The 134,184-nt window shown below is 38.0% G+C and overlaps 4 protein-coding genes across 10 annotated transcripts; all 4 read left to right on the plus strand.

Moving 5' to 3' along the window:
- Positions 1-16,967: 16,967 nt before the first annotated feature.
- lingo4b (leucine rich repeat and Ig domain containing 4b) lies at positions 16,968-41,331 on the plus strand. Of its 3 annotated transcripts, none has more exons than XM_041988026.1 (3): positions 16,968-17,226; positions 37,998-38,108; positions 38,248-41,331. In XM_041988026.1, exons 2-3 carry the CDS (start codon positions 38,013-38,015, stop codon positions 40,072-40,074), a joined length of 1,923 nt encoding a protein of 640 aa, XP_041843960.1. In that variant the 5' UTR covers positions 16,968-17,226; positions 37,998-38,012; the 3' UTR covers positions 40,075-41,331. The 3 variants fall into 3 exon arrangements, with proteins under 3 accessions (XP_041843960.1, XP_041843963.1, XP_041843961.1); XM_041988029.1 differs by lacking the exon at positions 16,968-17,226 and adding an exon at positions 34,574-34,642; XM_041988027.1 differs by lacking the exon at positions 16,968-17,226 and adding an exon at positions 34,580-34,666.
- Positions 41,332-48,695: 7,364 nt separating this feature from the next.
- Positions 48,696-83,389, plus strand: si:ch211-113g11.6 (uncharacterized protein LOC559008 homolog). Of its 2 annotated transcripts, none has more exons than XM_041988030.1 (14): positions 48,696-49,035; positions 53,719-53,858; positions 57,391-57,453; positions 61,501-61,599; positions 61,890-61,995; positions 64,900-65,007; positions 65,369-65,505; positions 66,203-66,381; positions 67,742-67,850; positions 68,077-68,284; positions 79,381-79,496; positions 80,283-80,455; positions 80,899-80,954; positions 81,693-83,389. In XM_041988030.1, the coding sequence occupies exons 1-14, from the start codon at positions 48,957-48,959 to the stop codon at positions 82,034-82,036; spliced, it is 1,917 nt and encodes a 638-aa protein (XP_041843964.1). In that variant the 5' UTR covers positions 48,696-48,956; the 3' UTR covers positions 82,037-83,389. The 2 variants fall into 2 exon arrangements, with proteins under 2 accessions (XP_041843964.1, XP_041843965.1); XM_041988031.1 differs by lacking the exon at positions 48,696-49,035 and adding an exon at positions 52,686-52,789.
- Positions 83,390-91,598: 8,209 nt separating this feature from the next.
- Positions 91,599-105,637, plus strand: tlr18 (toll-like receptor 18). 4 transcript variants are annotated; one of them, XR_006010792.1, is made up of 6 exons: positions 91,599-91,719; positions 94,724-94,848; positions 99,926-100,921; positions 101,322-102,504; positions 103,435-104,526; positions 104,604-105,637. XR_006010792.1 is itself a non-coding variant. In XM_041988025.1 (6 exons), exons 4-6 carry the CDS (start codon positions 99,936-99,938, stop codon positions 103,888-103,890), a joined length of 2,625 nt encoding a protein of 874 aa, XP_041843959.1. In that variant the 5' UTR covers positions 91,599-91,719; positions 94,724-94,808; positions 97,590-97,592; positions 99,926-99,935; the 3' UTR covers positions 103,891-105,637. The 4 variants fall into 4 exon arrangements, 3 of the variants coding, with proteins under 3 accessions (XP_041843959.1, XP_041843957.1, XP_041843958.1); XM_041988025.1 differs by adding an exon at positions 97,590-97,592 and having other exon boundaries at positions 94,724-94,808; positions 103,435-105,637; XM_041988023.1 differs by having other exon boundaries at positions 103,435-105,637.
- A 2,895-nt stretch (positions 105,638-108,532) lies between these two features.
- s100a1 (S100 calcium binding protein A1) lies at positions 108,533-111,215 on the plus strand. The gene is made up of 3 exons (XM_041986901.1): positions 108,533-108,655; positions 109,958-110,107; positions 110,871-111,215. The coding sequence occupies exons 2-3, from the start codon at positions 109,967-109,969 to the stop codon at positions 111,048-111,050; spliced, it is 321 nt and encodes a 106-aa protein (XP_041842835.1). The 5' UTR covers positions 108,533-108,655; positions 109,958-109,966; the 3' UTR covers positions 111,051-111,215.
- Positions 111,216-134,184: the final 22,969 nt, after the last annotated feature.

Below are 134,184 nucleotides of genomic sequence, written 5' to 3' on the forward strand. Positions count from 1 at the left end.
GTGCACACCAGTAAATCCTCTTGACATTTAGACTTAAAACATCAGAAGAATGTTGAACACTCTTGAGTCAAGCAACGAATTACAATTGGACGAGGTTGTAAAGTGAAAAAGGGGAAGGGAGAAAAAAAAATACTGAAATGTGATCTTCGATTAAAAGTGCAAAATCAAGTCCACCATCTTTGCTACGGTGTCTCTGAATGTCTCTGAAACAACTGTGTGTTGAGTGCTAGCCCTCTGAGCTTTAATACTGCGGTACTGGCTTTGTTTGAAAGGTGCTAGAGCACTGTTTTGGATAAGTAATGCATTAAAAGGCAGCAAAAGTTCACTTATAGTGCAGTCATGGTTGCACCAGAGGTTGGTGGATCCACTCACGGATGAAAACATGTAAACTTTACTAAGCATTTAAAGTAATTTCTATGTCCAACTTTACCACCAGCTGTCAGTAAGTCTTACACACTACACTTTTAAGATTTGCTCTTTTATCTAATGGCTGGTTATTATCAAGCCTCAGCTTAAATCGTGGTATTTAGTCAGTGGATGCAAATCTTACTCATATTTACAGAACCTAAATTTAATTGGTCAATACATAAAAACAATATTATATAAAAAAGTAATTGTCATGATTACAGAACTCCCTGATAAGGCTGAAAACGCCATAAAATAGAAACCAAAAAATCCTTAAAAAAGAAAAACAAAGTGTTTACCACTATATTAAGAACCCAATTCAAGAATCCCAAAATAATAAGAATAATTAAAAAAAACAAAAACAAGGACAATGACAGGCATGGGAGGCAGCAGAGGGAGGATTATGCTCAATGAGTCAGACATATCCAATGCTATTTGTAGCCACTTGGATTTGGTGATAATGACTTATTAATAATAAAGGCACTACATTGATTATGATCATCAATGTACTTTTTACATGACATTACATTTATGTTTATCTTTTACAATATTTGCTTCCAGGGCTGTGTTGTTATGGTTAGTTGATCATGTTCCAGATGGCTGTTGCTCACTTTAAAACACACACCTAGAATAATATTAAGAATGAGAATTATATCTAAAGAGTTAGACTTCAGCTTTTAAAACAGTGTTTTAATCTTTGATGGTGGTCCAGTAATGGGTGGTTGGTTCACAAAGAGGCAACAGGTGGGGGATTTTAGTCTGCTCAAAGGTTAGATAAGGAGGGTTTGCAGGTCTGAAGGAGTCAGGAATGCTTGTGTAAATGAACCAACAAAAAATAACAACTATAATAACAATGATTACGAAAACATAATAATAAGGAAACAATATTAGTGGAATTAGCGGGTATTGTAAATGGGTGGCTAGATGGAAACTATTTTACAAAATCTGAATTTTCCTCTGAGGTTTTGTCAGGGACCAAGCAGTAAAGCAACAAGAACACAGAAAGTAATTTCAAAACTAGGTTTTAATTTATCCAAAATTAATACAAAAGTCCAAAAGAATAAATAAACTAGACAGCTGATTAAAAGAGGTCAATTAAACTTTGCTGTTTAAAATCAAACTCTACTGAGGAAAGCTGACCTCACACAATGACACAACGAGTGTGACCTTTATAGTGGTTTGGATGAACCAAATAACAGGGGAAAACAAAATGGATAACAATAACTAGATAAAGACTCGAAACCTTGAAAAAATGTGAGAAACATTACCCTTGTGGGGCATAAGCTATCACAGGTAGGCTAAACAGCAACTCACTTAAACTGTATGTGTAAATCAGATTATTACTGATCAGAGCAGTGCTTTCTGTCCTGTGATGGTTTCACAACCACAAAGAATATTTTAATATCTTTTTTTTTACCCAAACAATTAGAAAAAATTCAAACTCTTTTACTCTTAGCAGAGACCGTTTAGTAGACAGACCCTTTATGATTAGTTATGGTTTAAAAATGTCCTTTTCAATTTTCTGAATGGTGAAGTACGCTCTCTCTGCACAGTACATGCTCATTTTGAATCGCTATATTTGGAAAATTGTGACCCAATTTTGCAATAGTATTCAGCCAAACTCAGATAAGTGTTCTCTTCAGCCAATCTAAGACATACTGAGGTGTGATATGATCACTAATGATGTGTTAGGAGAGTTAGAAGAATTTGAAGGGAAAAAAAACAAACAAACAAACAAACAAACAAACAAACAAACAAAAAAACTAATAATAAAAAAAAAACACATCTCTGAATCACAGACAGACGCATATGACTTCAGTTTTTAGGTTTATCCACAAACTGAGTCATCTTTAATTTATACATTTAGTTTATTTGGAAGGGACAGTGAATGAAAACATGTTATGTAAAGAACCCGGATTTTAGCCAAAGGCTAATTTCCATTCATTGTGTCTGGTTGATGTCAAACAAAAGATTTAAATATGGTTTTAGCTGGCTTCTGGTCCATAGCACATATTTTATTACCCAACTGAAACAACCAAACCAATGAGAACACAACAAAATTCCAGCCCGTAGGAGTTAGATGGAGCGGGGGCTTACCCACAGGAAATGGTGGAGTTTTTATGGCATATGGAGAAGTGGCTAACTATCTACAATTTGCCTTCAGCACCAAGGCCAGCAACACAAAATGCATATTTAAATAAACAAAACCAAAACCAACATCCACAGGAACCCACAAGAGCCACAACATCAAGCTCCACGCCTTTTAGGAATATGTTGGAACAGCTTCCAATTAATATTCATGATTCTCTGTTTTCATCCAGTATCTGCTATTTTTTTTTTGATGGAGCTGTTTTTGTCATGGGACTCTGGACTCTTCCTCTCTCTCTCTCTCTCTCTCTCTGTGTGTGTGTGTGTGTGTGTGTGTGTGGTTGTTTTCTCCTGATAGGTTCATGAGTTGCAGCTGCCATTCTTCTGCCGGTCATCTACTCATCACAGCAACGGTGTATTTATACCACATTCTTCCCTTCATTCAGAGCCAGAGCGTTAATCTTTCTACACGCAGTTTTTGGCCTTTGTATTTCTCAAAGAATCTTGTCTTGCTCATGCTCCACGTTAACTTATTCATTGTCCTTCCAGAGAATCCGGTTTTCCAGTCTCACTCAGTTTCAAGCCAGTTGGACAGACTACCACTTCCACTCCAGAGTCCCACCCACATATCGCTGAGTCGGATTCCACTCTCATCCATCTGCCTGTTCATCAGCTCACCACGACTATTGCTCATCTAAATAAATTCCTTTTTGTTCTCAGCTCCAGTACTCAGTCTGCTCTTTGGGTCTGCCATCTTGCCTTTGTGACAGTTTTAAGTTTTCTATCTGTTTTCAATATTCCCTCTCCTCTACTCTGTTTGTGTTGGTGGCTTTCTCATATTAAGATATGTGATTGAGATCGGTGATGGATCGATGTCCTCAGTCCAGCTCTTCAGGCCAAACCATGAAACAGCTCTGAAAAAAGAAAACTTCATATTCCAGTTTTTAAGATTAAACTTCATCTTGTGTTATGTTAAGTTACTCCTTCTGTTTCTCAGTGTAGCTTCATTGACTCTGTTTTGAGTTCTTGTTTTGTTCTCTTAGAGTCTAACATCTGCTAAGTTCTGGATGGTTTTTAGTTCTCTAGCATCTGTTTGGGAGTTTTGCTTTCTCATCAGTCTATTATATATAGCTTCCCTCCGTCCATCTCAGATTGCCATGTCACAACCTGTTCTGTTGCTCGTTATTTTTCCTGCAGCTAGTCAAGCAATCACCCTCCCCACTACATGCAGTACACTCTTTGACGTTTATATTTCCCTGTCAAATCCTTGTTGTATCATCTGTCAGCTCAGACCTGTCAGCTTAATGTTGGTACAGTTTTTTGTTCCTGCATTCCATGTTTAGTAGCGCCTTAGGTTTTGTTAAATAAGGTTTCTTAGTTAATTTTTCACCTGCCCTGTGTTTGTGAGTGAATGTGTGTCTGTTTATATTTATTTTAATTCATAACTGGGACTGAAACCTGACCCAACACAAGTTATGGGAACTTCCTGTGAATTTGGAGACAGGAATCTTCTTCCCACAGGTGCAATTTTGAAAGTAATTTTTTTTTGAGGGTTATAGGCATTCAGTTTTGCTGGTAAAGATTTGGATTAAGGGTTTGTGGCATGCCTTGCATCAATGGAGAGTCCCTGCAGGTTACACAAACCACATTTATGTGTGTGTAAGTGTGTTTTGCCAGCTCCTACCCTCTCCAACCAAAATATAAATGTAGATTTGTCTTTTTTATCACACTTTGAGAAACAGTTAATGAATGCTTTTTTTTCTTGTTTGTAAAGCAGCAACCAGAATTCCTTCCTCTTATTCATGCTGATGCTAATAGCTTTTAGCACATTATCATTGTACGGGCACTTTAATAAACTTTTATGTTATGTTTCAAGATTTCCTACAAGATTGGGTTGCATCCCAGTTACAGATAGCAAGGAAAGAAAATTTTAAATGTAACCAAATCCAAGAAAATCAATAAATAAAGACATTCGACCCAATATCAGGAAACTGGCATAAAATGAAAACCTAGCCAATGGTAGCATCTAAGCAACATGTGTTTGTGCACATTAGGCCATTGACTGCAGACCTTCTGTATCTCTGTCACGTGCCTATGAGAAAATTATCAACGAATCCCATCAGAAACTGGAAGCAAAATAAAATCATTCATGATTCCTGACAAATAATCCCTTTATATGGCCTGGTTGCTGTGCATCTGTGATATCGGTTGATGCACACATGTGCTATGATGTTTAAAGGATTAGTATTTATTCAAAGCAGCAAGGCAACCCTCCCCCCAACAACATGCATGATGAAATTAAAGCCTATTTCACAAACACAAGCTGGCGACACACATTCATAATTTTTCCAGTGGTTGATCTGTCACATGCTGATGCGTTGCCAAGTTTGCTCTTTAGAGATTAGCGGTCAACATTAGACTTAAGTAAGGAGGTTCCTTTTGCTTTTGCCCTTTAATTGATATTTTTAGACAAAGGTTACACAGAAATTGCTGATGTGCATAAATTAAATGAGCTCAGGGCTTGTAGCTTACGTGACACTCTTTATAGTGGTGCCAATATTTCAATCCGACAGAACAGTGTAACAATCAGCATTAGCTTGACTCTCATTAAAGAAGGCAACAGCTGAAGCCTCAACAGGGATTTAAAAGCTAAATGGTCTATTTGTACTTGTATGCTTTGGTCAGTGGAATGGCATTAGTGTGATCTTTGAAACAAGTTAATAGTCCATCACAATTTCCATTCATAAAGACAAAGATTTATATCAGTGGGTTTGTGGAGGTCTAATCTATAGAAGCTTAAAGGTTCCAGAGATTGTTCATTCGCTGTTTTTTATTTTTTTATTTTTTGAAGAGCAGCACAAATGTTGTAGACAAAACTTTTACTGTATTTTAACAAAACCTCTGCAAGAATATATGTTTACCTTTTTCAGCTACTGATTTTTGATTTATTTGCAGATACATTTGAAATGTATAGAAAACTGAAAAGGAAAATGCAGCAGAATATGTAGAAAATTCAAAGAGGCAGCAAAGCCTCATTCATGCTCTACAATAAGGGCTGGGATATACTTATGTAAACGTTAGCGTACACGTCAACGCTCAGCTACATCTGTGCACATACTTGCTGCAAACGACGGAGGCATGGCATGGACTCTGAAATAGTGAAAAGGTCAATCTACTGGTCACATTGTATTTCAGGGGCATCTGCCCTCAAAACGCTTCCAATTTGTCGTCATCTGTTAAAGCACAAGTGTTTATCACTGTGTAATGGGTAGGAAAAATCATACAGATGCCGTTAGTTGTGGACAAGGTCCGAGAGGTGGTCTTTTAAACTATCTGCCGTTGTGTTTACATTGTACCAGTCATGTTCATGCTCACGTTTGAATGAGCACCTTTAGTGTTCAAGTCAGTACTGCAACTTGCCATCAGAAGTTGCTCATGAAGCACATTTAGCTTGTTTCACTAATAAATACATGAGCATGTTTATCATGGATGCTCTTTGTAGAAATAAATATTTCAAACAGAAAAAAAAAAACCTTAAAAGGGAAAAAAGAAGATTAAGCAGCAGCTGGTGCTTGGAGAAGGAAAGGAGCAATTTTGCAGCAAACAGAGAACCAGAGAGCAGTAGAATATTGTTACAGCTACCCTGCTCCCAGAAAGAAACAGATTTCAGCACTACATATATTTGCAAGAGAGAGCTTTCAGACAGTTAGAAAAAGAAATCTGGTGAAGAAATTGCTATTTTTATTCTGAACTGATGAACAAACACTTTTTATTAACATTATAGATGAGAGTTGTTGTGTTGCTTTAACTTTACTCAGATAAGGCTGCAGCACAGGTTGGTGTGTGTGGTTCTCTCCTCCGTGAATTGTTTAAACTGGGTCAACAAGGATGTGTCTTTTTCACAGATGAGTTACTTACATGTGAAAAAGCTACTATGTTTGTTAGTTTGCTTCTGGTAAAAATGAGATTATCACATAGTGTTAACTATACACGTAAATTCAGCTGTTACTGTGACTGTGCTGAATCTGAATAAAGATAAAAATAGACTTTTCCATTGTCATTACAAATGATTTTGTTTTTCAGTTAACATGAAAAGAGCCATTAGTGAATTAACTTTCAATATGGCTTTTTTGACATCTTCCATTTATGTTACTTCCAGTAACATAAATTAGCGCATCAATCTTGAATCAAAATGGAAACAGCTCCTCTGTTAAGTTTCATGGTCACTTTCAAAGGCTTTTTAAACCCATCCTAACTATAGAGCCCATTCACACCAGGACCGTTTAGGGGAAATTTCGTACCTTTGTTTAGTTCACTCTTCTTTCACACTGGACTTTAATCAAGAGGACCAAATTACCTCAACAAAGTCACACAATGACAAAAACTGCTCACAAGGGGGCGATACCCCCCATAACAACCACTGAGCAAGGCGAATATAATGTAATAATATATAATAATATAATAATATGTGTTACATTGCTGCTGGAGTTAATCCTGCATGCAAATGCCTGCCCCCTGTTGCCTGTTTGGAGTTGGCTGGATCTAACACACCTTCGCATCCTCCTTTCTGATAGGATCATCACTGGTCCAATCATTGCTCCTGATGTCACCAGCCAGGACACAGTGGCTTATTGATTGGCCAGCACTGAAAACGGCTCGTTCACTGCAAGTAAACAATGGAGCAGCAATAAATTTATGCAAATTTACTTTGGTGTTCAAACTTAATTCACTAGGTTCAAACCTTTTTACTAGAATCTGTCCGGTATGAGCAGAAGGAGAGGCAGTGAGCTATCCAGCATGTCACGCTATGACACGCCTTACGTCACTTCCTCTCTTTGGTTCACTAGTTTGTTCCTTTTTACACTGAATGCAAACCGCACCAGGGTTCATTTGCAAGAAAACCGAGATCCCTGGTTTTCAAACCGACCAAAATTCACTTGTTTGGTTCACACCAGAGCGTGAATGAGTGTTCTCACTAATCCAAACACACCGTACTATTTGTGGAAGTGGATCAGTTTTTTTTAACATGGACCAAACAGTGACATTGTGATTCAAACAATGTAATTCAGTGCAATAACCGGTCTATATAATTTAATCCTCCTCATAAAAATCATGTAAATCACAGTCTAATAAATCTAGCTAGTAATAAACACATACAGATTAGTTGTTCTTTTTCTCTTATGCCACAGCTTCATAGATGCTGAGACAATAAACAGATGATCTCATCCATTCCTACAAGATATTGTCTGCAGCAGAATAAAAGGCGTAGAAGAGCCATGCTGAGTTAAACTGTACTTTAATGTACCATGAAATGATGCAAGACGACAATTGACTGGAACATTTATATTTCAGCAGTCTCACAGGAAAATATGAAATCATCATGACAACCTGATCTAAGGATATTCACACAATCTGTTGGGCTTTTTTTTTATTTATTTATTTAACTAACTGCAACAAGATTATCAATGAAATGACGATGTATAACATTTAAATGGTTTCAAGGTTTGGTTTGGGAGTTTTAAGGGAATGGATACAGAAATAAACCTTATGTCACCTTCTGAAACATGATTGTTTTAGAGTAATTATTTTCACAGAGCTGTAGATAGTAAAAGCTGCATTCTGATTAGATTTCCATCTTACAAAGATTTTAAACTTTTTTTTTTTACAAATTAGTATAACACAAAGGAGATGATTATTGATATTAGGACAGAAAGTAGATCCACCTCATCTGCGGTCATTTCAGGTAAAATTCTTGAAGTGGTGAACCAGTACAAGTATCTGGAAACTGTACTTGATGACAAGCTGACTTTTGAAGCCCGTTTGGATTTGCTTTGTAAGAAGGCTCATCAACAAATGTAGTTTTATTGGTTTTAATGTGGATTTTACCTTCATGAGAATGTTATATTCTTGTTTAATCAAGTCCTTATTAACTTTTACCTTACTGGTTTGGTCTTTTAACATGTTCTTTTTTTTTATTTATTTAGTTATTTATTTTTGTATATATCTGTTGTTGTTGGCACCCATATACCAAAACAAATTCCTTGTACATGGAAACCTACTTGACAATAAACCTGATTCTGAAAATAGAAACAAACTGTTGGGGATTGTCAGGGTGTGCAGGAAAATAGCTGGTACAGCCCTAAACCTCACTGATCTGCATAAGGTGAGGTGAGTGAGAAAAGCCAGACTGATCCTGTCAGATCCAGACCAACCACTACAGGACCAGTTCAGATTGCTTCCTTCCGGATGCAGATACCTTTTGCCGAGGTTTGATTCATTAATTCCTGCAGCAATTAGGTTTTTAAATGATTTGTTGTGACATGTGCGCCTGTTGTTTTTTATACATGTTGTTCTACTGGCTGTGAAACTAATTGTCCCTAGGGGATCATAAAGACTCTTGAACTCTTGAACTTGAATAAGGATGTCATCTGGCTGACCCAATGTCAATGTCAAAGATTAAATAAAGGATGTGGTATTTATTTTTGTCTTAAAAAAAACTAACCATATGTTATTGAGAATCTGGTCACGTTTCTTTCTAATCATGCAGAACATGCTTGCTACAAATTAAGCAAATTGTATGGACTGAGAATGAAGGCACAATAGATTTATAGGTATATTTTAATGTCAGGGAACCATTAAACAATTCACAGTTGATACAGTCTTAACAATATCATAGAGCCCTGAAATGAGTATATGAAGGAAAGAGCAATTGTTGATGCATTGACTAAGCTTATCTTTCTATGTCAGTGCTGCTGTTTGCTGTTGTTTTCGTGTTTGAGCTCATTTTTGTAGCCAAAGGTCAAGTTTCATGAATTCTCTCTCCTAATTAGCTCTCTTTTCCATTGTTTCTTTTAGGCGATGCAGATCCTCCTCAGGGGTTCTAACCTAATTAAACTCAAGGGTAAACAGCACTTCAAAGACAGATGTATCTTAATATGTACAGGAGATGAGTTTACCTTCTAGCAACAATGTCCTTTTTATGTGCAGTTAATGATGGGTGTTTACTTAGTTTTCTGTCTAAAACAAACTGAAGACCACAAGTTAAATATGAGGTTGAAGTGCTTCTAAAACAATTTCATGGGTTTATAGTTCAGTCTTTGTACACACAGTTTTTTCTCCCAGTGAGACCCATTGTTGTAAAGCTGAGTTACTTCCACCTTCTTAAGCCAGCATATGCACTCTCCTATCAGGCAGATGCACCCTCGTGTGCTAGGGAAATGAAGAAATGCAAGGTTGCTTTGCTACAGTCAGTGAACCGGAGGTGATGGGGATTAATTAAAATGGAGAGTGAGGTTGAGCCCTTGACCAGCATCACCTACCAGAAGCCAAATGGAAAACGCTAAGCATCCTGAAAATCTGCTTATGGTCTGTGAAAAAAATTTGAGCGAGTTGTGTAAAGTCTGATTATACCTTTCCAGCTATACTGAATTAACTTTTTTTTCCTGGTATATGATTATTTTAATCACACATATTTTACATTTCTCTGATCTTAGTAAAGCTCATCTCCAATTACCCCTCCTTCCACCTTATAAAGAGTCTGTTGCTTGTTAAATAACTGACTCAATAATGATAACTATTAATAAAAGGGATATTTTGTGCTTCATTTTGTCTTCTTATACTTGGAGAGGCAGTCCATTACATGATGCCATCATGTACTTAAGAGTATGTTCAGAAAAACAGACATGGTTAACTATTTTGTTTTTCATTCTCTTAGAATAAGCCATTTCTATCTCCTTGCCATGGGTCCACGTACATAGCAGCTGCAATATTTGTGCCACTATTTTTACTACGGTGTCTTTGAATGGACAAACAACTCTGTGTGTGAAGTGAGAACTCTCTGAGTTTTAAAGATGCACTATGAAACTTTTTTACCTTAAAACTCTGTGTTCAGGACTCGTTTGATGGTACAGTGACATCGATTATGTGTATTTCTGCAGCCATCGCTGCTCAGCACCATCCTGATGCTGAGAAACTGCACTATAAAACTTTTTCATCCAGGTCTGCACACTGTAGCTGATTTAGCAAGAAAAGCAAGAAGACATTATTGGAGAAAGAAAGGAAAGGAAAGAGAAAAAAAGACAGAACAAGAAATATGAGAAAAGTCAAGATAATACCATCTTTTAATGACTGGGCAGAGGTCACAGTACAGGTAGGATGGATGCCAAATAATTCGTTGATAGGGGACACACCACTGAGATAATTGCAAAAGTTCTATAGTACATCTTTAAAACTGCAGTACCGACTTAGTTTGATAAATGCTAGAGTACTATTTAGGACAGGAGTGGCAAAGTCAGTCCTCAAGGGTGTCCTGCAGGTTTTCAATATTGCCCTGCTTTAACACACCTGACTCAAATTAAATGCATCCAACAACCTATGAAAGTTTTGCACAATGACTCATTAATTTGAGTCAGGTGTGTTGGAGTAGGGAAACATAAAACACCTGCAGGATTATGGCCCTTGAAGACCATAGTGCAGGCATGTCAAACTGGTCCAGCAAAGGGCCGTGTGGCTGCAGGTTTTTGTTCCAGCCAGCCAAGAGCACACAGTTTGACCAATCAGCTGTCTGAAGACTGAGATCAGTTGATTGAATCAGTCAAATCTGGTGTGCTGCTGCTTGGTTGGAACAAAAACCTGCAGCCACACGGCCCTTTGCTGGACCAGTTTGACATGCCTGCCATAGTGGGACACCCCTGGTTTAGGATAAGTAATGCCTGAAAAGGCACATAGAGGAAGACAGTGCACAATGTTGAAGTAGTTTCCTGTAGTTCAGTCATTGCTCTACCACAGGATCCACTTGCAGATTAAAACATGTTTATTTCTGGAAGAATTTTGGCCACTAGCAGCTACCATCCATTCACAACTGTGCTTTGGCACTTGAAGTCTTCATATATGCTCTTTGAACTTCTCATCATGAGTCGTTGTGTTCTTGTTAAACTTGGCAAGTTGTTTTTATTTCTACAAGATTTCTTACGTTTCCTCCCAATTAAAGCCATCCGAGCTAAATGAATACTCACGAAAACGTTTCTGACAAAATGACCAATGATTATGAGAAATATGATATAGTGAACCAGAATGGTGGACAAACTAATGTTGCTACCAACTCTTTGGGTAATTCTTATTTAAGTGTATTTGAGTTTTTATAAGAATTCACATCATATTTTTACCCATTATAATAAAGCAAGCTTCCAAAACAATGAGAAGAGTCAGAGTAGTCTCCTTTCCAAATAGACTGAAAGTGGAAGCCCATCTGCAACTGTTGCTGCATCCTTAAATGTCAGCTTCACTTAAGACATGGGAAATCTCCAGAAAGCCCTTTGGATGAACGCTTCTTGAAAAGAGTTGACTTTGAACATAGTTGACTATTCCACTGGCAGTGCATTTTTGAAGAAGGTGTAAAATGAAGTGATCGGCTCAAGGGTATCACAGCAATAAATCAGTAATGATCAGTGTGCTGGTTGGCTCAGCCAGCAAGTATAATTTCTCAGATTTTAAAATTCAAGTCCATACACCAAACTGTTACATGATTGCATTAGTTTGGGGGCCGTGCTCACAATGTTATGTTGCCTCCAGACATCGATTTGCATGTCCGACAGTAGGTCCCCCGATTTGACTCCTGGCCAAAGTTGCTTTTGCTGAAAGTGAATTTCTGCTCTTTTCCCTATTTTTCCTTTTTTAGTCTCCATTGCAAATGCTATGAAAGCAAAACACCCACAAATGAGAGCTTAGAGAAGAAGGTCTCAGTGGTCAAGGAACATAATTATTTGGCAAGGCATTTGAAAGTCCACTTCTTACAGTCTCTGATGATCTTACAATCTCAGGGGTCCACCGTTGCTTGAAACATAGCCTGTCCTGATAAAAACAACCTCAGGTATATATGCTCAGACACAGCTTATGTCTTCTGAAGTGAATTTATTATAAATTCTCTCTGTCTCTGCAGACAGCCTCAGTTTTAGATGTTGTTCCCACCTTGGTCTCTGTGCACCTTTGAAAGTTGTGCTCTCGTATTTCTGCAGTTCATACAGCTCTATCAGGCCCACAGAAACCCAGAGGGAAGGTCTCTTTAGATGGGTGACTTTACATTCTGTGCTGGTATACATGCACTGTGGGGATTTTTCTGCACCTGTTTGCAATAGCTGAATGCTTAAAGAGTTTGGCAAAAGGCCTTTCAGGTATGCCCGTTGCCACTGAGAGTGAAAGTGATGCAGCTGCATCAAACACCCAAGGAATCAGTCATGTGTAACACCACAGTGTACCAAAAGCTTTCATATTAACATTGAACATTTTTTAAGTGTTTTCAAAATGCTTGCTAACAATTTTTATAGCATTTAATGTGCCATTGGAGAGAACACACATAGAAAAACTCATTCACATTAAGTGTAGATCAACACAGCCACATTTCAACAACCCAGCCACCCAAAATGCAAAAGATACATTTCTGAAGCAGGTTGTGTAAAATATGATGTATCTTGTCTGCAGCTGACAGTGGAAAGAGTTCACTCTGTTTGGAAAATCAGATGGTTCCCAATGGATGAGCAAAAGCTAAAAGCTATTGAGACAAGGGCTTCAGAAAAGCCTTTTTTTATCAACATCTAAACTTAAGCTAAAATATTTTTTATGGCAAGTTGAACAAGAGCTTTATTATGCATAATTACAGCATGTTCTTAGCCATCCCTGTAGTTATACTGCAACATGGTGAGGGTGCTGGAGGAATCCTATGATTTACTGTATACCTCTTTGTTCTCTTTAACGTCAGTGTAAAAAGGTATGGTGTAATTGTTGTCAATAACTTGTGTTTCTTTTTTTTTCAAACTCATCCCTAGCCTTTAGTCATGGTGTTTTTTGACCCTTTTTTACAATCTGCTCAGCACCTAACTGCTTAAGGCAGATGTTTCCCTTTCTGATTATGATGTAGTATTCTTCCTGTTAAAAATGTTTTTCTCTCCACTGTCACCTCATTCATGTTCAGGATGGGGGATGGAATCAAAGGCAAGATTGGATGTGATGGAACAAAACAAAAAACACTAACAAAAAAGACTATTTAATTGATGACTCGAATCACTGACACATAAGGGAGCAGCTCTACTTTACACAACACAGCTTCTGTCACCTCTTTCATGTATAACTGAAGGCATAATAAAAACCTTAGAGGAGAAGCTGTCAGAAAGTGTTTGCCACCAGCTCACAGTGCACAATTTCTCACTGGAGTATCTCTATGACAAGCTTACAATGCAGCTATTTCTCAAAGCAAATACATGTCCCTGCAAAATGAGGTTTCTATGAAACAAGAGAGTTGTTAGCTTGCAAGGCGTCGCTGACCACAGAGGAAGAGTCAGCCTGTCAGGGAACCTAAACAAGGCGGTGCTGGGAAAGAGTCCTTTTGTTTGTGCCTTTAACATCTGAATAGGTTAAACTGAGAAGTTTGATGGATTGTCATCAAGACTATTAATGTTTTAAAACTACTTTTTTTTTTGTTTTGTTTACACTTAACACCAAACTAAATAGCACAAGCAGGATGTGTATGAGTGTGCCCATGAACATAAAAGCATGCACAAGAGAATCGAAGCGTCCAGTTTGTGCCTATTTGTCACCTCCTTCACAGTGTTGGAGCATACTCATCTTCATAGTATCCAGCTGCTGTTCAATCCAGAGATTTGCCTGACCCATGAGTATCTGCACATCTCTCCCTTCAATCTGTGTTACTAATGTACTGTCCTGGAAACATGCCAACACTCCCTCAGTGTTACAGATAAAAAAAAAGGAAAAAAAAAAAATCACAAATCCCTTCTGAGCTGACAGCTTGGGGATTTTGCCACCCATATTATTATTATTTGCACATCTCCAGCACTCTGACCATGTTCTAGAAGTTAAATTGTTGATAAAAAAAAAACTGCTTTTGCAATCACCTGTTTGGGTGCAGCTGCTCTTAGTGAACCATTACTGTATTATTTCCCCCATAATGAGAGGAGATCCTATTGCCTATCTTTAACTTTGTTTTTGATCATTAAACAAAGAAAGAAAAACATGAAAAATTAACAGTGAAGCAGGATAACATCTTTCTTAATCTGATTATTTTTACTGGTCACAGTAATATTAGTTGGTGAAGGTCTGCTAACTTGCCTCTTCTTACCCAGAGTCAGCTCCCCTTCCACCCTCTTGAAATTATAGCAGGTAAAGCTTGTAATATAGAATAGTTGCACAAAAAAATCACATAAAATTTATGAAATCTGTGATGAAAACAATGTGGAAAAAAAAGTTAGGCTATGCAAAAAGTGACCTTTCTCTTAATGGGAACCTTATTATCTTTAACAGTATTTGCAGAACTGCCTCCAAAACTAAAATCCCCCCTCTTCCTGGAGCTGTTGTTGCCCCGCAGTGTCCTTAGGCTAAGAGGCTGAGAAACCACACTTCACAACTTTCTTTATCAGCCTGGATCATCAAATGACATCTGCATTGGGCTTTGCAGCACTGTGTCACACACCGGCAGCTAGTTTTCAATCACATTGACCATTTTCAGCAAAGAAGCACATCAGGACAGTATCAGAAGAAGCGAAGAAAAGAAAGAGAGAAAGTGACAGAGAAAGAGATAAGACAAGCATCAACAGTGGACTGACGTGTACTGACTGGAGGAAGCTCAGAGAAGGTGAAAGAAGGATGCCAAATATAAGCCTTTGATTGTGAGTGCCAAAGTGTGACAATCTGCCAAAGTTCAGTATTGTTGTTTTAATATTACCCTGGAAAATTAGCAATGCAGGCTCAAGGGGGCACGAGTCAAAGTCCTCCTTGTGCCGGTCCCAAGCCCGGATAAATGCAAAGGTTTGTATCAGCGAGGGCATCTGATGTAAATTCTATGTAAAATAAGTTCATTGTCTCGAAGATGGAGGCAGATGATTTGTTGTGGTGACCCCTGAAAGCAAAAGCTAAAAGGAAGGGATGAAGAAGAAGGTTAGACCATAATATCTGGTGTTTTTGTTTATTTATAATTACTATTTCCTATATTTAGGATGTCTGAATAAAGGGTTTTTCATCATCATCATTATCATTTGCAATTAAATATTGTAGAGCATCACAGCTACCTTTAAGAGAGTGGCATGGCTCATTGGGTAGAGTGGTCGTCTCGTAGCCTGAGGGCTATGCATCGATGTGTGAATGTTTGTGTGAATGGGTGAATGTGATGTATGAGATAAATCACTTTGGGTATCATTCCAGTTACAGTAAAAGCGCTATATCAATACAGATCATTTACGATTTAACAGAACCTTCAGCCAGTTCCTTTGTTGGCGGTTGTCAACTGGAACACCGTCTCAGTTACTGCATCCATACCAAAGAGTAAACAGTGTTATTTTCAGCTAAAAGAGTGATGTGCCAAAGATCCTGTACAAATTCAGCCATTTCTGGGGGATTCTACCATTCAAAACTTCCATCTGCCTCCCGTGGCCACAAGCTGCAGAGCCAGACACAAGGCAGTCAGGCTTGGCTGCATAATCCTCCCTGCATTTAGAGCCGGTGACCTGCTCATTGCTATCTGACCAAAAAGAGGATCTGCCCCCAAGACACGCCTTTAAAGACCACCCCTCTCATTTACATATTGAAGCAGAAATGCTTACAGAAGTGTAAAAAGGAGACAGAGACAGAGAAATAAATACATTTGGAAAAATAAAGAGAGAAGATGCAAGATTGGAAATCACAAAGATCATGACTCATCATCATGACTGTAAATAAAATGTCAATAAATTCATAAAAAATAAAATGTTAGATGAAAATAAAATACATAAATAACATACATAAAATACATAAAAATAAAATGTAAAAGGAAAATAATACAGAAAAAACACAGACAAAATAAAAGGAGGAAAGAAATTTTAAAAAGCACCAAATAAGTTAATAAATTAAATAAAAAATTACATGGAGAATAAATAGGCGTACTGATACAAGGTTAAATTAAAACAGTTGAAAATTACAATAGAAACACATTTAAGTCACATTTTATGGGATTCTTAATGGAAAAACGATTTTTAAATATTTTGCCATATTAATTTGTTATTGAGCCATTTTTATGTTTCTTGTTTATATATATATATATATATATATTTGTTTCGCTTTTATTTATTTATTATTTTGACAGTTTTGGTCCTCCATAGATTGGTGCGTTAAACCTGTTAAACATTTAAATCAACCTCTTTATGTAACTTAATGTATGCAAACCACTGAAAAATTAGAGAAATGAAGTCTAGAATGGTCCTTATCTGCTTCAGTTTATAGTGAGAATGACCTCTTCTTCCCTACACGACTGGTTACTTGAGGATTTGAGGTATTACGTTCTGACACATGGCGCTCATCCAGCATTAAATCTGTGGGACTTTAGTTCCAACTGAGCGGAGAGATGTGGAGTGCGCAGCATCAGCTGCATCGCGTTCAGAACGCAGCAGCCTCTCCACAACATCACCACTCACAAGGCACACAGAGTCGACCTAAATTATTTTAGTAGCGCAATTATCCAAGAAGTCCCCCGAGGTATTCGACAGTCGGAAAGGATTTAATGAAGAAGGAGGGCGGAGTAAACTACGCGACTCTGGTGTGACAGATGTTGGAAAAGTCTTGTTGAGCGTAGAGCGAAGAGGAAGAGGAGGGAGAGGGAGACTGTCCTGAACAGAGATGTCTCTTTGTTGGAGATGAGCTGTGAGCGTTAAAGGGGTGAAGACTTTGCGATGAATCCTGCTCTAAAAGCATCAGCTGGTGAGTTTCATTCATGGTTTTTTGCTTTTCTGTAAAACAAACTCCACTTGCTTGGCAGGTTTCCAACAGTTTTTGCATATATATATAGCTATATATATATATATATATATATATATATATATATATATATGTTCATTAACTTATTTTAATTTACTGTTTGTCTCATAGTCAGCTAATACACATGTATTGACATTGAATATTTAAATAAGTTTATATCTGACTTACCCTTTCAAAATTATGTATATTAAACTCTAACAAATACAACGAGACCCTTCATTATAAAGCAGTGCTAGTGGACTACATGTTTCATTTTAGTTTTTGACATTTTTATCTGATAGATTAAGACAAATTTAGTTTACAATGGAAAGGACTTGCGGATATACGATATAAAAGATGGATGTATGATGTGTTGGTTTTCACGTTTGAACCACAAAATTCTTTAATCGTTTTTTGCTCATATCATTGTAATAAACTCCACTTGTTTTGGTAATTAAGGTATAAGTAAGGAGAATTATATTTGCATGTTTAAAAAGTTTGTGGGTTTGTGGGCAAATACAAGTTTAAATGTGGACCTACTTTTATCATTATTGCTGTACACACGTTCTTGTTAAATTGCTTAAAGAATTATTTGTAGAAACCTAATAAAATGCCCTTACTACTAATTGGATATTTAGCCCAGTTGCTTTGTTGTTTGTACAAATCTGTTGTTGCTGTTTTTGTGGGGTAACATTGTGCATGTGGACTGTAATCCTCAGGATAGTTTGTTCCATAAACCTAAAAAGGACTGCAGCAGACTGTACTTTAACTGCATTTGAGCAGGATTACAGACAGCAGTAACTGCAGCCACATTTTCCCCTGGGATGGTTTTAGAAAGGAAAGGGCTTTACTGTAACATCAACTCTGATCAAACCTTACTTTGTCACCCAAACTATCATTTCCCAACTTGGCCCTTCATGTTAGATTATCACTTCATTTTCAGTCTGTTGTAAACCAGGGTCAATTTTTTTCAGTGAGGGTGCAGATGTAAACTCAGACTAGAGGCAAACTGTTAGCCCTCTCCTTCTGTCATAATCAGAACACCCATCACATTGGTTGTAGCTCTGGAGGAGCAGATCGCCATCAAGGGAGAACCAAGGATTTGACGCTTGGGATTCTGCCAAATGAGCAATTTAATCAGAGGGCATTTTATGCACAGGAAGTATGTCAGCCTTCCTTGTTATGGGATGATTTACCTGAACTGTTATATTCAGCTGCAGCTCCAGACCTCAAATTGATTTCAGCCTCAGGCAAGGAAGTGTATGACATGTCTTCAGACTTGTTCTTTTCTCTGCATGCGCTTCAGTGCTATAGTTGTGTACAATTAGTCCTTAGGGTGATCATACAGTGTGTTTTCTTATGGAAATTGTTCACCAGTATGTTGAGCTGCATTATTTGTGTCATCTTAAGCAAAATATAAGAAATGTGTTGTTTTGGAGAGCTGCATGGTTAGATGTGCTCTTTAAGAGTTTTTCAGAAAACAACTGGGAAAAACTGAAGAAATATTCATTTAAACTTTTGTTTAGGTTTTTTTTGGTAAATCTGGAGAATAATAAGTCACGATTATGGCCAAGCTTTCTTCTGCAGAGTCCAGAAACTCCCCTAGGCTTTATGCATTTTAGTAAACTGGCTCTGAAAGCTTATAGTTTGTGTTTTAAATATGTAATAATTCTATTCAGTAGAGTTTGTCCTCCACATTCAGTTACTCTCCTGCTGTAGAAAAGTAGGTTGTGCTTTAGCTGCATTAACCTACTTGTGGTACTTTGGCGAATATTGCTTGTGTTTATACATACTGTATGTTGCATCTCAATGTCAACAATCCAACCGACCTTTTTTTAAATTCATTTAGCTGATTTACAGGAATTTTGATCATTTAGAAGTAAAAAACGGCAGGCAATTCTGTGGCTCAAAGAAAATGTTGGGTTTAAAGAAAGTAATTCGTAGACATAACTTCTGCATTTATCCAAAGTTAAATGTATTAAACATTTGTACAAATAAAAAAAATAAACATAATATATTATTAAATCAAAGTAAAATGAACTAATTTTTATCAATAATAACTAAAATATCAGTCTCTCCTGATGTGTGACTTTTGATTTATACTTCATTGGTGCAGATTTCTGGCATAGGTGCATTCAAGAATAATCAGAAAAGGAAAATAAAAGTTGGGATTTAGGAACAGAATGGTTCGGGGACTCCATGCACAGTTGTCCACTTTGCTGGTGGTCCTCATGTCTGAAAGACTGCTGACAGTTGTGCCAGTCTGTCATTTTGCATGGATAAAAAACAGATTTATTTTTTTAAAGATTGGGAATAACTATCCTCAACATGTCAAAAATAATAATCTTTCCCCAAAGCAGAATTATTATGATTTTTTTACTTGTTTTTTTAATCTTGAAGACATCTGTTTGCAAAAAGCCACGTGAGATTGTTCATAACTTCACATTATCAGCCAGCTTTGACTTCTGTCCCACAGCCTTAATTCCGGGGTCAGCCAAAGATGGTTCTCTCTGGGGAAGTATAAGAGTTCAAAACAATGCATCACATCCACCACTGACATTTTAGTCTTAACAGCCATGAGATTATGTTTAACACTTTAAAAAAAATGCTGCAAATGGATAAATCTCTCAATTTTCACATGACGTCTAAGCCATGTGCTGATTTTTTTGCCTTTTCATCTGAGTCTTAACTGCTTTTTGGGGGGATTGCACATGAAAACAGCCATCCAGGGCAGAATCTGTAATGCACAGCACTTTTGCACACAAGTGATATTTAGGCCACACAGTCATTTGAAGTTTTCTTGTATGAATGGAAAGATCAGATGTTCAGTGGATCTGGACAAATGTAGTCAGGGCATGCATAAAGAAGTGAATGGTGCTGGCCCAGGGCTTGTCTCAGCACCAGCCTTGTGTTGTTTAACCATGAAAAAAAAACATCTTTACATTACAGGGTTTCTTTCATGCCACATGGTTTTTCTTCCATGTTGTTTTCTTTTCCAAGACACGTATGTTCCTTGCAGTTTATTCTTTTCATTTATTCATCTGGGGGCCATTAAACCCATTCTACATAAAAAAAAAAAACAAATAAATAAAAGAAAACACGCAAATGGATGTTTTTAAACTGTCTATAAGAAAAGATTTCAAGCACAAAGTCTGTTTTAGCTCTCCCCAAAAGACAGCTGCTTGCTGAGGTTTTCTTTTAGAAATACCCAGGAGTATCCCTCACAGAGGTGAGAGATTTTGAAGGTGATGGGGATGAAAATGAGAAAGGCCATGTGTCAGCACTGGCACTTTCATCATGCATTTTTACAATCACTGTGTTTTTTATTTATTTTGATGCATGGCTTATCTGTCAGTCAGCAAGGATGTGCATGTGATGTGTTGGTCTTTTATCACTTGCTTTAAAGCTGATGAGGAATGATACTTGGTACATAAGTATCAAGGAATCCTCTGTATGCAGAAATAGTGCTTGATCATGGCATAAAAATGCGACCTAATAAACATAAGAGTGATAATAAAAAGGCTTACTTTGTATAAACAAAGTGCTTTTGAGGAGTTTAACGGTTTCTAAATATCTCATAAACTTTCTGATATAATACAGTGACTGGCCAGGTAAGTGAAGGTGTAGAAAGATGGCAGGGAATGAACTTCTGTATCAACCTCTTTTTTGTTGTTATTCCACCAACCGCCAGTTTTTGTGCACACAAACGAGTGCAATTTCACAAATGTCTCCAAGGACAGCCTGTACAAAAAGCGTGGCCTCGTTTTTACAATTCATTGCATGAAGACTGCAAAGTCACACAAAAGACAGCCTTTGAAAAGATAAAGAGATCAGAAGGGCGCCGTAATGCAGTCAGCAGACGGGGTGGGTGGTTGACCTCAGGGCTTTTGCTCCACCTTCAAGTGCAGGCATTGTATTCAGTGTATGTGGTTTACATTTTAGAGATTGGACGTCACGAATCATGAACTAGTTTTTCTCAAGCTCACTAGACTTCGTGTCTGTATATTCATATTTATAGTGTAAAGCTATTAAGAAGTAGGTTACCTTTTGGAGAGGTGGGTATTACAGTAATTAAAAGTAAATTGCAATGCTGTCAAAGTTCTGAATATAGATGTCTTGTATAGGGTGATGAAGAGCAAAGGATGGTTTTTATCATGTCACAGCCACAGCCTAATCTGTCCATCCTTGTGCTATAATATTTTCCTGTACCGGGATGATACTGTAACATTTGCATATTCTCAAAATGCATAAAACCATCAATGAAAAATTTATTTGTGACAACAGATCTCTTGCAGCCTTATAATAGTTTTTGCTCAGGAAAGGTAGAAGTAAAATAAAGAAATTACATGCTTAATAGTATCTCTAGTATCATAATAGTAATAGTTGAGTTCCTTTTGCAGCTCAATTCAGTCCCTTTTTAAAAAGGGCAGAGGCTGTTATGTTCAGTATGAGCCACAAATGCCCCAGTTTAGTAATGAAGTTCAATAGAAATATGCAGGAAAGTTCGAAAATCATGCAAGAATTGGTTTAGCTTAAACCACATAACTCAAACCCCTTCCCTTAAGAGCAGTCTGCTTCAGATGCAGCTTAATCATTGAATTAAAGTCATAGATTTAGGTCTATTTTTTGCAAAAGTTGAGTTGGTCAAAACCCTTAAAAGGAGGAGGATGAAGTTTTAACTTGGCTTAAGGTCTGTAATTTAAAGCACTTTGACACACTTCTCCCCATTTTTTTTATGAAACAGTGAAACTGATGTCCATCTGACTTATGTCAATTTGAGGGGCTACATGATGAGTCCTCAATACACTTTCTCACACAGTCTTTATTATATATATTTTACATATTTCCTGTTTATTCATGAGCATTGCCACTGTAGTTCTGTCAAGTAAAATTGTTTGCACATGTGGGTAGGGATGTGCCGGTTCGAATAATTTCATAAAATAAATAACAACCATCAACAAAAAGCTTTCCTGAATAAAAAAGTCTTAAATTGCTTTTTAAAAGAGTCCATGGAGTTGACCACACTGACAGACATGGGCAAGTCCGGGGGCTACAGCCTGAAAAGCCAGATCTCACCGGGTTTTAAAATGGGTCTTTGGGATCTTCCAGAGGCTCTGGCCTGAAGACCAAAGGGTGCGCCCTGAGGAGTAGAGACAAAGCAAGTCAGCAATATACTTGGGGGCCTGACCATGTAACACCCGGAAATTTAAAACTAAAATTTTAAAGTCAATACAAAATTTGACTGGAAGCCGATAAAATAGGGGTAATGTGGGCTATTCGACCTGTCAAAAGTCCGGCAGCAGAGCTGCTTTAACTGAAGTCCGTTGACAGTCATCTTATTGAAATAAGTGAAAACAGAATTTTTTGGTCAGTTGTTGGGACTGACCCTCCAAAGACATAGTTTGATCAAACACAACCCCAAGGTTTCTGAGGTTACTTTTAACAGACAAGCCCAGAGCACCAAGATGGTTTTTGATCAGGGGGATCTTTTAATTGGGAGCAATGGTCAGAATTTCGGTTTTGCTTGAATTTTTCTTAAGGTAATTTGAAGAGAGTCAGTTATTGATGCAAGACATACATTTCAAGAGCACAGATAAAAAGTTAAGCTCAGTCATTGTAAGAACAATACAACTGAATATCATCGTAAAAGTGATAGGACACATTTTTAAAATCATGAATCAGCTGACCAAAAGGCATCAGATACAACAAAAACAAAACAGGACCAAGAACAGAACCCAGCACAATTCTACAAGACAGGATGGACACATCAGACATTACATAGTTGATAACAACATTAAAGTTTCTTCTTTTTTATATATGAGAAAAAAAGACTGTAGGAGAGATCCAGAAAATCACATCTTTGAATCAGGTCGATTCATCAATACACCGTGATCTACAGTATCAAAAGCAGACGTTAAATTCAGTAAAACCAAAACTGTCTAGCAACCCGAGTCTGCAGCCATCACATCACTGGAAACCTTCACTAGTTTCAGCAGTTTCAGTGGGGTGCATTTTCCAAACACCTGATTAAAAATTATCACAGATATCATGCTGCTTCATAAAAGACGTCAGTGTCGCTATTGCTGATGTTTGAATGAGTATGACTGTTCAGAGGTCGTTGGAGAGGACGTAGGTGTGTATTAGCTGCCATGTTTCCGTCAGTCTGCCCCAGTGCAACTGTGGCCACAAAGGTGATTACCATCCCCAAGTATGAATGAGGAGTGAATGAATAATGGATACATTTTAAGTGCTTTGGGTGCCTTGAAAAGCACTATATAAATTTAATCCATTATTATTATTAAAGGACTTTACAGAAAAACAAGCCCAAAGTCGCTTATAACAGGCAGGCTTGGCAACACTGCTGCCTTTCTCTGGCGCAGTTGTTTGTATCTCTCCCTTTGTTTTATCTAGCTGGCTCTTTCTCCTTCTACCATCTTGTTACCTGCCTCAACTTTCATCTGTCTGTGCTGTAGTGCCGCAAAGTTTACCTTCAGACTTAGTTGGCTGAGTGTATCGCGTGGGATGACTTAACTCACATACAATTGGTCTGCATGTTTTCTGACCATTACTGTAAAGACTTCAAAAGTTGTGCCAGTTAAAATAAAGGCACCCTGTGAGATTTTATATTTTAGTTCCATATGGGACAGGTTCTGGGTCTGGATCCATACTGTAGTCAGCTTGTTAGTGACCTCTGATTTAGAGCAACAGTGAGCAAACAAGACTCACAATCACCCCCACCAAGACTGTTGTTAAGTGAAATCTCTATCTATTGTAGTCCCACTCTTTAATCATACCAATAATTTTAATTCTGATTCAGAAAACATGTGTAGTGGTCCACATGTCTAAAGCGTGACAGTAGTAAAATTTATTATTCAGTATTAATTAAACATCATTAAGTGGTAATTGTTGTTTTCAATCAGTTTGCGTTCACTTGATATGATGGAAATCCACCATCTCCGCCATAGGCTAAATTAGCCAGTTGTGGAAATGTATGGAAATGTAGTACACTGCATTCAACATGAGTATAGCTATTTCATGTTCAATCATTGAACTGAGTGGATATATATTTTCTTTAAACTTTGTTTATTTTTCTTGAAGCTTAGAACAGGTGTGCTTAAAATTAGTCTTCATATTCAATTTAGCTTAACTCAGCTTTATTTGTATGGTGCAACTTCACAACAATGTCATCTCAGGGCTTTACAGACAAATCAATTCAAACTAATTCTTAATAAATAATAGCCTTGTTAAGGAAAACAACAGACTTCATCGAATCTTGACTTCGATCCATTCCCCCATGCTGAGCATGCAGGGAGCAACAGTGGAAGGAAAATCTCCCTTTTAACAGGAAGGCAAAACCTCTGGCAGACACTACAACTTTTAGCCTGTAAGAAAGGTTGAGAAAGCAGAAATACATTAATGATATGAAAGATAAGGAGCACAGAGACGAAAAGCAAGTGCTCCGTGCATCATGGAAAGTCCCTCAGCAGTCAAAGCCTACGGCAGCATAACTAAGGGATTAAAGTAACATATTGATAATTTCATAAACTTGAAACAGAAAACCCTGTTTTATTGTCATTTTCTTGATTTATGAAGTTATTTTTGCATTTGTTTGTGATCTTGAAATAATAGCACTAAGAATAATAGGTTTTGTCTTACATACTTTTTAATGTCTGTCTCTTCTAATTAATTTTCCATTTCTTGCAAGTGCATGCAGGAACAGGGATGCTGGTTTGGCATGTTTGCTTTTGTAAATAAGGGATTTACTGCAGCTCTCCCTGTCTTACACGTCATGTGAGCAGATGGAAGACGAGGGATGTTTGTCTCCTCTTCCTGTTGTTCTTTGCTGCTTTACTCCTTGTATTAAATGTTTTTCAGATATCATCTAAATTTGCAGATAAATGTCTGCAGCATGTATATCCAGTGGTAGGTTGCCTGTTTTGGTTCTATGAGTGAACTTTGCAGTTATCTTAACCCTTGCAAGCTTTTCATTTTTGTCCTGAGAGGACAGGGGAGGTTGCATGGTATGGTTGTTTCCAGGAGTCTTTGAATATTTTCTCTCTGGCTGCAGCATCTCATAAATACTGAGATAAGAACAGGGAGATCCCATAACAGTGCTATGGGATGTCAAATATAAGCTACTGGAAATGGCTCTCATATGACTATAGCAGGCCAGATTGAACTGATTATTTATTGTTTGTGAGGATTTTGTGGAAAATTACAGCAGAAAGCTTGCGTAAGCTTGGTAAAATACATCTCTTGACGATTGAACAGCAATAGCTCTTCCACAGTAGGGATTTAACACTCAAAGGCCATTGCTAACCAAACCAAAATATCTACTGTTCTAAAATTGCTTGAGGTCTTTTAAGGTTACGTCAATGACTTACCAATTATAAGATGCCTTAATCCAAACATCTTTATGCATGAAATACATCTCAACATACCACAACCACTCCTGCACCATTTTGGCTGGCGATGGGCTCAACCAGAAACCAGGTGTGATTACAGAAGCCCTGTCAGATTAGCATGCAGGCAGCCAGAGGAAAACATGAACACCAAGGAGAGATTATGGAGGTGATTGCTTTCCTGGGGGGTGGGGGAAATCACAGGTTATTTGATTTTTTCCTATTTTTTTGTTTATATTTGAAGATGTTTTCTTACATTATTTAGTCTCAAACTGTGGACTTGCAGAGCTTTAATTTAAAAAGATTGGAGTCCAGTGGGAGGTTTTGTCAAAGCTCTTTCCAAAGTTGCACAGTTCAATATTCAAAAGCTTTTTATGTAGCGTGCATGGCAAAAATGAAATATTTCCAGCATTTTTAACTAATTGTTCAAAAAGATTATTATTATTATTATTATTATTTTCTTTTTCTACTAGTCTTTTTTTCCTGTCTTTTTCCACTGTTAGTTTCTGTCACCACTTTATTTATTTATTTATTCATTCTTTCACACTTTGTGATGCTTCTTTTTCACCTCATGGCATTCTGATTCTCTCAGTAATCTGGAAAAAAAAAACTCAAACCTCCCTCATAACTCCATTAAATAAATTTACTTTTGGTTTTTTTGCACCAATAGATAAACAAATCTGAAAGAGTCCATTTTACAGAAATACAACATCATTTGTTTGATATCTATTTGTAGGTTAAACACTCAGTCTGCTGTTAAAGGTTTTAAAAGCAGCCAATTGCATGTGAAGCAGTTAGTAAGTACTGTGCCCTGAATTAGTCAGTGTTTTATAATCAGTGTTTTACAAATAACCTGTTCCAGGTAAAAAGCCCTCTGTCTCACATCAGTAGAGTTCATCTTAAATGGATGACCTCCCATCATCTCTCTGATGTGCACCAACGGATCATTTCTTTTAGCTGAGACGACCTAATTTGTCACATCACATAGGCACTGCACTGAGACTAATTCCCTTCCCTCATTTATTTGTGCTATTATTAATATTGCAGACAGTGCACTTTGCATGATGTTACACAGTCTTAACTCTCTACTTGTCAGAATATGGAATTACAGAAGAGTGCTTTATTCAATGCACTTTCTTAAGCAATAATAATGCTTTCCATATGACCGATTCAGACCACACCTTAAAATGGTGTAAATACTGATATCATTTCTTCTACCTATCTGTCTGTTACAATCATGTCTATGTTTGCAAATCATCGAGAAGCACACAAATACCAGAATTAATGACATTCAGATTAAATAAATCTTTAATAATTTAGTTTGTCACAGGCCTCACAACCAGTTTCCTCACAGGTTTTCAGAAGATAATCAAATGAAACAGGCTGGTTTAACTTCTATGCCATCCTTTAAACATTTGGCAGTGTGCACAGAGATTATATAACATAGACATGAATTATGTAAAGATTACATCGTATCACCACAAATGAGATTATGTGATAACAACAGATGCCCAATCTTTACCTGCCCAATGTAATGTCATTCAATAAATGTTGCCATTATGTTAAAGCTGCAGAAATCTAAATACAACTGGATTAAAACAAAAAACACAAAAAAAAACATTACAATTTAGAAATTGCACATAGGGAAGGTTCACCTTTCTCCCTGCCTTAAATACACTAAGTATTGTCTACATTTGGACCAAGCCGATCATCCTGAGTTCTGAATACTAGTTCTCTCCATTTCTTTGAGCTCTTATTACAATCTGTAGGGTTTTCAATGTAAATTATCTTTTGTGGCAATATGGAAAAGTGCAGGCAAAATTACCAGAGGAGTTTGCACCCAGAGAATCTTAAAAACAGATTGAAAAAGTTGACCATGCGAAGTGTAACCCCAACCATGCTCTTTATCCTAAATGCCAGCCTAATAAAAAAGCATGTCACACAGATGCCAGTAGCATGGCATGTAAATGGGATTCAGCCGCCAATCAAGAACTTTTTCCAAACCATTACCAGTTATTTTTGTTGCCCCAGTCTAACCAGGTTGTTTAATGTCTCGTCCTTACCAAGTGTATTTTTTGTGATTGCATTTTTACCAATAATAGGCATACTAAAGTGATGTAAAAACCAGCTAGCAGATGGTATTCATTCAATGTGCATTCGTCACATGGTGTACATACACTAGGCTGAATGAAGCTTGAACTGTTGTTTGTTGGGTTACTTGTATTACCCACCTAAGTGGGACTGAAGTTAAGAGCAGTAAGAGGTGTTGCCAGTATGAGCTGTTGACAGTATCAGCTGCTGTCAGTACTGCATTCATATGTTTGGCCAATCAAAGTACACTTATCATGGCCCACTTATGGTCCCGCAAGGGCTAAGGTTACTAATCCAGAGCTGAAAAAGATCCAAAAACAGGGGCTGTGAGAATTTTGGCTGTCCTCTAATTCTACTAAGGATACAATAATAAGAGCAGAAAAGTTTATACTTCATACTTTAATCGTTGTTATAAGAGAAGGAAAAAAATGACCCTTGTCCAAAAGTGCTTGATATTAGGACAAAAAAAAACCCACTGAGAGTTTTTTGTTTAACCATTGATAGTTTTGAGGAAAATCAGCCATTTGGAATGGCAAAATGTTTCCATATTAACTTTTTCAAGGCCTAAATTTGAACAAGAAAAGAAATTGGTTAATTAAATATAAAAAGAACTGGCAACCATGTGTTCCAAGTGTAGCAATGTTTTGCCTTAAAAGCAGCTTCGTCCTGCATTGCAATAATTGAGGGATCAAAGTATGAAAGTTTTCTTTCATGAATCCACATGAAGTGGGTGCAAAAAATAATAAAAAAAAAGCAATACTAAAACAGCCATTGACATGAAAAAAAAGGGAACTAATGAAATCCTGTTTGGCAGTTGTATCAGAACTAAGCGCATCATGTTCACCTCCTGCAGAGGACACAATACTACTACAGACAGACACAGCTGAACACTGTTCAGAGCTGGCAGCTATTACCAGCATATAGCCAACTTCACATTGTTTTTATTCTGTGAAGAGCTCGTGACCACTTTTTATGACAATTTTGGGAAATTGCATCTAGCAATAAGCATAAAGTTCTGCTGATTCAATATCATGTGGCTCCACATTTACCAGCAGTCTACAACATAGACAGCATGCAGCTTATTGAATGTGACTCTGATGTGATAACTGTATAATTTAAATCAAAATGCAACTCAGCACATTAAAATTTGTTCCATCAGTATTTTGGTGATGAATACATTTTGTCAACAGAAATACTAGACAGATGTCTGAAATTCTTTCTTTCTTTTAATGTTTTATGACCAAGTAATTTATTTGTTTATAAAATAAAGAAAAAGTATAAAAGTGTTGCAATAAAACTGATTTAGACCTCCATTTGTGCTCATGTTCCAATGTTTAGTGTGAAACTTAAAAACGTTTGTCTCCTACTCTGCCTGTGGGAGCAGGTGAAGCAAATGAGCAAATTAAACCAGGTGTACTGATGAACACAAGACAGTCTGGCTGCAGAGGTGCACTGTGGAGTCAGTTCCGGTACAAGATCCACTCTCAGGTCATCCTCCATCATAGTAAAGAAAAAAACAAACAAACAAAAAAATCCAAATAAATGGCATTCTGGAACTGCATGGAAGATTTTTCAAAATAAAATGCACGACAAACTGGCTGATGGTGTGTTTTAACTCCATCTTGCTGTCCGGATCACACTATAAATAACAGAGCAGGAAGTGAAGCAAACAAATTACACAAGGGGAAACCTAAGCAACAGCAAAAACTAACAAACCCAAACCACAAACTCACGGAACGTGACAAAAGGTGGGACTTGATTAAAAAAAAAATCTAAGTAATTAGAGGCTTTGTGATTAATTATCTTGATTAATTCAGCCATCAGCCAGACTGATTAATTATCAGATTGTTAACTTATCTTTAATTTCAGGTGTCTTCCCAGAACTTCTAAAAACAGCTGTAATCAAACCTCTGCTAAAAAGGGACAATCTAGACAAGACACAAATGAGCAACTACAGGCCGATGTCAAATCTTCCTTTTCTAAGTAAGATAATTGAAAAAGCCGTTTTTCATCAACTAAATGACTTTTTAACACAAAACAACTGCTGTGATGTCTTCCAGTCAGGTTTTAGACAGCACCACAGCACTGAGACTTCTCTGACCAAAGTCATTAATGACATATGTTTGAACACAGACGATGGAAAAATGTCAATCTTAGTCTTACTGGACCTCAGTGCTGCATTTGATACAGTCGACCACAATATATTACTTAAACGACTGGAGAACTGGGTGGGCCTCTCTGGCACTGCACTACTCTGGTTTAGATCTTATTTAGAGAATAGAAAATACTTTGTGTCAATAGGTAATTTTACATCTGAGCAGACAAGAATTACATGTGGAGTTCCCCAAGGTTCCATCCTGGGGCCTCTTCTTTTTAACATCTACATGCTCCCCCTGGCACAGGTCATGAGGAAAAACGAAATTAGTTACCATAGCTACGCAGATGACACACAGATATATATTACAATGTCACCAGGAGATCGAGTCCCTGTACAGGCTCTTGGGAAATGCATTGAGGAGATTAATGACTGGATGTGTCTGAACTTTCTCCAGTTAAACAAAAACAAAACTGAGGTGATGGTTTTTAGAGCCAAAGAGAAACGATTAAGTGTCACCACAGAGCTTCAGTCTATACAACTAAAAACCACCAATCAGGCCAGAAATCTGGGTGTAGTGATGGACTCAGACCTTAACTTTGAGAAACACATTAAGGGAATTACAAAGTCAGCCTACTATCACCTTAAGGACATATCAAGGGTTAAAGATCTGATGTCTCAGCAGGACCTGGAAAAACTAGTCCATGCGTTCATCTTTAGTCGGCTTGATTATTGTAACAGTGTCTTCACAGGTCTACCTAAAAAATCAATTAGGCACCTGCAGCTGATTCAAAACTCAGCTGCTCGAGTCCTCACTAAGACCAAGAAAGTGGACCACATCAGTCCAGCTCTGAGGTCATTACACTGGCTGCCTGTTTGCCAGAGAATAGACTTTAAAGTTCTGCTGCTGGTCTATAAAGCTCTGAATGGTTTAGGACCAAAATACATCAGAGACCTCTTGACCCAGTATGAACCTACCAGTACTCTCAGGTCATCTGGATCCAGTTTCTTATCAGTTCCCAGAGTCAAAACCAGACATGGAGAAGCTGCATTCAGCTTCTATGCTCCACATGTCTGGAACAAACTCCCAGAAAGCCTCAAATCAGCTGAAACACTTAGTTTATTTAAATCAAGGTTGAAGACCCACCTGTTCTTTGCTGCATTTCACTAGTTTTTATTTAGAAATCCAGATCTGCATTTGGTTCTTTTACGCTGAAATCTTAACTTTATTTCGTTATCTGAGCTTTTTCCTGCTGTTTTTATGTAATCAGTTTTATCTTTTTTAATCTTTGTTTGTTGCCTTGCCTTGATTAATCACATTTTTATCGCATAACAATAGGGTTTAACACCTGCACTTTTCCCACATAAAAAAACAAAAAACTTTTTATGTAGTTTTAACCAAATGTCACCGCTGTAGTCGTCTCTGTGTCTGCACTGCCTTCTCCTCCTCTGCTTCTCCCCTCCTGTTGTTTCGTGAATCATGACAGCTGTGAGTTATCAGCTGACCAGCTTTTCTGTTGCAAGAACTGTCTCTCTTTTTCCACTTGTTCATCGTTCAGCTGAGAAGGACACTAGCAGTTCAAGGTTCATACCAGCACATATCTAACCCCGAAGTACTTTTTTTTTGATGTGCTAGCAAATAGTAATCTAAATTTTTCAGTGTCATGCTAATCAAAACCATATCACTATCACATGAAACTGAAGAATAAAAATTGTTATAACAAGCCTATAAGCAGCCTATTTCAATTAGATATTGTTTGATATCTGGCTGAATTCCCTCATGCGCATGTCATTCAGCTAAGCAGAGGTAATCAGCTATTCATGTGATTCAGGTGTTGAATAAAGGATGCATTTTAAAGTTGCAGGATAGTAGCTCTCCAGGACTGGACTTGGACTTGCACCCCTGATATAGCCTTGATATAGCCTATACATATATGTGTGCATGTGTGTATACACATATTTATATATATGTGTGTGTGTGTGTGTGTGTGTGTGTGTATGTATGTATGTATGTGCATCAAGTCAACTTTATATCTTGATGATTTTTGATGAAGTATGAAGTTTTCCGTTTTTCTTTCCCTTTTGCTGTTACACAGATGTGGTTCTTGACTTGATTTTGTTTACAAGCTGTTTCCCAGACAAACCCAAAGGGGAAAGACCAAGAGAGTTTTGTTTTCCTGCCGTGTAGCCAACAGCTGTTCTGCCAGCAAACCTTTTAATATTTGCTGCTTGCATGCAGGAGGTCTCAGGGGCTGTCACACTGCAGCAGGTGCCAGAAGCCCCAAAGAAAAAATAAGAACTTACAGACACACAAATACCTCAACTGCAGTCAGACATACTTTTAACAATTCAAGCACATACACAGACAACACCAAAGTGCAAAGAAGCAAGCTCATCCTCTTTGATCCCCACACTGTTGTTCTGTTCTGGCGGCTTTAATTGGAGATTTGAGCTGGGCTCTTGTCTTTCTCACTGTGATGTGCTAAAAATAGTGTTTTGACAAGTGTCAGAAAATTCAGCTGCGTTCTCTGTCAGGACATGAGTTGCTTGACACAGGGAGTCATGCTCAGGGCATGAAGAGTCACAAAAAACAAAGACAGTTTCATTGGGCACATATGAGGTCACATTTAATTTTCATGCATGTTTTGCAAAGGTAATTTTTGCCTTAAGACTTTGTTTCAGTAACTGCATGCTGTCTGACAGTTTTTCCTATTTGGCAGTTAATCACTAAGTAACAGATAATCCAGTATGCAGGAATGGCATATAAGGAACAAGTTAAAAGGGACCACGCTCTCAGAGTCTTTCCCTCTCAAGGCTAATGAGGTCATATTGCAGGCAAGAAGAAGAGTGTGAATTAATGGAGAATCACTGCCTCTGATGTGCTTCTGGCAGTCTTACAGCAAGATAATGATACAAGTTTACTGCAGTACTTTGTTAAATGTAATCCTGGACAATGGGGGTCAAGTTTGAAGTTCTGTGACCAAGACAAGCAGCAAAATGGTTTCATTAGCGCTAATTTGCTGAACTCAACATTTCTAAAATCAACAAAAGGCAAACACAATGCATGTTGTTGAAATAACAAAGTGAGGATCATGAATAAAAGACAGAATTTTAAGAATTAAGGATGCAAAAAGCAACTTTATCCATCCAATAATCATTTATTCTAAGGCTGTGTTTAGTCAGTCCTAGATTTAACATGTGGCATGAGCCAGAGACTGATGTAAGGGCCTGAGAAGCTTGATGAGGCTTGACAGGACAGAGAGAACAAACTACTTGAGAAAGTTGAATAATATTATTATGATTATACGACAGTGTGAGTTAACCCAAAAGTCTGTAGGGAGGGTACATCGCATTAGCTTTGATACTGAATTCTGGCATCATGAGGTTTATTAGGTAAGAGCTGGCACTGCTTAACTTTAGTAGAAGGGGATTTTTTGGCCCATCCAAAAAGGCTTTAGCAGGAACACCAATTGTAGCATCAGACTGGTCAATCTGGCATTGCAGTGGACACTGGTAAGGTAGGCGAATCCAAGAAAATATCAGACAAAATGACAAAATTCTCTGATCAAACAGCCTTATTTTCACTAAGCTGAATTAAACAGATTTCTCGGAAATGGCTGCACGATATAATTGAAGTAGGCGGGAGATATTTTTTTTTTTTTAGCATTTTTCCTGTAAGAAATTATTACACTTATCTAAACAGAACTAATTACATGCCAGCAACTGATCTGAGATTTGTCTGTAGAAGGAAACTATATACATAATATAATAGTGCATCTGAGTCTTAGAGAAAAGTAGTAAAAGCTCTTTAAGTGGCTGCTGTCATTTGAAACAGCATCGGTAATGGAAACAAGGGGTTCAGACTAATATAAAATAGTTATAGCATAATTAACACTGTAAGATGACACTCATGTGACTACACGCCATGCAAGGTGAGAAATAGATGGTAAAATTACAGACACATTTATTCCCTTGCTTTCTAATTTGATGGACGGGGTCAGTCCTGGCTGTGACTCTGGCCTTGTGACCTTTGAGTAGACTATAGCTTTGTGATATGCACAGAGACTGAGAGGAGGAATTATCCTAATCGCTGATTGGCTGAAAGGGCTCAGCAACTGACAGCCTGCCAGCCTGACATATTACACACCTGCTAGGCTCTGTCTCTCACAAGTTAGCTCAAGGGAAGGGTTGGGTCACCACATTTAAATAGTGATCCCTCACCAATGTTTTCCACACACACTGGAATAAGGAGATTAATATTGGTTTATAATTAAAAATCCAATCTTTTTGTCTAATAACCAACTTGTTTACTTTTTGTTGCTTTTATCTAATGAGTAAAGAAGCTGAAAACTAGCCTGAGAAAAGTAGTAAAATCATCATGAGACGATAAAATGCAACATTCCAGAAAAATATATTTCCTTATGTAGAGATCAACCTCATTTTATAAGGCAACAAAAGCAGAAACAATATAGAATTTATTACTGAATATAGAAATTTGGAGGTTTTTCTTCCACTTTAGCTGTTTTAACTGACTAAACTCAAATATTTTATAAAAAGCTCTTATCAGGATCCTTCTGGTGTGTCTGCAGTCTGATACACCACCCCAACACAAGTCCTGTGAGTTTAAAAGCGCCAGTGTTAGCTTGTGAGTCTGCGCTCCCACCCAGCCAGTATAAAAGCTGTTTGCATAAAGACCAGAGAGGAGACAAAGAGTGTGCAGCTCTGGGACTGTTGGGAACTCTGGCACTCAGAGAAGAGGCTGCAGCGAGGGCTGGACCACACTCTGAAAACAGTCAGATGGCTGCAGCTGCTGCAGGTTAGACTCTATTTGGCATGTGGTATTCTTTAGTATTAGGATGGTATTTTTAAGTGTATTTTATATCTCCGCTTGCAGTGACAGGAAACATTGCTGTATGGGTGCAGCTCTGGGATATCCTGTCATATAAAGAATTACTTTTGTTTCTTGAAGCTTTTGCTCATATTGGAGCAGGTCTCGGTGGTGGTTGTTAGAGAAGAAATACATAATTCATGTCAGATTCTTTCTGGGTATTACTTAAGTCAACTGGCTAGGCCACACAATAGCTGAATAATGAAATTATTTAATGTTAGAGGATGTAGTGCTCAGGCAGTTGCTACTTGTCTGCCTCTATTCAGTTTGGAGACTGCTTCACTGTTCTTTCAGTATCATTGCCATCAGTTCTCAAATGTATAGTTTGATTTTGTTTAAGTACTTTTTTTCAGCTAATTGTGAAAAATGTTTCTGATCACGTCTTTAAATCGTGAATTAAATTACTCTAAAGCACAATACTGGCTATCAAATTCACTGGATCATATATTATAAGTTATCAGTTTTTAATTCTGAAAAGGGATTCAATAACTAACATATACTTAGAATATGCTTGCTTTTATTTATGGTAGTAACTAGAGCAGCCAAGCTGTCATAATGTGCACTTTTTGTTCTGGTTTCCTTCATATCTAATGATAGATTTATAAAATATATCAAGGGATGACCAGAAATTAATTATAGGCCATAGTCATTATGAGGTTTGGAAATTGTGTCACCATTTAGCTGCCTTGGTTTGCCGGGGTGGATTGCTTTAGTGTGACATCAACTTCCATAATCCTGATTAAACAAAGAGAAAACTGAAAATATTAGAAAAGGTTTGCCTGCCTTTCTTTTAAGCTCCACATTTGTACACCAGTCACTTTGGTGGAGTTGGCTGCCTCAAAATGAATCATCTATCATTTAAGGGAGGACAGGCTTCTCAGAAATGTGTTTGTCTTGGTTTTTACTCTACCTTGTTTGTCCTGGTTTTCCATTAGTAGGAAGTTGATGAGATGGATGGGGTTTACACTTCTTATGTCTATTCTAAGAAAAGCAGGAACACAGTATGACTGAGCATTCTTACTCACTGCGGTGGTAGATAAAACGATTCCTGAAGAAATACTTTTGCTGTGGTCAGTAATCTGTGTTGACTTGACTGTGTGGTTATTGTTGGTAATTTCAACTTTCGTGTTGATAACCCCCAGGACAGATGGACTAAAGAATTGTCTTGTGTTCTTGACATATGTGTTTTAACTCAGCATGTGAAAGATATAACACAACAGAGAACAGTGTCTGAATCTAGTGATCTCTAAAGGTCTGAACATTTTTTTGAGGTTGTGGTGATGGATGTTGCTCTGTGTGATCATTCCTGTGTTTTCTTTGAGAATGATATTTTCAAGAAGAATGCCCAAGCTTAAATTATCAGAAAACACTAATTATCAAAAAATACCAGTGAAATGTTTGGTCAGTGCTCCCAGACCAGGGGCACAGAGGAGACATAAACACCAGGACACATTTTTCTCCTATCAGTCCTAAAAACCTGGACGAGATCATTGGCCATCTGAAAACCACCACTTGCTGTCTTGACGCCCTGCCAACAGGAAATACTGTTTGAGGATGCATGGCTTCAGATGTTTTGCAGATTGTAAACATGTCTCTGCTTTTAGACATCTTTCCTCAGACCCTAAAAACAACCATCATCAAGACACTTCTATAAAAGAACAACTTGGACTCATCACTCATGAGCAGCTACAGGCCGATATCAAACCTCCCCTTTCTTAGTAAGATTAAAGAGAAAGCTGTCTTTAAACAATCACACAACTTCCTGACACTAAGTGATTGTTTTGATGTCTACCAGTCAAGTTTTCGACCACACCGCAGCACTGAGACTGCTCTAGTTAAGGTCTTCAGTGACATTTGCTTAAACACAGATAGCGGAAATATTTCAGTCCTGGTTCTACTGAAATTTGAAACAGTTGACCATAACATCCTTATAGAAAAACTGGGTAGAAGTTTCTGGAAATTAAATTAATTGATTTGAGTCCTAGCTAAAATATAGGGACTACTTTGTCTCTAAAGGTAACAATAAACTTGAGCGAACAAAAAAAACCTGTGGAGTTCCCCAAGGCTCCATCATGGGGCCACTGCTGTTCAACATCTGCATGCTCCCACTTGCTCAAATTCTGAAAAACATCATAAAAAAACATAATTATGCAGATGACACAACAAAACTACATAGCCATCTCACCAGTTGACTGTAGTCCAAAATAGAAGCTTTTGGAAGAAAGATTAAGAAATATTAAAAGTCAGCACTCAGTTTCAAACAGCTTGGTTAAAAAATAACAACAACTCAGACCTGAATTTTGGCCGTTACATTAAGACAGTTGTAAAGTCAGCCTATTATTGTTAGTCCAGAGTGCTGCTGCTCGACTCCTCACCAAGACCAAAACAGTGGATCATATAACTCCATTCCTCAGATCTTTACTTTGGCTTCCTGTTTATCAAAGAATTAACTTAAAAATCCTGCTGTTATTTTACAAAAAGCACTGAATGGTTTAGGGCTTCTGGTTCATTATGAGCCAACTAGATCCTTCATCCTTTATCAGGGTCAAGTCTATTTTCTGTTTCTAGGGTCAGAACTAAACATGGAAAGGCAAACTAAAAGATTCGGTTTTTCTGCTCCTCATATGTGGAACAAATTCCCAGAAAACCACAGGTCTGCTGAAAATCTCAGCAGTTTTAATCAAAGTTAAATATTTTCTGTTTGCCGCTTTTAATACAAAAAAAACCTGTTAATTTCTCACACTGTAACTTTTATTTTTTATTTTAACTTTTCTGTCTTTAGTAGATTTTTTAAGTTTAATTTAACATACTATTTAATGCTTCTTCTGCTCGCCACTGTAATGCTTTTTATGCGCCTATGCATGAAATCTGCACGGTACCTTTTTTTTTAACTTATCTTGCTTTTAATCATTTTAATGTAATTTATTATTTTATTGTGATTATGTGTTGATTATGAGTTGATGCCTTTTACTATTCTAAATATCTGTAATGTCTTTGTTTTATGTAAAGCACTTTGAATTGTCCTGTACATGAAATGTGCTATACAAATAAACTGCCTTGCCTTGCCTTGCCTTTAATATTTAATGTAAAGGACTTTGAATTGTTCTGTACATAAAATGTGCTGTACAAATTAACTTGCCTTCCCTTTGGATGTTGAAATAAATTTTACCTGTCAAACTAGCTTTATTATTTATTTATTTAAGTTTTACTTTTGATCATTTTTCTAAGGAATCTTTTCCTGTCTCTCTTTTCTGTCCAGGTTGTACTGAAGGGCATGTTATTGACAGAAAAACATCTCTTCAGAGGAATTAAGTCTAATTTCAACATAACTGCCACTGGTTATGAAAAGCTGCACTCCAAGACTGAAACGGTTTGTATTTATTCAAGCTTATACTTATTTGAACAACAGAAATTCCATATAATATACATCTGATTTTATTTATTTCTCTTTAAAACATATGTCTGCACTTGTATATTGTTAATGTCTATTGTTAATTGTATCCTTTCAGGCAGGGGGTAAGATGTTTGTGGAGTCAGTTGTACGATGGGGGGTGTGGAGCATCCTACTCCAGTTTGGACTGGGTGTATCTGCAGGAAGCTGTCCTTCACGCTGCTCGTGCCGACCTGAGGCTAGAGAAGTGATCTGCTCTGGCAAGTATTTGAATTCGGTGCCAGAGGGCTTCTCCAATGATGCCAGGCGTTTGGATTTAACCCGCAATAGGATTAAGACTGTGGGACGCCGCCAGTTCTCTGGCCTTCTGCAACTTCAAGAGTTGGACCTCAGTTATAATATAATCTCCATGATTGAAGTAGAGGCTTTCTCAGGCTTACAGAATCTCAGGGCCCTTCGAATTAAGAATAACCGTCTCAAGATTCTTCCGGTTGGGGTGTTCTCTGGTTTGTCCAATCTGCGCTTTCTGGATTTAAGCCAGAATGAGATTCTGGTCTTCCTGGACTTTACATTTAAGGAAATGGCCAACCTGCAAACACTGGAAGCTGGGGAAAATGACCTTGTTTTTATCTCCCAGCGAGCTTTCTTTGGTCTACAAAATCTGCAAGAGCTTAACTTAGACCGTAGCAACCTGACCTCCATTCCCACAGAAGCATTCTCCCAGCTCCAGAGCCTGACACAACTCCGCATGCTACGCCTCACAATCTCTGCGTTGCCCAACAATGCTTTTCGGCGACTCCACCGTTTACGCAGCCTCCAAATCTCAAACTGGCCAGCACTAGACACTATGGCTGGCAACAGTCTAATTGGTCTTAATTTGACTTCCTTTGTCATCAGCAGCTGCAACCTAAGTGCAATTCCTTACGCAGCACTTCGTCATCTGGTGTATCTGCGCTTCCTGGATCTGTCCTACAACCCCATCACTGTTATCCAAGGTAACCTGCTCGGGGACCTCCTGAGACTCCAGGAGTTACATCTAGCTGGGGCAAGCCTGCTACGAATAGAGCCAGGAGCCTTTAGGGGACTGTCCTTCTTTCGTGTGCTTAATGTAACATCCAATCAGCTTACTACATTGGAGGAGAGTGCTTTCCATTCTGTGGGGAACCTTCAGGTGTTGAGATTAGATGGGAATCCCCTTGCATGTGACTGCCGACTTCTCTGGGTGGTTCGGCGCCAGGGTCGCTTGAGTTTTGATGGTTATCAGCCCACTTGTTCTTCTCCTGATGCTATCAGGCACCGTGCGTTCAGAGACTTTTCAGAAAAGGAACTCCCAAGGCTTTTTACCTGCCGCCCTGCTCGAATCATGGACCGCAGGCCACAGGATGCAAGAGTAGAAGAAGGTACCACAGTTCTTTTTTCATGCAAGGCTGATGGGGATCCATACCCATCAATCACTTGGATCTCATCCCATAAAAATGTGGTCTCTCCAACGGGAAGAATCAGAGTTTTACCAAATGGTACTTTAGAAGTGCGATTTGCTCAGGTTCAGGACAGTGGCACATATCAGTGCATGGCAGGCAATGCAGCTGGCAATGATAGCCTGACTGTGGGCTTGTATGTGAAGGGCCTACCACGTAACAGGACGATCCCTTACTTCACAGAGGAGGGCTGGGTGGAGCCTTCAAATTCCCAAGCAGCAAACTCCTCAGCTCAAATGGCCAAACCGTACCCCTTTGATGCAAAGACCCTGGTCATCGCCACTACAATGGGCTTCCTGTCTTTCCTCAGCTCAGTGGCAATTTGTTTTGTCTTCATGTTTTTCTGGAGTCAAAGCAAAGGTCAGATCAAGCACACAGCAACCATTGACTTTGTTCCCCGGTCGTCTGTGGGTGGAGGAGGAGGGGATGGAGGTGACGGTGGAAGGTTTACTATGAAACTTATTTAAAATCATGCAAAAAAGGGAGGGGTCTTAATAATGACTGTTAGTTATTCTGCATTATGGACTTTGATTGCTGTGCTCAGACACAGAGACCTGCATTCAAAGGTCCCGTGAGATGGCACATCAGAGCCAGTTTATTGGCCTCTTCTAATTTTGGAGTGGAAAGTTACGTCTCAGTGATCCCTTCTCTATAAAATACATCTAATTAATATCTCATGAACCTTGGATAGTGTGATGTTAAATGACTGTAGGAAGAGTTTTAATGGTTGCTGTGCATTTGTTTTCAAAAACTTTCAATAAGCAGATACTTAGCAGAGATTTCTTTCCTATGTAGTTTGGGAATACAAAACAGTTTTCACAGGTTTGGATAATAATTTATGACAATAACAGTTTATGACACAGCTATTGCTTTTTAAAACACATCAGGTGCTGTTTACTCATCCATATTGTACTAATAGACTTTCTTGTCTTCACTTGAAATTAAAAGTCAAGTAAAAATTTGCCATTTTAACACAAATTTTGCATTGGTTTTAAGACTTTAATATTTGAATATGTAACTATCAAGCTTTAGTTATACATATTTATGAAATAGACTAGCCAAATGATTTCTTTTTCTCAACGTGATTTTTGACATTGTAAAAATTTTTACTATATTTTGAAAGTGCGGCTTTGGAGTTCTCAGTTATGGATAGCACTTATGTTAAATGATGATGTAGCAGTGTAAAGGCACTGATAGTTAACCGTGTACATAGGAATGTATCCTTTCCTTTTTCATACATTAAACTACTTTTTTTTTAGGTCTCTTTCTCCTTTTGTTATACTTTAATTTACCGCATAACAGTAGATGACTATTTGTTTTATCAGGGCATGCTATTATTTCTCATTCTTTTTTATATTCAAGAACCCATTTTTTTTGCACCCACACAAAACACTGAACAATATGTGCCTCAGTAACATTCTCACCGTGGACACAGAGAATGCTCATCTGATCAGTGTTATCTTGTAAATATTTAGGTCAAGGGCGATTTGTGTCCTCTGTTTATTCTGTCACTCTATCTAGTTCTGGGGATTAGTTTTCACTCAAATATGTCACTCTTGTTGTCTGTACATTTAAATGAGTAGATGCTCTAGGCCTCGCACAAAACAATGCTTAATTATGCCAGGAAAGGAGGTTGTAAATAATGCACACATACACTGATGTACATGTTTGCTGTAAATTACCTTCTTTTTTTCATTCTGTCATTAAATGCCTATTTGAACCTGTCCTGACTAAATGAATTTTCTTTCCTTGTTTCATGTGAAATACTTTAGAATATGTTGATGCAATTATTCAGAGAAAAGCAATCTAATAAAACTGGAACCAATCTATCATCTGAAATGTTTACATAGTTAAACAAAAAGGACAGAGAAGATCTAGTTAAATGCATAACTAAAGCAGGTTAATGAGGGACCTATGTGACTCAATTTAAGACAACAGACTGGCCATCTTGTCCGTTAGTGAGGAAACAAAGCTACAGTTGGCAGCCAGCCACGCAATAACCTTCATTTTTTTCTGTGAAGACAAAGGATTATGTGTGCAAAGTAAAACCACAGTGACTGAATGCCCCCCAGAACCATATGTACCCTGATTGAAATACAATTAATCTCTTAAGACATTTGCTGGTTTTATCTTTCCTTCACTGCACATCCCCCAGTGCTGACTCAGTAAAGACAATTGCATTTTTAGTTTCATAAGATGAATGTTAAGCAATGATTTGCACTCATTTTACCTTTCTAGGTGAAAAAAACAAACAAAAAAACAAAGCAAAACTCTCACTGCGTGAGTGAATTCACTGCATACCAAGTGATTTTGTCCATCTCATGCAGTAGCCCAGAATAACCCAGAAAAGAGAGGAGGGAAAAATGATAATCACGTGTATGAGCAGAGATTTAAACCCTTTTGGATTACCTCTGCATGTCTCAATCTGTTATATAGGTCTGTCTGGCTGGTGCTATCCTCCGGCCCAGCTTGGCCTGTAATATTATCTATTTTAATACAACTATTGCTCCCATTGGACAAAAACCCAAAGGAACAGATTAAAGGGGTGTTTATAAGCCATTCACTCACCCCTTGACTGGCATACACACACCCCTTAGACTATTACGGTCTCTTCACATCTGCTTTTAGGTTAGTTTCAGGCTCCACCTCTGTTTCACTAGTGAAAATAGGATAATTTTACAGCAGCAGAAATATTTTATATTTATACTGAAAGCATCATGTTGACACTGTTTTTAAGAGTGATGGGGACACACCTTTATTAATCAGATCACCTCAAATACACTAAAGGCTAAAATTAATTAGAATAATTAAAGTAACATGGCTCCACTCTAGTTATTATTATTTATCTGTTTATTACTTGCACTGTTTGACCCAACTTTAAAAGAGGTAAAATCCTATTAAGAAAGCATCTTTTTCTTGATAATTTTTCTTGGGTAGATACTCCAGATGGCTGCTAGCCTTGACAGTCTCCCTTACAGTTTTGTCTGCTTTTTGGCTCAGTTTGAAAGGTCCTTTTTTGTGTAACAATGCAGCTTTTCATCAGAGAGATTCACTCACTTCAAAAAGTGAGTGAAAAGATGAGTTCTCTGGCCAAAGTACAGGGATAAGTGGGCATGTCTTTGCATTTTCAATCAGAAAAAAAAAACACAGACAAAAAAAAAAAAAACACACAAAAACACTTAGTGCTACAAAGGGTCTTTATGCAGTCAGCTGATATTCTTATTTAGAGAAGAAATAGCAGTTAAAAGCATTTGACATTAATTAAAAGAATTTAATGTAATTAAGAATTTAATTTTATATAATTTCATTAAAAAAATAAGTAGTCGAGCAACCAATGGGGCCAATCACACTTCTTAATCACTATTGCTGCTTATATATATATATATATATATATATATATTATTATTATTATTATTATTATTATTATATATTAATTTTATTATACTGAGAACAAACCACAATTATTCTGAGAAAATGATAAATTAAATACTCTTTTTTGTTATTAAACCACATCTTAATCTTTACATAAGTTAAACTGACAATAAGATAGTGACTAAATTAATGAATAGAGTTACCAAAAGCACATATAACCAAAATTTTGAAAAAAGTGGAATGCTTTGTAAAAAGCACATAAAATCCACAATGTTATTATTTTCTAATCATATAAACCAGTATTTAATTCACAATGGAACTTACCGTGAAAACAGTGAGATATTTAATGTCTTATTAAAAATATTAACCTGTTTTGATAACAGCAACACATCTCAGAAAAGTTGGAACAGGTCCATTTTTTCCTCCATGTTTCATCCTGCATTCTTTTAACAATAGTCTGAGAAGGCCAGCTTGAATTACAGGAGAAAAACATTGTCCCATTTCGTTTGATTTGGGGTCTTGTCAGCTCAAGAGTCCAATGTCTACTATGTTTTATTTAAAGTTTCGTGTTAAGGTTCAAAGTTGATAAAATGCATAAACTACAGGCAAACCAGACCTGGACTTCTCCTGTGAAGCCATGCTGTTATAACAATAGATGCATTATGTGGTTAAACACTATCTTTCTGAAGTATGCAAGGCCTGTTCTGAAAACGACGTGTGCATGGATGCTTTTGAACTATTAGCAGGCTGCATCGTCCCTCACATCTTTGGTCTGGAGAAGCAGAATCAGTTTACAAAGAAAGTTTCAGATTTTGATTTTCTGACCACATAGCAATTTTTCATTTTCCCTCAGTTCATTTCAAATGAGCTTTGATGTGGGCAAGATGGCAGGGTCATGTTCACATATGGCTTCTTCTGTGCATGACACAGTTTTAACCAGCATGTGTGGATGACACATCAAACTGTGTTTACAGACAATGATTTCTGGAAGTGTCCCAGAGTCCATGAAATAAATACTATCACAAGATCCGGCCTGTTTTTAATGCAGTACTGCACGAAGTCCAGGAGTTCAAGGGTGTCTGAAAGTGTGTCCTTTACCACACAAAGAGCTTTCCAGACTCTCCAGGTTTATTCATGTATTTATTTGAACATTGAATGTCTTTTCAGTTTTTCATTAAGAGACATTTCGAAATTGTCACAAGCCAAAAGGGCTGAAAATCAACACAAGTATAGAATTTAATTATTCAAGTAAATAAAACACTACTGAAGTTTGTTTCTTGAATAACACTGTGAACATTGCTGGCTACTTAAACAGCCTTGAAATAGACATTTGTTGTCACTGTTTGTGTGCAAAAGTTTTGTTTTTCTTAAAGTAGGTATTTGGGTTCACCATAGGCAATTCATTTAGTCTTATTCCAAGGTTTTGCTTTATCCAGTTATCACACACAATTGTAAATATGAATGACTTTGTATAGGAAAAAAATCAAGGAATCCCAGTGGATTTAGGCTTTAATAACAGTGAGTGTACCGAGGACATCTAACTCTTAAGATATATCTAGAGCAATATGTCTCGAACTGGTACACACTACCATACCATTGCTATGAACTTCTCAAGGGATAATAAAAGGTTGATTCTCACAATGATTTCTAACATTTTTCATTTTTTTATTCCTGTGATATCAAGGTAATAAATAGTAAAAAATAAGTTCCTATTCCCTTTTCCTATCCTCCAGTGGACTGATGTACACCACTTTAAACCTGCAAGTGGTGCTAAAACCACAGTTACACCCACCCATTAAAAAAGCTGCAGATATCTTTGTGTGTTTCAGAACTAAATCATGTTAGTTTTAAGAATTAGTCCCTACTGATGAAAGAGGATGCATTACGAGGTTATTATAATAAAGCACATTCACATATGTACAGCATGTTCTTGATGAGTTTCATTTGTACTTAATGCCTACTGCCTCATCCATTATCATTACAATAAAGGAAAATATCTTCCAATCAAGTTATGTAATGGGTTAATTTATAGTCTCACATTAAATAAAATCTGTCTTGCAACGGCTTTGCTTTGGAAGTTTATCCATTGCAAATACCCTGTTGTATTTATTCCTTCTGCACTATAATAAATAGAGTAGTACTTGAACGAGTGATATGGGAGATGGGTTGAAATGTTTTATAAACCTCATGATCTCAATTTTGTTTATTGACCTATTAAAATGTCTTCTTTACTGTTATATACCTTGTGGAATAATATACATACATGGAGTATTTATGTGATATTGTGCAGTCATCTCATGCAAAACAAAGAAGTTAATAAATATTTCAATATAAATTATTGCTTTCTTTTAAAAGTAGCAACCTAACAAATCTGTGGCCGATCGGGTGAGTTCACCAATCGTATGGAGAGAGTTAATCAGTGCATTGAACTGCAGATGGAGACAACAACATGTTCATAATTATTCATCAAGCAGCAAAAATGAAAAGCTTAAAAAATTAAACAAAGATGGGAAATCTCTGCTTTTGCTGCCATCTAGTGGCTAACAATGCAACAGAAAGTGACATACAGAGAACAAAATAACATCACTGTTGTGGGATGGCTTCTATGAAATGGGCACATGGAGGTTTAATCACATTTTAAATGATGTCATACTGCTGTTAACCAGATGTACTGAAGCAGAGAACCAATGAGACCAGTTATATTCAATAAATGTATTCATTGTAGCTCAGATAGGTTGATAAAGGTATGCATGAGTTTATCTATAATGGCACAGTACTGTAAAAACAAAACAAACAAAAGTCACCCTTTACGTCTTCATCTACTGCCAGGAAAGCATGGATCTCTGCTAAGCTTTGTGTTTCTATAAACATCCTTTGAGTTTGCTGTGTTTTTGATGCTTGAATAGCTCAATAGTTAATGTGAAGTGACTTGACAGACAATTCATATAGTCTCATTGAAAGAGAAATGTAAAAAAATTAAACCTTTGCACAGCTATGAAATGATTATGGTCTCAAGCTGGGAAAAGAAACTCACCCAGAAACAACAGGCCAACAAAAAGTTTTAAATGAGTTTGCTCATACATTACTGAGGGGTAAACCTGTCACGCAGCATCAGAGAGGCACAGAAGCAGTACTTCAGGAGGATAGTTCATCGCTTCAGCAACAGCAAACACACAGAGCCTGTGGCGAAGGATACAGACCATTACTGACTACAAGTCCCCACTGCAGACCTGTGACAGCTCCATCTCTTTGCTAAATGACCTGAATAACTTCTCCACTTGTTTTGAGGCACACAACAGCACACCTGCACAGAAGTCTCCACCCCCTCCGGGCGAACAGATGTTGACACTCTCCCCAGACACTGTGAGGAGGACATTCAGCAGGCTCAATGCTCACAAAGCTTCTGGTCCTGATAACATATCTATTGTGCTGAGGGACTGTGTCAGGGAGCTCAAGCATGTCTTCACAGACATCTTCAACATCTCGCTGAGCCAGGCTGTCGTCCCCACGTGCCTCAAAACCACCACCATCATCCCTGCCCATAATAAGACGTCACCCTCCTGTCCCAGTGACTACGTCTGGTAGTCCACACTCCCATTCTTATAAAGTTTTTGAGCGGCTAGTGTTGAAACACATAAAGTCTGTCCCCCCCACCCTCCCTGGACCCCTTCCACTTTCCATATCGGTCCAACCACTCGACCGACAATGCCATCTCCACTGTCCTTCACACAGTCCTCACACATCTGGACACAAAAGACTCGAACGTCAGATTGCTGTTCATAAACTTCAGTTCGACATTCAACACAATCATCCCCCAACAGCTCATTCTGAAACTGGACCAGCTGGGAATTAACACCTCACTGTGCAACTGGCTGCTGGACATCCTGACTGGGAGACCACCAGCAGTTCAGGTTCAGCAAGGTGAACCGCCTGGCCTTGTGATGTGAGCACAACAATGTCTCTCTGAACATGGAGATGACGACGAACATTGTTGTGGACTTCATTAAAGCACACCCCCAGCATGCATCTCTGACCATCAATGGTGCTGTGGTGGAGAGAGTGAGCAGTACCAAGTTCCTGGATGTTCATATCACAGAGGACCTTTCCTGGACCATCAACACCACATCATTACTTAAGAAAGCCAACCAGTGCCTCTAGTTCCCCTGCAAACTGAGGAAAGTTCAGTTCTTGCACCTTCTACAGAGGCACCATTGAGAATATCCTGACAGGTGCATCACAGTGTGATACGGACCATCATGGACTACAAGTCCCCACTGCAGACCTGTGACAGCTCCACCTCTCTGTTAAATGACCTGCTTAACTTCCCCTGCTCCACGTCCTGCAGGAAGACCTTCCAACGCATCGTGAGAGCAGCTGAGAAGATCACCGGTCCCTCTCTCCCCTCCCTGCAAGACATTTACACCTCTCACCTCACCCGTAAAGCCCTCTGCATCGCGAGAGACCCCACCCACCCATCACACAGTTTCTTCAGCCTGCTGCCATCAGGTAGAAGCCTGCCGAGCCTGCAGGCCAGGACCAGCAGACTGAGAGACAGCTTTGTCCACCAACACTTGAACTGTTACACCTTCAGGTTGACACCTTCAGGAACAAGCACACAGCCACTTTAATCAAGTCTTCTAATCAGGCCATGAGCTAACTCAATCTTCTTTTTTTGCACTATAACCATAAACATGCTGTATATTGCACTGAATTTGTCTTGTCAATTTCTTACTGTGTTTTATTTACTTAGGTTGATGGTACTTGTTTTGTTTGTTTTGTTTATTTTTTATTTAATTTACCTAGGTTTGAGAGAACAGTAATTTCAATTCTCTCTTTGTCCTGTACATGCTGTAGAATTGGCAGTAAAACAGACTTTGACTTTGACTTGTTATACATTGCTGACTAAGGTCAGAGGTACTGATTTAAGGGGCAACATGCAGAGAAAATTAAAGCTTTTGAAACAGGTTTAAAAAGCGACCCCACTCCCCACCCGATACCCAGATAGATCTCATTCACAGATCTATCTGTGTATGTGCGTCATGTTGTGCTTTATGAATTGGAAGAAAACTAAAGTGCCTCTCTGTTTGTCATGCTGTTTTGCTGTTGATTTTTCTTCTCTGGGAGACCAGTACTGAGCGAGTTCTCCAAAAAGCCCAGATGATGCTTTGGATGGTGTTTACTGAGATCAGTTTGATGAAGATGAAAAAATCCATTTCATTACTTCCACTAACAATCATTCACCATTCAAATTTCTTCTGTTCTTCACATTTGAGTCAATTTATTTCACAAATGCAAGTGCAGCAGAGTCAAACTGCTGATTCAGTCCTTTTCAAGCACTATTGACATTTATTGATTAGACATTACAGAGGAGATTGTGACTGAGGCAATATCACTATTGGTAGTTGGTGTTAGGGGGGATAGCAACCCTGAAACAATCATTTTAAAATTTGTAATTTTATAATTTAATGTGAATCTCATCTGCTCTGACTCTAAGGGGAAACAGAAAACATCTTCAAACTTGACGAGGTTAAAATTGTCAGAAGATGGCTATAGAAAAAGGTAATATAAGATCCGGTCCAATTAAGCTCAGGTGCAAACTTATCAGTGAAAATCATCTTTATCAGCAACAGGTATGACGTGTGATGCGCCACAAACCAGTAATTGTAGATTAAACTAAAAGGTTTGTGATCATTTTTGCTGTCCCACTTTTCATTTCTGCGCCCCTGCTGATTAGCTACACACCCCCTGCCTTTTGTTTCCGAGGTGGAGCCTGACACCCCGACTTTACCAAACTGGATTGCCGGCAAAGCAGACGGACAGGATAGGATTGGGACCAGCAGAGGCTGGCACAGTTCGGGGACGCGGCAGATCTGGAGAAGGGACCTCGAAGACTCCATCAAGAAAGGAGAGGGATTTGGCGGAGAGCTTCAATCTAGTAAATACAAAGGCGATTTTGATCAGCAGAGCCACAAGAAAGATGAATTTTTTCATATTAATGTCGATTTTTGTCACGGTTATTTCTGGAAAGTCACCTCGGCTCAAATTTGTTGTGCACGGTAAGTTGCCGTATTCCCGGATTTATTTATTCAGTCAATTTTAGTATTTGTGTCGTCATTCGTGTTTTGTCAATATATTCGCTGTGCTAGCTGGGAGATGAGTGTATGAATGGATGAACGGTTGAAGGGATGGAAAAATGAGTGAATGACTAAGGGGAGCATCAAAGGGTAAAATAAGCTGCTGTTGTTCTCTTGCCAATAAAGCCACATAGAATAACTATAAGGCCTAAATAAAGGGGTACATCTGGATTAATCTCCCCAAAACGCCCTCCCCCACCAGCCAGGTTATTAATTTGGCGCTCCACCACTGGCCTTGCACACATGTTCAAACGTTAACAGGATGTAGAATGTGCAGTAAAATAAATTTCGTGTATTATCTCATTTTTGTTAGCAACAAAAAATAAGTGACTTGAGTGGTTTCCTCGTCAGTTTTATTGCTCTGTATTAATTTTAAGCTGGTTTCTGTGTGTGCATACTGTCATACATTTGTATTTTGCAACTTGTAGCTTTTTGTTGGTTGTATTTTGCAACTTGTATGTCCTGTTTATCTCAGTCCTGTTCAAGTTCACGATTTGCTCGTGTCTAGGTCGCACAGGCTCCAGTTAGTCTTTCTATATTGTCAAATTTTCCAGGCGCACTGAAAGGAATAAAGCCAGAGGCGCTTTAAAGCGTCCTTTCCTCTGGCAAGAGGAGCATCATGGCGGCTTTTCTTTTCTTTTATTTTCATTTCATTTCTTTTATTTAATTTAATTGTATTTATTTATTTATTAATTTTGCCCCGGAAAGGTTGTGCTTTTTAAAAAGGGCGGTCATTCATTGCTGAAAAGCATCATTATTTTGAAATATGACTCTGGAGGTTGGCACAGTCATTGTGGCTCCCGCATCCTTGCGGAGCTGCAATGCGGGACACACAGCTGCTGCTTCACACTGCAGCAGAGAAGAACGGCTCAATGAAAAAGAAAGCTGCTTTACAGCCCTAAAAATAAAATAAAATACAATCATGGCCACGTACTGCACACATACAGGCAGAAAAGGAGACAATGAGGAGAGAGCTTTGAATGGAAAATTCCAATCCATCTCCTTGTTATTTATTCCGCTCACGCCTTTTACCCGCACACAGACATCTAATATATTCAGCAATCAATAGAGATGGGGGGCTGTGTGTCAAGTTATCTGTATCTGTATCCCTCCTCTACCCGTGGATGAGCACCGTAGGAAGCGCAAAAGATGACGTTCCCGGACGTGCATGTCATAGGAATCAAATGTGTTGTAATGGAATTCCAGACAAAACGCACACAAAGTTGAAAAATCCCTGATAAGCTCTCAGTCTAAAATGTCTTTGCCAAAACAGGGTTCATGGACAATTTTAAAAGTGTACCATCAATAAATCATATCTGTGATTTAAATTAATATGATTGAGAACACACCTGCCATAATTGCTTAGATTGCATTCAGCTGTAGAATATACACTCTCGGGATGAAACCAGAACTCTAAATGCTGGTACAATAAATTCTAAAACTGTGGTTTAAAATGAACATACTTATTAATAAGACTAAATTACATTACACAACTTTCAATATGATGTCATGAAAAAGAATCAGCATCAAAAACTGAGGCATCATTTCAGCAAATAATAAAGACAATTAAGTCACCCTGAATTTATAAAATGCATTAATTAGGATGTGGAGTTTCTGAAGACTTCAATATGACACAAAAACAAATAAGGAAGAGATGAGAAATAGACTTATAATCAATAATAAATAACCATGAAAACTGCTTGAGCTGCTATGATAACAGTCTCCCACCAAGCATTTAAAACAACATAAAGCATTTAGTCGTGTTTCTGCCCACTCAATGAACTGATGTTCAGCTTCTCTACTTTTACTTCTGTTTTGTTCATCATCCCTTGAGAAATGTAAGTGACTCCAGAGCAGCTAAACACTACATTATGCTCACCATCCAGCTGCTATATTTTGTCTGAGTGCTTTTTTGGTGCTAAGCTGGTCATGTTTGTGTGGCTTATTAGAGCTCTTTTTCTTTGTGAATAGCTCATTGCTGCTGAAAATAGAGTGACATGTGACAGAATCAGATCAGTAAAATGAAAGGCCTTACTGTACAGCCAAAAGTCAGCTTGCTGGGTTATGCTAAAAAGCCCCACAGAGCTGAGGCGACTCACACATTAAGATGATAAATCTCTGTGGGCGTTGTTGCTATGAGAGCCACCGTTCATATTACATATATTCATAAGTACCATGTGTTTGCGTAAAATATTAATCATGAAGCAACACCAAAGCCTATAAAATGCTCATTTGTTCAGGATTAAAAAACAGACAAAAAAACTTGTGCTTGTATTCATATTTTTTAGCAGACTTACTTTAGGATTAAGGTTTGGATTAGGAACTGAATAGATGAAAAATGAATGTCAGTCATATTTTATTGTTCATATTTTGTTCTCTTAGTGTGCATGTTTGAGAAGGGCAATGAAATCACCAGGCAAATATATGCAAAACAGGAAAACAAAGGTGCAGAGAAAAAAGCCAAAACACAGAGAAAGAAGCAAGGCATGGAGAGGAAAATGAAATGTTTGAAGTCAGGACCACGAGGTCCATCTTCAAAAGAAAAACTGCATGCAAGTAGCAGCTTATGTTTGATGTGATAGTACCAAACAGAAAAATGTCGAAAGCTTAAAGACTGATTGACTGAGCCCCTGCTGTTTTTCAGTATTCAGAAGCTTTTTTCTTTCTTTTTTTTTATTTTTTTATGTAAACAAATCTCAGAAATAACATCTGAAACAACTTTTTCAGATGTTATTCTCAGGTTGTCACACTTTACCACTAGGAAAACACTGCAGCTGAGTGGAACAAATGCAGAGACCTTTGTTCAGTTTCTGACTGCAAACAAATCAATTTCTGCTTTCTTTAGAGGTTTTTAGACCAAGGCTACCTGTTGTTTTCAGTGGTCAAAACAACGTAAATAAATAGGAAAGATATAGTGCACACGGTCAAATCTTACCATAAAAGAAAACACCTTTCTGCTGTGCTGTAAATGAATGGGTTCTTACAGAGCTGTGGTAGTGTCAGCGTCATCCTGGTATTTGAGTAGGAAGGTCTCACATTCACATTTTTGTTGGGTTTTACCCAGGTTAGATTAGACAAACTCAAACCTTTGTAATGTGAATTTAACAGGTTCTAACTGCTGGATGACTTTAGGGTTAATTCGTTAGTATTAGAGTGTCTAATAGGGCATTATCTTTATGTGAACTAGCTATTTTATTTTTCTGATTGTCATTAAGCATTCAGTAAGTCTGACTGAAAGAAAAAATAGAATCGAATCAGTAATACTCTGCCCATTACTGCCAAAGCAAGTATTCATATGAACCTGTTGGCTTGATCATGACAAAATGTTGCCCTCAGCTAACAGCTGCATTGGACTTCCTTGTGCATTTCTCATTTCCCTGTGAAGAACAAGCTTCATCAATTAGATTTCCACCAACAAGAAAGGCTTCTGTTTCCATAGAAACATAGTTGGTTGGCTAGCAACCTGTATCACCAGGACAGCATCCTGGTTTTTGCTGTCAGATTTGATGTCCTTTTTTACTTCAGGGATGAGAGGGAAATTTTATCTCTAGGAGGACTTTAGAGGTATGGTTGCCTCTGAGCTTTCAAAAGAGAGTTTTCTGAAACATCTCTTGGGAAAAGAAAATGAGAACTGAGCTTGTGGATAGAAAAGCAAACAAAATACAATAGCTGGCAGGTTTGCAAAGGCTTTCATGTATAGTTATGATTTTTATAAGACAGTCTTAGTCACTGAGTATTCATCATTAGGTGGTCACATTTCTCAATATCTTTTAGTGCAAATTCTGAGTATGTGTAATCATATTTTTAAAGAGTAACAGTGATTTTAATATATTTCCTAACAGAGGGACAGTTGCAGTGTAGGTATGTGTGAGACTAATTTGATGTGTGATTCAGAGATGCCCAACTGTACTTCAGAGCTTTGTGGAGGTGTCTGCAGTGACAGAGACTCTGATTGGATTTGCTCATGTGATTATTTCAGTGATAATATTCTTTTACCACATGCCCTTTTCCTGTAGCACCCACGCTGGGCTCTGTAAAGCTTCTCTATTTGACATAAAACCAGAAAGGGCAATAAAGCTAGAGGAAGTGTATCAGAATATTAAACCAGTTCATTGCCAGGACACATTGAGTTGCTTCCAATAGTGCTGAGAGATTAAATGAAGATTAAAAACCGGCGGTTTGGCTCTTTGCCATGAGGACTTCTAGACTGATTCAACCTGTTGGAGGAGCTTAGGCTGGCAAAATCTGGATCATCTTTTTAAATAACTTTCAACAACTCGATTTTTTTGCGTGCAATAATCTTTTGTTATTTTATTTAACATCTACGTCATGAATCTTTTGATAACAGTACACAAACAGAGCTCTTTCCTGTGATTGACTTCTTGAGATTTAAAAGTAGCTTTTAATGATTAAAAATAATCTCTGATTTTGTGTGATGTATTAGTGGCAGAACTAGTGTTATGTCATCAAACTAGGATTGATGGTTGCTTTTGCTCTTGTTTCTTCAGTTCGCTTTATTCTGCAAGATAATTTTAATCATAAAAACAGACCAGCTCATGTCCACCAGCAAAGCTCTTGTCTAATCCCTTTTGTTCTCACACTCAGAGCCCTCCAGGTTCCACTTCAACAAACCTGAGAACTACATCAGCATGTACCACCAGGAAGGGAGTGACACACTTTATGTAGGTGGACAGTCAATAATCTACGTGTTGACATTCACAGATCGAGGGGTTCGTGACCTGAAGGTAAATTTTTTTTTTTTTTTTACTAATTCTGTTGATCCATACCAGCATAATGTAATCATATGTTTTTTGGCTCCTGGCGATCTTTGTTATTTTACTTTGGGAACCACTGTTCACAAAAGTAAAAGGTGAGACCAACCAGGAGTCCTTAAACTGAAATTGATATGTTGTTTGTTCACTTAAATATGCCTCACACTCCCATCCTTTAAAGTACCACCCCTACAAATGGAATAAGAGAAATAGATCATGTCTAGGAGTTGTCATTTTAGATCTGATGCCAGTGATAAATCTGCCGATTAACAAGCCCCAAATGCTACTTAAGGAGAAAGAAAGGCTGCTTTGATAGAAAGCTTTGCTTGCCATTTTATGTAATGTACTGTGAAGAGATGGCAAGCTTAAAATGCTTAAAATTAACTTGCAAAAGGGGCCTAAAGTAGTATGCAGGGGGATATTTTATTACTAAAGGCCTAAAAATCAACAGCGATGCACCTTTAAGCCAAACTTTCAACTATGTCTTTTGGGCAGCTGAAGTACTTCGATTTAAGGCAAGGCAGGTTTATTTTATAGCACATTTCATCTACAAAACAACTCAAAGTGCTTTACAAAAAACATCAAAACAGCAAGGTCCAAAAGAAACATTAAAAAAAACTAAAAAGAATAAAAGTAAATAAATACAAATGGAGAAACAGACAGCACAATACATACTTTGAGGTAAATATGATACGAGCAAATTTCAGCAGGACATACATCATCATTAGGTGCAGTGCGACCAACTTAGACCTGAAAGAATACCTAGAAGAAGACAAACTGTTGATCCAAACTTGGGAAAATAGCATATTGGCTTGTTTGTAGAGGACTAGATACGTGGATCGATGCCACTCACTTGTTTGTTTCTCAGCAGGCATTCAGCTAAGCTTAAAGATTGTAGGCAAGTAAAAACCAGGGCAATGTTTCCTCTCTCTACATTACTTTGATGAACAGCTGCTCATTTACAAGTAAATATTTAGTCAATTAGGATTTCCTGACTCAGTTAAAAAATAATAAAAAAGAATAAATCATCTTAAACTGACAATATCAGAGTGAAAGGGAGGGAGCCAGATCAAGATAATTAATATGTCTAGGATGAAGTTAGAGAATGACTGTGGTATTGTTTAAATTGATTTTAAATAGGATAAAAAAAGACACACCTTTGGGCTTTATTTTCATTCCCTTTTTAATTGGTTGATGAACATTTCTGTTCTAAACTGATTTGTTGTCTCTCTTGTTCTAATTTGCTGGAGGCTTGTTGATTGATTTCCTCACTCAAGCAGTGAAGCATGATTACCTTTTCACCACAGATCTGACCTAATCTGACAACAGAACATTTAAAGTCTATGTTGGTCGAATAATGTCACATGTTCCAATTTCACGATGAAAGCTAAAAATGACAGTGTCTGCAGGACACAGTGTACAGTACATCTTCTCACATAATGATGTGGAAGTCCAACATCTCACTTTGTGGATTTATTCCATGAAGAGCCAGACTTCGCCAGAGCCTAACTTAGAAGCAGTTCTCTCAGCTTCAACAGCTTTGGCACCAGCCAAACATTTGCTGTAGGATTCTTAAACATTGCTTGTATATTTATCAGTGTTGTTAGATCTTTTTATAAAGTCCGCTGGGATATATAGATCTAATCCTGCTTTTATCATAGTTATTAAGTTCTGGTTAGTCTTTAGAAATACCAGTATGTGTTTATAGAAAGCATATACAAATAACAAGAACTTTGCTGGTGATATTAAAACATATGTTTGCTGAAAGAAAAATACAACTTTATGCATTATTATTTTTGTAAAATTAAACTGTGTCCCTGTAGCCCACAGAAAATCAGGATACACTGGTGGGGCTTTAATATGCATCAGAAGAAATCCTTGAAGTGATGTAATGATGTGACTAGCTGAAGGGGTGGCAAGGGGCATTAGTCCCCTAATCATGGACAGCTAAAAACAAAATATTTTCCACTGTGCTAATGTTTTTAGAGATATGGACTAACATGCGTAGTACAAAACCTTTGCTCAGACTGCATGTTTCTATTGTCAGATGGGTTATTAATTTTGACATGTATAACATACCAAAACATCGATCAGTTAAAGCAGCATATGGAGTGTACAACACTTTCATATTATCTATGTATTTTCAATTTGTTTTCTGAGGTCATAACAACAGTCTTTAGTCCGCAATATTTAGCTGTTAAATGGTGAAATGTTAGTCTTTCATTGACTCTCAACTTAATGCATATTATACTAGCTTGCTTTAAAAGGACTTACACTATAGTGTGTTATGTTCATTATGTTTTGCTGCTGGATTTGACCCATACATAGGCAGATTTATGGACTGCTGTGCTGTTATTTAATTTTTATTTAATAATGAAATGAAAAACCTATTTTGCATGTATCTCTCTGTTGTTGCCTTCTGCCACAAGCTCTGCAATAATATGATATGAGGGCAGCACGGTTAACCACTGTGGGCAGAGGGAGATGTATAATAGCCAGCCTACTGCTGACCCAGAACAGCAACCAAGATCCAGGGAAGATTGTGGAAGTTAGGTCATGCATACATAAAAAAAAAAAAAAAGGCACTTATCTCTCCAAGAGAAGAAACATAATTTACTGAGCTAATATTGTTAGAATCAAGACTGCACTCTGTGGGCAACACCATCAGTGCTGACTGGCCAACAAATTGAGGAGATTATAAATGTCTTGTTTCAGCCCAGTGAGTGCACAATGCATTTTCTGGAACGATCACAGGCTTAGTGTTGGGTTTTGCTCAGACAAAATGACAGGTAGATAAACAGGTGAGTGATGTCTTTGGCATTGTGGAAGTGTTTAGATATGTGCTGGTGCATTTTTCTCTCTTATAGTTCTCAATACACTTAAGTGATGCTTTGTCAGGTTGAGTTATTTATGGTCTGCTTTGTTTAGTGGGATATAGCAGTAAGGAAAGAAATATGCTTCACTTCCTGAACGCAACCGTTAAAACAAACCAATGCTGTTTTTAACTGAGCAATAAAGGCTTTGTTTTTTTTTCTTCTTTTAAATGTTATTTATCTTGTTTTTAATCAATATTCAACAACTGAAGAGGCACATTTATAATGAAAAAGTCAGAAAACTCAGTAATCTACTTCTACTTGTGTTTTCATACTGAGCCAGTCTGATTTCAGACAAGATTTTAATGGTTCAAGGCCAAATAGCTCAGCTGTTAACTAAAAATGTTTGACTCCTTTGGACAACTTATGCCTCTGTTTACTGCTTCCCCTTCTTTTGTATGTTCAACAACAAATTCATGGCAATTCTGTAAGGGGGGGTTAAAAATAATCTGAGATAGTGTCAGCCTGCCACTAATGAGTTGATCAATAAATGTTTAGATTTTATATCACACTGTGAGCAACCAAGAAAGAGTTTTACCCATCAAAGTGGATGCTATCTGTGAGGATTGTGTTTTCATACTGAGCCAGTGAGAAATAACTTTGCACCAACTAAACAGCTCTTCCTCCCACAGATCCCAGCGGCATCGGATCAGACTGCTATTGACACCTGCAAGGCAAAGGCCACACCACTCGAGGTAGAGAGTCATCCTCGCTGTCAGAACCCTCATCATTTCTGCAAAACACTCACGTCAATACTTTCTACACTGTGCTGTTTTACTTTACCATCATATGTTGTACCCTACTGAAATGTTCAGTTTTTATTACATTATCCTGTTTTAGGTTAGCTTGAAATTTTAAGGAATCAGAAGTTAAAGTAAAATTAAAGTAATACAAATATGATAATAAATGAAGATGCTAAAAGTGGCAATTAACATAAAGTAATATTACACAGGAGGCAGTTTCACCCCAAAACAGCACACCAAACAATGTACAGTTAAGTGAGCAGTTTTAGAGGGAATAACCTAAATAGACTGCATAGAGACCTACAACCCACAATAACACTAAGTGAGATAAATGTAGGATTGTCTCAGATGTTTTAGTGCTTAGAAACTGAGAAACACCCCTGGTAGTCTTTTGCCTTATTGGATTTTTGTTAGGAAAAGTATGGAGAGAGAATCTGTGGAGCCTTACAAAAGTGACAGTAAGACTTTTAGAAGAATGCTACTGTGTTCCTTTAAATTTCCTCCCAATACATTTATCATTCCCAATAATGGATTACTGATTGGGTCTCTTTGGATCTGGTTCAGACAAGAGTTGCTTCAGTTATTCTGAGAATATTTATCCAGAAAAGAAACAAAAAACAACCAAAAGGCACATACATGAAGTGATATAAATTCAATGGATTTAAAACCCAAAAACACAGATAAAATGGAAACAGAGACAAAATAAAAAACACAAAACATAGAATTGCTATAAATAGATGACTAATGACCAAAATAAAAAAATAACCCCAACAAAGAGGTATAAATTATAAAAAATAACCAAACAAGAATTAAAAAGGGATAAAAAGAAAACATCTATATACTGCTGCACAATATCTGTAAGATATGAAATAACATTTAACAAGCATACAAGCGAGATAGAACTTTGCAGGGAAACTGGGTAAGGTTTTTAGATGTCTTATAATCCAACTATGTGGTTCTCCCTTGAAATAACTTCTACATTGCTCTACAATATGATCTTTCTAATCTAGCTGAACAGCTAATGTGCTGGTCCAGAGTAGCTATGTTGTCCTGCCAGTCAAGAGAAACACTGCAAGTTGATATGACTGTTTACATGATAGATTAAGAGCCCTATCCTCATTTAAAAACAAAATGATCTCTAACAGCATCCAGCTGGTGGTTGTGCAGCTTCTCTACTTGGCTGTGATGACTCAAGCAGTTGGATATGGGTAGTTTTCAGACTAATCTAGCTGCTGTGTTATGGACCTGCAATACTTCTAAGACCAGTATATTACAAATACACCCCAGTAGATCAGGATATTGAAAATAAGCTTCATTACAACATTTAGTCAGCAAAACCTTCAGTACACTCATAATACTTTTCGCTACAGTCATTTAAAATGACCTTATCACAGCCATAACAACCGGAGGGCAGCCATGGCTGCAGCCCCACTTATTGTGATAGTCGTGTCATCCCAAGGCTGCATTATTAATCACAGCTACAATCTGTCTACAGAGCTGGTCATCCAGCACCTGCGTCATGCACAGCTAGTGTGTACTGACTCACCCTGTAGGTCACTATTACTTGATACTATTTTATAATAAAGCGCGTGCTTGCTACATGACCCAGACAAAATTAAAGTTATGGCAAATTAGCGCTCAAAACAATTCTTGCTGTGACCTTTTAAACAGTGGCCTTTATGTGTGGAGTTTGCATTTTCTCTCGGGTATGTGTGGGTTCTCTCTGGGTACTCTGGCTTCCTCCCACCGTCTCAGTGTTGGCCCTGCAATTGACTGGCAACCTGTCCAGGGTGTACCCTGCCTGCTAAGTGCCGGGATAAGCTCCAGACCCCCTGCGACCCTGAATTAGACTAAACAGTATAAAAAAAATGAATGAAAAAAAAAAAGTATCTTAATGTGTCTAACAAACTTGGACACAGGAGGTATACCATTAAACAGAGGCTTCACAATGACATTGTTCCCCAAAAAACTACAAATCCCACAAAAATTTACAATGATGTTTTGCAATTTGTTGTGATTTATCACAGATCACAACATGATTTATCACAACAGGACACTTCAGTAAGTACAAGTAATGTGTGGTCACAAAATTTATTTTTTTCCTCTTTTAATTTCACCAGACATCAATGGCTCAGTAGCAAGAAAATCAAACATCAGGAGTTAGTGCAAAAGTTTGAGCCACAAAACAGATTTTCTAACTGCTATTTAGTCATTAATAATGGTGATAATAATGGATAGTAATAACATAACATAACATAACATAACATAACATAACATAACATATGCAATTACTTTTGTATATCTGAAAGTGGACCCGGAAAAAGTGGTGAACAATAATTGTGTCCTGATTTATACGGTAAAAGCAGTCATCCTTTCAATTTGAAAAGGAAGGACAGAAGACAACATCTTTAAGTAATGTACAGCCACACGTATAGCCACAGGTTCAAGTGAAAAAATGAAGTCTGGAGTTAGCAGTGAGTAGTTAGTAGCCCACTGAACTTGACAGACTGTATAGCCAATTTTTGACCCTTTTTTCACCTCAGCACACCCAGTTCCCAAAGGCTGATCATAACACTGCAGCTTTAACACAAGAAGAAAAAAGAAAATCTTTAATCCTACGAGTCTAAATAGCTCAATCAAATCTCAGTGGGTCCCCTTCAGGATGAGATCAGCTAGAGAGAAATGTTCTACTCTTACAAATCTGTAGTTAATACCACTGAGAACCCCTCAGCACATAATAACTGCTGTGTAATGTTGCTTTGTGACTCTGGAGAAGCTTTGTAAGTTCTGAGAAAAATAACATCTTTGTGGTAGAGTGGGGACTTGATTTGGACCATATTTTAAAAATATGACAACTACGCTGAAATTCAACATTTGATTGTAGAATATATATATATTTTTTTTGCTTTTTGTGCCTTGCAACACCTAAAAATCAGACAATTAAAAAAGGGTTTCTGCAAGATTTTGGTTACAGTGACTTCAGTGGATCATGTCAACGGCTCTAAATGGGACTTGAAGGCAATATTGCGTTATGCACCATTAGAACCAACATGCCCACAACAGCACAAAAGTGTTAGCTATTCTGCCGGATAGCAAATGTCTCTTAAGTTGTCCAAACCTTTGCCAATACAGCTAACTCACTTTAACTTCAGTCCTACATTTTAGCATGAGCAGCAGAAAGTCATTGCCCAAACATGCCCCAACACAAACTATTTCTCTCAAGAACAGAAACATGCATGCACACTCAAAAAAAGAAAGATAAATAAAATCTCAGCCCACATGCTCGCCTATCCAACCACCTACATGTCCACCCACACAAGGTTGCACAAGCTCTGGTTCTGGTTTTTGGATTTATAGATGCAATTCCATTGTCTCTAGATCCCCGTTTGGATTTGTGGAGTGATTGTTTTCTATTAAATATGTAAATACAAGAGAAAAAAGTAGACACTACAACAAACTTAAATTTGTATAAGCACAGCTGTAGCCTGAAACCAGAGTATACCCCTGAGGTTGAGCTCGGCATTAATTTCCATGCTCCATCCAGTAACTTGTTGGGATAGCAGTCTATTTCCTCTTTAATGAATAAGTGATGCATATGGAGTATTGCAGCATTGTACTGCAGGTCTAATCCTCCTGTGTGCTGTCTGCCAAAAATGTTCAGAGCATTGAAAGTTTTCAGTCTCTCTCTTTGAGCAAGTCATTTTTTTTTCCTTTTAATCTGTTTTTCTTGTTGTGCTCTTGCATTGTTTATCAATTTCTCTATTCCACCTTCCTCTCCTCTATTTGCTTCACTCCCTTGTTAGACTTTCTGTGGTCTTTTTTTTTTCCTTTTGTGCGACTTTTTCTTTAATATTTTTTCTATGATGTCCAAGTTTTTCTTCTCTTTCTTACAATTCTCAATCCTTTGATGCATCTGTACACTTCTCTCCACGTCCCTCTATTAATTATCTCTGCCTTTGTTCCTCCCATATTTGTCTCAATTATGTCTCTTTTCCCCAGCAAATCGAGTGTGATAATTTTATCACCGTCCTTCAGAAAGTAAATGACACTTTCATAGTATGTGGGACAAATGCTGGAAGCCCAAGATGCTGGATGCTGGTAAGTTTTTTCAGACAAATAAATGAGTCACTTTTAGCTCATCTAAATTCTTCCCCCAGAGATCCCAACATCACAATTAGCATTTATCTGTTTGCTCACTGACTTCTTCTGTTGGTAAAATGAGGGTTGAAAGTTATTAAATTCCACAGATAAAGTTTGCACTTCATAATGAATATGATCCTCCTCAGATAACCTGAAATTTACCCAATGAGTGCTGAGTAAAATATACAATGACACAGGCCTTGAGCACACTTTGACATGGCTCCAATATCTTCCACTTTCTCCTGCAGGTAAATGACACAGTGCTGACAGATGTCCAGGGTGCTGGGCAGATAACATCAGCCTCTAACATATCACCACCCTACCCTTCACAGAGATCCATCAGCTTGCCTGCAGGTAAGAAACACACAAACAACAGAGGGAAAGTTCACACTTTGTTTTTGAAAATCTTATTTTTATCTCAAAGGAAAAAGCTATATTTATCAATATCTGATTTATGATAAGCAAATGAGGGCATCCTTGACAGGGTTGACAGAGCTGGTGAACCCAATGAGCCTGAATTGGAGGACACACCATGCTTTTAAGTGATTCAGTGCTTCTTCATAAGATGTTACACAACATTGTATGTTTTTCCAGCTATTCAGCTTCATGCAAAGTAGCCCAGTAATATACAGATGAGTGATTTTAGGCAGATGTTTCATTTACACAGACCAAGACATTATAGTAAGAAAGTGACCTATACAAACATTAATCCCACCTTTAATTTACAAAATGGCTCAGAGCTGGGTTAGGAATACATCTAAAAATCCTTTCCAAGCAACACATTAATGTATTCTACAGTCATTTAGCTGACGCTTTTCTCCAAAGCGACTTACATCTGAAGTGATTAAGTAGTAGTGTTTAGGGTCTTGTCTAAGGACCCAGCTGGAAGGTGTTAATATTCGTCCCCTGTGGGATTCAAACTCGGGTCTTCCGCATGGGAGACGGATGCCCTATTATGGAGTTGTAATCCATAATAAAATACATAGAGACAAATTTACATGTTATTTCCGAACAGCTTAAAGGAAAAACAAATTTGATTAAAAAGTATCTGTATTACTGCAGAGTTCAGTTTGAATAATCAAATGTGTCATGCTTTGGACTGGTCTATCCAGGGTGTATCCTGCCCTTTATCTAGTAGTTGCTGGGAATAGACTGCTGCCCCCCCAAAGACCCTGTACTGCAATAAGCAGGTATAGAAAATAGATGGATGGAAATATGACAATGAAAAAGATTATTTTACATGACACAAAAAAATGAAAAACACAAATCTTATTTTACTTATTGAACAAAATCCAATTCAACACACTTCCTGGGATGTGACAGTGTTGGTTGGGGTACATGAGTGGCTAGAGAAAATGTTGGACTTAGACAATGTTCAGATTGCAGATCAGTCCGATTTGTTTCTGATCTTTAGGACAGACAATCTTTAAGATCATGTGATTTTCAGGTAAACGTATCTCATGGGTTTCATGGCAAAATGGCATCAACATCTAACTGCACTGATGATACAGCTCTCTTTGCTGTGATATCTCTTAAGAAACAGCCGTGTTCTGGTACATTATTTCAGTTTGTGCCTGTGCAGAAGTCTCACCCCAAAATGCTGTGAGACAGTTCATTTTACCTTCTGTTCATTCTGCCTTCATTTGTATCGGGAGCAGCAGAGCAACAGTTGTGAGTTTCAGGGTTCCAGGAATTTTATTATCACTCTCTATTCACATCATGCAAATGAATAAATCCTTTTATCTGAAGAACTTAACAATATTTATGTGCTTGCAGACTTTCAAATAGAATGTTTTAGGAGCATGAGGACTGTGGTTTAAATAATATCTGATATGTTATCTACTTTAACTCAATAAAGCACTTCAAGCCATTAAGAAATGCCAATGAAATAAGGCTTTTTTCTCAGTGAGTGTCGAGTATGATCAGATTTACATTTTTATTAGTGTGCTAGTGTTAGTGTGGCATATACTCAGGAATCGGGTAACACAGAGTCATTATGGCTTGCACTTAGTAAAACGGCTGCATGATTTTGTTCGAGGACCTTTGAAGATCTTATACATAGGTGCAACATTGTGAGGTGGTCACACCATCTTCAGTGCTAAATGTGTAACAATTACCAGCTGCAGTTGCTCTTTCACAGGAAATAAGAAAAATCTTGAATAATTTTCTTTAGACTCCTAAAAACACATGTAATAAAATTAAATGAAAATGAAATAGAAAAGAAAAATAAACAACCATGTTCTCTGGAATCTGTTTGGTTTTGTTAAGGCAGACAAAACAAACTATACCTGAACAAGCTTCCAGTGTCAAGGTTAATGCATACACTATATATACTGCATACTATCTCAGAAAAGTCGATATTTGGCCACATTTCAACATCTGCAAGCCACTGGCTGTCTGGTTTACATGATATATCACTCTGTGCTTTTGCTTTTAACATTTATTCTGCTATTATTTTAACTGCAAGTCTTTAAATATTCTTAAAATCATACAAGTTTTATTGCTACAGAAAGCAGTCACTAGACAGTATAATTCTTTAGCTTAAAAAGAATGTCACTTAGACCTTAAATGCCTTGCTGCAATCCACAGGAAATTAAACTCTTAATTGTGTGATTATGGGGCTGTGCATCATGATTAACTAAATACGAGTTCCTAATTAAAGTCACCTAGCAGTAGTCGAAGTGAATGAAGGGGGACACAAAATTGTCAGTTTCTAGAACCATCTAATGCAGATGGGTGGCTTAAAGAGCATCTCAAATCAGTGAGAGCTTGTTGTGTCCTCCAGATGTGCATCGATTGTGGATGCAATGAGCAAACTCTTTGCTTAAGATGAGAGTATTTGAATAACAATCAGTCCTGATTAAGATGTTACTGCCATGGTTTTAAATGTGCCCCCTTTTGCATTGCTATGGAGACAGAGCTCTAAGTGGGGTTTTGAGAATATAATGATTGTTGGCTGCTAACTGGTGCAGTGAGCTACTCTGGCTTAATGTCTCCTTTGCTCTTGCTCCCCCTTTCTCTCCCCTGATTTCATATTCTGTTTTGTCCTCCTGAGTGTCATGTTTTTCTACCCTCGCTATCCACTCTGTATTTAATGTTCGCTCCTTGATATTCTCTCCTACCCTCATTCAAACCCTTTTGTGTTGCTCCAATCTCTCCCCCTCTCCTTCTCAACCTGATCCATTAAATGAGCCTTCTTGTTTTTTACTCACTGTTTACCTTTATTCTCCGGTCCATCTCTCTTCCTGGTTGTCTCAGATGGGAGTCTGTATTCTGCTATGTCGTCGGTGGGAGGTCATTCTGGCTCGATCCGGCGTACGTTTGGCTCCCAGAAACTCCTGAAGACAGAGAACATTTGGCTGCAGAGTGAGTAGGCGGAGGGGAGTCACGCAGAAGCCAAGCCACACAGGTTTAGACTAATGCATATGGAGATGGTGGGTGGTACTCTCTGTAAATCATCTACTACCATTCCCATAGGAATCAAACATGTAGGTGTTTTTACTGTTATCAGCAACCTTTCCAGTGTGATAAGCTGTTCATGCTCCTGTTTAGCGTCTTTTCAAGTATTTAAAGGACTGCTAAACAATGGGATGTAATCATGAAATAACTGTTTTTTTTTGGTTTGCAAGTGTAATACACTTAGTAACCCAAGAGACGTATTGGAAGTACAATACATTCCTTACAATATGATGTTATCTTATTGGATGCATTTAAATCTCACCACCAGATCCTCAGTTTGCTGGTGCTGCAATAATCCCGTCATCAGAAAAGTACAAAGAGGAAATCTACTTCTTCTTCAGTGAATTCAATCAGACAAGGGTGGACGAGGAACCATACAAGGCCCGCATAGGCCGAATCTGCACGGTAAAAGTTACATACATACATATAAACAAAACATTTGAAATAGAATTAAAATGGATCTCTTTCCTCCACCCCTCCTTCGATAAGCTACACAAACTTCTTAACAGTGACACTCAACTAGCTGCAGTGTTATGTGAAATTATTAGAAATAAAAAAAGTGATATATGTTATATTAAAGAGATATTTAGTACATTAATTTACCACTTGGTTAACACATCTTTGGCAGCAATGCAAGGTTTAAATCTTCATAAGAATAATCCTATATTAGCTGTAGATCACCCGTCTGTGTACAGTGACATTCAAGTCTTTCCACTGTTGCTCTAGGTTCAGGTTCAGACTCTAGCTAAGCCATTCCAGGAATTTTCCAGAAACTACCACAATCTTTTCTTGGCAAGTGTTTCTAGTCTATGTTGAATTCACTGTATGTATTTGATCTAGTTTGGGATCCTGAATAGTTTGGATAAACAATTTAATCAGATTGCTCTGTCTATCTCACTGCATTCATTCTTCCATTTTTCTCAATATTTCTCGAAAAAAACTTTTAACTAAGCCCTCTCTTTGAAGCTGGCCCTGCTGCACAGCATGAGTTAAATCAAACCAAAATCTGGCAGAGGACACACTTTTACAGTCATAATTAATTTGGGCAACGTGGCTGCTCCTTTATGACCTTGTTATGACAGTCCATCCGTGTAATTTCCAGGTGGATGAAGGTGGCATGAAATCTCTGCTGCAAGAGTCATGGACCACCTTCCTGAAGGCTCGTGTGATGTGTGGTGCTGGAAACACTCAGCAGCAGTACAACAACTTGAGGCAGGCGGTGGTGCTGACAGCTCAGGACAAGAGGGCTGGGGTCATGTATGGCCTCTTTTCCAATGCATGGTGAGCAGCAGCATATTTGGTTACCTTCACCAGATCAATGAAGCTATACTTTTTATTTTGACTAAATAGACAATAGATTAAACACAAATAAAAGAAAGACATCTGACAGGATTAAAAATTCCCAAATACGAACACTAATTAGAAATATCACAAAAAAAAAACAAGAAGTATAAAAACTGACAGATACAATGCAGTTTTGTAATTTTTCAGCTTCAATTTCTGGTTATAAATTTAGTTTTGAGTTGGGTTTGTATACTGGCTAATCATTTTACTGACAGTTGCTCAGTGTTGCAGTTATATCAGCTGTAAGTACAGTAATACTCACGTTCATTTCATTTTCCAAAGCTACAGTCCTGAAAAGAGTATATGGCTGTGGACCTTTTTATTCTGTGGACATGTTTTATAACTATAAATGTAGAGTTATCAACTCATGATGGATGGGCATATTCTGTGTGTTGTTGAGGGGGTATGTACTGTTGCCTTGTATTAAAAATATTCATGGCTCAAATCTCAGCTGCAGCTGAGACAGTCCAACACTTTAATGTCAGAGTGACTGCTAATACTAGATTCACTGACGGTGTGATGGCTGTTTCCAGTGAATCTCTTTCTGTATTAGATCATAAAGGCTTTTTTGTCACTAAATGTGAAGATTTTTTTTTCAAAAGTACATACTATAATGTACAAAACTGCCCTCTTTTACAATATACATAGTACTGGGGGATACAATTGGACCAACAAAGCACACATTCCTTTTTGGGATAATTTCTGCACCAGAGATTTATTAGTGTGTACTAGCAACGACTACAATGTTGTGTAATTTTCTACAGGAGGGAGAAATGAATCATGTGTTAAATTTTGTACATTTTAATTTGCAAACTTACAGTACAACGTCTTTATAACAAACTGCAACACAGAACCCACTTTTTTCAGTCGTTCATAACTGGAATAAACATTTACATTGCAAGTTTGCAGGTTATTTAACTTCATTATTTATCAATTATGGTAAACTGTTAGTCAGAATCTTCTCATTTATCTACAAATTTGATTTTTGCAGGATTTAGATGGAAATAATGCTGTAACCTTTGATAACGCAGGCCTGATGTTAGGAATTGTAGTGACAAAAGGTCGATGCAAACTAAAAGCATTCATATAAATCAAACACAGATAAATTAGCAATCAATTTAAACAAAATGAGGTCAAAGTCTCCTGCCTTGACTTTTTGTGTAGGTGTTTCTTTAAGGAATGCATTAGCTTCTGACACAGATTCAGATTATAGATATTTACTGCCTCAGGACCAGATCTGCTGCTTTTTGGATTTACCCTGCCATTTTGAAGATGTAATTATCCCTTTCACTTTTAGGGGCAAAACAGTGATCTGTGCCTACTCCATTGAAGACATTGACCAGGCCTTCTCCACCTCCAAACTAAAGGGCTACAGCAGCCCATTTGTCGGTGGCCGACCTGGATTGGTAAGAAAAACCTTTCCTTATCTCCTTTCTTAGTCACACTGCTGGAAAAACATGAGCAAATGCATGAGTCAGCCTATAATTGGGTGGAAAAGTGGCTGAAGTGCTATTTTTGAAAGGCATGAGATAATAAAGAAGAGGCAATTTTCAGCTTTTTGTCCAAGGTTGTTTTGCTTATCAAAAAGCCTCCTAACTCGTTCTGAATCAATTACACAACTTCTTCCCTCAGTGTGCCCCCAGAAACCCCTCAGCAGCAGAAAATCAAAACATCAAAAACCTTGGGGTGATGAGATACCATTCAGAAATTGAGGATGTTATCCGGCCTGTTGGTGTGGCTCCACTTGACCTCCCCACAGATGATCAAATCACACACACAGTTGCGGACATCGTCCTAGCGGTCAATGATGAGCACTACAGTGTCCTTTACCTCGGAACAGGTTAGTGTGTGCATGAATCTGCATGATGAAGAAGCAACATAACAGATTTAACAACAACATAACATAAACGATTTAAACACAAGTTTGAAGTTGCAAAAATCTGGCAGGTTGAACCATTATTATACATTACAAACATTTGCCTTAACATATTTGTTCATTTCAGCTTGCGTTTGGTAAACAGCTTCATCTTTAAACTGAGTTTAAATAAGTCCTAAGTTTAATGACATTTAGCTACATTTTTCAACAAAAACCTATTTGTTCTGAGCACAAATCTCTTCCATGCGCTTTACTGATAGAAATTTCATTTTTAACCCTCAGTTGGTTATTAAGTGCTGCTGAAAGCTGCTTCCTGCTGCTGCAGGAAACAGGGTCACTAACTATGACCAAGTTTAGAAGTTAACAAGTTTTCAAACTAAAATTGTGGGCTCAAACAAGATCGCAAAGCCTTGTTCTTTTTTTTTTTTTTTTTTTTTTAATTAGATTTACAAATAAATAAGTAAATATATATATATATATATATATATATATATGTATATATATATATATATATATATATATATATATATATATATATATTGTTCTTTCGGTCACTACCCACAGCTCATGACCATAGGTGAGGGTAGGAGCGTAGATCAACCGGTAAATCGAGAGCCTTGCCTTTTGGCTCAGCTCCCTCTTCACCACAACAGACCGATGCAGAGTCCGCATCACTGCAGACGCCGCACTGATCCGCCTGTCGATCTCCCGCTCCATCCTTCCCTCACTCGTGAACAAGACCCCGAGATACGTGAACTCCTCCACTTGGGGTAGGACCCTTTTGCAGACCCGGAGAGAGCACTCCACCCTTTTTTCGGCTGAGGACTATGGTCTTGGACTTGGATGTGCTGATTCTCATCCCAACCGCTTCACACTCGGCTGCGAATCGCTCCAGTGAGAGCTGAAGATCACGGCCCGATGAAGCCAACAGAACCACGTCATTCGCAAAGAACAGAGACCCAATCCTGAGGCCACCATACCGGATCCCCTCAACACCTCGGCTGCGCCTAGAAATTCTGTCCATAAAGGTTATGAACTGAATCGGTGACAAAGGGCAGCCTTGGCGGAGTCCAGCCCGCACTGGAAACGATTCTGGCTTACTGCCGGTAATGCGGACCAAGCTCTGACACCTGTCGTACAGGGACCGGATAGCTCATACAAGCGAGTCTGGCACTCCATACCCCCGGAGTACCCCCCCCCCCACAGGAGTCCCCGGGGGAGATGGTCGAATGGACTCCAAGTCCACAAAGCACATGTGGACTGGTTAGGAAAACTCCCATGCCCCCTCAAAGACCCTGAAGAGGGTGTAGAGCTGGTCCACTGTTCCACTACCGGGACGAAAACCACACTGCTCCGCCTCAATCCGAGGTTCGACTATCCGACGGACCCTCCTCTCCGGCACCCCTGAATAGACCTTACCGGGGAGGCTGAGTGTGATCTCCCTGTAGTTGGAGCACACCCTCCGGCCCCCCTTTTTGAAGAGGGGACCACCACCCCAGTCTGCCAGTCCAGGGGAACTGTCCCCGATGTCCACACAATGCTGCAGAGGCGTGTCAGCGAAGACAGCCCCGCAGCATCCAGAGCCTTAAGGAACTCTGGGCGGACTTCATCCAACCCCAGGACCTTGCCACCGAGGATCTTTTTAACCACCTCAGCGACCTCAGCCCCAGAGATAGGAGAGCCAGCACCAGCTACCTCAGACTCTGCTTCCTCATCGGAAGACGTGTTGGTGGGATTGAGAAGGTCTTTGAAGTATTCCTTCCACCGCCTCACAACATCCCTAGTCGAGGTCAGCAGCCCCCCATCCCCACTGTATACAGTGTTGACGGAGCACTGCTTTCCCCTCCTGAGCCGCCAGATGGTGGACCAGAATCTACTCGAAGCCGTCCGGAAGTCATTCTCCATGGCCCCTCCAAACTCCTCCCATGCCCGAGTTTTTGCCTTAGCGACCGCCGAAGTTGCGCTCCGCTTAGCCTGGCGATACCTATCGGCTGCCTCCCACAGGCCAAAAGGCCCGATAGAACTCCTTCAGCTTGACAGCATCCCTTACTGCCGGTGTCCACCAACGAGTTCGGGGATTATCGCCATGACAGGCACCGACGACCTTACGGCCACAGCTGCGGCTGGCCGTCTCGACAATAGAGGCACGGAACACAGCCCATTCGGACTCAATGTCATCTGAGCCAACTCACCACCAGCTGGTGATCAGTTAACAGCTCCGCCCCTCTCTTCACCCGAGTGTCCAGAACATGCGGCCGCAAGTCCGATGACACGATACAACTACGAAGTCGATCATCGAACTGCTGCCTAGTGTCCTGGTGCCAAGTGGACATGTGGACATTCTTATGTCTGAACAAGAAAGACTCACCGCCAGAGAGGTGACATTCCACATCCCTAGAGCTAGCTTTTGCAGCCGAGGATCAGACCGCCAGGGTCCCCGCCTCTGGCAGCCGCCCCGCTCAAACTGCACCCGACCCCTATGGCCCCTCCTGCAGGTGGTGAGCCCACAGGAGGAGAGGCCCATGTCACCCTTTCAGGCTGAGCCCGACCGGGCCCCATGGGCAAAGGCCCGGCCACCAGGCGCTCGCCTCCGTGCCCCACCTCCAGGCCTGGCTCCCGAGGGGGGCCCCGGTGACCCACATCCCGGCAAGGGAAACCTAGGTGCTTGCTTTCTCATCATCACAGGGGTGATTTGAGCCGCACTTCGACTGGTCCCTCCCCTAGACACCTGTTTGCCATGGGTGACCCTACCAGGGGCATGAGCCCCCGACAACATAGCCGCTAGGATCGTCAGGATGCACAAACTCCTCCACCACGATAAGGTGGCGGCTCAGGGAGGATATATATATATATATATATATATATATATATATATATATATGCTCAATCCTCAGATAGAAATTACTGTCATGACAGATTTAAATTCTCAATTCAAGCCCTGAATTTTTAAAAGTGTGGAAAATTGACACCAGGTCAAATATTCTGCATATGTACGTTTTTGAACAGTTCGTGACCTTCACAAGATTGTTCCTTTTTGATTAAATCAGTAATGCTGAGCCGCTTCTGCTACCCAGAGCAGTTACTCTAAAAATTGTGTTGTGCCTCAGGGACATCACTATGGCAACCATCACAAGTCGAATACTCATGCACTGTATGCATTCATGTCTCACCACTCTGAACTGAAGTTCACCAAAAGATGAGCGAGTGTCATCTGGCTCGCTGCTACACGAGCAGGGTCGGTTCTGTCCATTTTCAGTGGACAGAAAACAATGTGGTGTCAAAAAAGGCAGGTTAATGGTCTTTTGCTGTGGGCTTTCCAAATGGTGTCAGTAATAAGAAGGATTGAAGAGCTATGAAAAGCTACGGGTCTCTGTGGTGGCCTGAAAAGAAAGTAGAGCAGTTTGAGTGTCTGAGGCCAGGGGAGCAGGTTGGGCTGGAAATTTGGTTTACACAGCTACAGAAGCTGTTTTGTTTTTTTTTTGTTTTTTTTTTTTTTTATAAGTGTTTATGTAATTTATGGGTTGAAGTCTGGTATAACAGCATTTAATTTTCCACTATTTTTCATATTGCACCACCTTGCCTGCAAGGCACAGGCTATAAATATTCACAGGCTGTACCAAGTCAAGCTCATCAATCTTCATAATTAATTTCAAACAAGCTCTCATTTGTGCAGCTGATAGAGAGAACCTGCCTTCTGGAAATCATTCAGTCTTAATGAAGCAGACCGACAGCTTGTCCTGACATTAGAACATTCTAAACCAATCGGAAGAGTTGTGGTGTTCGGTGTCCAGCGATGGTAAACATGTATTTTGGGTGGATGTGAGACATTAGTTTTGACTGGTGATGGAAAAATTCTGTAAAAAATCTTGCTGCAGTTCATCTTTGTTCAAGAAAAATCAATGAGTTATATTAATACGTTAGACAGGGGAGCAAATATCAGCAGCTTAGAGTATCCAAACAATGAATGTGATGGAAGGAGATGAGATCACCCTCAATAAGACCCCGTTTTAAGTCCAGTTAAGCACAGCTAATCGCATTAGACTGCTTTTAGGGAGCTGTGGCATATTATTCTTGTCTGGTCAGATTCATTTATTCTGCTGAGAGTGCAGGCTTTCCAAATCTGATGCTGACCAGACAGTCTGCTGTAAGACAGCTCTGCTGCAAACCTTGGTGCATTTGTGTGGTGACTAAGAAGAGATGATCAAAAAATGGCACTTAGAGAATTGCTTAATTCCATCAAGGCTAAATGTCTGTAGATTAGATTCTGCTGTGAATTAGCACTATATAAATACAACTGAACTGAACACAATAATTAACAGTTGTAAATAATTACCAATTTAAACTAGCACAATAATTCACTATATAATAATCCATAGATCATATCCTTTGTTTATGTGCATTTTCTAACAGAGCACAGGTTGAGAAACACAGAAAAATTTAAGTTAATGGAGGAAACTACTTGGTTTTACATTAGAGAAATCAAAGCTTAATACTTCTAACATGAGAAATCTTAAAAAGGAACGCTAACTAATACTTTATATAGGCTTTAATATATTCTTTTCATGCTATCAAAAATAAGTGGTTAAAAAGGCATAAAATAATAACATTTTCTCCAATTCCTCAAAGTTTATCATATTTTTTAAACTAGTGTCCACAATCATTCTATACATCCCAAACATCCCAATTCAATCACCCCTAAAGTTATTTAAGCTTTAAATATGCTGTTTAGTGCGACATGTTGCTACTTCTGGTCTATAACTCAGCTTTCCTCAGCCACAGACAGAGCAAATACAGTTTCCTAAAGACCCACAACTGTGGTCTCACCTTGTCTTCTCTGATACATTTGATATATTTGTCAGCTAGCATGCACAGGTAGGAGCTCCCAAGTGTTACCAGTTGTAGCAGGGTCCTCAAGTTATCATGAAATTACTGAATATTTCACTGGGTTTTAATGTACCAGTGAGAAATGAACCCTCTGTGCATTTCATTTTTCAAAAATTAAAAACCTACAGCATCTTTCAGCCAATATAGGTCAGCAGAAAACTTGAGAGATAGTCAAGTCTGTTACGCCAAATCACAGACCCCTCAGTCACAGTAGTTCTTTATTTGTTAAATTTAAAACTGTTCACAAACATTCAGATCAGATGAATGAATGAATGAATGAATGAGTTAATTAATTAATTTAAGGGGCTTTGCACCAGAGTGAAACTGTCTCCAGAAACTAGTCACTTTTCAGATTATTCTTGAGCAGCATATCATTTACACAGACACCGTAGATTCTACCCATTTGAGTAATATGGTATTATCTCCCCCCTCTGGCTTCCTCCCACCATCCAACGACATGCAAGTTAGGTTAATTGGTCACTCTAAAATCTCCCCAGGAGGGAGTATAGGCATTAGTGGTTGTTTGTCTCTCTGTGTTGGCCCTGTGATGGACTGGCGACCTGTCCAGGGTGTACCCTGCCTCTCACCTATTAAGTGTTGGGTTAGGCTCCAGCTTCCCCGCGACCTTTAATGGATAAAGCGGTACAGATAATGAATGTATTATCCCTATGTAATGTGCACAAACTGGAGTCCTTTGGTGGTGCACACTTATTAAGTCACTATATGTCACTAATACACACATAAACCACAATGATGGACTAGGAGTGAAAGGTTTTTATTGAATACCACAATTAATATAAAATTTTCTGTCTCTGAATTATTCCATAGCTAAAGCCAGTGTTTACCTAATAAGCCGTGCTAGTCACATTAGTCAGGCTTTCTTTTAATAAAAAGCAGTGATGTGCAAAGAAAAGCAGAGGAGCATACTTAGCATCTTAAATTAGCATCCGTGCTAATTCAAGATTCAAAACAAGGAAATTATTTGCTTGTGTTATGTGGAAGAAAAATCCAATAATTTCTCAGGCATCAACAATGTTGTTTAATGAGTCACAGTTAATGTAATTTAATGAGTTGTTTGTTTATAAAAAAAAAACTTTAAAGGGTAAATTTATTCCCATTTTTACCACAGAATAATAAATAAGAAACTTAAACAAACAAAAAAAAGTAATCTTTTACTGTTAATAAGTCAAATTTTAATAAACTTAGTTTTATATGAGTCAACATGACTGCATTTTTTTTAAAGCTACTTTTTTTTTAAGTAGGGCGGATGAAATTCAAGTAAAAGACATCCATTGCCATATTCTGGTCTTAGATCAAAACCGCAGTTGGTAATTTGGAAATCGCAGATCCTTTATATATTTTTTTCCCCCCTACAGGATTTTTGGATGATTTCATGTGTTGTTCTGTGTCGTTTTTACACAATTCAATGAAAGGAGTATTTTAGTTGTTTTTGTAATGATGTAAATCCCATTACTTTATTCAGATTAGCTGAATGTGTAACAAAATTATAAACAATTTGTGAAAAGGCGAACGTGTATGTAGAAAATGTATATTTATATTTTTTATTAAGTTTCCTCCCATTTGATACAACACCCACAGTCACAGATTTTGTTTATTGATGCATCTGGAGGCTGGAGGAACTCATTTCAAAACATTGGCTTAAAACGAACTGACAGGGTGTAGCCGTTGCTCTAATGCCTAAAAATAGTTCACTGTGTACTGAGAGTTGTAAACCCCACTAACTAGTCTCAGTGGGACTCCTATGAAGTGTAAACTGACAAAGCATAGCTGTATTTGACAAAGGAATTTCTCTGTCTTGTGATATCCTGCCAGAAAATAATTGAATGGAAGCAATAGACTTTATAAGAAACTTCAGCACTGTTCAGCTGTATAACACATCCCGCAAGGATGTTTTCTGTGAGCACCTACAAATCTTCCTTGTGAAAGGTTTCGGGCAGATCAGTTGTTGTAACAAAGGAGAGGACATGCTTTTTTTTTTTTTTTTTACTTGTGGCTCTTCATTGTTTCATTGGAGTCAGTTTTGTTCAAAGTGGTCTTAAAAGGTAAGAGTCAAAAAATTTGACAGCTCTATTTCCATATATACATATATATATATATATATATATGTATATAGGTGCAACTATAAGGTAGCACAGTCAAAAAGACACCTCTGCTATATGCAGCTGATACAGTGTAAATCTTGTATAGAGATGCAAGGTTCTGTTAACAACCACAAAAAGTAGCAAATGAAGTGTTTACGCTTTAAGCGGCTCACAGCACACCACAAACAAAAAATGCTCCTGCTCACGCAGCTGACAGAAATGGAACATTTTCCCTGCATCCTTCAGCAATTTTAATTATTTAATTAAATAAGATAAATTAATAAAAAGAACACAGTTAACCCTATTCTTTTAAGAAACATCAACCTTATGGAAAAATTAAATGCAACATGAAAATGGACTATTTTTAGGGCTCCCACGTAAGCGTCTCAGCTGAATGTCTTTAGGGGAGCTCATCTGCTTTTCTAGACCCGAGCTCCCCTAAGCTCCTCTGTAATTTGAACCATGAATATATTGTATGCATAAAGCCCTTAGTGACCCTTAGCAGCATGGACTTGTAAATAAAAAGACTCAAGCGATGCCACTTGAAAAATGAGAAAAAATGTGGAAAAAAAATTCCTAGGGACCAAAAACATCAGCTATCTAACACTCATAAAATGTAATTGAGCTTAGATGCACCAGGCTATGTTAGTCCCTTTTTACATAACACAAATATCAAAGGTTGAGTTGCACTGTGATGATATGGGCTTCCAGCTTTACAGGGAAAAAACATTAAACAGATAAAGGATTAAAACAAAAATATTATATTTCTTATACTCCTGTATTATTATTATTATTATTATTGGTTTCTTTTTACTGTTCCTTTAATTTTGATAATGTTACAGAAACCCAAAGTTAAATTTACTGATAAAATTTTAAACATCAGATCTCAGAATACTGGTTACAGGTCTAGCTGAAGAAAGATCAGAGATCATGCTGTCTTTAGGACCAATGATTCTGGAGCGATTGTTGGCTGGTCCAAATGCCGTTTTTTCGCAGAGCCAAGACAGAATCTTACTGTCCATCCATCCATCTTCTGCCGCTTATCCGGAGTCGGGGCGCGGGGGCAGCTGCCTGAGTAGGGAAACCCAGACTGCCTTCTCCCACATTCACCAGCTCATCCGGGGGGATCCCGAGGCGTTTGTGTTTCTTTAGACATATATGTTACCAGACCACAATAGATTACTCAGACCTTTATTGTGCTTGCCTTTAAAATCCAGCAATTTTCAACTAAGTCAGGCTTTTATAAATAAAACACTTGTTGTGGACCAGATGTCTCACTGCATGTAACAGGACCATGTTTGTCTCAATTTGGACATCTGGTACCAAGGTTAAATAAAGCTAAATTAATGGAATAATACATTGAATATTTGAATAAACTCAGGAAAAAGCAGGAAAAGAATAATAAAATAAATGTTGGCCTTTGAGTGATAACAGAGGAATGGGAATACTGTCTATCTTTACGAGTGGACTGTTGGAAATGAATCAAAACATCTGGCTGTACTGAAATCTCTCCTTCACTAATTCAGATTTATTTCTACAAGATGCCAAAAGCAGCTTTGAGCATTTCAGTTACAGAAAAGATACAGCAGTAAGCTCTCCCTTGGGATCAAAGAAATGTCAGTCATACACTTGTTTATGACTTAAACCATTTCTCTTTTACACATCATGTGGCCTTTAAAGTGGCAGTGGTTTAAAGACTAGAGGCAGAAAAAAACCAAGAAAATTTTGATTTGGGAAAACAAATCATTATGGAGAAAAATATTATAGTTCCAGTTAGCAAAATAAGTAGATTTTTAATTAAAACAGAAAAAGGTACATGTTTGCTTTTGGCTTTCTGTGCTGCAGTTAAAGCTTCTGGACATTACGTTTATGTAACTGTATACAAATAAAAGGGTAGAGAGGAAGGTGACTGTAAAAGAATGTTTTCACAGCAATTCCTACCTGGATAAATATAGCTAAAAACAGATTCACTCAGCAGATGTCACATAAGTTCAGCAATTTCCTCCTCCCCCCTTCAGCTGCTTTATTTATCCTGTTTCTCTTTTTGGAATAAATAACTGCAGATGACATCAGGGAGTCAAATGAGAATAACTTGGATTTAATGGGGAATGTTATCCTTGACAACAATCAAAAAGATTTGCACTTTTGTGAAAACAAGACAAAGCAGTTTGAGGACAAAAGGCATCCAATTGACAGCAAAAACCTGCCTGCATAATTATAACTGAGTGTCTCACAGAGGGAGTATCCAGGAAATGAAGATGTGAGATAAAAAGGTGTCGTTGCATTCACATTTTCTCAGAAAGAATGGTAAAATAATCCTTGATGTGACAGGACAAAAGAAGTTAGAAATCTTTCAGCAGGGAGCTTTTCTGTTTGTTAAGTTATCATTTGGACAGGACAGACTGGTTGTTTGGAAGCAATAAAAATGTCATTGTTTAGGACAAATAGTTAGGGTAGGTAATTTTCTTTGGCTTTGAATGCAATGGAACAGTCAGCACCAAAACATAGGAAATAAAGACGTACAAAGAAAAGCGAGAGACAGTAAACAGTCTGAGTGATGCTTCACTTGGCTGACTGGTAGTGTAACAGCCTCTTCTGCAAAACAAAGTGATTGCTGGCAGCTAGAATAATGACTCACCAACTTTCAGACTGAGGCTGCATGCAATATTGACAACCTGAGTAAAGTTGAACAATCTTGTGCAAAATTCCAGGAGGTCTGTGTTTGTCTATGGCAGTCCAAAGCACCTTTAGTCAGATAACAGAAAAACTCAAGAGGAATACTTTTGGCTAAATGACAAGCAAATATTAACAAAGTTGGGGTGTTAGGACTATTAAAGACAAAAACACAGACGCCCCAAAAGAGGAATCTTTGTCTAATAGAAGTGATGCAGCAATTTGGGAAGAGGTAATACAAACAGGATTAACCTACCAGTTCATTAACCTTTCTTTCAGGCTATGTAGGGAGAAGACAGAGGTATCATTGTCAGACAACTACATGAGATGTTTACTAACTACAACTCTAATTCCAATAAAGTTTGGATGTTGTGTAAAATGTAAAACAGAATGTAATGGTTGGCAAATCTTATAAACTCATAGCCAATTCCCAACAGAACATAAACAACATATTAAATGTTGAAAGTGGGACATTTATTATTTAAAAAAATAGCTCATTTTTTATAGCAGCTACACATTAAAAAAAAGTTGCCACATGGAGGAAAAAAGGCTGGAAATGTAATTACTACAAATAAAAAAAAAAAAAACAACTGGAGGAGCATCTGACGTTAATTAGGTTTTCTGGCAAAAGGTCAGTAAAATGACTGGGTATAAAAGGAGCATTAAAAAGAGGCAGAGGTTCACCAAATCTGCATCAAACTATAAGCACATATTGTTAAACAACTTCAGAAAAATGTCTGTTGATGTAAAAGTATGAAGACTCTGTAGCCCCAATCATCTACAGTGTGAGATATTAAAAAATTCAAGGAATCAGGATGAGTAAGTGCTCATGTGGAGCAAGTTTCAAGGTCAAAACTGGATGCTCATTATCTTCAAGCCCTCAGGTGGCAGTGCATTAAAAACAGACATGATTCTCAACTGGAAATAGGTGCATGGGCTCAGGAAAACTTCCAGAAATTACTGACTGTGAACACTATTCACTGTGCAATCCACAAATGCTAGTTAAAGCAACACTACATAACCTTGTGACCTTAAAACTGTGCTTCTGACTCATTTTGAAGGTACACTGACATTTTATTAAGTACAGTAGCTGTCAAAAGTTTGGATGCCCAACAAAGTGAAGGTAAAGCAGGTACATAATCTCTGTTTTTGTTCAGGAAATGTCTTTTAATGCATTTTGCCATCCAGTTTGCAATATTGGTGAAAATGTCACAGATAAAAAAAATCTGTTTAAAAACAAATGGAAGATAAAATAACAGCTGCCACTCATGCCATAACACACAAATCTACCAGTTTGTGATTTTTTTTTCTTTTTTATTAAAAAAAGTAAAAAAAAAAAAAAGACATAAGACAATCATCTTTACTCAATTTACAATATTTTCTCCCTTTTTATTTCAACAGATCAAGGCAAAGTTCTTAAAGTTCTTCATACCAGCGAGGAAGTCTTCATCATATCTCAATATTCTCTGTTTCACAACGAGGGGCCTGTTTTGAACATGGCCATCGACTCCCAAAAGGTTTGAGTAATAATGTTAGAATGTGTGGTAAAAGGGTATTTCAGCTACATTCAGGCTTTCATCAAAAATTACTGCAACGGGTCATCACTTAGGGGGAGATTATATTGTAGAACTCCAGCCGGGCCATAACATAAACAGATAAACCAAAGAGAGGAACAAATGTAATTTGTATTATTAGCAATTAGCTAGAAAGTAATTTTTAATGAGTTTAACTAGAAATAATTAATGCTTTCATTAAAGCTTTATGATAAACCTAAGATGATTTATGTTGCAATGGGGAAGGAAAATTTTAGTCTGCATAATTTTAGACTAAAACTTTCATTTTTGGGGTGAAAAATTAAAACAAAAGATATATTTAGTTTTGAACTCCTATCCTTGATTTAAAATGTGTGCATTGCTATTGAGAAATTAACACAATGCAAACATTACCGTTGCCTGAGTGTATGAAAGGATGTCATGCTCAATTTATTACTCTTACTATTAAATACTACTTTCTGCTTCCTTTATTCATCAAATGATTGGTTTATTACCTTTACTGTGGCCTGAGGATTTAATGAATAAATTTTATTGTCATTATAATGATAACAAAATTATAATTAAAGAAAAATTAGTACAACTCCTTGGTGGTTCAAATGGAATAAAAAAGTACTTATAGGAATAGATAAAACTATTAAATTTATCATTTGATTTGAATATTGAGAAAGTATGGTTTGATACATTTTAATAACATCATTGCTATTATTGGACCCATAAATCACATACTATCTAATATCTGCTCTTCCTTAGGGACATCTCTATGTTGGCACAGCCATGGAGGTCCAGCGATTGCAACTAGCTGACTGTGGTCGCTATGGTGACACATGCAGGGAGTGCATCCTTTCTCGGGATCCGTATTGTGGATGGGATAAGGCCAGGAGAAAGTGCATTGCCATCCCACATGGATACAATGCCACGACTGGGTAAGTTTAGATATGATGTCACTGCTGCAGAGCTAGTGGCTGTTTTTACCTGAGCCAACAAGAGATGGAAGTGAACTCATTTATCATTTTACAAAATACAGAATCAGATAGAAAATACAGATTGTCAGATGAAATGCACAAGGGGATAATTCTTGGCTCTAAGATAAAAAAAAAAACAAACAGGTAAATGCATGAATATAAATCATACTTAAATGACAGAGTAACCACTAAATGACTTAAGTCTTATGCATCTTGTGTATTTTCTATCACGAAAAATGGAAGAATCAGCCATTTCTAAGAATTAAAAATTCAACACATCTCTCCTTGTGCTGTCAGTACTGTTGAATGATTTTTCTTTCCTTATTTACGTCTCTGAGCAACAGTAGCTTGAGGCAAAGGCTTTTTGCAATATTCTGCCAATTCTTCCTCTTCTTCTCCAACAGGACAATCATTCAGAATCTGGACCAGTCAAACTCTTCTGTTTGTGGGGAAGCTGCTGGTGAGCCCTTATCTGCTCTCTCCTTCTGTGTCTTAATGAAACCAAAATTGGAGCTTTTATGTGGAACTACAGTAAAGATTATTATCTTTTCATTGAGCAAAGTCCAAAAACCCACAGGACAATAATAAATATATTATGTAACATCAACTATATACATGTCTTCTCTTTAAAGTTTAGCTTGTCTTACTGTACACAAATAATTATTGGGCCACAAACCACAAAAAGTTAAAAAGAAAAACTCCTTCCACTTTTTGATGTTGAGGTTTAAGTCTGGATGTTGTTTTTTTTTTTTTACCACAGAGGCATTCACATAATTTTCTGGCATTGATGTTAAATCCAATCAAGCATGAAACCTAAATTTAATAAGATAAGACTTTATATACTTTGCAAAGCTTATGATTGGATTAATCCACCACAGGACCCCAGTGCAAAAATTATTTGCGAGTTCACACTGACTATCTAGGAAAGGGGCTCTACACCAGGCATATAATGTAGAACCAAAACTACCTCATTTAAACTGATATTGCACTGTAGTCATTCAGTTTGTGAGACTTTGGGGACTTTAAGTCCATGAACACCTGGGGCCTTAAGGCGGTTCTGTTCTTTCCATCTGGTAAAAATCCACAAAACAGTTTATATGTACAGAGTAGCAAATATAAAAACAAACTGCTTTGTTTTTGCTTGAATTTGTGTCCACGGAGAGCCATCAACATTTGCTCCTGTTTTTTTCCGATACAGCTCTGAAGCAACGGCGAACTTCTCCTAGAGAAGTTTTGGTTCAGTCCAACACCTCTGTGTTTCTTCCCTGCCCTGTGCGCTCCTTCCACGCCACCTACCGCTGGGAAAAGGACAACCGCATCAACTACCCCTGCCTCTTCGCCGGAGACTTCTGTGTCCTGGGGCCACTCATGAACACACCACTGAAAGAAGGTGTCTTCCGTTGCATGGCAACTGAAGATGGATTTAAGGTGGAAATCATCTCTTTTAGGCTGGTGAATAACGGCAAGCTTCTGTCTGCCTCATTTCTCTCCACCATGGCATTATCGCTCCTGCTCGCCGGGGCCACACTATGGCTTCATTAACCACAGCTAACACTAATGCTAACTCCTCATTCTAAATGGCTCCTACTGACAGGATTAGACAAGGAGCCATTTTGCAGCGGTTAGGTTCGCATAGCATTGATGTCAATGGTTGTGTTTAAAGTGGCAATTCACCTTTTTTATTTTGGTTTTTAGAAAAAGTGTGGATAAGATATCAATTAATAAGGGACTAAAAATCTATATTTTTTAGCATAAAAAACATATCTGCAGCCACAGTTGTCTTAATATGATCAAAATAGTCAAATACATACATTAACATTTAAACTGAGGTGACTAGGAGTTACTGTCCATGAACTGTCTTGTCTTGTATCCTCAAACTTCTTTCAACCATAATTTGGTGCTTTGCGAACCTTTCCTCCCCGACTAAAACAGATCAACATATCCAGTGAGTTGGACAAAATAAACACCAATGCCAGGCCAAGTCTTTTTAATAGTTCTCTGCTTATTTTGAAATTGACTTGATTGTGCTCATTTGTGGAACTGTAAACCTTTAATAACGCTCTTACATCTATTCATTCATCTTGTTAAACTTCATTGTTCGAGCTTATTACTACTTAGATAATTGTCTGGTATTGAGATTTAAAAAGCCTTAACACTTCTGGGACATAAACTCCTAAGCACAATTTTGCAGTCGAGGCAGAATACTGCACACTCAGTTAGACTTTGCGCTGCAATTAGTGCGGCTGAGTCTTAACAACATGACTGGGAGGAAGTGTCAGCATTTTGACAGGAAGTAGGCGGTTGGGCAACAGCTCATCCTCGAACATCACTGTGTCTCAGCACCTCCTCCTCAGATGAGGCAGTTTCTTGCATCTTTTTAGCAGATGGTATCGGATATTGTTATTGCTCCTTGTTCACAGCTTTGTCCATTGTTTTTATTAATTTATTTATGTATTTATTTATTTTGCCATCATCCCTAACTCCTATGAAAAACTGTGACATAAAAATGGCAGTGAGGCATAAACTCCTCTCAGAGTCTTTTATTCTTAATGGAAGTCTAAAAAAATATTTTAATCTAGATTAAATCCAGTTTCCAGTTTCTTTCCATCTAGCAATGTTTAAAGTTGTGAACAAGGTGCTATGCTATAGCCATTTTAGTTAGAACATAATCACAGTATCATAGGGACAGAAGAAGCTAGTGGAAACTGTATCGTAGACTTGAGTTTCGTAGTTTTCCAGGAGAAAAAAAAGGCTTGTATTTAGATTGATGAAGTATGTTCTGGATGTTTTTGCTCTGCAGATGCTGATTTTTTACCATTGCGGCCTATGTTTGTAACAGTTTGTCTTGATGGTTTGTTATTTTATGCTATAGGTTAAATATGATATGTAACCATTGCCTGCTTTGCCTCTTTTCCTACACACATCGGGTAAAATTACTTTTTTTTTTTTTTAGATACTTACATTTAAATCTTTATGCTGTGATACAAACAGTGTACAGAAAGATGCCTAACTGATGTTTCTCGAGTCCAGGCCTTTGAATCCATCCATCCCATCAGGTTGGCTGAAACAATTCTGCTCATAAGGCAGTCGCAGATGCTCAGCAGCACCCACTTTCAGCAATGAGATCAGTAGGTTTAGGATTAAACGTCACACACCTGCAGCATCAACCTTTAATCTTTCCTCTGATGACCCTAAAATGAAATATTAAAAAGACGGATTAGAGCTGGATGTAAAGAGAAAGACTCATGAATAAAGCCGCAGTTCATGTGCACAACAATGCCAGCAGCAATGCCAAACCTTATGAATGCTGATCAGCTGACTAAAGAAGTAGAATTGTGTTGTGATGAATTATGCAGTGGATTATCATGTCCTTGAGAGCGTTGAAAATTATCTTTGACTAATGGTACATAAATATGGTGGAGATGAGCCTTTCACAGTGGCAGGAATGACATTAATAGGTAATTAGACATGGGGGCCAGCTCAGCATGTACCAGATTTAAGAATTTATTTGACACTGTTAAGAATATGAGCAGCTAACATGAGCTTTGTCATGTAATTTGTGACAAAGCATTGTGTTTCTCACTTAACTTAGTTTTGGGTGGCTACTGGGAAATCTGATGGGTTTCTGCACTGTACTGACACAAGCTACAAGAAAAAAGGGAAACAACAAAGCTTTATTGAGCTTTATTGACTCTGTGCTTATCATTCCTTTTTATCTTCATTTCCAAACTCACCCAGTCCTTTCTATGTGCAATATGTCTGACAAAACCTAAACAGTTGTACAACATTGGTCTTCCTTCCCAGCCAAAGTCACAAACACACCAACTGCAAGTATGTCATGCATTTGTGTGTTTGTCACCACCAGGGTGGGAAATTCACACCAGCCACCACCCCAATGCTGCTAAACATTTAGTAAAGATTGCTTCTCTCCAACCTGCCAGAGACTTTTGGCAGGGAACTAAACTGTTATGCGCTGATGTGCTCACGGCATTTTCATTAAAAAGCCACTTAACACCCGAACTGATAAGTGCTTTTTTGTTGATGTGATTTGATTCAGAAGGCTGTTATCGCAAGATACAAGGAGAGGAGAGGTCTGTGCTATCCAATTCGACTGATCCTGGTGCCGTGAGCTTCTTTGCGGTGCTCCAAATTCATATCCTATACATTAGGCACTGCAAAGCAAAATATTATTGGTTATTTGTTATCTGATGCTTTGTTCCTAACCTTTTGCAGTCATACAAATAATCACTATCCTGCAGTGTATATGATGCATAGATGGAAGCAGCATGAAAATTTTGCTGTAAGCAATTCGTGGTGAGTAGGTGGATGATACATAAAGCTTCTCAATTTAACAAGGAAAACCTACATACACATCATCTATCACAAACAAAAACCTCAATCTGAAATTAAGTGGCAAATATTATTAATTACTACAATGAACATCAAACGTTTATCTCATTGGTGAAGGACATTTCCTGTCAGTGTTGTCATTTTTTAATTGCCATGTTTTTATGTTGACACATTATTGCAGTCAGAGGAAAATGTTGGTAATAATGCTTTTTATCTGTGAACAGATGTATTTGACAATAGTGTCAAGTTAAATACAACATAGGTTTGTGAAGTAAATTTTAAAAACTCCTATCAGATGAATACAGTAAATGAAAACTTTTGGCCAACACATTCCCAGCTGATACTTGTGGACACCTCATTTCCACAAAGCTCTGTATGTTTCTTGCAATATCGGCTTTCTGCCCCCTAATGTTGATAGTCAGGAAATTTACAGCAGACTAAAACTTAGCTGCTGCCATGGGTCAGAGTTGTATTTGATTAACTTTTTTATCCCTCCAGTTCCATAGAACATACACATGGATTGGACAATTTAAGTAAAACTTTGACATTTTCCTTAAAATACATTAGTTTGAATGCTGCTACAGTAGAGTGGGTAGTTTATATCTGGCAGCTGCAAAATCAACTGAAAATGTAAAATTCTTTTTAAGTATTTGGAGGAACTTCAAGACTAAAAAAATTAATATAAAAAAGTTTTTGAAGAGATGCTTATCGATAGGATGGGACTGCTGGTTTATTCCAGTCAGCACTATGTGGAAATGAGTTGTTCACTCCCTGCTTCTACTGATACTGGGCTATCTTTACAGCCACATTTTTTACATAAAAATAATTATTATTAGACCACTACATTATATAACTCCAAGAAAAAAGATAGCGAGAAAAGAAAGAAAGGAATAAAGACAATGAGTTTCACAACTACTGGAAAATTTGTGTTTTTCTTTTTTTTTTTTTTTTTTTCCTCTCATGATGAGGACATCGCAGCCATCAGCTATCGCACTCTGCCAATATTATGGATTTGGGATATAGTTTTTAATCACAAGGAGGGAGAGAGTCAGGTCAAATCAGTCCTTAATCATATACCATCTTACCTAATCACCATCCACCACTGCAAAAAGACTTTTTTGATATCTACTATTACGCCACCAAAATGGACTTTATAGAATTTACAGAAACTTGCAGTCTTAAAACTTCTCCACTCTTAGTCCTTGCTTTGATATGAATATTCATTCAGTTGCTAAATCTAAATTTTGTTATTTCTCACCTGCATCTGTTGTTGAGACTGATAAAAACTAATTTCCCTCCAAGCAAGTGCTTGATTTCAGGACACTGTTTTGGTTGATCACACTATCTGCTGTAAATGAGTCAAAGTCAAGTGAGACGGGTCACTGTTTTGTCTGCTGTGGGGTTTTGAGTGTTAAGTACTGTACATGATGTGCTCCCATGATTCTGTGTCTTGATATATTTAATTTTAATAGTAACATGTCAAACTCTATTATATGAAAAAGAGATTTTTACTGTATTGGTTTCATGCCATTCTATTGCCATCTCATGACACATATTTTTAAATAACAGATATCTATAGTGCAATAGATATTCATGTAACAAATTCATATTGACATGTGTTTACCTGAACATGTGCAGTGACAATTAATAAAATATAAGTATAACAAAATGGTTTCTTGTCTTTGTTGCAAAGTAGCGAGAATCGTTCAGTTTACCTTTACATGTAATTCCATCTCAAAGTTGGAAGTGGGGCAACAAAAGGCTGGAAAAGTATCAAACTAAAGAGCATTTAACAAATAATTAGGTCAAATGACAACAGGTCAGTAATATGGCTAAATGAGAGTATGTGAGAGAAGCAGAGCCTCTCAGATGTAAAGATGGGCAGAAGTTCACCAACAATATGGAACAATTTCAGGAAAATGTTTCTGAATGTAAAATTGTGAAGACTTTGAAAATCACACCATCTACAATATACAATTTTGTCAAAAGTTTCAGAGAATCAGGAGTAATCTGTGTGTGCATGGTAGAAAGTCATAGGTCAAAACTGGATGCTGGTGATCTTCGAGCTACTGGGCTTCACTGTATTAAAAATGGGCATAATTCTCTACTAGAAGTCACTGCTTGGGCTCAGGAACACTTGCACAAATTACTCTTTGTGAACATAGATCACTGTTCAATCCACAAATGAAGGTTAAAGCTCTATCATGCAAAGAAGAAATCAAACATGAATGCAATACAGACACATCGGCCTATTCTGTGGGCCAAAGGTCATTTAAAATGGTCTATGGCAAAATGGAGAACTGTTCTCTGGTCAGATCATTTAAAATTTCAAAGTCATTTTGGAAACCATGGACACCAGGTCCTGCAGATTAAAGAGTGATCATTCAGTGGACAGTTCAAAAGTCTGCATCTCTGGTGGTATGGAGTTGCATTGTGTGGGCAGCTTAAGTACATAGAGGGTTTAGGGCAACATCTGCTCCCATCCAGACAACATCCCTTTCAGGAAAGACCTTGCAGATAAAACCACATACTACATTCGTCACAACAGCATGGCCATTTGGCAGAGTCCAGGTTGGAAAGAAGCCTGCCTGCAGTCCAGACCTTATACTGGTCAAAAATATCATGAAATGTCAAAATGTCTCAGTTTCAACAGCTGTTTGCTGCTTGTGTTCTATTGGGAATAAAATATGGGTTAATGAGATTTGTAAATCACTGCATTCTGTTTTTATTTGCATTCACAACATAACTTTTCTTTTAATTGAAGTAGTAATATTATTTTGTGGATTTAAATAATAAATACTCAATAACTTTATTACCATCTATAATTTATTTATCAGCCCTTAGGAGGAAAACCTGTCAACCAAAGCAAGCATTTCTAACATCACTTGACTGTGTGTGAAAATCCCAGTAGATCAGCAGTTTCTGAAATACCCATACCAGTCTGGCACCAGCCATGTTCAAAATCAATAAAATCTCTTTTCTTCCTCATTCTGATGTTTGGTTTGAACTTCAGGAAGTCGCCTTGACCTTGTACATGTCTGAATGCATTGGTGTGATTGACTGATTAGCTATTTGTAACTGAAGAGGTGTACCTAACACAGTGAGAGTTGAGTGTGTGCTTACATAAATGATAGCATTTTTCAAATACCTTTATTTTAATTTCAACAATATCTGTCTATTTTTGTTAACACATCATGTTTAAAATGCTAATAAATCTGGTAATCCTTAAAAGGAACAGCAAGAAAACTTATAAAACCCTAAAAATATCAGTTCAAGCTTCTACTTTAGTTGACCTTTAACACGCAGCATGATGCATTTCAACACTTTTAAAACAGATTAAAAGTGTAAGAAAACTCTGTTAGCAGGCAGACACTTGTAAAGCTGCCAATGATCTCTGAGCTCCTAGCAAAGCTGAATCAGTCCTCCCAACCCTCCCTGATAGCAGAATAAATGGAATCTGCACTCAGAAAATTTGTGCAGCCAAATGAGTCATACCATAGAACTAAAGCTATGCCTGAAAAAAAAAAAAAAGAGTCAGTATACAGCAATGACCTTGCAAAAAAAGAAATAAATTTAAAAAACATGGCAAAGACAGAGAGTCTTTACTTTGGAGCATGACTTTTACGTTTCACTGGGCTGTAAGTCATGCAGACAGTAGTATGGCTCAAACAGTGTTATTGATTAGTCATTCTAACACTTTACCAGACTGAAATATGAGTAGCTCATGATTTTTTTTGGAAAATATTAACTGCAGCAAAGGAACAATCCTACGATGGTGTGGTTTCTTTTGTCAACCCCAACAGCCGGGTCAAAGTTTTCACTTCTGCAAAAGATTGAAAAACATCTGCCTGAAGAAGTGTTGCCACACTTTGTTTAAAAATGCCCAACTCCAAGATGGTTAACCTGACAAATTTTGTATTCACCAAGTATTATCTTTATTGGAACTATCATATTTAATTAGATTTTCAGTAAATTTCTAATGTGATATTATTTTTATGTTAAATTAAATTTTTTGGGGGGTAATTTTGATTCCGGCCCTGAAGACACAGATTAACCCATTTACAGTGTCCACAACAGTGGACACAGGCTACTTTCTAATATATGCATGGGTGTGGATGGTATATTTCTAAATTATACCATCCATGAATTATAAAGAATGTGTCAAATAATGTGTCATCCAATACACTGACACACTAAAGTACAAATAAATATATTATGACATTTTAATATACATTGAAATTACCAAGTTCGCCTCAGTAGATATTGTTTTATAAATGTTTTCATTGAATAGGTCAAAATAAATCCTCTAAGTCAAATAAAATTGAAAATAAAGAAAAGCATCACTTTTCATGTCTATAGAATTAAAATGTATGTGGACAAAAGGTGGCACTGTTTTTTAATAATTTGTGCATCAGAGGGTCAAAAAATAATGAATAAAGCTCCATCTCTGTTTAGAAATAGAAAAATCATCAAGGATCTTGTCAAACTGAGCATGCTGAAAAATATACAAAACATGTAAACGTACAAGATCTTTTTTTAATCTATGCCCGAAGACATCTAATAATTTCTTGTTTTAAATTTCTTGTAATTAAGCCAGTAATATCAACACAGAACTGGCACAGAGGGCCTTCCAAAAATACTCACTGTGAAAAGAAGCTAATCTTTTTTTCCTTTAATTGGTTAGTAGACCTCAAATAAAGAGGAACCTTTCTCTTAAAGGAGGCATATTCTACTACTTTATTTCACATGCTGACCCAATTTTCTGAAGACTTGATAAAATATTAGTGGCATGCTTTGGTAAAAATACAAAGTATGCCAGTTTTGGCTTTACATTGGTTCATAGGAGCATGTTTTAAATATCCATATAAGTGAGTATACACCAAGCCTAAATGGTCACACTTGCACACACAACAAACCAAGCTCACATTGCTTTTATGGTCGTCTCAGGAAGACCCAGAAATTCAGCCCACACATGGCGATAAGTTTTGAACAGTTTATTTAGCGCTGGGAAGAGTCGAAGCAGGAAGGAAGCAGCTTGATGGCAGGAGTGGCAACCGGGTCCAGGCAGTGGGGCTAGGCAGAGATCAATAGTCAGTCCAAACAAGGGTCAAAATCCAGATAGGCAGAGATCAAGGAAGTCTGACGGGATCAGGCAACGGGGAGTCCAAGAGTGGTAGCAAGGTCGGCAACAGGACTCTAGAACAAGACAAGAATTACCGCAGGATATCACACAAGGACTGTTGATGACCATCTGGCAGGAAAGCAGAACCTGAGGAGAGATTAAATAGGGTGATGAACAGGTGAGGAGAGTGACCACTCATGTGGCCCAGGTGGAGCAGATGAGCCTGATTGCATGAGCTGCAGGTGATGCTGACCAGCCCTCATGACAACTGCAACAACCACTACTCAAATGTTCATCTTTTTTTCAAATACTTATATGGAAAACATCCCACTTTTTACCATCTGAAGTGACAGAAGGTACTGAGTTCTCTCACACTGAATGTGATTAAAAGCTGTAGATGTGAACCCTGAAGATACATAAATTGTAAGCTATGATTAAAAAAAAAAGGTGATGTTGTAATGCCTCTGTCATATATTGCCTCAATAAATCTGGGGCTTCCCCCGCTGTCCATTTCTTTGTGTTTCGTTTATGGTTTTAGAAGCTAGTGTTAAGAACCACTGTAGTTATGATCATGTGAACATGTAGTTATGGCCTCCTTATAACATCATTCACATTTATCACACCCATCACCCTGAATGAAATCATAGGTGGTGTTAGAAAAAAAATAAACAAACATGTGCAGGAGAATAAAAAGTTGGGGAGACTTTTTAAAACCTCATTTTGACATAGACATAGAAGAGTTTTTCTTTTAGTTTGTTTTGTTTAACACCACCCACCTTTCAATAATTTTTAATTAGATTTAAAGGATTAATCTATGCATGAGGTTTGTGTGAGCCAGTTACCTGTGCAGACTGCCTGGGGATAATTTCTAAAACAGCTGCCAAGTGGCAAGATTTGCCCACACTTGTCTTGACAACAGTTTTATAGACCAAACATATCTCTCTCCACACATCATTATTACAATTGTAATTGTTGTTGTTGTTGTCTTTTAAAGGGAAGAAAACATTAAAACCTAAACAAATATTATTTCTTTTTTTTTTACATGAACAGAATAGTCATATGCATCCAAACAAACTATTTAATTTTCTTTTGCATATCATTTACTTCTTGTCTGTGGCTGTTTAACTTCCTTATTAACTACCAATGTCTTTTTAGCCAACCAGTGCTCTGTGAAAACACACATACACACCACCACCCCCAACTACCAGCATAGTTTCCATGATATCCTGGCACTACCTGTTTGTCAAGCTTTCCAGTAATTCCCGTTAGGATTTTAAAAGTATTTGTGTCTGACTATGCTGACTAATTTTCCCCTGCATGACCTCAGGGTTGCAGTTTAAGACTTTGTCCAAGTCTTCGAGTGATTAATACAATCACGATGACCAAAATCATGTCTTACTGTGGCATTTGCAAAATACTTGCAGATTTCCTCATTTTTGCCTACATAATGTTGGCTTTAAAGAAAGAAAAAAAAACAATCTGGAACTCCTGAGCCAGAGCAAAATCTCACATTCACATTCCTGAGCAACACACACACCTACCCACACACACACACACACACACACACTCACACACAAACAGAATGAAGACTGAAAGGAGAGAGTGAATGGGTGTGTGGGAGAGAGAGAAGAGCTGAGAGAGTTGCCACAGCCTGACTTGCTCAGTAGTGAGTCATTTACGTAGAGTCTGATACACAGTACTGCTTTAAAATGTTTTGTGTAGAGCCCAGCCGAACAAGAAAGGGTTGATAGCGGTGAGTAGTACCTCATGTCTGTTTCAAACTTGTTTACAAGGGTAGCTGATTTAGATACAGAATGAATTTGATGAATAGGAAGTGTTAGCTTAACTCCTAATCTGAAAGATCTGAATCATTTCATTAACAATAACAACAACACTGTGGCTGATATTTTGTTTACTTTCCTGATCTGTTTCTTTCTTTTTGTTATTTTGACTTTAGGTGACTTTTTGAAACACTTTGTAATGCAGCATCTACCACAAATGTAGTTTTGAGTACTTTGCTTTTTATACCTGTCTGACATTATTTTGCGAAGCTATAACCGTGCAATGTGTAAGATGTTTTGACAGCATGTAGCCGTGTTCAAAATGGAGATTTAGTTTAAAGATAGGTATGGTCCAACCCACTACTACTACTACCCCCAGCCCTAACCTCCACTTCTTCACATTCACGTGCCACATTCATTCTCATTCATAATGCTTTTAACTTTAAAATTAAAACAGGTATAAAATTGCTGCGATGGCTATATTTGGATTACTCTTTCCAAGAGCTAGCTACACTGTCTCAAAGGAAGTGATTAAAAGGAAACAATGTGATAGTGGTATCGGCCCTGGAGACAATAACAGCTCCAAATAATCAAGCTAGAATAATATATTTGAATTGTTTGATTTCAAATTATGAGTGGTTTTGAAGCATTTATATACAGGTATCTCTTAGAAACTGTCTAAAAATAATGTAGGTTCAACAAAGATTGCAAAACAATTGTTTGCTATAATCAAAAGACAGAGTTGTGTTTACAACGTCCATCCAACAAATGTGGAATGAAACATATGACAGTGAACATAACACATGATGACAGCAAGGTCTCTTTAAATAAAGAATTCACACTCAAGTCTTTTTACTTAAATGTTCAAATTCAGTCTTGCTCTCAAAGGATAGCATACATCTGCACAATGTCTACATTAAATAAAATCTTATCCATCACAGTAACTGCTGGGATGAATTTGGGGATTAGCCTATTGCACAAGAATTATAAGCTATTTTCACTTCCTCCTGCAAAATTCCTTCCGCTGTTGCAGGGAACAAAGTGTCTTTTGGAAATATTTCAGCAATGGCAAGCTTATCTTTATAGATAAATAGTTGTGGAGATAGTGGTAGTTGATAAGTCACAACTGGCCTAATGTCAACTAGAACTTAGACAGAAATACTTTGAGAGGTGCAGGTGCAGCTCAGCTAGCAGGTGGCAAAGATTTTTATATTGTGGAAGTTTTTCTATGATCTTTAATTTGTGGATAAAAAGAACAAGAGCTGTCATGACAATGCACATAATGTGGAAGACATTATGTGCCTAGCAGTCCCAAAGAACATCTATTTAAGATGTGAAGAAACACCTGCAGGCTAAGCTCAATAACATGAGAGATGCATCTATGCTACAGACACAAAACAACAGCTAGCTGCTGGTTATGAGGACAATGCATCCAACATCAGCAGAGTCACAATCTTCCCATAAGATTATTAATAACATCCCTACAACTGGCTAATTTATATGCAGCGAGCCTTATTGCTAACTATTATGTTTATTGGTAAATGTAATTATTAGTAAAGCACTCTAAAGGAAATAATGCACATGTCATTCCTGTTATTAAGCTGTTAAGCTTCAAATGATACACCATAATGCAAGCTGTTCAATAAGACAGAGCCAGGATATTCAAGGAAATTGCAAAGGGATGTTCACGCGAAACTTCTCATTCATTTAAAGTTTTTATTTATTTATTTATTTTTTATAACACTGTGTGACACAACACTGCTAGAGTTAATGTGATAACAAAGTTAACAATCAGAAAAAAACATCTATGAGGGAGGGATATAGTGGGTGGCATTACACAGCGTACTTACATATAATATAGCTTCTCCTTCTGCTCAAGTAATAATATTTGAAAGTAGCATGAGAGCAAGAAAAAAGTAACTCAGTCTCACATTGTGTGAGAGCTGCCAGGCTTAGGGTATATTTAAGTGATTTGAAATACGTTATCTGTATCAAAACAGAGCACTAAGACAAGGTTATGGTAAGATTGAATGGAATATTATTACACTGGCAGGTCTGCAAGCAGTTTGCTATTGCTGTTGTTAAGTTCCTCTTGTAAATAAGTTCCTCTTAGCCCCACTGACAGGAATCACTCCCCACTTTTTATAAATCCAGTTTTGTCTTTTTTTTTTGGCACAACAAAGCATGACTGGTGCAAGGAAGCAAAATCTTTCAGGATTTCACAACTCCACCATACGTGAAGTCTTTTTTTCCATGAGAAAAGTCTGTTTATCATAAAAGAATAAATTACAGTCGTAGACAATGTATGTTTAAGACACAAACTGGGAAATCAAGCTGCTCCACCATTACTTGTGAGACTCAAATAGAAAGTTAACTCTCAGAGAGTTCTTAGCAGAAGTTGTATGCTGAGTCTCTGAGGATACTTTGATATTTTAAGACTCCTTTGGTTTGTTGGGAATTCATTTGTATGCTGAAGTCCCTGTTGCTTTTTTGCGTTCTTAAATCTTTTTTCAAATAGTTTAATCTTCCCAAGAGCCCATTGCTTCTTCTGTTCATGTTAGAACCTCAGGTGTTTTTAAAACTCTCTAAAGACAAGCTAGATTTGTACTTTTTATCTAGATAAATGTGCAGTTGACAATGCAGTATAGCTGTAAGACCCATCATGATAACATGCACTGTTGTAAGACTTGCTTAAGTATCATGGGTCACTGGTTGTGGTTGCCTCAACCCTATTCAGTCACAAATGCTCTTTGTTATCCATTACATTTTAGCCTGTTCTAACTAGATTTTCCAGTTGGACAAGATTTTTTGTCTACAAGAAAACACTGGAGGATAATAGTTTAGATATGTTTCTTGTAATAGTTAATAATCCAATTAGTTAATTATCAACATAGAATAAATCCTGATATACCAGAAACAAGTTATTTATTAATTTATATCGGCATGTTGATGATTTCAGAAACACTTCCATTGCAGCTTAATGGAAACATACTCCAGACTCTCACTTTGACGTGGGCCAGAAAATGTTTTCCTGGGCTACATGAGATCCACAACAGAAGTAGTTTCAAGGCATCAACCATCAAACCAATGGAAATTCTCAAGTGTGTCGTTAAATTACTGTGGCATTAATTCTAATACCTAGTCAGACCCTTGCCATCACCAGTCCTGGCGTTGCTAAGTGACTGATAATTCATTGTTTGAAAATTCATTTAACAGCAAAGTTACACATTACTGCACAAAGACAATGATGCAGTCAAATCAGATCACATTGTGAAAGTGAAAATGTTATCTTTTTTAATTCTGCTTTTTTACTCTAATTCAGAAATATGTTTCCTAAATACAAATGCTTAAGAAAAAAAAAAAAGTGCAATATACACTATAACAGACCTTTCTTAGAGTACAACATTGTAATAAGCCTTGCTTGTCACAAAAGGAAAATCCTGAGTGTAACTAAAGAGATTTTCAATGGTTATGTTCCACTTAAGTGTAGCCCTGCTACTGAAACCCATAAACATGACTTAGAGGCGGTAATGTCATTAGTTACCCCTGTTTACCATGTCAAATGTTAATTATGAAAAATATAAATAGCTTAATGACAGAAAAAATGCATGAAACAGATATTCGCTTTGTCATGCTAATTAAGCTATAACATTTTTTAAATAAAATTAATAAATAAATAAACTGACCTTTGCTTTAGGATAGGTTTGTAAGATCTGAAATAATAAGTTTGCGTTTTGACATGAATTTATATGTAAGTAGACGTTTTCACTGCAATAACCTTCTAAAATCTTGTAACTCTAGACAGCATGTAAGCCTGAATGGTGAGGAAAATGTATATAAGAGAAACAGTAAAGCAAAATTATTTTGTTGAGTAATTTGATTTTATTCTATTTAGTTGCATTATAACTTTTTGACTCATAGTACTACACTGATATGTAGTGGAAAAACCTCAACACATAAATATAATGACCTGGCGGGACTTCGTACACAGCTCCAGAACTAGTGCAGCTGTGTTTGTGCATCGCATGTAAACATGGAGCCTCATTAAAACCAGAGTAAATAGCAGTGATCAGTGAAACAGATCTGCTGTCAGATTAATCTGTTTTTCTGTATGGGGGCAGTGAGCAAAGTGCTGCCAACACATGTCAATGGAAGAACTATTTGCCGCCTACTATTGACTGCTGGGTAAATAGAAGACGCAGTAAAAGAACTTTGAAATCACATGATGACGCTTTTCATGTCATATCAGACAGATAACAGTTTAATCAATAAGTAGAACTGTTTATTGTATCTTTCATAGCATGGTTGCTAATTTTCTGCTTAGAATAGAGACTACAGAGCAGAAATTCGAATGTGTTGACTTGGCCTCCTTCACTACAGAACCTGTATCCTCACATGAGCATGAATACAAGTTAACTTCTGAAAGAAATGCTTAATAAGATAATTCATTTTTACAGGAAAATCCTTGTTAAGCACAATTTAATTCTTTACTCATAAATGTATGTTTTGTAAAAGTAACTGCCAGTTTATTAAGTCCACTTATTGAAATCTTTCTCTTAAGTAGTTAATTTATCTGTGTAATTAAATCAGTAAAGCATTTGTGATGCTGTTGACTTCTGTTATATTATAGTGATGAATGTTAATATGCCAATAATGCTAGGTTACATGACTTTTTAAAAATGAAAACAGAACTAAAAGTAGAGCTGCTAGCTGTAGCAGCATTCCTTTCTGTGCTAATCTGTTTACAAGACACTTCATATGACCCTGCATGTATTAGTTCATGCAAAGGTTGGAAAGGTTCATGTTTACGTTTGAAGAATATGAAACTTCCTGAGTATCATAAAAAAGATGTCAATCTAGATAACATCACACCATAAAAAGGATATGTCAGCAGTAAAATCATAATTGTTTTCTAACCCTTAACCCAGTAGTTTTCATTTAATAAACTAATCAAAGAAAGTTTTGGCTAAAACCAATAAAGTAATAAAGTTTGGTTGTATTGTATTGTGTTTACATCCAGTAAGACATCCAGTAAAACAATGTCCACTCCTCTGCACGTGCTGTCAGGGAGTTTCCTGGTTATCTTTCCGGCTCATGCTATATAACCTGGCAGTGAGCCAGACTTAATAACCCTGGTCGTGCTTTGTATTTACATACAATGCAATGCAACTGTGAAACACCTAAACTAGGAAGCAGAGGAAAATAATGTTAGGATACGGAAATCCGCAGAATTACCGGTATATTTGTGCAAATTCCTTTCACAGAGGAGGTACCAGACAGTTGGAATGTTTTAATAAACTGAACATCAGTCAAGCACAACAGAAAATTAAATGTATTTTTCAAGTTTTCTTGTAAACAAAGTCTCAAATTACATTTACAGTTACTCATGTAAAGATTCAGTGCACATTATTTCTCCCTTTACTGAAATTTAACATCTCTGATGTTTATCACCATGTTTGGGTGAAAAATATGCTTAATAAAAAATTAAAACACAATAAAAAATAAAAATAAATATAAAAGCTAAAAATTAAAACTGTGCTCTAGGATTTTGGCATGACAGCCACCATTCTGAGATCTGTATACTTTTACCTGAAGCAGCAGATATTGGACCTGGATTTTGCCCCAGGAATGTGTTTTAATCAATCAATGATTCAATATCTGACTGGTTTTACTTTTACAATTCTGAGCAGCTGTTCACTGTAGATCAGATAAGATAGTGATTTTTAAGTAGTATCGTTCCTCCCATACACAGTTTACTACAAGGAAGTAAGATAACAGTTACAGTACAAACCTGGGCCAGACTGGGACAAAAAGTCAGCCTGGGAGTCGTACACTCACCCAGGCTGTCGTAATTCATATACTGCATGCACCCACATACACACACACAACAGTTAATCACCAAAGCTCAATATTCTACATAGACCGATATTTGCACACAACTACAGTATAAGCCACCAGTCCAGAGCTTTTCTTTCTCCTACTCTCATCAAAAGACTCAATACAACAGGACTCCATTATTCATATAATGATATGATGTTAACCTGAAAACAACATGATTGTCATTTTGTTAGCAAATAATTCAGATGCCAGTTTACCATAAATAATATGTTAACATCAATATTCGCTGTAACACTGAAAACAAGATTTGATTCAACTAACATTAGAAAATGAGAAAGTCAACTTAGACAGGCCGGAGACTTTCTAACTTTAAGAGGGGTTCCCAAACTTTATCATGCAGCAACACACCTGTGGAGGTATGTTTGGTCCAGCAGGACCCACCAAATATTCCATGCAGTAAAATAAGCCAACAAGCATAAAATCTGTTTTTGAGCTGGAAAAGGACAGATGTGGACAGATGTGGACAGACTAGTTTAGCTGAGCAGCCTCAGTACTGAAACAGTCACTTGTCATTTTAGCACAGAACATAAAATGAACTAATATTTTATCTATGATACTAGGAAATCCCATATAGGACCCCCAATATGTACAAGGTTGGAATAACCAGACGTTTTTATGTTTGGACTGATATAACAATACCGCAACATTAACAATAGAATAAAGTTTTGACAAAAAGTAGCACGAAGATAATTATTACAGTATAGATCAGGATCATTATTACAGCTACATAAAAAGGGCCAAGGAGAATCTCATCTAGTCTCATCATGTTATGTTCGGCTTGTAACACACTCAACGTCTCTCTTTTATCGCTTATTCATTAAACAATGGACTCACATGATGTCACTGCTGCTGATTTGAAAATATCAATAATTATCCGAGGCAGACCAATCAGCTACACCGATGTAATGCACCATGATTTTTATTTTATTTTATTTTTTTTTTTTTTTTTTTTTTTTAAAAAACAGGCTAGTCAGACCACTTGTCCCTTGGACCAGTCCAGGTCTGGTACAAACACATTGAGATTAATTCTGACTAAGAATAAAATCTATCCACTGTTTTGCATTCATTGAGAACAATCAGTCATTTAAATCAGAGAAAACAGCAATTTCAGTAAATGAATCCCATCTATGTACATGTAATTTTATCTTGACTGAATTTAGGTTTATATATTTAATAAAAAATACACATAAAAGACAACTAGTTGTATTGTTCTTGACATATTACAACATAATCCTTGTTTTAGGCAGTTGTCATTAAATACAATGCAGTAAATATCAGTATGATCTAAAATAAAATTGGTGAATAATTTAATATGGAAACTATTAGTTTTTACACCATACCTATATTTAAGCAGACATGTTTACTCAAGCCACGTCACTGCAGGATGAGATAAGGCAAAGAATGTTTGTTTAACCGGTATTATAAAGTTTTATGCTTCCTCCACGTGAGGACTCAAACATTGGGTATCCTTGGACTATAAATGCTGGGTTGAAGAAAGGGCTGTTTAAGAATGAGTGCATTAAAAGGCTTTACGAGTAACAAAGGGTGAGTGCTTTGATGCGTAAAATGTTGTATTATATCCTGAGGGGCCAATGACAATATCCTTTTTAAATGTAGGAGACTAAAGTTTGTTGGACTGCAGGTTTTCCAGCTGAGAGCACATAATGTTTGTAAAACGATTAACATAGCTTGTAGCATAACTTGAAGAGGAAACTTGAACAGTTAATTCAAAAAGAATCTATGAACTGGGCAATTATTTGCTGTAACTAATAAGATGTCTTGCAAGATACAAATTTAAGTTTTTAAGGAAGAAAGTTCTTAAATGTTGTCCAAGTATAAAGTTTAGAACTCATATTTTTTCTTTGTCTTTATTATTAAACTATTTACATCGGCCTATCAGACACAACATTAAAGCCACGTTTGGGTGTCATCGAGTGTCTAGAACTAGTAGAGATCTTTTGGGACTGTGGGATGTGAGGTCAGGTTTCTCCCAGCAGAGCATTGTCTTATAAGAGGATGAGCCAGTGTTACTCACTTTACCTGTTTGTGCTTCTAATGTCATGGATGATGGCTGCCAAAAAATAGTTTAAAAACAGTCAGTGTATGTATTTAAGTAAAAATGCATGGTACCTCATTTATGTAGTAATTTAAAGGAATATTTCTGAAAAATCCTACAAAGTAAACCCACTGTCAAAAGTTAATGTGACCTTTCTGCAACTTTCTACTGCAATACAGAGATAATGATTTAATATGATTTCTCTTTATCTTTTTCTCTTCCAGAGTCATCACAATGATTCAGAATTTAATTCATTTCAGCCTTTTCTATGTGTGTGCTCTTTCATCCCCAACTCCATCTTCACCCCCTATCACTACCACTGAGGAAGGACCTTGTCGAATCTACAATTCAGGCCGGTCTGCAGACTGCCGTGGAAGGCAGCTTGACAGTGTCCCGCAAAAACAACTTCCACCCACGCTTGTAAAGATCGATCTCTCCCAAAACAAACTAAATGCTGTATACGCTGCTGACTTCAAACACCTCCCTCAGCTTCATACTCTTTCTTTGAAGTTCAACAACATTTCACACATCGACAATGACGCCTTTGGAAGTAACAAACTGCTGGAGTATCTTGACATCTTTAATAACACTCTGGAGGAAATTCCTGCAACAGCTCTGGCATCCCTCTTGAATCTAAAACAGCTCTACATGTCCAATAACCTTTATAAACATGCAACTTTGGCTGATAGCTTCTCCAAATTTGTTAAACTCCAGGTTCTGTCCATGGGTGGCCCTCTGGTGATGGGCCTAAGGAAAGCAGATTTTCAGCCCTTGAAGAACATCAAGTTACAAGGCTTTGCTATCAAATGTTCTTCTAATCTAAGTTACTATGAGCCTGGAAGTTTAGAAGTCATTCAGACGGTGCAGATGGGCTTTGATATGGCCATAGATCAACAACCAAATGCTCTCCATCACATGCTACATGACCTGGCTAATAAGACCTTCAGTGTCATTCAGTTTCGCAACCTCTTTGAATTCATGTACTACATGGGAAAGCTGGATATTTTTGAGGGTTTGAAAGCAATTACAGCTGATAAGCTCATCTTTCACAGAGGCAAATTCAATGAGAATCTCCTGAGGATGGCTTTGATGAACCTACAAGTGAAACCTGTCAAAAAGCTGACACTTCAGTACATTGACTTTGCCCGTTCACCAACGTTTGTTGATAGCGGAGCAGGTTCCAGCATCACAAATTTGGCACTAGACCAGCTGAATCTTTGGTAAGTATTTTAAAGTAATATTTGCCCATATCAATGAATTTGTTGACAAATTTCTATCTCTGTCTAGCAATGTAGATGTGTGAAGTTTTAATTAAGTTCAAATGTGTTTTAAGCTTATATAAATTTGAACTTTTATTGATAATTTAATCTCAAGAATGAAATAATCCCACAAACACAAGCAGTTTTCCCAGTTTGCGTAAAAAAAATTGCTACGTAAGAGCCTGGAGCCCATCTAATCATAATTAAATGGAGCATTTGGAAATTAAATAGTTCCTCTTACAAATATTTAGGTTGAAAAGAAAATGATAAAATAAACCAGCATATAGGAATTATATATAATTAGTTATGTTCTTTTAATTCTTCACATACACAACACTAAAACATATTAATTTTTTTATAGGTATATCAGCAATCCTGATGTGCTACGATTTGACTGGCGCTTCACCTGGTTCAAGAAAATTAAGCACATCTCTATTCAGTATGTGTATTTCAACTCGGTGCCATGTGATTCCTGGCCTGAGATGGAAGATGTGGAGATTCTGGATGTTTCCAATAATCGATTGAAAGATGAAATGATCTTCAACCAGAGGTGCGACTATAGAGGCACCATGCCAAATCTACTCACCTTTAACCTGAGCACCAATGAACTGGTTAGTTTAAAAGACTTGTCTGCTCTAACAAGGGAGTTCAGGCAGCTGCAGGTGTTGGATCTCAGCAACAACAAACTGGGATCTCAGGAACATAGCCAAAGCTGTGTTTGGAAGCAGAATATCACTCATCTCATTGCTCACCACAATCAGTTTACAAGCGAAGACCTTAATTGTTTGCCCACCACAGTGCAGGATTTGGATCTATCCTACTGCAGCCTGGACCAGCTTGACATGACATATTTCCAGAAAGCCACCTCCCTAAAAACCCTCCTGTTGAATGGTAATAAAATTAAGTTCATCCCATCTAAGTGGAGGAGTCAATCATTGCAATTTCTAGCTCTGGATGGGAATTCATTTGGGTTGATTAGCAAGGAATCCTTTCAGGATATGCCTCAGCTGTCTCGTCTTCAAGCAGGAAACAATCCCTACCACTGCACTTGTGAGCTTCATGCTTTTGTCCAGGACACAATATCAGAAGGAAAGGTTAACCTCACTGACTGGCCTTTGAACTACAGGTGTTATCATCCAGAACCTTTCCTCAACACATTCATCTCAAAATACTTTCCTAGTCAAGTCGCTTGTGACATCAAACTAGTTGTCATAATCTCTGTAGCAACAACTACAGCAGTGATCTTGATACTGGTGCTAATTTGCTATATTTTTGACCTCCCATGGTACACTAAGGCCACATATCAGATCATCAGGGCCAAGTACAGAGCTCACAAGGAAAAAGCAGCAGGGGAATTAGAGACTTTTACATACCATGCCTTCATATCCTACAGCCACTCAGATGCTGACTGGGTGAGAGACCAGCTCTTGCCCTGTTTGGAGAATAACAGGAACCCTTATCGTCTGTGTATTCACGAACGGGACTTTATGCCAGGAAAGTGGATCATCGACAACATCATTGAGAACATTGAAAGCAGCCGCAAGGTAAACAAAAAGGAGTTTTGCAAAAAAAAAAAAAAAAAAAAGACAAAACACACTGGTAGTTGCCACTATATTCAGCTTTATTTGTATAGTGCCAAACATGTCCTCTGAGGGCACTTGACAGACATACCAGTTCGGGAAAATTCCTTGTTGTCCAATTAGTGTTCATACAAGTCAATAATATATGATAGCGTATCTAAGGAAAACCAAGGATTACATCTAGGGTTGCATCTAATCTAAGAATCTGCATGTAAGCAGTTCTATACCTTTTCAAGAACTATGTTTTTAGTCAGTGGATCTGTCTCGTTGTCAAAATGGCTGACTAGATCGGCTTGATCCTTCCTGTTTAGAGATTTTCATCAAAAGGTTATACAACCCCACAATACAAGATACAATTATAATTCACTTTAAATAAGCATTGGAATTAACATAAGCTGAAGATATGACTATGACTATGAATAATGGAAATGCACGTGCATGCTTATTAATGATAAAATAACAGAGAACACATTGCAGAAGAAAGAGCCACTTGCTTTACAGTGTTCACACACACACACACACACACACACACACACACACACACACACACACACACACACACACACACACACACACAAAACAGATAAAATAATAATGAAAAAAACAGAAACACTGTGGGGTGAATGCTACAGCATTCGCACAGTTAAAATAAATAGAAATAGGAACACAATTCGACGGCATGATACAACTACGTTTTTGGCTTCCATTGGGACATTGTTCAAAATCTATTGGTGTAGCATACGAGCCATTCCCTAATATCTAATGCAGGCAAAGAAATAGATATTTACTCACTGTGGTACAAACGAAAGCTAATTGCATGCTATGTAGACGTGTATTACTGTGCAACACAACTGCAAGATCTAATTTTCTTTCTTTTAATATTCTTTTTCCCAGGTGATTTTTGTCCTCTCCAGGCATTTTGTTAACAGCGAATGGTGCAACTATGAGCTGTACTTTGCTCAGCAGAGAGCAATGGGAAAGGCCTTCAGTGATGTCATCCTTGTGGTGAAGGAGCCCATTGACCCGAACTCCTTGCCCAGCAAATACTGCAAGCTTAAAAAGATGCTGAGTACCAAGACATACCTGGAGTGGCCCCAACAGGCTAATCAACAGCCATTTTTCTGGGCGCAGCTCAGGAGTGTGCTGGGAAAACCCACTATGACGCGTGAGAGGATGCACAGTTTGAGGAAAAGAAACTCGTCTCTTGGAGATAATTCCTTTGTGGAGGAAAAGATGTCAGAAGTAGCCATACCTGAAGCGGACAATGGAATCAAACCCCAAAAAGAGGTTGTTAAGAGGAATGACAGTGAGCTGTCAAACCAGAGGCAAATACCTATGGTGGCAGAATGACCAAAATACTGAACAAAAGATTACAACTTTGCATTATATCTCATATATACATGTCCTCATGTAACCTGTGATGCCAACTTGGGAGCAAAAGCCAAAATCTCTTTAGATGACAGACAAAAACTTTAATCCCTCCCAACCCATGGCATTCTGTCATGTTATCCTGTATGCCCTCTGCTGCACTTTCCATCTGGGCACTTCAAGCCTGGTGCCTTGCTGACAGGCACTGAAAGGACGGCTCAAATGAGATCTCCCATGTCGCACTCTGTGTAACAAGCAAAGTCCCAGGAAGCCGTGGTGACAGGTGAAAGCACCGTGCTCTGTTACATTCTTGGCCCTCAGAGGGATGAGATCATGAATGTTCCAACCCTGATGTTCAAGGTTCATGCTGAAGGCCTTACAGACCAAATAAACTATAAGCCTGATAGCAGGTGATCATGCAAAAGCTTGTAAATTTGGGAACTGATCATGTCCAAGCACTTTGAAAATAACCAGATTATACCCTATCTTCATGCTGTTGAGGCAGATATGACACAAATGTCACAATTGTTGGAAAACCTTTTAACTTGATATAATTGTGTTGTTTGTTGACATTTTATCAAACTTCTACTTTCAACAGGTTCCTAAGACACATAATTTGTAGAATTTTAAAATAACTTTAAACTTTAAAATTACTTGAAAATTATTTACAAATAAGAAATCTATAATAATTTTAGCTGCAATGCCACACAATTATTAATTTATGTGAACCTTTGAAAATAGTTAAAGAAAATAAACTTTATATGAAAGGTTGCAGTATGACCACTAGGGGGCAGAAAAACTCCAAAACACACTCAAAGACTTTCAGCTTCATGCCATCACAAAAATGTTGATTTTTATAAGCTTGCAAACTGCTGTTCACTTTTTTAAAAATGTAATGTGATGTGAAAGCGTTAAAAAATGAAGTGTTTATATATATATATATATATATATATATATATATATATATATATGTTGCAGAAAACAATGATTGTATTCAGCAACGATGTGAGTATTACAGTTTTAACTTTTTTGCTAGTTTCCACTGTATTTGTGAAAACCTTTTTGAATTATTTTACTAAAAATCTAGCATTTTATATAAATGATTACGCTATATTTTGTACTTTTGCATTTTATTTTTTATTATATGAATTTTGTCAATAGCTGCTGTTTGGTATTTTTAACTTTGAGCTAAGGCTTTAATCTTGCCATATTTTTGCAAAGACGGTATTTTTGCATGTTCTTTTTTAGCAATTTGTCAAGGTTTTTTTTATAACATTTTTTTCTTCTTTGAAGAGATTATATCTTTACATGTGCATTTATTGTCACTTTTAGGTTTAGTAACAGAAAGAAAGCAGATTTTCATGAAATGATAATTCTTGACATGTTTTTCTGAAACACAGACAGCTCACCTGCAGTCTGATAAATTGTTAAGCATTTGCATTGATATATCCATGTCAATACAAATAAGGCTCTGCATTACTAGCAGACTCTTTCTGGTGTATGATATGATGGCATTGAACATGAAGTGATAACCTGAAAGTATTTTTGCATAGAAAATGAAGTGAGGACATATGTACTTTTTGATGGGAACGTCTTGTATATTTTTACATATTGAAAGTGCATTACTTGTCTTATTTCAGTTACTTTTAAAATGCTGGACATTGACAATTCTTCCTGTGCAGTATTGTTGTAATATTTAATTAAATAAATATTCCCTTGATCATGATCGATAACAGAGTGACCACTGTCTATAATTGATGTAGCAATACACTTGAATCCATCAAGGATGGATGCGTCACAATATGACATGAAAGAGACGTTTTTTACAGCATAGAACTAGTCAGTCTCACTTAATAATATGAAAGAAAGTCTTTTGCCTTTCAGTTTTATTTCTCTTTAAATCAAGACAAGTGGGCCAGTCTCTTGAGTGAAATAGTTTGGGCTTTTTTTTATTGTGCTAAATATTGAATTTGTAAATATTAATTTATAGTTCAAATGTACCAGAATAGACTATTTTTTATTGTTTGTGCTCTGATTCTAGAAGAATTGACCACTTGATTAAACTACATGATTGCATATATAGCAGCATATATGGAACAGTGAGCTGTGTATTCAGAGAGCACATTTGCCTGTGGAAAGCTGTAGAACATGAGCACTAACAAATGATCTCACCTGTTATGACATTTTGGAAATGCTGTTACTGAAGATATCAAAGATAATTTAGTGTCGTTTTATTGTTTAATATTTGAACAAGCAGCATGTAAATATCCATAAAACATCCACACAGTACAGGGCACATAGAGATACTGATGCAAATGATCTCCAAGAACTTCAAACAGCTGAACTACACCTAATTTGTTCTGCAGTTCAGCCTGCATTCTGAACTCTTGCTTAATGATGCTCTTATTTGCAAATTATGTTACAGAACAGCACTTCTCACACCTAACACGCATAATGAATTGACTACTAAAAGGAAAACAGACAGTGCTCAGGGAACACATTAATGCTTAAAAAACAAAGGTTGAGCCTTTTTCTTCTTCTCTTTTAGACTAATGTCTCATATTTTAATTGGCATTATTAACCTTTCTTAAGTCTTTGCTGTTTTAGGTTAAAAAAAATAAATCCCTTCAACTCTGCAGCTTTTAAGCAAACATGCCTGAAATTTAATAATTATCAAAGGCCCCTGAATATTGAACTGACGTTTGGTTTGAGTCTTTTTGCTGACTCATTCAATTAACTTTTCAATTAATCAAAAACTAATTTTAGTCTTTTAGTTTGAATTGTTCTTATCGCCTCTATTGACTTGTAAAAACAATGTTAAAAGTTTCAATAGCAAGTAGGATCTTGTGCCCATATAATGAAGACACTTAAGCTAATATTGATCATGAACCACTTGTACCATCCTGTACATGATACTGTAGTTCAGCAGTTCCTTAAGCAACAGACTGATCCAGCCACAGCGTAGGATTTAAAAAGCAGGGGCTGATACGTATAATACTAGATCCTAAAAGTAAACACTAGTGTACTTTACTTATCAAAAAATACAAACTCAGGTGAATATCAGCAATATCTTTTGTCAAATTCAGCCTCTGTGTAATCCTCATGGTGGCATTGTATGTCTATTCATGTCATTTCATAACAATATCCTCTCAGTAATACCCACACACCAAGTGTGTCTATATATGTAGTGTCATCACAAATTGCAGATGAAATATCTAGATGCAACTCTGAAGCACTCACTGGCCACTTTATTTGTTTCACCTTTCTTTGTGCCAGGTTGGACCCCATTTTGCCTTCAGAATATTAATTCTGTGTGGCGTAGATTCAACAAGGTGTTGGAAACATTCCTCAGGGATTTTCAAATAGCATCATACAGTTGTTGCATATTTGGTAGCTACACATCCACAATGAGAATCTCCCGTTCCATTACATCCCAAAGCGGCTCTACTGGATTGAGATCTGGTGGCTGCGGAGGCCATTGGAGTCCAATGAACTCATTGTCATGTTTAAGAAACCAGTATGGTGTGATTTGAGCTTTGTGACATGATGCATTATCCTGCTGGAAGTAGCCATCAGAAAATGGTAGAGTACAGTTACAAAAGGGATGGACATGGTCAGCAACATTACAGAACATGGTGTTGAAATGATGCTCAGTTGGTACTAAGGTGCCCAAACTAGCTAAGAAAATATCCCCCCACACCATTACAACACCAGCCTGAACTGTTGATACAAGACTGTATGGATTCATGCCTTCCCGTTGTTTAGGCCAAATTCTGACTCTACCATCTGAATGTTGCAGCAGAAATTGAGACTCGTCAGACCAGGCAACGTTTTTCAATCTTCTGTTGCCTAATTTTGGTGAGCTTGTGCAAACTGTCTCCTGTTTTTAGCTGACAGAAGTGGTGTTCTGCTGCTAGGCCAGCTTTTTCTAGGTTCAACTTGCTGTACATTCAGAAATGGTATCCTTGGTTAACAATGAGTGGTTATTCAAGTGCCTTTCTATAATTTCCAGCCTCATCATAAACCTCATGGTTTTGCATTTAAAAAGTAGATTAGCAGTTTCAGAAATATCCAGACCAGCCTATCCAGCACCTGCAACCATGCCATGTTCAAAGTAATTTAAATTCCTGTTCTTCTCCATACTGATGCTCAGTTTGAACTTTACCAAGCCATCTTAACCATGTCTACATCCCAAAATGTATTGAGTTGCTGCCATGTGATTGGTTGTTTATCTGTTTGTTAGGTAATTGAACAGGTGGACCTAATAAAGTAGCTGGTTAGTTCTATAGCTTCTTTTTGTGTAACTTATGTGCATTTTAGGTTTATTTTTTAATGTTATTGCTGTTAATGATTTCCCTCTAACACTTGTTGCAACATTTAAATTCTGTAGATAGGATACAGTTGAATATCATCTTGCACCTGTGCAGGATAAAAATATCCCACTTAGACTCCTTTGACTGACAGCTTAGCTTTTATATCGCCCTAGTTATGTCAATGGTGCTGCAGCACCAGTCTGGATAAAGTGACATCACTTTATTAGGTGATGAAACGTTCGAGTGTGAGTTGTAAAGTGATTGCCATACATGGCCACGCGTCTCACCTGTGCACCAGGTTATGCTGCCGCTGCCCAAAGGGAGGCGTCTATCTGACTGGTTTGTTTGCGCACAGGTGACAGCAGCCCATATAACTGATGAAATCCAAGCTGAGCTGAATCCATTTCCACCAGCACGTTAGCGTCACTGGCCAGGTGAGTTTTCGCTGTTACTTTTGTTAGTTTCGTATGTCACGGCGTCTGGAGCCATTCCCCAAAATACTGCTCGTGCGTGCAGGCGTGGCGCCACAGTTAATTAATACCAGACATGGATTTGACATCTAAATGATTTTAATTAGCACTCTGAATGCCTCGTGCAGTTAATCAATGCCAAATAACAATCGTCGAGAATAATTAGGGGGGATTTGGAATAATTCAGCGTAGTGTTACATTTTATATTCTTAGACAGTGGATATTAACACATCCTCCTCCATTCAGGTGTCTGTATGTTACTGATGCATCTATCGCTGTGTAGGCTAAAAAAGAATCATGAAACGGTCTAAATGATTAAATATTACCAACCTCTTTGGAGATAATCCTCTGCCTTAAGGCATCAGGTTGTTCATGTAATGCAAAACACAATTTAAATTCTTTTTATGTAAAAGCTGCCCTCCGGGGGGGTCTGGCCTTTGTCCTCTACTGGTTCATGCAGGTGGGAGGTGTATGCTCTCCTGTATCTGCTTCTCGGGTATCAGAGAGTGAAGGGCAGGTGTAAGGTTAGACATTTAAACTGTTTGACTTTGGTTATCATTCCTGACAGTGGTAGGCATGCAGTCTGTTTGCGTGGTTTGAAACTCTATAACCGAGTTTTTGGATCTTGATTGGAAAGTTACTTCTGTCTCTCCTTGCTTTCAATATCCATGCATAAACAAGCCTTCTAGCTTATGGCTACAGCGAGTAGTACTGAGCTAATTGTCAAACTATTTGCACAAAAGCAAAGCAGCTGTTGTGTACAGCACTCCAGTAATTTTTCATTGTGGCCTACATTTTGTGGTTCTGTAATATTGGATGTTGACATAGTCCGCTCTTAAAATATTGTTCAAAGATCAATTCCAAAACTCACATCTGATGCTTGGCCTTGTGAGTTGTTGCCATGTGTCATGAACGCTTTCAACAACTATGACAGCCTGCTGGAACTGTAATGAACTGAAGTTGTGAAAGTGAAAATAAATTATTGAAAGACATTGCTCTTGGACTCCCTTTTTTTTTTTTTTTTTTTTTTTTTTTTTTTTTTTTTTTAATTGAAATGTTTCCCAGCTATCATGATATGAAAAATCTGTTTAAATTTAAGCATAATGTGAACCACCAAAGGGCATCTTTAAGTGGAATCTACCAAATAGGAGTTGAAGGGGAGCATTGGTGTCATGCATATTTCCATACAATTTTAAGGAGTTCAGTCAGCTCTATTATTTCTTTCTCTCTACTTATATATTTTTATTATTTATTTTTTAACTACAGGACAGCAAAATGAGTGCCAATCTGCAAGGAGCTATGGAGGACCTCATCAAAGTGTTCTACCGATACTCTGGGAAAGAGGGAGACAAGTACAAGCTTAACAAAAAGGAGCTAAAGAACATGTTGCAGGAGGAACTTTCTGATTTCCTCTCAGTGAGTGAATAACCTGATTTTTTTTTTTTCTTCTTTTTTTAATCCTCTAAACATTGTTGCATTTAAGAGTCCTCGAGTTGAACGTGTAACACAGTATTAATACTACAGTGTGGAGAAAATTGGAGGAAAAGACAGGTTTTATGTGGCCAAAGTAATTACAAGATTCCAGTGGGATAAAGGCTGCAGTGTTTAACTCCATGAAGGTAAAAGGTGCACAGCCTAAATCTGTCAAAAAAATTATTTTCCACAGAAACAGGCAGCTTGATTCCACATGGGTTTCAGTTTAACGAAACTGTCATTTCTGACATGCTGTAGGTTTTCTTTGAGATTTCATTATTGTATCTAATAACTTTTTCAGTATAGACTATAAATGACAGATCATTTCCAGCTGCCACTTAAGACAGTTAAACCTTTTTATAGCTAGTAAAAAAAAAAAAAAAAAAGCTGCTTTAGATGAAAAAGGAGAAAAATGTTTAAACTTTTTTTTTTTAAATGAAGATTTGAATTATCAAATGGTCTGCAGTTATTGCTTCCTTCTCCCCTCCTGCTTTTGAAGAATGTCCAGGTCAGCATTTATTTCTCACTCCACTGCAGTAATGGGATTATGTGTTGCCATGGTGACTTTTAGCATTGTAGCTTGATTTTTTTTTATTTATTTTTTTGGCCCTAATTATGGGAAAGGGGGTCAGCTCTGTACAGACACTTGCTTTTCTTTTGTGTGCTTGTGAAACAAATTCCTTTTTTGCAATTCTTGTGTTTTCAGGGCTCCAGTGACTCGGGCTCCGGTGACTCGGGTATGGTTGAGAAGATTTTGAATGACCTGGATGAAAATAAGGATGGAGAAGTGGACTTTCAGGAGTTTGTTGTTCTGGTTGCTGCACTGACGGTTGCCTGCAATGAGTTCTTTGTGGATTGTGTTAAAAACGGCAAAAAAGCAGAGTAACGCTTAAGGAAAGAATTGGCGTTTAATACACAGTAATTTAAAATAAACAGCTGTATTTGGGATGTAAAGATTTGAGTTGTTACGAAACATGTGCAACTGTAACTCAATGTTTTATTCATCCTTCAGAGGTCTTCCAACTTAATAAAGATGTAATAAATATATGTATGAACCGTTTCCATAACTGCTGTTTTGGGAAGGGATACTGAACTGCTTCATAACAATTTACAACTACACCTTGAAGAATATGTCCCTTCAGGGCAACACTTTAATTGAACCTAGCAGCCTTAAATCTTTTAGGCAGGCATTGGTGCCCCCCAGTGTTTAATGGAGGTAAAATACAACCTTTGACTCTTTCTGATGCCATGTCATCTTTCTAAGCCAACAGTGGGCTCCAGGAAAAGGTAGTGATTGGCACATTGTTACACTAAGCCTAAAGGACCTCAGTATTTATTTATCTATATATCTCATTCCCAGAAAGAGAACAGAGAAGAAACATTTACTTGCAGTTTGAACTGTTTAAAGGGTTTCATCCTTTTTGTTTTCCCCAACACATTAAGAGCCAAGAGTTTAAGGTTAAATACAGCCATAAGTGGGACTGCACCCAGTGCAGACTGGAAAAACTCTATATTTGCCCATATAAGTCAATTTTATTTATCAAGACCTACTGGTCTTAGACATTTTGTGTCAAGCCTTCTTTGCTTTTATGAAGACACAATGAAATTCTTGTTTCATAGCTCTTGACATACAAATAGCTAAATATATTTGTGTAGTTGTGGGTATCTACTTAAAAGCTGTTTTCTAGGATATACATGGATGTGTATGGTAAAATTAAATTTAAATTTTAAAAGGCAAGTTAGGCAAGTTAGCCTGGACATCAGTGAGTCAGCTAATACACTGCCACTCAATGACGAATAAATTATAAAATTGTGTGTGTATGTGTATATATATATATAAATATTGCAATTGCCAAGTTTGCTTCATTAATGAACAGGACAAAATATTAGCTTTATTTTTATAGAATATAACTTTTATAGAATGGATGGAAATCAACTAAAAAGATTAAAACTAAAGAGCATTGCTGTAGATCTCAAACTAAAATACTGTATGTGGTTAAAAATGCAGCACTGATATATATATATATATATATATATATATATATATATATATATATATATACTATATGTGCAGCATAGCAAATAAAACATGCAGTAAAATGAAAGTGCAGAATGTTGCTAAGTCCCAGTCTTTATGACATGTTGTATGAGTGTGTGGGTTGAGGGAGTTTTAATGTTTCTGAACTATTTTCTAGAAAGAAGCAGTAATAAAAGCCCATTTTATGTACAGTATACTTGAATCCCATAGTTCAACAAGAAAGAAACACACTGATTAATTCTAATATGAATCAATGGAAATGGTTTATTAATCCCTGAGGGAAATTGTGATTATATGGGACAATAGGTGCCAGGGTGGGAGAAGATGAGACAGGAATTTTCAGTCACAGGAATACTCGTCTTGAAGTAGCTGCATCAGTAAAATTTCCAACATGCCCTTAACAGCAAAGCCAAAAGTGTCTGAATCTTTCTGCTTATCTATGATAACATCAGTAATGAGTGAATGTATTTGTAACAGGGGTCAGTTGGTGTATACTTTTAACAATCTAAATAATTATTTAAAGGTCTTAAAAGGATTAAAGAACACTCACATCTTTAGGCCTGTTATTATATATATGGTTAAATTGTTTTCATGTATATTTTCTGGTGCAAAAGACTGAATTATGTTTCATACAAAACCGTCACACATGATAAGTTTAGTAGTTCTTTATGAAACACAATTTCCAAACTAATCCTTCCTTTTAAGACTATAAAATATCATATATTTTCCATTTTTAAAACTGCAAAGTTTCTTTGTTTCTTCTCTTTTTTTTTTTTTTTTTGGTTGTTCAAAACAACAAATTTTTCTCTGATCCATTCGATCCTACCCGAGATTAACAATAGTAAATAAGGCCAAAGACTTAACTTAATAGACAAGGCAAGGCAAGGCAAAGTTGTTTTTATAGTACATTTCATGTACAAAACAATTCAAAGTGCTTTACACAAAACATGAAAACATTACAGCAAGGTGCAGGGAAAAAAAATACAAGTGCATTAGAAAAACAAAGATTAAAAAAGATGAAATTGATTACATAAAAACAGAAAGAAAAAAAAGCTCAGATAAGGAAATAAAGTTTAGATTTCATCGGAAAAGAACCAGCTGCAGATCTGGACTGCTAGTAAGAACTATTGGAAGGCAGCTAAAAACAGGTGGGTCTTCAACCTTGATTTAAATAAACTGAGTGTTGCAGCGGATCTGAGACTTTCTGGGAGTTTGTTCCAGACATGTGGAGCATAGAAGCTGAATGTAGCTTCTCTATGTCTGGTTCTGACTCTGGGGACTGATAAGAAAAATGATCTAGATGACCTAAACCATTCAGAGCTTTATAAACCAGCAGCAGAACTTTAAAGTCTATTCTCTGGCGAACAGATTGGTATATGTACATCATGTTAATTATGAGGAAAATTAGACTGTTGAGCAGCTCTGAAGTAACTGAAAATGGTTTTCTTCACAATTTCAAAGTCTCAAACAGATTTAAGTTTTGTTGCTTTTGGAAAGCAACAATACTGAAGGTGAAATTCTTCAGTAAACTTACCACATTGTTACATGTCTTTTTTTATTAAGATTGCACAGTTTGGATTTAACCTGGAAGTTAAAAGCTGATTTTGGGATAAGAGGCTTTATTGAGGAAGGTTTTGGTTACTGAGGGTATTATTGCATCAGATTAAAGAATTATTAGAAATATTGGTTGATGTTTCCTTTTGACCAGACAGCAAGAATAAACTCTTTATTTTTTAATATTGTACAGTAAATTATTTGAAATCCTAACATGTTATAAATGAAACAACAATTTCTTATAATCATGAGATGACATGTCCTGATAGAGTAGATTACCATGAGTGACCAGTAGGTGGAGACAGAGACTTCATGAAGACCTGCTGAACAACAGTAAAATGTTCTTAAACGTCACTGTTTTGTTTGTACTTATTTTGTGTCATTTCCTGTCATGATCCTTTTAAAGATTTATATAATAGCCAGCCATTTTTTAAAATGATCAAACCTATCATCCTCATCATCATTATCATCAATGCTGCTGCTGTCTAACAGATACATTAAAATCAAAACAGTCATTAGTATAAAGGCAAAAATACATTTATCAGTTTGAGATGTGATAAGACACAACATAAGCACGTTTCTGTCTAGCTGTGGTCTTCATGAATGACATGTTGACATGGGTGATACAGAAGAAAATGAATCAAGCTTAAAAACAGCACAATAGCACCATCTAGGTTTTATTTGATTGAATTTTAAATTTAATCTTTTTGTGCCAATTTATAATTGACAAAATTTGAAAAAGTCTTCTCAAGCCACTTTACAAAGAACACAAACAGATTCAATTCACGAATCACTTTTTTTTTTTATATTTGATCATTATTTCAATACAGTTCATAACAATTGTATCTGTATAATTCCAGCTCTGCTCTGTACAATTTTAGTTATATAGTCTCGGGGAGGTCCATCCTTGATACATTAAATGGTGCGATGGCTGGATAGAGTTTTATACAAAAAACACAAGACTAGAAAAACCGTTTGTTAAAAAAAAAGTAAGTTATATAATAGCATATATATGCATGACGAGTAAAGCGAGCAGAATAAGGGGAGGTGCTCAGTGCACTGTGGATAGTCCCCCATCTATCAAGGTCTACAACAGTATAACAAAATTATTCAGTCAAGCCAATTCTAACTATAGGATTTTATAAACTTTAAATGGAAAAATGTTACTCAGGTCAGTCTGGTTTTACCTAAAAGGAACCTAATAACTGAATGCTCTGCCTCACATACAGATCTTGGAAACTCCAAGAAATGTGATATCAACACAAAATAAACATGTTTCTGTTTAGCTCTTAGATTGCAGGGTAATCCAACAGTAAAATGCTCTATTGGAAAAGTATCACATTTGGAAAACTGAGAAAACTCAGATTTAAAGAATTAGAAAGTAAGGAGAAAAAAAAAACATTTTATTCCAGATTTAATACAGAGCCTGTGACAAGAACCAAAATTAGAAAAATATATGTCACTAGTTCTCATCATAACTCTTGCTGGAGCATTTTGAATTAACTGAAAGCTTCTCTGGTAATTTTGGGATGGCCCAGATAATAAAGAATTGCAGTAGCTAAAGAAGACAAAAGCATGAGCTATAACTCCAAGATTCTTCAATTACAAAAGCAAAAAAAAAAAAAAGAAAAAAAAAGGAAAAAAAAGTGAATAATTTTATGTAACTTCACAATTTTTTTTTTTATCTTAGTATTATGAATAATAAAAGCCTGACAGCTTGTTATTTTTATTTGGAAAGATTTGCTTCACTTTCTGTTATTGTACCTCTCTTACCTTTCTCTTTATGGCTACAGAATCAGTATTTGTGTGTACAGCTGTCTATCCAGACTACAATGAATTATGTTTTGAAGTTGACTTCCTGTTTGTTTCACATTACGTATATTGGATGAGCACCATGTGGAGTCAACCATGATATAAACAGCAGGTTAGCAGGGATTTGAGTGTATTTACAAGTAAGATTGTGCTGTTTCATCAGTAATGAGAGCCACTGAGAAATTCAATATCCTGGTTTCATGTTTGATGGGGTCAGTTGAGGGAAAGTGTTTGCACATGCACATATAAATGTGTGTTCTCCAGCATCACAGCATAATAAAGTCATATTTAAGGGCTACTAACCTATATGTGCAATCAACCATGTGGACAGACAGTGCAAACATATAAAGACCAAATCCAGTAAAATTCACTCATGTATAAGATTGTGTTTATGTGTGTATACACTCATAACCATATATCTTGTTCTTTCGGTCACCACCCACAGCTCGTAACCATAGGTGAGGGTAGAAACGTAGATCGACCGGTAAATCGAGAGCTTTGCCTTTTGGTTCAGCTCCCTCTTCACCACGACAGACCAATGCAGAGTCCGTATCACTGCAGACGCTGCACTGATCCACCAGTTGATCTCCCGCTCTATCCTTTCCTCACTCGTGAACAAGACCCCAACATATGTGAACTCCTCCACTTGAGGCAGGACCTCATTGCTGACCCGGAGAAGGTACTCCACCCTTTTCCAGCCGAGGACCATGGTCTGGGATTTGGAGGTGCTGATTCTCACGGTTGAACGCCTTCTCCAAGTCCACAAAACACATGTAAACTGGTTGAGCGAACTCCCATGCCCCCTCCAAGACCCTGAAGAGAGTGTAGAGCTGGTCCACCGTTCCCCGACCAGGACGAAAACCACACGCTGATCCTCCTCAATCCGAGGATCGACTATCTGATGGACCCTCCTCTCTAGCACCTCTGAATAGACCTTACCAGGGAGGCTGAATAGTGTAATCCTCTGTAGTTGGAGCACACCCTCCGGTCCCCCTTTTTGAAGAGGGAGACCACCACCCCAGTCTGCCAGTCCAGGGGAACTGCCCCGATGTCCACGCAATGCTGCATAGGCATGGCAGCCAAGACAGCCCTACAGCAACCAGAGCCTTAAGGAACTCTGGGCAGACCTCATCCACCCCTGGGGCCCTGCCAGTGAGGAGCTTTTTAACCACCTCAGTGACCTTAGCCCCAGAGATGGGAGAGCCAAGACCAGGGTCCCCAGACTCTGCTTCCTCATCAGAAGATGTGTTGGTGGGATTGAGAAGGTCTTCGAAGTATTCCCTCTACCGCCTCACAACGTCCCGAGTCGAGGTCAGCCGCCCCCATCCCCACTGTACACAGTGTTGATGGACCACGCCTTTGCCCTCCTGAGCTGCTGGACGGTACACCAGAATCTCCTCAAAGCCATCCAGAAGTCATTCTTCATGGCCTCTCCAAACTCCTCCCATGCCTGAGTTTTTGCCTTAGTGACCATCGAAGCTGCGTTCCGCTTAGCCTGCCGATACCCATCAGCTGCCTTTGGGGTTCCACAGGCCAAAAGGGCCTGATAGGACTCCTTCAGCTTAACGGCATCCCTTACTGCTGGTGTCCACCAACAGGTTGGGGGGGTTACCGCCACGACAGGCACCGACAACCTTGCGAAAACAGCTGCGGCTGGCCACCTCAACAATAGAGGAATGGAACACAGCCCACATAGGCTCAATGTCCCCCGCCTCACCTGGGACATGGTTGAAGCTCTGCCAGAGATGGGAGTTGAAATTTTTTCTGACAGGGAACTCCGCCAGAAGTTCCCAGCAGACCCTCACAACACGCTTGGGTCTGCCAGGCCTGACCGGCATCCTCCCCCACCATCTGAGCTTACTCACCACTAGGTGGTGATCAGTTGACAGCTCCGCTGCTCTCTTCACCAGAGTATCTAACCCATAAGTCCAACGATATGACTACAAAGTCGATCACTGGACTACGGCCTACAGTGTCCTGGTGCCAAGTGCAAATATGGACACTCTTATGCCTTAACAACGTGTTCGTTATGGACAATCCATGACAAGCACAGAATACCAACAACAAAACACCACTCGAATTCAGATCAGGGGGGCCATTCCTCCCAATCACGCTCCTCCAGGTCTTGCTGTCATTGCCCACGTGGGCATTGAAGTCCCCCAGCAGAACGAGGGAGTCCCCGGAAGGAGTGCTCTCCAAAAAGAGTGGGTACTTTGAACTGCTGTTTAAGTCAGGACCCGTCCCCCCACCTGAAGGCGGAGGGAGGCTACCCTTTCATCCACCGGGGTAAACCCCAATGTACAGGCACCAAGTCAGGGGGCAATGAGCATGCCTACACCTGCTATATCTAGGTGGAACCTCTCAACCTCATGCACCAGCTCAGGCTCAGAGAGGTGACATTCCTCATCCCTAGAGGGAGCTTCTGCAGCCGAGGATCAGACCGCCAGGGTCCCCGCCTCTGGCAGCCGGCCAGCTCACACTGCACCCAGCCCCCTATGCCCCCTCCTGCAGGTGGTGAGCCCAAGGGAGGGTCTGACTGAGCCCCATGGGAAAAGGCCCGGTCACCTAACACTCGCCTCCGTGCCCCACCTCCAGGCCTGGCTCCAGAGGGGGGCCCTGGTGACCCACTTCTGGGTAAGGGAAACCTGGGTCCATGATTTGTCGTCGTCATCGGGGTGTTTTGAGCCACGCTTCGTCTGGTCCCTCCCTTAGACACCTGCTTGTCATGGGTGACCCTACCAGGGGCATAAAGTCCATGGCAACATAGCCATAGGATCATCTGGACATGCCAACTCCTCCACCATGGTAAGGTGGCAGCTCAGGGAGGAGAATAAAAGTAATATATCATTAAAACGGTGTTTCTATTGGTATCTAATCATTTTTCTAAAATAACTCGTGTTTTTATACTCGTAGAATGAGTCATTTACATTTGCATGCTGTGGGTCCACATACATGGAAGATGCACATTTGTGCCAACTTTTATCTATGGTGTCCCTGAATGGACAAACTATTCTGTGCATGAAGTGAGAACCCCCTGCGCTTTAAAACTGCAGTACCAGCTTTGGTTGGTAATAAGTAATACCTTAAAAGGCACGTAAAATTAGACAGTACAGATATTTACAATGTAGTGCAATTATCGCTGAACCTGAGGCCACTGGATCTGCTTGCAGATGAAAACATGCCTGTGTATGTGAATTTTGGCTACTAACAGCCACCATCGATTTAAAGCTGTGCTTGGCATTTAGAGTAATTTCTATGCCCATATGTCAGTAATTCTTACACATTGTACCTTTAAAGAAGAAAAATAGAATACAATAAAGAGTGAGAAAAAATTATTGTTTCCTTTTTAAATCTTAAGATAAATATAACTCAGATAAAGAAGGAAACACATATCACAACCTGACATTATCTATTAATAACAAAACATGGCTGAACAGTAGAATCAGTGTTGTACTGTATTGCGCACCCTTTATTTACTACAGGTATTTTGAAACAGGAAGATATGAATAAAAAAATCATTTAAATCTATTATAAAATACCACATGCATGTGCTTTTCCATATATCCTTTTAATAACTATTTCTATCTGATATATACAAAGTAAAGCAATTGTCTGTGTACCAGAATCCTCACCAGCAAGTTTAACATGTTTTTCAACAGCTCCTTGTGATAAAATGAACAGCATAGAAAACGTGCAAATCTCTTCATGCTTAAACTGTTAAATGTCAGTGTTAAAACATTTACAATAACAAGAGGAAATGGGAGAGTTTAGAGGAAAACTGTGACCATTTTTAATGACATTGTGAAGAATCATTTTCACTCTTCTGGTGGTTTAGTTGTGTACAAATGTATTTTTATGTGTACATCCATCTGTTTGCATTTAGCTCACGTAGAAGCACAGACTGTGTACCAATCCAGTTACCTATTAACAGGTGGTTCGGGCCATGTATGACTTTACTCGTTTTGCTTGGAGTAAAACCTTCTGCGGTTTTACTTCTTCCATCTCTCTTTTATTATTTAAGAGTTCATACAGATGCAGTTCAGTGAGGCCTGGAGAAACACCAAAACCCACAAAGACCAAGGATCCAAATATGCATCCAACTGAATAAATTCTCAAACAGGTGAAACAATTCACTTTGAACCAAAAATATAAATGTTTAAGTGTTGTTAGGTGAAAGATTATGTGATTATTTTTTCAGAATAAATATCTACACATTGACTCTTGGTAGGTTAAAAGATGAGAATAAGTATTCTTGTGCCAATAAACTAGTTTCACTTTTATTTCCGAAGGACTGTTGCTGTTTCCATTTGGCACAAGAAATTTCAATTCATCCAACATGTAAATTTAAATAGATGATGAAGCCTGAATGTGACAGCAATTACATTTTGTCAAACTGATAAAATTGTATATCTGACAACAAAGGGTTAAAGACCTTTATATACACACTGCTATTCAGAAGAAAACCATTTTTTTTTCTTTTGTCAAAACAAGGTACAAACTGTGACGCCTGGGTTTTGTGCTTCGTTATCAGAGGATACTTAAAGTTTACTGCTCAGAGTGAAAGAGAGTTATCAGTGCATCCCCATTTGTTTGCATAGTTTCTCCAGTGAAAGATGGACTTGGACAAGCAGCGATATGACTCGGGTCAATGTTTACCTCTCACCTTTCTTATCGGGCTAGAAGTTTGCCCTCCACCTAGACAGAAAACTCCATCACCTCTCCCTTCAGTGTTCCCTTTCCTCTCCTCAGTGGTATTCACGTGTTGAGCAACAGGGTTATGAGTTAGGGTTAGGCTGATTGCAGCACTGACAAAGGCAGAACTATGAAAGCAGAAATGGAAAAAAACTCTAAAATGTTAATGGCATGATATTTATCTACAGCAGGTAGATACCAGAACAAACTAAAAGACTATGTTTGTGTGCATTATGAACTTGGGCATTGTGTTGGCTGCTATTAACCTTTTTCAGCGAGGTTAATTTTAATCCTTAGCTCAACACACACTCACTACATGCTTCTTATCTTTCATTTTGGCTTCTTCTTCCCCCACCCTTTTTTCTTTCTTTTCAGAGGAGCCACAGTTGGTTATCAAGAAAATTTAAAGGACTGTAAACATGCATTTTTTGGTTAGTTTCATGCTTTGGTGTTTAATCTGGACACATGGAGGGAGGATATAGTAGTAGCATAGATGTGTAGATTGCTGTGACCTGTAAAAGTTTCAGATAGGTCATAAATAAGTAAATTTAACAATAACTCCAACAAATTATGCCTAGACTTTTGACCAAAATACCAAAATGGGAGCATATGTATCTGGAGGTCAGCTTCTCTTTTCAAATACCATACTCCTCTTCAGTGCCGTCTATCATTCAACACATTTTTCTGCATCATGCATGTATTAGATCAAGTTGCTATTTTGGTCCTATTAAATAAAAAACATAAAAGAACATAATGTAGCATCTTCAAGCCAGCAGTGTATTTGCAGTCACCCCTTGCTAATAATTTACATCAGTGGGCATACATACATTTATTTATCTACATATATTTATGTGGGACATCATTACTTCACATGTAGCCCAATGGTCATCTGCTTCATGCATGGGCCACTCATGTCTCAGCCAAATCTCTGCAATGTCTGTGGCTGAAATTGAATAGAAACTGGCTGGCTGCAAGAGGTCATTCTAAGTTCTTGCATCCATGCATAGCATTCAACTAAGAAAAAAAAAAGTGAGCTATATTCATAACACAAGGCTACAGCTATTGCTGTGATGCTAATGTGTCAATCCTGAAAGTATCTTTTAATGTTTGTTTGGACAGCTATTGAGAGGAGGCCCATTTAAAAGAAAGTCTAGACAAAACCTTAGCAATTATATTTTCATGTCTGAAGGGCACCACCAGGACCAATATTCAGAACAATGACAATGATGATAATAGTGTGAGCCTTGACACTTTAAAGCACTTGAGTTCTGTAATTAGTGATGTCAAGCCTGCTGTGTGCTGTGCACTCTAGCTTCACTGAGTCTATGAAAAGGATTTTGATGAGCTGTTATATAATGTGCTGTATCCTATACAGAGTAAAAAGAAACTGAGAGATGTGAGTTCATGAAATGCTAAAACAAGAGGAGTTATGAGGCTCAGCACCCTATTAGGACAGCTAACTTCTCTTGCAAACAAATTTTAGTCTTACTTACATATGCCGATATCAGTTGATGTCATCCTGGCAATCTCCAAAGAGGTCATCTGTAAGAGAGTCAGCACTAAAGGAAAGGCTAATTTATAAATATAGCTTTTGAAATAGTTGTCATCTAATATTTTCTCATCCTGGGTCCAGGCAACTGTCAGATGGCCTGGTTAGATTTAGGTGCTATGAACATAACTGTTGTCGCATATATTGTGCTTTTGCATAGTCTGTGCCTTTGGACCAGGGGTGCCCAAAGTCCAGTCCTCAAAAGCTACCATCCTGCAACTTTTAGATGATCCCTCCTCCAACACACCTAAATCTAATGAATGGCTTGTTAACAGGCCTCTGTAGAGCTGAATGGCTTCTTTTGAGGGAATTCAGCCATCTGATTCAGGTGTGCTGGAGAAGGGTTTCATCTAAAAGTTGCAAGATAGTAGCTCTCGAGGTTTGGACTTGTATGCCCCTGCTTTAGCTATATGGACATCTTGAATAAAAGATGCTTCAGAACTGAATATTTTTTTTGTGTTTGTGCGTGTCATTATATGCCTAATGGTCTAAAGAGGCCTGAAGGTTGCATGGTAGAAAACATTTTGTATTTTGATTGTTTGTTTGCTGGCCACGCCAACCCAACACTAAGGGACAACACCCTTAGGGACAAGAACATGCCGCCCAGCAGCATGCCACACAGGACTCCACACCGACACCGAACCTCCACCCCCCGCAGCCCAGAGCACGTCCCAGGACACGAAGGTGTAGGAAGACCCCCGCTCCCCTGCCCCCCCGCCTGAGTTGTGTGTGTGCAGTGGAGTGTGGGCTATTTATACTGCAATTAAAAACTGGAAGGAGCCATGAGATGGTGGTGGGTCAGGGCTCCTTCAGTGTGTGTAAGTGTGTGTGTGTTATGTGTGTAGTGCAATTCTGTTAAATTAGGGGGGGGGGGGGGGGTGGAGGAAGGGCTACTGTCCGCCCACCCACAGCCCATGTGTCCATCCCCTCGAGGCCATAAATGTATATTGGTGTCTAGGTTGTGATTAAAATCTAGTGGGACAGGAAGTCGCAGGGGTCCACCGGGGGATCCCGCAATGGGGACCCCCCAGCCAAACCCACTGACTCCACCCGCCCCACAGAGCCCTATGTGTGGTGTGTATGATGTGGGGTGGAGGGGGAGGAGAGGGGCTCTGGGAGGGGCACAGCTGGGAGAGAGATCTCTCTCCCAGGCAGCCAACTCCTCAGCTGGCAGCTGTAGGCGCCCCCGCCTCCCTAGGACCACCCAAGGGCAGAAGGGCAAAGGCCCGGCCCAGCCAAGAACCCAACGCACCAGTGCCCCGGATGCCCATCTATCCCTTGCAGCCCACGCCTCCACACTAGGCGACCAGAGAGCCCCAGGCTGCACACACATATCCTGGTTGGGCCCAAGGCACAGCGTCCCCACCCACCCCAAAGGAGCCCCTGGCGGGAGGAGAGAGAGCAAGAAGGAGAGCAGACTCCACCCCCATGAGCCCTAATCCCCCCCACTGCCCACCAGGACATCCGCCACCCCCTTACCCTTCCCTTCGTCCCCACGGACACATCGTAATCCCAAGGTACCTGCCCGGCATCGGATCAACCTGACCTCGATGGCATGCCCAGGGCGACCAAGCCCCCCTGAGGCCCAGGCAGGTTCTCCTGAGCTGGAGGGAGGCAGCCCCCAGTCCCTGGTGCAAACCCCCACCCACCCACCCATCCCCCACCATGGCAACCCGGCTACCCAGCTCCCAGACAGCCCCGGACCCCCGGTCGCCCCCCAACCTGTCCCAAGGGAGCACCAGCCCCCTGGCCACCAAGGCCCCGGATCCGGTCAGGCACACAGTCTCCCACCTAATGACCCTCCCAACCACTGACCCAGAGAAACGGCCATGGCCGATGGACCCCCAAGGCCCCCCAACCAGCCCCACCCCCCAACCCCCACTCCTCCTTACAAAATCCAAGTATTGTCATGTCTTACTGTTGTTAATTCAGCTGCACTTGCTTCTGTTTCACTACAGGGTTTATTTCAAATTTTTAGTTTTAAAATAAAAACATTATATGGTCAAGCACCAATTTGTATTAGGGAACTTCTACAGCCATGTCCCCAGCAAGTCCCTGAGGTCATGTAATCAAGGTTTGCTGGTCATGCAGCAAACATGGTTAAAAACTCAAGGTGACAAAGCATTTGCAATTATTACTCATACTCCTACTCCTGCATTTTACACTATGCAACAGTCAAGACAAAATGTTGTCCTACAGACAGAGAGTCTGCGGGCAGAGTGAACACACAAATAAATTAGGCTAATGGCTCATCAAACTGTCACTCTGAGCCTAGACAATGTACGTAACACTGCCCAACTTTAGAAAAATAATAGGAAGAAGATAAAGAGGTAAAAGGGAAGTTTATACTTAAAGAGTCAGATATGTGTCACTCAGTATTTTGCAAAGAGAGGCGCCATTGCTAAAAACTTCTTCCTATGCATTAACTGTGTTAACTGCATTCATATATTACTAGTGAAATATGGGGTTCAAACAACTGCATAGTGTTTTGATTTGAATTAAAATTTACACAACATCCAAAATTAATATAAAGTAGTATTTTAACAGATTTCCCATGCTGGTTTTTATTTAATCTTTTGAAGTGGTTTATACAAGAAACTGAAAACTTAAAAGCTTTTCCGCTTGTGTTTTATGTAAGGCTACTTCTCTAGAATTTTTACCACACCTGTTCCAGGGAACACCCGCCTCCCACAACTGCCAGCAAATCTGCATAAAACTTTACAAGAGCAAAAAGATGGGGGAAAGTGTTTGTGTTGGTATTATTCATATTGTTGGCATATTAATCTGTTAACATTGTTAACAGATGAAGATGTTATAATCCACCATGCCTTGTGGACCAAAGTTCACCCTTTATATGAGAAAGAATAAAAAAAAAAAAAAAAAAGAAGAAATCTTGGATTGAAGTTATGAAATACTTTGGTGTTGGTCAGTGTTTGTAGGTTAATTATTATTGTAAATCTTTAGGACAGCAAATCACAATCAACACACTATTCTCTTAAGTGATAGAGACACAACTTTTTCAGAGTACTGACCAGCAATCTAGCAACAGACTGACTCTCCAAAAGTGCATAATAAATTTAACTAAAGCTATCATTTTCAAAGAAGCAGTTTCATGTACCTCAGATTCTTGACAGCCAACTGTGTCTGCATGTTTCAAATATAGTAATCGCTCTCTTCAGGAAAGATTGAGTAAATTCATGATAATATGGAACTGTCTGATTTCTGGTCTAAATACTCAACTGTAAACCAGTCACAGCTGCCAACACTTAGAGGAAGTCCCAAACGTTTTTAGCTGGAAGTATGTGGGAAGGACTGACGAATGTGATAGAGAGTAACTGAAAATGAGGAATTAGTAAAAGGAAACAGTTTTCGTCTTGTTTTACCCAGCTATAATTATTTCCGTGAAGTGTATTTGAATAGCACATTTTGTGCACAAGAAAACTCAAAGGGTTTTACATAAAACATTAAGAATAGGAGAACAACAAAGAGAGAAATGTAACAAAAACAAGACAAGATATGTCCAACATTGGCATCTTTCACTCAGCCTGATCCTCAGTGTTAACCACAAATCTCTCCAACTGGGCCTCCTACTGTTTTATCAGTATTTGCTGTGTCATGATCCTGATCTGAATGGTCTGAACTGAAGCCTGGATTTCTTATCTACAGTTATATTATAATGCATTTGTCACCTTGAGTCCCGGTTCTGTATATTGATTTATTCATGCATCACTACTTAAAATAAAATGAGATAGGCTCCTCCAATAAGCAATTTATTAGTTTCACCATGTTTAAGTGAATTATTTAAATCACCAGCAATAGTGATTCCTGTTGCTGATGGTTTTCACCATCTTTTGTTTTCACATTCAAACAACGCCACCTAGTTAAGTTAAGACAATAATGATCTGTTTCAGTTTAGGACACAATGATGTACATAAATAGCAAACTTTTTGCCAAGGAAAAAAAAGCCTTGTAGATACTATGTAAAGACTCTAAGAACAAAAAAAGTAAATATCTGTTTATATATCTCACACATTGTGTGGTTACTGATTTCCAAAGAAATGAAAATGACTACGTATTTCCTAAGAGGCTTGACTGGCTATAACTTCTAACCATTTGGTTACTGGATCAGTTACAGTGAGAAATTACTATAGTGTTTTGATTTATTAAAAAAATAAAATAAAAATAACTACTGGGCTTAAATACAAAAAATATACTTTATAAGTGAGATAAAGAAAAGCACTTGTGTGATGCACTAGAAGCCTGTCTAGAATGGACACCACCTCTCACCCAATAGTAGCTTGGACAGACTCCTCCATTTTAATCCTAATATCAGTAAATCGAAGGTGATAAAAGCTTCTTTCCAACTAGTTCTCAAATATGCATGCTGAGGCTTGAGTCTTAAAAATAAAATTTCAAGTGGAGGATCATCCTAAGGTAAAAACTTAAAGAGACAGCTGTAGTGTGAAATTGATCAGTTTGATTCATCAGGGCTGAACTGATGGAGCGTCACACTTTCTGTCATCATAGTGACCGGTCAGTGCAGCTCCCATTCAGGGCAAAGTGAGGGCACTAATACCCCTGGGGGAGAAGTTTGTGAGTTTGTATATGTGCAACAGAGATGGTTTTGGGGGTTGTTTAAAGACTGATGGTGGCTGTCAACCATCTCCAGCCCTCACAACCCCTGCCAGAGTCCTATGCCGGTTCTAACCCTTACACACACTCTGTGGATATGTGTATTATCAGGAATGGAGGGCATCCTAATGATGAACTTTGACCTCCAGAAATGGGACCCGGGCAAAGGAAGTTGAGATGGAGGGTAAGTGGACACCAGGCGCCACATTATGCCTCCTGTCAATCAAACGGACACTCCAGCCGCCCCACCCATAAGCAACATGTAATGATCCACTGAAAGTGAGTACAATTCAGTGCACAATGACACACAACTTCTACAATTAACCAGAGGTCAGAGGTCTGTGTCCACAGCTCGTTAGGCTCAGTTCACTTCATAATTCAGTTAATCTTAAACATATTTAATTTTCTTCCTTTTCCCACAAAATAGTAGGGTTGATCACAAAAAAACGAGGGTTTACTTCATAAATTCATATGAACCTCTTCCTTCAGATCTCCTACATGCAGAAAAATTTACTGTTGTATTAAAACAGAACTAAGCACATCTTTTTGCCACTAGATGAATGTGTTTTGTGTTCCAGGCGCTCTGACAGACTGCCTGAAAGACTTTACTGTTGGTGCTTTAAGTGGAAAAAAACTGCAAATAGTTAGTTTTAAGCCAGCACTACAGGCTGGCTCCACTGTGCAACTGCAACAACATTACATGAATACATGAACACATGCATGGAAAACCTTAGAACGTGTACCAAGATTGGCTGGTGTTCAGTATCTGCAACCCCCTTCTCCTGCCATGACCTCTAGGTTTGGGATTTTAATGGAGCTTCAGCTGGGTTAAGGCTGGGTCGCCACAGAAACCTAATGACTTCCTCCTAATAAAGACGTGATGTATGAGTACTGTGATCGACTGCTGACCAGCAGGTAACCCCAAGACCAGGGTGGTGAGAAGGACACCACCCAACCGAAATATTACAATGAGTTAATCAAATGAAAAATATGTTTTAGAATTTAAACTAAACTAAAGCCTACACTGAAACAAGCAAGTGACTGGAAGTTAATCATTGTTGTCAATATATTGACATTACAATCATTAATGAAGATAAACGCATTGAACACAAGGTTAAACAATATACTAAGACTGTTACTGTTTAGTGCATGTGCTTTGTGTATGTCTAATTCTGTATTTACATAGACACGTAATGGAAAGATGAATGAAAGATGTGGGAAAAAGTGGAGACGGAGGGTTGTATTAATTAAAAGCAGAGAGACAGTTCAGGGATGGAGAAGCAGAGCAGCATCCAGGTAAGTAGCTTCCACCAACTACTAGATGATCATTCACTACAGCCATGAGTGGTGCATTGCTTTCTCTGACTGCTGTGGTGGCTTCAAGAGAATTTATGACTATGTGATTTGATCAGGATGCTTGGAAACTCTGATTCACTTAAATTGAGTGGAGTTGTTTTAGTTTCATTGGAATGGTTTTACTGGAAAGATTGCATGGCATCACAAAATCAGAGAGGGAAAAAAAACACTCCCTCCACACACACATGCATATCTCACAGCTGTGTTCTATATTCACTTTTGCAATGCACAGCTGTGCATATAGATATTATCTGACCTCACTTTGTCTCCATTAGCAAGAGACTGATATGTATGGTTATGTAAGTTCATTTAGATAAAACCTTTTCTAGATTAAACATGAAAACAAAAGTCACACAAACAAATAGGATGTAGAGATTAGAAATTATTTGTTGTTACAGATGTGTAAATATGAAAAAGCCTACATCAGAATCAGTGTTAATCATTGCAATATTGCACAAATCAATTTATCACCTATTATATATAGTTATGCCTGTCTACATTTATGGTAACATATTTTCTCTCCACTGCCCTCCAAAGGTATTTTAAGTTTAATTGAGGTGCCAAAAAAGGTTAGTGGTAAATTTGAAGTGTATTATCTGCCTATTTTGTCTACATTTTTAAGTTCAACTAATATTAATCAACATAATATTAATTATGTCATCAGAGATTAGTGTCATGATCTTTGTTTCCATTTTTGGCAACACATTCATTAGTAAATTATGTGTTTAGAAAACAAATCATGTACAAAGTTTAGTCTCTGTACCTGGTTTCATATCGATTTAATTCTGAGTGGGCTTTTACATGAGAAAAATATCAATTCCACATGCTTAACTGCCACACACACACACACACACACACACACACACACATACACCTACACACACACACGCACACACACACACACACACACACACACACTCACACACACACTACGTTTTCTTTACTCATTCATGAAACACAAGGAAACATCTGAACACAACAATATATAAAAAAATTATCAACTTTTGATATAATGGTAACTCTGCAACACAAGCAACATTTTGTTTCCAGAAAAATACTTTGTCTGCATCAAACTTCAAGAACAAAACAATTGCATAGATATAAGAAATGTCACAAACATGATGGACACAAACACCAGTGAAGCATTGTTATTACTCATCTATGCTGAAATTTCTGCAGCGAAAATGTACTTTAAATTAGACTGAAATAGAAATTGAAAGAGCGAACAGAAAAAAATACCCACAGCTGACCACTAGGTGGAGGCACACTGCCAAAAAAAAACAAAACCGCTTTACTCACACTTAAACACAGGAACCCAAATACAAAGAGAATGTCAGTATAATGTTTGCTATTTACCATCATAAATTCTGTGTTTTGTTTGTATTTCATTACTGGATGATCAGCTTACCCACAGAGTTCATATATACTGTATTAGTCAAAGTCAAATCTAACAGCCTACAGTGCACACATAGGAACAGGCATTATTAGTATTAGTATTATTATCTTCAAAATTTATCACTCAGTTGTACTCATGTGAACTTTTATTCAAATGTGGACTGAACAAAAAGGAAAAAGCAAGACAGGACAGGAGAAAAACTAGAAAGAGAAACAAAAATAAGCCTGTAAAAAACTGGGAAAGGTATAGAAAGAAGGAGGAAAAGAAATAAAAAGGCAGCCAACAGATGAAGAAGAAGGGATTTAAGAGGAAAGAAGGTAAAAAGAGGTAAGAGCGGGATAAAAAAAAAGGGAAAGGAGGAAAAGAGGAGGATGTGGGTTTAATAATTCACAATACATGGAGAAAAAAGGTGGAAGGATGCGGAAATGGAGAGGGGTGAAATAGAGAGGAAAAAAGAGAAATAGCAGTGATGGAGGGAGAGGAGATAAAAAGTGAGACGTGGAGATTAAAAAGTAGAGGAGGAAGAGAAATGGGAAAAAGAGGGAAGAGAGGGGGGCAGCATCTGTTTCCTGTCTGGAGTCCAGCTGGAGGTGGAACAAACGACAAAAGAAGAAGAGGAGGAGGAGGAGGAGAAGGAGGAGGAAGTACCGGCCAGGCCTGAGAACCTGTCTCATACACATGTAGGCTTCCTCAGGGAATAAAAATGAATCCTACTTCCTCTTCTGTACACGTATGTGTACGTGTGTGTGTGCATGTGTGTGTTTAGATTTAGTTCAGTTTATCATTTTGAATAAATAATAAAAATATACTCAACTGGTGCATAAATGGATGGCGATAGTGATGTGTGGATTACAAAATTATATGGCAACATCTAAATTCACTTCCTGTTATATAGACCCTTTTTTTTCCATAGTTTTATTATTGTGTAAATGCTGCTGCTAAAATTAACCTGTTTTTCTGCTTTTCTGTCAAAAAATTAAAAAAAAAAAACTTGTGTGGGTGTAAGAAAATTCCCCTCAGAAATCATTCAAAAATACTTTTCATGTTTCACTGCATTGAAATGCAGCACCAGTTAAATAAATGCTAGAAAATAATAGGAGCGAAATGCTTTGTTTTTATCCTGAATGCAAACAGATATTCTTCATTCAGTTAGGATTGCTCTTGTTCAGTGAGTAAAAGTGGTGCAGTCAGTTCAAAAGAGATCAAACACATGGCACGGAGTAAACAAAAAGAATAAATACTAAAAGTGAGGATGGTGTATCTAAACCCTTCACTCTATCTGTGTAAAACCGTGTGTGTGTGCACATGCATATTATTACCACAAGGCACCTGCTGATGTTTCTGTATTGAAATTCAAATTATTAAAGATTTTCTGTTTTCATTGTATTTGACGAAAGCATGCACGTAGATCACACACTCACAGGCAAACACACACGTGCTTCGTTTTTGATCATAATCATGGGTTTATGAATCTGTGTGTTTTAGAGAGAATATGTGCCCTGAAAATAGCTCAGAACAGGAAGTCTAAATTTAGCCTGGATCAGGAAGAAAAGTGTGTGAGAGGAACAAACAAATCAGGAAACCTTACCCCCCCCCCCCCCCACTCGTCACCCCCCCAACTAAACATCACACACACACAGAGTGCAACTTGAGTCCGTTTTTCTCACAGCCTTGACAATCAAAGGATTTTAAGTTTTTTCATTGTGCATGTTTCCTGTTTACCTGTCCAAAACAAGGTCACTGTATCTCACAGTCACTCTCGCCTACTCAGTCAACCCCACAGAAAGAAGACCTGACATTGATATTACAGGCTACTGATACTAGAGGTGTCGCTGAGGTAATTAAAAGGACCGTTATGTTTTGCAGCTTCAGGAGTCTTAGTGAAGCCTCTCAACCTTAAACTGACAATCTTTTTTAAGGGGTACTGTACATGATGTGATACAGGCAAGTTTGGCAGTGTGGTGCCCTTTTTTTTATAAAGGAATCACATAACACCATTACTATCATTATGTTGCACCTGTCAGAAATGTTTAAAATGATTCTTATTAATGTGATTTTCTCATTTGTAGATGTATTTGACATTTTGAGTGCACTAACCAAGGGTTAAGGTCAATTGTAGGGCTGAGAGTGGATTTTCTTGACAAGTGACAGGCTGTGGCTGAGCTTGAAAATGAACGATCTCATAACAGCCAATGAGGAAAACTCACAACAAATGCAGCAAGGTAGTTTTCAAAGTTCCATCATTAAACATGTCAAAAATTCTTTTAGTAGGATTTATGACAGGTTACCATATGTTCTACAAGTTAATGTAATTAAGTTGTCTTAACAAAAAAATCTCACCACAACTTTGTATTGAACATATCAGAAAGTTCTTTAATAAGTTTTAATATCAGTTGAATGGACATTGATGAATTTGTGAATGCATTATTAATTTGTTGAAGGGTTCAAGTTGATGTTCTGTATATCCACATGGGATAGGTGGAGTGAAAAAGCACCAATATCTTCTTAGATCTACAGTGGGTAGAGGAGAGGATTCGTCTGTCATCGTTGTCTGTGGAGACGGTAATTACTTTCAGGGATGTTTGTGTGTCTGCAGGATCCTCAAGCGACAAAACATGAAACCACAACAAAAATACTGGTCTCCCTTCTCATGTTATTTATAGGCCTGTTTATTAGACAAGCATGCACAGATTCCTTTGTGTGTCTTTGTGTATTTTCTGCTGCAATATGGATGGTTTTTGTGCACATGTGAATGACATTGTGTGTGTGTGTGTGTGTGTGTGTGTGTGTGTGTGTGTGTGTGTGTGTGTGTGTGTGTGTGTGTGTGTGTGTGCATGTTTTGATCAGCCCAGTGAATGAGAATGCTCACGACATCTGCATGTTTGTGTGAATTACTGCGTCAGAGCACCGGGATCATTTGGCTTAAAGTTCATAACAGAAAGTAAGAAGGAGAATTCAAATCTTGCTTCTCAAATACAGATTACAATTGCACTTCTGTTGTAGTGGGAATTGTTATGAACAAAAACAGACAAGGAAAAAAAACATACAAAAAAAAAAAAAACAACATCACAGCCATTAAACCCAAAATCCAATCATTAGCTCTAATTAATAGCAGCTAATAGAACTCAACAGCTCTTTAAGGGTATTGACTACATGTCAACACTTTCAAGGTTGTCATTTTAAAGATCTGAAGTTTTACTTTCTAAGACACAGAAAACATGTACACACACAGATGCACACAAGACCAGCCTCGATCAAAGCTCCAGATGAAGGAGGATGGCCGGACAAAGCAGATGCTGCCATCCAGTTACGATGTCTTTACCACAGATTTGTTCCATGTGTGAGTGCTTGTGTGTTAGTATCCCTCCATGCATCTGTGTGGATCCCTTTTTATATTTTTTCATGGTAATTCAACCACTTGAATATGTGTGTTTGTGTGACTATGTACTGAAAAAATTCATAGTGAAATATTCTTAAAATTTGGACAGCATTTTCACTGTGTGCGCTCAAGTATCTTAAATATAATTACTCTCATTTTCTCAATGTTTTTTTCTAAATTATAAAAAATATTTTTATGTTAAGGGTAATTATGAGTTTTTAAAGAAAAGAGAAAACTAAAGTGGGAAAGACAGTTTTGTTTTATTGTAGTGTATCTGTTGGTCTGAAAATATGTCTTTGTGTCTTGGATTTTAGCATTTATGAGTTTAATTTCGAGCCTTTAAATCTTTTAACACATTCTGTGCTGCTTATAAAATCAGTTAGCACATTGTCTCTGTAAAATAATATCGTTCAGTTTTATTAACTTGAATATTTTCCCTTCATTAGGAGACAGATGCAGAAGATTAAACAATCAACTGACTCCTGATCTGGCTAAATGCAATAATGGCTACTGTAGCAATATTTATACACCAATATTTCAATTAAATGTCAGCATGTTTTTTTAAAAAAAAGCTGCTAGAAACATTTTCTAAAAAGGATTTTCAAACTTAATGACTGACATCAGGTGACTCCAAATACCCATGAATACGTTTTTTCAGTTTCCACATTTATATTTGTGTGTGTTAGTCAGAGAGTGTGTTTGTGCATGAGACAGCTCATTGGTCATTCAAGAAGATATCCAACCATCCTAACAATCAGATGACAACAAAAACTAAGTTAGCTAATTTCTAGTGTTGCTTTCCAACGTGTTTGACAACAGATAAGTCAGCGTGAACATTAGCAAGTTCAAACTAATCGAAAACAATCCTTATGGATCAAAAAGAAAGAGGGGAATGAATATGCTAGAAATACCCTAATACATCTTCAAACCACTGTTTCATCACGCAGTAATCCCCAGTGGTATGGGTTAGCTTAGTGAATCTTAAGATAGCGTGCCTGCGACTGTAGGACTGGGAGTCCCAGAGACCAAGGCTGGTGAGCTGGGGCCTGGAATGCGGTCGATGCACGGCAAGGTGAGTCAAGCTGGGACTGAAGGATGGCCAATGTGGTCATGAGTGTCCAAGGGTGTGGAGAAAGGGAGACCATGGGGATTAGCCAAAAGCACCTTGTTCTGATTGGGACATCTGTGAGTCATTTCTGAAAAATGGAAGTGCAAAAATGAACATACTTCAGCTGATATTGGGTAAGTGTTATTTGCGTCTCTGAGTCAGTCTTGGGTTCTTTGTGGCTCAATGTGGAGTCATTAATGACACATTTCGGCACCTAAATCCATGCAACTATTTACCTACAAGCCATCAATCTGGCTCTCTACATGTTTCTCAACCTGTAGGGTTGGGTGTGGATGGATAAGAGTATCAGCAGCTGAGACATTATATAAGGTCCACCAATAGAGCTTAAATAACAGAAGCTGCATCTGTTACCAGGATTGTGTTTTCCACCAACATTTCTTAGAAGTTGTCTAACAGATTTAACATATAGAGAATTAACAGAAGTGATATTATGAAAGAACTTGTGTTTGTAGTTAAAAGACACTGGTCAAAACCAGTGGTTGT

The sequence above is a fragment of the Melanotaenia boesemani genome, chromosome 6, assembly GCF_017639745.1.
Source record: "Melanotaenia boesemani isolate fMelBoe1 chromosome 6, fMelBoe1.pri, whole genome shotgun sequence".
NCBI lineage: Eukaryota > Metazoa > Chordata > Actinopteri > Atheriniformes > Melanotaeniidae > Melanotaenia > Melanotaenia boesemani.

Excerpts from the sequence above, each read along its gene's own strand:
- lingo4b (XM_041988026.1), top strand. The coding sequence starts at position 38,013 with ATGTTATTGACAGAAAAACATCTCTTCAGAGGAATTAAGTCTAATTTC. Across the intron at positions 38,109-38,247 it reads TGCACTCCAAGACTGAAACG|GCAGGGGGTAAGATGTTTGT; the intron begins GTTTGTATTTAT and ends GTATCCTTTCAG.
- tlr18 (XM_041988023.1), top strand. Across the intron at positions 100,922-101,321 it reads CTAGACCAGCTGAATCTTTG|GTATATCAGCAATCCTGATG; the intron begins GTAAGTATTTTA and ends ATTTTTTTATAG. Across the intron at positions 102,505-103,434 it reads ACATTGAAAGCAGCCGCAAG|GTGATTTTTGTCCTCTCCAG; the intron begins GTAAACAAAAAG and ends TCTTTTTCCCAG.
- si:ch211-113g11.6 (XM_041988030.1), top strand. The coding sequence starts at position 48,957 with ATGAATTTTTTCATATTAATGTCGATTTTTGTCACGGTTATTTCTGGA. Across the intron at positions 53,859-57,390 it reads GAGGGGTTCGTGACCTGAAG|ATCCCAGCGGCATCGGATCA; the intron begins GTAAATTTTTTT and ends TTCCTCCCACAG. Across the intron at positions 67,851-68,076 it reads TCGGTGGCCGACCTGGATTG|TGTGCCCCCAGAAACCCCTC; the intron begins GTAAGAAAAACC and ends TTCTTCCCTCAG.
- s100a1 (XM_041986901.1), top strand. The coding sequence starts at position 109,967 with ATGAGTGCCAATCTGCAAGGAGCTATGGAGGACCTCATCAAAGTGTTC. Across the intron at positions 110,108-110,870 it reads AACTTTCTGATTTCCTCTCA|GGCTCCAGTGACTCGGGCTC; the intron begins GTGAGTGAATAA and ends TTGTGTTTTCAG.